At 46.9% G+C, this 142466-nt stretch overlaps 1 protein-coding gene and 1 long non-coding RNA gene across 2 annotated transcripts; both read left to right on the top strand.

Moving 5' to 3' along the window:
* Nucleotides 1–27375: 27375 nt before the first annotated feature.
* Nucleotides 27376–69230, top strand: RYBP (RING1 and YY1 binding protein). The gene is made up of 5 exons (XM_014873606.2): nucleotides 27376–27534; nucleotides 28373–28498; nucleotides 60939–61115; nucleotides 61230–61328; nucleotides 65208–69230. The coding sequence occupies exons 1-5, from the start codon at nucleotides 27503–27505 to the stop codon at nucleotides 65458–65460; spliced, it is 687 nt and encodes a 228-aa protein (XP_014729092.1). The 5' UTR covers nucleotides 27376–27502; the 3' UTR covers nucleotides 65461–69230.
* A 2350-nt stretch (nucleotides 69231–71580) lies between these two features.
* LOC148222465 (uncharacterized) lies at nucleotides 71581–80431 on the top strand. The gene is made up of 3 exons (XR_015805931.1): nucleotides 71581–71681; nucleotides 77715–77857; nucleotides 80188–80431. It is a non-coding gene; the product is annotated as an uncharacterized LOC148222465 (long non-coding RNA).
* Nucleotides 80432–142466: the final 62035 nt, after the last annotated feature.

Genomic DNA, 142466 nt, shown 5'->3' on the forward strand with positions numbered 1-142466 from the left:
CAGGCATTGCGATGCAGCCAGCCAAGTGCCAGAGTATCACCAAATGACTATTGATTTTCTAGCAGGGCGTCTGAGCTGTAAGCAAGAAAACTGCTCTTTAGCCTGGCTGCGTGTGGTGAAGAAGAGAAAATCAGCAAAGTTTCACTTACACACTCCATTGTGCCTTCTGACCCCACATACCCTGGGTGCCAAAGAGAGTGTTACTCCCAGGGACAGCAGCAGGCACTGGAGTTGTTCTGTATCATGTGAATTGAACACTCTGAGGTCTGTTCAGGCAAAGGAATGGTGCTTTGGTTTTTTTGGGGGGTTGTGCCCACAGGTGACAGTGTGAGAGTGGCTCTGAAGGTTCCTGAGGCAGGTGTGTTGCAGGAAGGGAGCTCGTGCCACGGAATCACAGAATGGTTTGGGTTGGAAGGGACCACCAAGTTCCAACCCCCTGCCACAAGCAGGGACACCTTCCACTGGACCAGGTTGCTCCCAGCCCTGTCCAACCTGGCCTTGGCTACTTCCAGGGATGCCCAAGCCCTTGCCCATGGGGTTTTGGTGGCTGTTGCTGCTGAGAGGTTTGTGCAGCGAGTTGCACTCTCTGAGGAGCAGCTGGGAGTTGTGTAAGTGCTGCCATCAGGACGGTGCCTGTTGCTATAACTACAGTGCTCAGGATCCTGCCTGGCCAGCAGCACTCCCAGAGTGGAGGGAGCAGGAGGGCTTGTTTGATTCCATGATTATGCTATCAGTTATGGTGGAATTGCATCCTGAAATTAAATTCTAACAGATTTGTATCTGTGCTTCAGAGAGCCCGGGAGGAGATTAGATCTCCAGTGTTTGGGTGCTGGCTGGCACAGCTGGGGGTGTCCCACAGCCACTGTGTCACAGTGCTGGCAGCTCTGGCTGGCCTCCAGCAACAGGCAGGCTCACCCACCAGGAGAGTTGTATGTCTGTGTCAGGGCACTGGAGGGATGCTCCTCCAGCACCTTGGGAACTGTTTGTGCTGCAGAGAGTGCTGCCTCAGTTTCCCTCAGTCTCTGCAGTAATCTCACACCTGCCCATGGTACAAACGCAGCTCCTCTCCCTGTCTGTTAGGAAAATGTGCTAAGGGGCCACCCTGACCTGTGTGGACAGTCCTGTCCTTGCTGCTCCATCCCCACTGTCCCCAGACATCCTGGAGAGCCCTGACTGTCCCTGCCGTGGCTGCTCCTGCTCAGGAATCTCGGCAGTGGGTCAGAGTTCCATTCCCCTCCGGCTGGAGGGGTTTCCCTGGAAGCCACGCTCCCAGCACATTCTGATCACCATGCTCTGGCCCAAACTGGTGTCTTTGTGTATCCTGCTCTGATCCCTCGATCCCAGGCATTGTCCAAGGGATGTTTTCCAGCAGAAGGAGCCTTGTGGCAGAAGGAAAAAGTCAGTTCTGCCTTGGCAAGTGCCCCATCAGGAGAGATGGCCAAAATCCACCACCATTTCTTCCCACTCATCCTTGAAGCTGCAGCATCTGGGGCGGGATGGAGGCAGCAGGCAAAGCCCCCCAGGGCTGCTGCACCCCAAAGTGTTTCCCTTGCTTTATTCCCATCTGCCCCAGAGCAGTCAGTTGGCTATGAGGGAGGTCAGAGGATGCAGAATGTGGCCAGGCTGGCTCAGGGAGGTTTGGATCAAGGTTTATCTGCTCCCATCAGCTCCTCCAGTGCTGCAGCAGGACGTGGTGGTCGCTCTGCAGGGCCAGTGGTTTGCAGCTGTGCTTCATTTGGGGCACTGGGGGTTTCCTGGGAAAAATAAAACCTCCTAGCAGACCGTGTAGCTCGAGGAGTGTGTGTGCATCCTCTGCTGCCTTGCACTGAAGATCTCAGGCGGGTAATGACTTTGCTTGGCTAATTTAGCCCCTGCCCAACTCTGACTAATTACAAGCCCTTTTAGCTTTATTCTTGCGTAACCCTTTAAGTGTTTCCTTTGGAAAAGGCGTTGCTTATGCTAAATGCAGAGCCTGTGAGCTTCTCAGAGCCTTTTTTCCAGGATAACATCAAATGCAGGCTGCCAAGAAACCAGGCTGCAACACGTGTGGAAGTGCTGCTGAGCCAGCTCGGGAGTGCCCGGGGCAGGGATGGGGCCAACAGCAGCCAGCAACTTAATTTTCCTCCTCTCCTTTATACGGAGGGAGGGAAGGAGGAAATGTGTTGGACATCTTCTGACTGCACTTTGAACCGAGTAATAAAACTGTACCGTGGGATTGATTTTTGGTGCCTCGAGGCACCTCTTGCAGGAGAGGTGTGGGATGTAAATTTTTCAGTTGGGTCAGGCTTTGCAGCCAGGCTCGGAGGGAGTGTGGGGCTGCTGCCCTGGTCCCTGCTCCAGCCCTGCTCCCACATCTGCAGGGTGATGTCGTGCCCAGGGCAGTTGTTTGTCACAGACTGGACAGGGAAGTCACTAGCAGCCTGAGAGGCTCCTTCTCCCCCAGCTGTGCTCACACAGGGCTGCTGCATGTGCAGAGGTGGTGTTGCAGATGTGCACCCTGCGTTTTGTGCTGTTTGATGAGCTGGAGAGATCAATTTTATAAATGAGATGGAGCAGGAAAGGGTCTCCCTGGTGAATACTCCCTGGAGGGAGCAGATCTTGGCTGTGGCTCCCTCAAACCAGCAGAGTCTGGTGCCGCCTCTTGCCTGGCACGGGTTGGAGCAGCTCATGCCCACATCTGTCCTGATTTGGCAGCCTGGGGAGGCAAAGGCTGGGCAGGGAGGGGAGCTGACAGTGCCCTCCTGCTGGGCACCTGCAGGCTGTGATCCATGCAAAGCCTGGGAAAAACACGGGCAATGATGGTATTAAAATAAACACAAACTGTGTGGCATGGGCAAAGGAGATTTATGGCAATAAGCAGCTACCAGAGTTATGAAATGGATCTGACAATGGTTTGGTGTAATAAGCTGCGAGGGGAAGACGCAGGGGGAAACATGTGCCAGAGTTATGCAGGGATCAGCAACCCCTTCAAGATTCATTAACAACAAAGATTCAGTCTTGATGTTTTAATTATCTGCTAGACACAATGCCCTGGACAACCAGTGGCTTATTTTCTCTCCTGGGCTCTAAAACAGGAATGATTCTCTCTCTCCCAGCTTAAAGAAGGAATGGAGCACTTGAAAAAAGCCAGCACGCAGGCTGGGGAGAAGGGGAAGGACCTGGTTCCCAGCATCACAATGCAGCTTTTCCTGCAGCCCCATGGAATATCTGGCAGCCACCACACCTACAGGACAGGGAGGTGTGTGTGGCATGGCCGTGACACAGAGATGTGTTCGTGAATGTAAAAGAGTTATTTAGCAAACCGCCAGAACTGGAGGCTAAATGATGGTAAATGGAGCAGCTGTTGGCTTCTATTTTCCTCCAGCAGCTTATCAGAGATCATCTCTTCAATCAAAGGCACTTAAAAAATCTTTGACAATCAATTCATATTCTCCTCTGTGCCGGGGAGAGAAGAAATACTAATAAAAGACCTCCCATGATTGCCTCTGTAATTTCCTTTGTACAAGATAAGTTTAGGTCCCAGTTCATAAAGTACAACACGTAGGACATTAAGTTGTTGTTTTATTCAGAAAAATGCTGCCAGCCCCTAAAGAATTCAATTTTGTGATTCATAAAACCTTTATTCCACATCTCTATGTCACGCTCTTTGAATACATAATCCCAGACAGACTTGATTGGTAAAAAGATAGTCCTATTTTTAGCTTGGAAAAACATCTATACAACAGCAAGGAAAACTTTCCTAGCAGAGCAAGGAAAAACATAAGATCCTGAAACATTAGGTAACAACAAAACACTCATTAAAACTGATGGCTTTATAGAAACTACCGGGAGCCAGGGAAAAGCCCGTTCATAAATACTTGAATGGTGCTTTGTTGTGTTGTTATCCCTTGTTATCCACGTCCTTGAAGTGTCTCCTTCAGGAAACAAGGTGCATGTTGGGATCCTGTGGAGATATGTGAGACTGGTGCTCCCAGTGCCAGGGGAGGATGTGACTGGGGCAGGGCAGGGGAGGAGCTGACCTGGGACAGCCAGGGAATGTTTCTGCCCAAGGAGTGCAGGGGGCACGACCCGGGGGGCTTCAAGGTTAAGATGTGACTGTGCTGCTGTGGCTCGTTTTAACCTTTGCACCCCAGTGAAACAGGTTTGCAGACTTTGTGCTGCTCGGGGATCCGAGCTTTCCTCTTGAAGAATGAGCTGGGGTCTGCAGTTTTATTGCCTTTTCTTTTCGTTAAGGTCTGCACAGGAGGCTGGCTGCTCCAGAGTGCTGGAATTGGGATGCTTGGGATGCTTCAGAAAGCAGCTCCACTCCACTGCAGAAACAAGCCTAATAGGAAAATGCAAACTCACCAGAGAGCAAGTATCAAGTGAATATATTCTCCCTGTCCAGGTGTTTGTGCTCAGGATACAGGCATTTGGATGTGCCAGCTTGGATTTTGCTCTTTCTCTTAATTGTAAGTAATGGGAAAGCAGATGTTGAGGGCCATATTCAACAAGGCACTGAGGTATCTAATGGCCGCTGAAGGGTTTGTGAGCCCCAAACACACATATTCAACTCCCTTCCTCCAAAGCCTCAAATCCCAAAATGTTGGGGTTTTTTTTCACATGATGCTCTTTCATCAATTTGAGATCAAACTAATAAGCAGATGGCAAAACTGCACCTGCAACACCTCTGCCAAAGCCTCCCCTGAACCCAGCTCCCAAACCTCCCCAGCTCCTCCTGACAGATTTGGGGTTTTACTTTGTGATTCGAATTTTTCCCCTGGGCAGCTTTGGGCAGACAGGTACAAAGGTGCCCAGCACTCCCACCCTGACCGGGACCCCCCATAAATCCCCAGGATCTCTGTGCACCCACTCCTGCCTCGCTTTCTGCCAGTCCTGCTGGGAACAGAGCTGTTTGTGTCTCCTGATTGATGGCAGGCATAAAACGCTGCCGCTGAGACGAGCGTGGTTTATTGCTCTGTAATTCATCCCCGGGGGGAGGTGGCTGCCCTGCGCCCCGGCCCTGGTACCCGGCGCTGCTGATGGATGGCTCCAAGGCCACCGAGTGCCCCGCGGTCCCCAGCTGTGCCCCGAGGTGGGACAGGGCTGGCAGAGGGGGGAGAAATCCCTGGCACTGCAGGAAAGGTTTGGATCAGGCTGCTCAGGCTGATTCTCTGCCATGCACAGTGCCGGGTGGGGGTATATGTGCATTTTTATATATTTAGGTATGCATATACATCTAAACACCCTCTCCTCAGGTTGGGGGGGTAGAAAATTTCCCAGTTAGCTGGAAATTAGCCACAGGGCCATGCAGAAAGCAGCCTGTGGGCACCCACAGCTGTCTCAAGGGCAACAGGTAGCAGAGGCAGCGAGGTGGAGGAGCATCCCATCGCCTCACGCCTGACCTTTATCTGCCCGAGGAAGGAGAGTGATAACTCACCGGCAGCACTGCCACCACCGCCTTAATTGGTCTCATCTCACGAGTGAAGATAAAGGTCGCCTCGAAGCTGAGTTCAGCCAATATGTTCTCCATATGGACAAGAAATGTTGCTTTTGTGTTAGCCATGTGCTGAAGGAGGGCTTATTTTTTTTTATTTTTTTTTTCCACGGGGTTTAAAACTTCGGTGTAGCTAAGCACCAGTCATTAAAAGTAGCTCCAGCTATGAGAAGAACTTATGGTATTTATAGGCAGTTAAAAGAAATCGCTGCTTCCCATTTAATGCTCCAGTTCAGCAAATCACTTAAGTGCACGGTTAAATTGCATTGTGTGATGAATCCTCCCCGCACTGGGCATGTGTGCACCTTCCCTACTCTCCGAGGGACTTAAGTGTGCTCTTAAGAAGGGAAAAAGCAATATTTATGGGCTTTACTCAGGGCTGGGCTGAATCGAGGCCATTTTATTAGGAGCAAACGTAGCGATATTACATCAAAGCTCATGTTATTTATAAAGAGCTACAGTCCTCTCCTGATGACAAGACAATTGTGGGGAGTGATCAAAGAAGGTTTGAAGCTGCGGAGAAGGCATTGTTTGTGGAGAGGACTCCTCGCCTCTCCCGCTTATCTGCTGCTGCTGCTCCCAAGCCAATATTGACACGGGCTGGCTGAATGGCACCGCATGTTTAAGTAGTGGTGTTTAACATAACAAACACGCTAATCATTGTATCAACACTCCTGTCTGGGAGATTTTGCATATCTGAGGAGGGCTGCATCCCCCTGGAGCTGGTTTTGTCGCAGTGAAGGGGGTGGCCGGGGAGGGGGAGCATCCTCTGCTGACCTGGCTCTTTTAGAGCACGGAGAGCTGGGGAACAGAGGTGTCCTGCAGGTCTCCATCCTTTGCCAAGCTTCTCCAGCAAGCCCTGGGTGAGCAGGGCAGGGCCATCGAGTGGGACACGGATTTTGGATTCCTGACGCTGAGAACCGTGTCCCTGCCCTCTGAGGGGCATCGCTCCTGCGACCCGATGCCAGCAGGAGGGAACTGGAGGGTCGTGGGATGCTCATGCCCAGTGGCAGCTGTGGGACATCACCCAGACCCTGCTGCCGCTGGGCACAGCTGAAACCTGGGCTAAAGAAGCTGAAGTCAGAGTTCTAAAGCCAGTCCTGGAGCAAGGGGGGAGGGATGCAGGGAGCTGACATGGAGATGTGGGGTCCCTGGAGCCCAGGCTGGCAGGGACATTGCACGGGCCTGATGGGACAGCAGGAGGGAAGGGGTGGGAGAAGGCGGGGAGGGCAGCCAGTGTGTGACTGTGCTGAGGAGTTCCCTGACATGTTCCAGTGGGTAGGGTCTAGGCATGGCAAAGCACATTTCTGAAGGCTGTGTTGTGAGCCTACCTGCTTAGACTTCCTCTATCCTTTGCAGCAGGGTTGACAAAAAACAAAGGAACATTTCCTTTTTTGGATTTTCCCCTCCCTTTTTTAGGATCTTTTCCTTTTCTTGGAGTGCTGGCTTTCTTCAGAATATAAATGCCTGAATAATCTCAGCTGATCTTTCTTCACTCTCCTCTTGGGACTGAGGTGTGGAAGATAAAATTCCTCCCCCTCCTTCCTGGAGACACAATTTATCCAAAGAAATTCTGTTTTCTGAAGAAATGCTGTCTAGGGGAGCTGAGCACTGGTGCTCAGAGCAGGGGAGGTGGGAGCAGGGCAGGATCCTGCAGAGGATCCTGCAGGGATGGCCCCAGCGCCAGCCTGGGCTTCACGGGGGTTGAGGTGAAATTCGATTGCTTCCTTTGCAGATGGCAGTAAGGCTGTGACCCAAGGGCTTGGGAACATCTCCGGTTCCTGAATTTGCTTCCCTTCTAATTCTCAATGCCAAAAAGAAAAGGAAAAAAAAAAAAAAAAAGAAGAAGAAGCAGCAAAATCCCAAGATGTTTTGGTCTCACAGCACAGAACCATTTGTGTGGGAGATGGTGAGGGCAGCCCTGCCCCAAAACAGGGGTGGTGGGGCAGACCCACTTTGAGCTGCCTGGGAAGAGAAGCCTGCATCCAGGACCACCCCTCCTTCAGATATCTGTGAAGGCTTTGAGCCCTTGAAATCCATTATTAAAAATTCTCTTTGACTTCAGCAGGAGCAGGATTTCATCTTTAGTCTGAGTTTTGAGCAGAGAAGGGATTTCAGCTTGGGGAAGCTGGGCTGGATTAATCTTTTGTGTATGGGCTTCAAACATCTTTCACATTCACTTTAGCTTTACCTGTGTTGAACCAGGAAATAAATAATGGATATGGGAAGTAGGGTAATGCATTGTGGCACTGAAACCCTGGAGATGGCTGAATAATAAATAAAAGCCTTTTATCAGTGGCTTATGTCCTCGCTGGCTGAGTATCAAGCTGGGCAGCGAGAAGAGCAGTGCAAGGGTGAAGGAAGAGGAGAGGAAAAAGCAGCAGGAGCACAAAGGTTCTGGGGGAAAGCCCCTGGGATAAACCAAGTGCAGCAGCAGGCTGCCAGTGCACTGGTGAGGATGGGATTTTGTCCCACAAAGCAGTGTCCCCCTCTCAGGGGGCTGTGACTCTTTACAAGCTGGCGCTGAGTCAGGATTTGGGGAGCTTTGCTCACTGCCTGGCTGGGAGGTCCCACTGAGCCCTGCCAGGGGAACATCAGCACCTCCAAAACCTAGAGGGGAATTCAGTTCAGAGGGACTAGTTTAGAGAAAAGTGTTAACTCCTGACCTCCATCGAGTCTGGAGTCATGAATTACAGGAAATGCTGGGAGGGACCATGGGGAAGGGAGGGCTGAGGGGGGAGCCTGGGGCTGAGCTGAGCCCCAGGAGGAGAATGTGATGTAAAGATCCGGACCAGGACCCTCTTCCAGGGAAGCAGAAGCCAGCCTGTGGTCCCTGACCGTGCTGCTGGGAGCTGTGTGTGTATCCCAAGAGCTGCTTTCACACAGAGATGCCTTGGAGCAGAAACGGGGCGTTGGCAGCTACAGGCGTGCATTGCTTCTCTCTCTGCACATCTGTCTCCAAACCCTCTAACTGCATTGTTGCTATTTGCAGCAAAACCCTCCTGTTTTCTACTTAATGTTTGTCTCTGAGGAGTGATCCCAGGGGGGCTGGCAGGTTTCTGGGGCCTCTTGTCCCTGTGTGTGCTCCCGGAGGGTTTGGGACATCTGAGAGGGGCAGCAGATGGGGACTCACCCCACAGCACTGCTCGGGGGAGGAGGCACAGGGGGATGAAACCAATTCCCTGCGGAGAGAAACACGTGGAGGAGTTTGTCTCCGTGAGACCTGCTGAATCCCAGATAATTCCCGCAAGTCTCCATGGCCGCTGGAGTTAATCGATGCCATTTGTTTGCCTTTGGGGCAGAGGGTATCGATCCCTTTGTCTCCCTCCCTCCTTGCGTGATGCCAGGTGTCTGAAACGTGTCCAAGTTGTGCCGGTGCCAGGCCGAGTGGCAGCTGAATTATCACCTGGGTCACTCGGTTGCTGTTGGAAATGCACAATAAGCTCCCAGCCATGAAAGAGAAAGAAGAAAAAGCCAAACAAAACCCCCAGCAGCTGCCAGCCCTCTGTGCCGGCTGGAGAAAAGCATGGCCAGAACAATGCCCTGACCCTTGTGCTGGGCTTGCTGGAGAGGGAGTCCTCATTCGTTCGGGGCAGGGACCCCTCCACCAGGGCTCTTGGCTCCATGTGGGTGCTGCACTCCTGGGAGGTGGCTGCGGCTCCCCAGATGTCCCTTGGGATGGCTTTCCCTGCCAGCAAACAGCGGTGGCTGCGGCACAGCTCTCCTCCTCCTCCCCCTCCTTCTCCTCCTCCCTGCAGCTCTGCTCTCATCCATAAACAGCCTAATGCAATTCCCTCCAGCCTGGCTCTGCAACAGGTACCAGCTCTAATGAGGATACCTCGAGGGGCTGCGTGAGCAGGCTGAGCCTTCTCACTGCTGGGCTCCTGGAAGTGTCCCTGCCCACGGCACGGGGCTGGAACTGGAGCATTTTTAAGGTCCTTTCCAATCCAAACCATTCTGTGAGTCTGTGGTTCTGCTGGCTCCCAGCATGACAGATTCCCTGGCAAGGTTTGTGCAGATGAAGGGGTCCATGGGCCACCTCGCTACCAGTGGAATTCTGCCCTGTCCAGCCAGAAAAGGGAGCAGGATGAGGCCATCAGTGCTGTGTGTGTGGCCCTGTACAACACTATATCTCTCTATATCTGTGCTCTATACTGTTCATGTGCTGAGGGCACAGAGCAGCAGCAGCCTCCCCTCTCGGGCTGTTGGATCCAGCACAGTAAATTTTCTTCTGACAGTCAGGACTTTGCCAACTGCTTAAAACTATAAGGTGGGTGCTAGAAATGATCTAAGATTGGGATTAAAAAATATATATATTGCTGCTTCATTCTTTCGTGCTGTGGTCATTGAGGCTCTGGGTGGACCAGGCTTTTTGGGGCAATATGGAGAAGCAGAAGAGAACTGTACACAAGACAGCAACATCACAAAACTGCTGGAGATAGAGGCTTGGTGCAAGGTGATTAGCATTAATTTCTCAATCAGCTGATGAGAGACTGTGTTGCCAGTGCCTTTTCAATGCTAGTAGAGCTGGTAAGAGCCAGGTCTGGTGATTCCTCTGGTGCCAGCCAAGCCTGAGTGACCAGAAAGGCTCAGCTTGCATTAACTGGAGCTGGAGCCTCCCTCCTGTTTGAGCACAGGGATGATCTGGCAGCATCCCAAAGCACCCAGCCTCTGGATGCTGGCACCTCTCAAACTGGCTAAGGCACCCACGAGAGTGCTCAGAAACCCATCCCTTGATCAGCCCAGATTCAGAGGGAGTTGCCTGCACAGCTCCGGGAGCACAAACGAGCACTGAAGTAGCAAAGCATGTTATTCCAGCAGAGCAGAAACCATCAGGAGTGCCCCTGCTAGGGCTGCAGAGGCAGGTTTAATGCCTCTTTTGATACACAGCAGAAGCATTAATAGGAAGCAAGGAGCATTTATCAAACACCTGAAGCATTCGCCTCTGTGTGGCTGATGGGAGCCAGCTGCAAGTGTTTATGTGTGCCTTTGTTGGGGAGCAGAGAGGGGTTTCTTTTGCTGCAAGGAAATGGTGTCAAAATTGAGCGAGTGTGCTTGGGCTGGGGCTGCTGGGCCCACTGGTTTCTGATCTGTGCCCTTGGGCTGGGCAGTGTGATGGGACATTACAGTGAGTCAGTGCTGGACTGTGAATAAGTACCAAAGAAAGCTCAGCACAGGCTCTGGAGCCCCACAGGGCAGAGAGCAGCTCTTCTCAGGTGTTACACCAGGCTGACTCCATCACCCCAGGCAGCAAGGGGAAATCCCAAACCACGGAAGAATTTTCACTGCGGCAGCTGGAATGCTTGCACTCGCATTCCTTGATCGTGCCTTTTCATTTTCCTGTGGGAAATTGCAGAAAACGCCTTCCTCCTGTGCCATGTGCCACTGGGGAGCTCCCAATTTCCCTGTGCAGCTGGGAACGTCTCTTAGCAGTGCCAGGCATCTCACCCCCACAGCGTGGCCCCTGGGTACCCGTGCTGTGCGAGACAGGAGCTGCAGGGCCCTCGGGAGCTGCAGGGCTGGAAGCATGTTGCAGATGTCATGATACCAGCCTGATCTGCACTGCCAGCTGCCTTGTCCCCAGGCACCTTCCCTGTAAGAGGATGTGGGGGATGAGTGCCACAGGAGCAGAAGCACCCACAGTGCTGGGGATGGTCACTACATTTGTGCTCTTGCTGCTCAGCCAAGCATTGAGTTCCACAGCTGCTCTCTAGACGTGATTTAAAATCCTGTGCACACGTTATTGCCATTCACCAAAAGGTATTTTGACAGGGCTCTGTGATACACTAATTAGAAACAGTCACTTAAAATCCACATCTGAAATGCATTGTAGAATTGAGGTTCAAGGAGTGTAGGTTTGCTACAGACACCAGATTCCTAAAGAACAATTTCCCACACCTAAATAATGATGTTTTCCATCATGTTACATCCATTAGCTATAACCTGGCAGTTGCATCCATCATAATATGGTATTTCGGGGAAATAAATGAGTGTATTTTTCTCTGTGAGAACCAAGGCAAAAATATCTCGCTGCTGAAATATCAAGCAGGTTTATACAGTGAGACCAAGTGCAGATTCCTGCTCTAATACATTGATTCAGCCATTAACATACAGCAGAGACTAGTCTGCTTTCTCCTATTCCTGTAACTTCAGAACTAACATTTTCGTAGTTACTTGTTATTAAGGTTGCTTTTAAACCATGCAATCAGCTTTCCAGCAATGTTACTAAACAATATCATGACTCTGCCAGAACCAGCCTGTATTTGTGCCTGTTCCCAGTAACTGAAGTGCTTTTTAGTCTCCTTGTCTTGGGAGAGTGTTGGCTTTCCCTTCGCTTTTTAAAAGCATTTAAATCGAATTTTCCAAGTTCTTTCCCACCATACGTATGTGCCAGCAGGTCCCTGATTTTCTATTTCCAGGCTGGGGACTGGGGTGGTGCATTTCAGGAAGAAGAGTGACACAGTTGCACACACATATGCTTTCCCTGTTTTCCCCGTGCTGTTGATGGGAAGAGCATTGACATTCCCGTCGTACTCCGTCAGCGTCACTTCTGCTTTGCGTTGGAGCGGGATGTGCTGCTCCGGTGGGATGAGCCAAGGAGGAGGAGCAGAGGAGTGTTCTGCTGTGCCCTGAGCAGCACCCCTCACGTGTGCTGCCCGGGTGTCCCCGGGTGCCTGTCCTCTCACATTTTTCCAGCTGGGAGCTGGGAGGGAAGGCAGTCATTTGCAGGATGGATTAACAAGCAGCTGGCAGTGCTGGCAGCACAGGGAGTGCCAGGTAAAAGCTGCACCTTGCCAGGCTGGGGGCCTTCCCCAACACCTCCGAGGCTGGTGGGATTTGAAGGGGATTTACCACGCCTTGGAAGAAGGAGAGGGCCCATGTGGGCTTGATTTAAAACTGGCCCAGGCTGTAGTTTAACAGCATCCATGAAACTGCTGATGTGAAACTGCTCCTTATCCAGGAGGAGGAAGAGGAGGAAGCAGCAGCTGCCAGATGCTCCCTGTAGGCATTGCCTGCCCCCTACAAGCTCCTGGCCCTTCGAGGGATGGTGCATCGTCTGCTGGGGTGCAACTGAGTTGTGGGTGAGGTGAACAACACTGAATGGGAATGAGCAATTAAATATGCCACTCCTTTCATGCTCCAGCCCCAGAATTTGCCAGCTGGGAATCCTTTCTCTGAAGAACAGTGAGGAAAAAATGCGTTGAGGATTTGGGATTGTAGTGGGGTGTCATTCTATCTTGCTCTGGAACTGACACCCAGGAAATGTTGTATGGGAACAAGTGTGTTGAGGGATGGAGAACCCTGGGATGATTGATAAACAAACCACATACAAACAGCACAGACTTTGGAAAATGTGCCAGTTAAAGATTTCCTGTGATATAATCACAGGATATTTAAAAAGCTTGATTCTCAGCAAGCCTAATAAAAGGGCAGTTCCTGAACCTCAACTACAAAGCGAGACCACATGCTGGAACAACACGAGCACTAATCTCAGGCTTTAATAGACTACAAGAGCTAAAAAATGCTCCTGGGATGACAGCAGCAGACACCTCATGGAGTGAGTGAGCAGCAGAGAGAAACAGGCTCTGGAATCAGCACCTTCCTCTCTTCCACTGGGTGCTGATACAGGAGATGGGGAAACACCAATGGGATCTTCTGCTTCCAACACTGCAGCCCCCATTGATTGCTAAAGCAATAAAATCGGCCTTCAGTCAAGCACTGCAAAGTTGCATAAAGCATATTTGATGGATTACACCTATCAAAACTTTTAGCAAGAGGAACAGTTACAATTAACAGGCTGAGAACAGGATCTTCTCTGCAATTTTTTCCTTGACATCATCAGTAATTACCTGCACTAAACGTGCTGCTGCTGCTTGGTGGGGGCTTGTCAATCAAGAGGAAGCTCAGACCCAGAACATCATAAATTTGCTGTCGTAAACTTTGTTGCCAGACTGAGGGAGAAGCACTGACAGAAGGGTATGAAGCATCTGCAGGGCTTCGCATCCCTCCCTGTGCCCTTGTGGTTGAGGATGAGGAGGGAAATTACTCCAGGGCTGTGCCACACAGCAGCTGAAAATGCCAGTACTTCCAGAAGAGAGATCCCACAATTACCTTATGTGAGCCTGGCAGTTCCCTCCGCTGGAGAGATACAAGGTTATTAAGCAAATATGATTAATGAATAAAAGAACCTCTGGCATGCTGGAACGAGGCTCTGAGGCCTGTTGGGCTCCAGGAGGATTCATCGGCTTGTGCTTTGGGAACTGCGTCAGATTTCTGCAGTAATATGATTAACACGCTGTGTAATGGGCTAAATCCATCCCAAGTGTCCCTCCAGTTAAGCCTCTGCGTGGACACCTGGGATGAATTTGGCCCTTTTACGGTGGATGCACTTGACAGAGCTGGAAGAAAGAAGGGTACCGAGTTACTACTACAGCTGGAAATGGGGATGGCAAAAAAGATGGAGAGGAGGGATGGGTCTGGAAGGGATCCAGGGCAGCCGCTGCCCTCAGCACCCTCCTGGAGCACAGGAGTGCTGTGAGTTGGAGCAGATGCGTGTGGAGCCTGCTCTGCCATGCCCATGGGCAGCTGCCACTCCAGCCAAAGCCGTGGGACTTGGCCACGCTCTCGCCTGCCGCGTGGCGCTGCCGTCCCCGGCTCCAGACAGCGCGGAGCTGCCAGACCTCACCGGCTGGAGGAACGGGAAGGATGGGGAGCGCTGCCTTCCTTATCTGCGGGGCCAGATTGCGAGCAGCTGCGGGCAGATAAAGAGCGATGGAGATCGGCTGCAGGAAGGCGTTTGCTTCCCCTGCAAAGCAAACTCGCTCTCCCTTTTCCCAGCGAACTCTGGCAGCAGCCAGGCTTGCCTTCTGGGCAGGGAATCTTCTGTGCCGCGGGGGTAAAAGCACGAGGGTGGATGATGTAAGAGCCGGAACCCGAGTGACTGATTTCAGTTTATTTGCAGAGTACTGTTTTATCTCACCCTGCCGGGGTTGCTCCTGCTTCCTATCTGCCCCAGCCCGGGATGGGTGTCCCCTAGCACACTTGCCAGGCTTGGCCACAGGTTTTGCTCCAGTACTGGAATGCTCTTTCATAAGTAGGCTCTGTCTTGCTCTCATGTCCTGTATTGCATTAATTGCAATATGATATTTCTTACTTGTTCCAATGTACCTTCCATTTTGGGTAAGTTCCATCTTTTTGTGCTGTTTTAGTAATTTCCAGCGAGTACCTTTGTTTTCCATGCTTGGATGGTTTCATCTGTGTGTTCACTGTGGTCCCTTACAGTTCACTTTAGTCTCGTAATTCCTGAGCAAGGAATTGAGTCTTTAGAGGAACTGCCCAGAAAGGGATTAATCGCAGCCAGACCTTGTTAAAATCCTGTTGCCACACCAATTCCCCACACTTACAGAACCTGACCACAGTGTGAAAATTGATATTTATGCTGAGGAGTGTCAATGCACTGCCTGTGCACTATTCCCTGATTTTCTGTCCTGTGGGAGTGTGAGCTCTGGGGATGCCAGTGAGACATGCTGGTTCATTTTCAAGCCCCCAAAAATTAAATAACTGCCCACCTGGGCCCTTCAGTACCAAATGTGATCAGCACATTAATGCTGCTGGATTCTGTGGATGATCAGCCTCCAGCTTTATTGCCTGATTTCTTGCAGCCTGGTTCCTGCAACTTGTTGAACTGGGTGAAAACAGTAGCAGAACAGCCAGATTTTGCGATAGGGATTGAAAATCTGCTTTAAATTAATTTCTCTCAGCCTGTGGTCTCCCTCTGTCCTGCTGGATAATGGGGGACAGCCTTAGCACATTGGTGACAGATATCCAGGGAGACCCAAACCATTGGGGAAAGTTTTTCCAGAGTGGACATGACCCTCCAGGATTCCTAGGGACCTGTCTTTTCCCTGAGCAGTGTACATCCCATGGCTGGCTGAAGAGTGCTCCTTCCCCAGGTCTTCAATTAGTTTCAAAGTTTGTTGAAACTGATAAAAATCTCTCTTAGCTACCAGGATTATGACACAAGAAAATAGAAATTTTTGTGATTTTCTCTACAGTGGAAAAACTCTGCAAAATAAGTGTCTGTTGGCTTTGAAAGTCCCTTGCTCCAATACTCTTACCAGATGGCCGACGGCTCACAGGGATGTGGCTGCTCTGTGCTTGCAACCCTTTAGCTCCCATGGAGACATGGCTGTTTTGTCAGGAAACAGCAAGTTCTGCCTGAGATGGTGGCTGTGGCTTCTGTGGCTTTTCAGGGTGCAGGAAGAGAGAGTGGGAACCCCATAGACCACACCTGGCAGGGCACAGCCTGCCCAGCCCCATGACATACCCAAGGCACTGCTGTGGCAGTGACACCCTGCAGCTTTTTCCATGGGATGCTGCTGTGGCCTGGAAGAGCATCTTGCCAAATAGGATGCCAAGGCACATGCACTGGAGCAGGGGAAATGGGTGCTGGGAATTCTAATGGTCCTGGTATGACCAATAATGGGTCTGTTAAGGTAGTGTCTGCAACTGGGAAAGACAGGCTTATTTCTGTATCTCCCAGGAGACAGGCTGAAGCTATTATAAAGTTATTAAGCTATTATTATACACAGGTATTAAGGCTGAATGAAGAAATCAAGTGATAGGAGGGCATACAAAAGAGAAACCTCAGAGGTATGCAGCAGGAGTCAGGGAAAGAGATGGAGGCATTTGTTGTGGGAAGGGGCTGGTGCATCTGTGGGATCAACCAGAGCCAGAGGAGATAAACTGTAAGTTACCTCTGAGCTCTTGACAAGGTGTGTAAACCATCTTCTTCTGCCATATGGCTGATTTGTGAGGATTCCTGCAGAGAGCTGAGCCAAAGAGCCCTTGTCCTGAGGACATCCTACTCACCAGGTCACTACAGTCTGTTGGGCTCTGCAGCATGAGCAGGGACCAGCCAAGCTCCAGAACCCAGGGGAAAGCCCACCTGGGACTGCTTTTGTTATGGATCTCTGCAAGGATTATGTCATAGTGTGCAAAGCTTGTGGTTTTGGCGTGAGCAAGTGTGCAAAGCCTGTAAGGTCTGAATTCAAGCAGCCAGCTGGAGGAGGGAAGCTCAGTGAGAAAGGAGGATGCGTCAAAACCCAGCTTGGGTCATGTCCTGGATCCACGCAGAGCTCAGAAGCTCTAAACACAGTAGGATACAGCAGCTGGATCTTTTTCCAGCTATCTGAGCATCCACCACAGGGAGCAGAGCCAGGGCTGTGACACACGAGTGCAAAATTTTAGTCAGAAAGGACAAATGGAATGTGAAAAACCACCAGAAACTCCCAAAGTGGGTCAAATTCCTTGATGCATCTAACAATAGATGAAGGACGGGAAGGTCAGGGTGGATTCAGTTGCGTTCCCTCCTGTGCCTCCTAAAATTTGGGCTGCACTGTGGGCCTGAGTCCGTGGTGGTGAAATTCAAAGCAGGTGGCTGAAATTGAGGAAGCCGGAGGCTCCAGCTCTGCCTCCTCCACCCGGGGCCTGCCTGGCATAATATTATCTTCACGCCTGAGCGAGGAGGACTTGGCTTATTAAACTTGCAAACCTGCCTTGCGCTCGCCCTTGGGTATCCAGGACTGCCGGGTCTCTGGGGCAGGATGTTCTAATGCTCCTTTTACGCCACGTCTACCACAACGAGGCCTCCTTAATTGGCTTGTGGTTCCCACCAGCACTGCCAGCACAGAGCGAGCGATGGAGGAAAAGCTGCCAGCCACAGCTCCCGCTCCGTGTTGGTGCATCATTAGCTCACATGTTGTCTCTCTCCCCGAAGACAAACACACTGTGTAGCCAAAAAGGTCTTTGGGGAGGATGCTCAGCGAGATCCAAGCACAGGAAGTAGGGGGGGCACAGGTAGTTCTCATTCCACTGCTCCATTTGGTTTCTCTGCTCTGCCAAATCCCAGATTTTCAGGGGAAACTTGCAGTGAAACCTTTTTTTTCCCCCTTTCTATTTTTAAAAGGACATCCTCCTCCTTCCTTGCTTTAATTACTTTAAAACAGCCCTAGAGGAGCAAGACTTGGGTAAATAAATGTGGGAACCAGGGGAGTTCTTGGACTGTTAAAGAAATCAATATAAATCAGAGTAACCTTGCCCTGATGTCTTCCTTATCACCTCTGAAGCTCTACCTACCTTTGTCTAACAACAATCTCAGTTAATTAGATAATTAATCTAATTATCTAATTAGGTGGAATCACTAATAGCTATTCCACCTAATTAGGCCAGTGGCTGTATCTCAGCAGTGGTGGTTCTCTCTTTCTGGCTAACCCTCCACCTTCTGCCATGCCTTGAAACCAGGCTCTGACACAATTCACAGCTCTTTGTTTGCTTTAACCAAAACCACCTGGAAGCAGTTTTACATTTTTTAGTCAGGCTTTCCTTGAATGAAAGCAAGGTGGCCAGTTGGAAAGTAGAAAAGGAAGCTCTCAGAAGATTAATTTTTTTAGCAATGAATGCAGGAAGCTCTTCATTGTTTTAATTCATTTTCCTGGTGTAAGATTAATTTTAGCTCCGAACACAACAACCTGTTAAGAATTGATCCTAGGGAAGTATATTGCTCTGAGGCTGGGGAAACAACATAAGTAGCTTTTTCCCCCCTTTATTTGGACAAGTTTAGCTAACTCATGGCTGCAGTCCTAACTACAGTCTCTTCCCTGCGGAAATGTGGATTGTGCTCCCACTGCAGCTTTTCCAATCCATCCTCTGTATGACAGCATGAGGGAGCTGGCAGAAATTGAAACCAGCCTAAGGCCATTGGTCCCCTGGCAGCAGAGTCCCACTGCTCCTCTCTGCAGGGATGCTGTGGTTGGCAGCCCCAGATGCTTGGTTTGGATCAGCACCTCTGTCCCTTCACGAGCTGTGAGTGCTTTAGGAGCTGCAAAGCTGCCATACGGTACTTGTGGGGTTTTTTCCCTTTAATGCCTAAATTGGATTTAAGGGCATTTTTTTTTACATTCCAAAACAAATCAACGTCTGTCTGCAAAACAGCCAGACTTGGCCCTGACAAGTGATGGATGTGTTTACCCCTTGCAACCAGAGCCTCTGCTTCCCTAGGATCCCACCTTGTGCACCAGGAAAAGCCATTCAACATCTGAGTGGTCAGGAACTGAGACTCTTCCAGCCCCAGGAATGTTTAATGGTTCACTCCATCCCGACCTGTCACGGAGAGCACTGCTGGATCCTCTCTGACACCTACAGCCTTAGTGGGTACGATTTGGAGCACTGCTCTGGTTGGGCTCGGAGTCACAGAGACCATGGGAACCCTGGCTGGAGTCTGGAGGAGGTAAAAGGGCCAGGTAGGTTCTGCAAGAGTATTTCTACAGTGAACCCCTTGTCTCACCTGGAAATGCTTCCTTCCTGTAGTGCTCTCGGGTTAATCTGCTGCAATAGCATTCAGATCTATGATCTGGTTCTGGGGAGAGTCCTGCTCTTGCCTGACTGGAGTCATGGGCAACTCACAAATCCACAGTTTTTCATTTTGTTTTTTTGGTGTTTGGTTGGGGTTTTTTTCTATATGTATATGTAACTGAAACACCATAAAATGTCTCCTTGGGGTGGTTGGATTTTTCTTCTAAAAAAACAAGTTATGTATTACATATATACATATTTGAGCTGCTTGGAGCAAAGTTGTCTCAGCATTCTCATTTTGAAACCCCCATATTGAGGTGTTTATTACAGAGTCGTGAAAATCCACATTTAGTTGAAACTTGGCAAATGTTTTTTGGCTTGAAGCAAGTTTTCTTTTGAAGGAGTTTACTATTAAGTGTTTAAGGGTTTTTTTCCACTTTCTCTCTATTTTTCTTTTGAAAAAGCAACACCTTCCAGAACTGAGTTCAGAAGCAGAAGGCCAGCTCTGCAGCAAGTCTGAAAGCTGCGAGTTGAGCACAGAGCTGCAGCCATTCATGCTTTTTTCTGACATCTGTTGAGAGAATGGGAGGAAGGGAAATCAGCTGTACTCTATAAGAAAAGAGGCTTTTTTTGTTGTTGTTTTGGTGAGTCCCGAGTAGCTGCACTCCCCCAGATGCTGGTAATCCCAACGCCAGCTGCACAGAGCACAGCATCTCTGGCTGCCTGGAGCTGGTGCCTGCACACGCCCCAGAGCAAGCCAGATATCTGCTGTACCTGGGAGAAAATTGAGCGTGCAGCAGGCTTGTTGCTGTTGTGTGACTTAGATGTGTATTGAACAACAACATTCCTGACAGGGGCTGGGATTATGTTGTTACAGTTCCACTGGAATAACACTGCTGCTCTGGTTTGTGCTATGGCCTCGATATCGATGACAGTCCATACTTTGTTTTACACTCCCAGGCTTTTCTGCTTTTTCAGGTGTGCAGACCCATTGTTTCCAAAGTGAGGCTGTGCAGGTAGATAACCAGGTTTGTGCAAACCCTGCTAGCAAACTGCACACCTCACAGAGCCAGGAGCAGGAGTCACTGGTGGGAAATGGCTGTTGCTGTCCAGGGGAGCCCAGCCAAACTCTTCTGCCCCTTTTCAGCCTGCAAGTTGGCAGATGGGTGGGGAAGAGGATGGCCAGAGCAGACAGCCAGATCTCAGGCTGCACATCAGCAGGACTAGCCTTAGTGACCTCGTGTTTGCTTATGGAGGTGGATAAACATTTCCATTGAGAGCCATGACCTCTCTGCTGCCTGAGCTGCTTCCTGAACTTGAACCCAAATGGAACCCAAAATTCTGAGATTCTGAAATACTGTAGACAGAGCTGATTTGGTTTATTTCCCCACTTCCAGTTTCTGGCAGCAGCTATAAGCAGGAGTACTAAAGTCTCCAGAGTGAGCTTTCTTTTTCTGGCTCTATCTTGCAACCTCAGGAAGTTTGAGGAGGTCTGATAATCACCCTTACCTTGCTTATTTACCGGCTTAGTCTCCACCCGAGGGCGTTCCCAGTGCCCTACCTGAGCTGGCTTTGCTCACACCACTGTGCTGGCTGGCTGCCACTGCAGTGCTCAGTGTGATAAGAATATACAGGATTGGTACTTTTGGTCCCATCCTCCTGTACTTTTCCCATTTTTGCTCTCCTGTAGAAGAGGCACCAATAAAACGGTGTTTGTGCTGTGAAGATAGCAATGGACTGCCACCACTTTGTATCACAGATAGGACAATTTCACTGCAATATTTAAGATGCCTCGTTGGAATACCTGCAGTTGGATGAGTGTGAATTTGACTTTACCTGCACAGGGGCTTTTCAGCCCCTTTCACAATGCATAATTCACTTAGGTGATTGAATTGCAACGTTGACTTCCTCTTCCTTTACTCTTGTTATCCTAGTATTTTAAAATATATTTTATCAGGAGTTATTTTTTGACACTGTGCTCCCATGTACCATTGCTATGCAGATGTTACACAGATCTACTGACCATTTTCCACTTGCTGGGTTTCACCTGTCTGTCCAGCAGCTTTGTGTGTTTCCTCATCACAGGCCTCCGTGTTCTACAAACAGTGTGGACCTAGGAGATCAAGATGCTTTTTCCTGGTTGCCAGCATCTAGCCCAAAAGGGGAGGCAGATTTGGAGATGTTGCTTGTTTCTATGGATAATAATCAATAAGAACCCATTACAGAGACAAGTACATACATCACTAAACTTTGACCTCTGCTCTCCAGATCAGTCCCAAGATGCCTATTCATATGCTGGTGACATCCAGATTGCGCTGTTGCAAAAGCCTCTTTGCTTGGGAAGGGATTACAGATTTAAATTGTACAGCTTTTGCTATCTGTAGAGTACAGCATGCAGGATGCTTAGCTAGAGCCTCTAGTTTTTGTTGGCTTTCTTTACTACTCAGCTGAGTTTTATGTTTAACGCTGTTGAATGCAGTGTGTTTTATGCCTCTCTACCTTTCAGGCTGTTTTTCACTCCAGTCTGTCTGGCATTTTAAGGGTTTACAGACCCTGGAGATTCCTGGCACTGGCTGTTGCTTGCATATTGCTCCTCATCTTTCAGATCCTTTTTCTCCTATGTTGCTCTTCGGCAGGCTGTTTCTGATAGAAAGTTTTTGGCTTGCTGTTTGAAGTTCCTGATAGTCGGCATTTGATCGCTTGCTAATTCAGTTCTACAACTTTTTTCCAAAGAAACCATGAAAGACTATCTAAAAATAGATTTAAAGAAAAGAAAGAAAACTTTAAAAATACCCTTATTTGCTGAATACAGGAAGTTTTAAGTTTTCTGTGAGGAAAAAACCCACATACCAAATTTAGAAGCAAATCAGAGATCCCAGGATGTTTGAAAAATCCATTTCTTGGCACAAAAGCTGGATGAAGAAGCTGTTCTTCTCCCTGTACGTATTCCTTCCCTTGAGAGAAGATCTACTGAAATCTCTTGGTTGGGAACAAGCCAGATGAGATTGTTTGGTGTGGGTGGGTGAGAAAGGAGAGACAAGGCTCCGGTGACAGCATTGGGTCTGACCTCAGCAGGATCACAGGGGCAGAGGGACTGTGAGCTGCTCTGCTGGGTTATTCCTTCTGCGAATGATCAAGGTCCAGCTTTACATTGAGTGCCTCTGCTCCTCCCACTGCAGAGCTGTTTCTGTTCTGTGTTCCTCTGAAGGTTAGAAACAGATGTCTAGTTTCCATCCCACATGTCCAGCATGGATCAGTTGAGCTCTTCATTCTAAGAGCTCTTTCATTGCTGCAATGTGCTGCCTCCTTCCCCAGTGCGTTTTACAGTGGTCATATCTCCTCCTTTGTTTCCCCAGGCTGAGCAAGTTGAGTTTGTAGAGACTCCTTTCATAAAATAGGTTTTCCATTCCCCTGACCATCCTAGAAACTCTTCTCCATGCTTGTCCCTGCTTGAATGCATTTTTGTCTTCAACTGGAGAATTGTCTGGAGAATTCCAACAAGATCTTGCCTGTGCACTATTCAGTGGTGGTAAAAGCTTCCCTGTCTGTGTTCATTGGTACTTCTGACACCCCTGTTTGACAATGGCCTTTCCAGGAGATAAGTCACACCAGTGGCACTCAAATACCTGAGACAGGTCTTCTCCCTCCTGTGTGCCACACCAATGAACTTCTGCTCCAGGTGAGAAAAGCTGATTACAAGCAGCCAGCTGCCAAAGTCAGTAACGGCGTATTTCACCCCATTTCCATTTTACTCTCTCAAAGTTGCTCTCTTCTTCCAGTGTGATATTCTGCTTCTCATCAGGTTATAAGCACAATCCTCCTTTTCCTAATGGAGTCACTTAAGGAAATATCAAGTAATGTTCATCTGCAGACAGTTTTATGAGGACATCTGCCAGTTATTTCTCCAGATCCTTCTTGCTTCAACCCCTTCCCACTTTGCTATGCTTGTGCTTCCAGCACAACTTAAAACATCCCATCTGACCTTGCATCTAACTCATTCCTGAAGTCTGGAAAATGGAACACTATATAGTAACTTCTGCTTATCATTTCCCCACTCCCCAATTACCAGTAAAGTCTCTGAGTGTCCCTATATTAAGCCAAAATGATTGTTAATTCAGTAAGTTTTGCTGGAGCGTGCATACATCTCTGTGTTGCACCAGGGCCATCCATCAGCCAGCTCTGTGTTTATACAATCCCTAGCACAATGCTTTCCCCAAAAAGCTTATGAACTCAGCCTGGGCCACATATTCAAAGATCTTGTCAAGTGCTAAGTGAGATTTCCAAGAGTAGTTTCTTCCTGACTTCTCTCTGGCATCAGCACCCGAAGCCGATGGCAGTTAATGCTGCAAGAGAGGGCACAGTTTGTTGGCCACCAGCACCTCTGAGCAATGCTTGTTTTCTGGTTTGGTATTTTATTTTGTGGTGAAGACTTCCAGGCTTCTGAGCAGAGGCTCCTGCCTGCCTTGCCAAGGATGCTCTTACGTATGGCAAATATTATGCTGCTTTGTGTGAAGTCTACCGGCTTTCACACAGCCTCTTTTTCTTCCACCCCTGGGCAGCTTCTCCTCGTGCTGGAAACCTGTGGAGGCTAAACACATTTAACCCTCTTCAGAAGGACACAGCAAAATGAATGCTGGCTGTTAAGGCACTCTTGTGTGGCTGGTTCACCATTTCTACCCTCAATTGCTAATTTCCCTTTCTACCCACTTCTACTAAAAGGTGCTAATTGTGTGGTGATACGCAACTTCCCTGCCCCGGAGAGCAGCAGCATCACTTCTGATCCTTTTAGGTCTGGCTAAACTAATAGAGAGATCTGTGTCCTGAGCCTGATTCCAACTCCTATATAACAAATTCCTTATTAAATCCACAGAAAAGTCATTTACTAGTGGTTAAACTTTGGGCTGTTCAGGGCAGCAGTCACTTCTGAGAAATTACGCATGTCTGATGCAAAATTACAAAAATGTATATTTACCACAGTGACCAAGGAGGCTGAGAAGCTCAAGTTAATATTTATATTTGGCATTGAACCCTATGCACAAATAGTGATTTTGGCTGGGTGCAGCGTCCCCGATTATTTTTAAATCCTTTTATACTGATGATCCAGGTGCAGGGAATTACCCCTGTGCTCTTTGCACCCCAGGTTCTGGAGGTCTCACTGTGCTGAAGAAGCTGTTAACGGGGTGTTTATCTCAGGAGCACATCTTGGAGTACCTCTGGACAGCTGCTCCGGGGAGGGCAGGGACTGTCACACTGTGGGTTTGGACTGTTGCCTGTTTTCAGGGCTGAAGCAGGGAAGCAGGAGTAGCTGCAATGCCGTTGGGGTGGGGGAGATGCTGAGCTGCAGAGGGGGAATGATGCTCTGTCTGTCTCGTCCCATCATCTCTGTACTGATAGGAAGGATGTACTGAAGTAATTTGCTCTGGACCTCCCAGCATAGGCTGTGCCTGCCAGATTGGCCCAAGAGGTTTGTGGCCTGTGCTGTGAACTTTCCTTCCCAGCTGCCGTGTCTCTTGTGCCCTGGAAAAACCTGCAGCCAGTGTTTCTTTACAAGGTTTTTGTCATTAAAAATATACGTGGTGAGGGAAGAGTGGAAAGAAGTGGGTTAATAGGACCCTCTTGCAGATGAGAGTGTTCTGATACAAGCACACACTTAGCATCAATGAGAAAGTGGCATCTTCTGGAGGCAAGGGTGAGAATTCCTTCAGGTGAATTTAGCACCTGCTGAACATCACTGTGAAGTTCAAACCATTTAGCTGGAATGAGTTTGGTTTGAAAACTTGTGTCATGTGGGAGCCTAGAAAATTCACTCCTTACAGTTTTGAAATCCAGACTACTGGAGTTAAGGGGACGTGTTAAATAACTTGTTCAAGGCTGCCTTGAAAGGACATGAGAGCCTCCACTAAAATTCCCCAAATGCTCAGAGGGGTGCACTACCTGTGCCACCTCGGTGAAATTTGAAGCTGGCAGGATAACTTACTAGAGTGTGAAAGAAATACCCCCACCAAGGCACTAGCCCTTTAGTTTGACTCTATTTTCAGCTCTGACTTCTGCCAGTTCCTGTCTTGATGTGTTGGTGTCTGGAAAGGTCAATAGGGAAGTGCTGCCTGCAGGACACAGCATCCCAAAAGCTCTGGCTGGACCAGGCCCACCAGTGGCCATGGCACTCCTCTGGAACCCTCCATGAAGGAAGAGACTCCAAACTGTACCTTGCAGGGTGTTTAACAAACTGGGAATGATCACCTCCTGATGGATGTATGGGATTGAATGAAGTCATGCTGTGCTTGGCTTGCCAAGTTTTAACACGTGACATTGAAAGCGTTATTTGTTGAGGAAGGAAAGTTTCCAGGGGAATTGATAACGAAGGATGTAGTAGGTTTTTGGAAAGAAAACAACTTTTGCTATGAAAACAGCAACCCTGAAACTTTTTTGAGGAGATAACTGCTTTCTAAAAATGGGCCACAGCTGCCTGCTGTTTCCACGAAAACTTACTGTATGCCTGTGGTGGCTGTCACTCTGCTTAACACAACACTGTGGAGCTAAGGGAAACACCTGTGGCAGAAAATGGGAGTTGCACCATGCCTAAGTCGCCTTCTGAATCAAAATTTCAGTGCTTTCTGCCTTTCTGTGCTTCTCAGGTTTTCCACTGACCTTGTCCCCAAGAATGGTGCTGTTCTTGTCCCCACATTCTCCATTGTCACAAAGGTCTGGTAGTGATTGCACACGAGGTCTCTGCTTACCAGACCCCACAAGCACTGCTGAGTTCCTGTTCCCACACAGATTCCCAAAGCAAACGTTACAGCTATAATCTAAAAGAGCAAAAATGTTTGGAAAACAGCAGATGCAATGGGAAAATGACACTTCCTACATGTGATAATTGTGCAACCTTAACTCTGCCCTTGGAGTATGTGCGTCTTGCTGTATTGTTCAGGAACTTGTGTGGTGAAGAAAAAAGTTGTTGGAAGTCCCTCTGGAAACGGAAGTGGTTGGTGGAGGTGCTAGCAAAGGTTAAATTACCTGGGTGGGAATGGGGGGGCTGGGTAGGGTAAGTGGATTACACGCAGCACTTAAATACAAGAGGTGACTCTGTCAGCATGATTTGACTGTTAAAATGGGCATTGGTGGAGGGAAAAACTCTGTGACTTTTGAGTCCAGATTCCTGAAGCTTTAATGCACAGGACATGGTTATGTTGCCTCCTGCCACGTAGGTGCCTATCCTGCTTTAAGCCGCTTACATTGGTTTGCTTTTAAGGAATAATTTTCTTTTTTTCCCCTTGTACTCAGCCATAGATTAACTTTGCTCAGACTGTCTCCACGCTCTCCCTGCAGCCCCACTCACCACTCTCTCAGGTACAGCCCTGTGCAGCCCACGTCCCTCCTGTCTGCCCTGCGCCTTTCCTGGGGATGAAGTTTGCTGTTCACTGATGGGCGATGTTTGCTTGGCTTAGTCACCACTGAGAAAGTGGGAAAGCACAGTGGAAGAGCACAGTGAAAGAATATCTGCACTGCAAGACGTGCGGCCGTACCAACTTTTTTGCCTTCACTCATCACCCTTTGCTCCATCCTTCCTCAGCTGCTCATGGTCCCCCATCCCCTCTGGCTGCTGCAGAGGAAACAGCTCCATGTGAAAGGGGCTCAGCAAAGACAGTGACAGCTCATGCTTGGCGTGTCACCACCCAGCCCGCCCTGCCAGCGCTTCCACAGGCCCCAGGGGGCCCTGGGGAATCTCAGGGCAGACTGCTGCTTTTTGGGAAACGCCACTTTTTCAGCATGCTACTTTTTGGAAACGCCGCGTTTTGCCACCTCAGGAGTTTTGCAGAACCACAGCTCGCGCTTGGTGGAGTCGACAGATCACTGAGGGATTGATGGGAACATTTCTGGAAGCAGCACTACAGCAGCGCTGTTGAAACACCTTGGCCTCTGGGCGGGCCGCTGCCCTGACCCCGAGCCCGAAGCCAACTCACAGAGGTGGCAGCCGAGGCATCCGTGAGGGCACCGGGAGCCCGTCCCCGAGGTCAGGGCACGCAGCAGGAGTTGCCTCCCGCTGCCCGGCCCCTCCGGTACTCCCAGCGCAGCCACCGGGCGGACGAGCCGGCTCTGGCCGCCCTTCCCCTCACGGAGCGGGGCCTGCTGTCCCCCGTGCGCCGCCGTCCCGTCCGCGGCAGCCCCGCTCCCCGGGGGAACAAGGCGGGCGACGAACCCTCCGAGGGGGCAGGAACGGGAAGGGAAGGGGCCACCCGCGGGCTGCGCGGAGCCCGAGCCTTCCCGGCGCGGAGGGGCCGCGGTGCGGGAGGGGCGGCCCGCGGGGGCTCCGTGCGGGCGGGGGTGGGACCCGGCGGGGCGGCGCAGGGGGCGCTCCCGGGGCGCTCCCGGCTCCCCCCCGCTCCCTCCCCGGCAGGGCCGGCGGCGGGGCCGCCCCCATTGGCCGCGGCGCGGCAGCAGCTCCGCCCGCCGGAGCGGCGCGGCGCGGGGAGGGAGAGAGAGGGAGGAGGAGGAGGAGGAGGGAGGGCGCCGGGCTGCGCTGCGCTGCTAGTCCGGAGCGGAGCCTGGCAGCGGCAGGAGCGGCGGCGCGGGGTGCGCAGCAGCCGGAGCCTGCTGGACGGAGGCAGCCCCGTCCCTCCGCCCTCCCTCCCCTCGCCTCTTTCTTTGTGCGCAGGGCAGGGGCGGCCCCGATCCATGGTCATGGGTGACAAGAAGAGCCCGACCAGGTGAGCGGGGGCGCGGGGGCGGGCGGGGAGAGGCGGTAAGATGGAGGGAACGCGGCGCGGCCGCCTCTGCCCCGGCCCCGGCCGAGGGGATGGCGGCGGGTAGGCCCTGGCTGGCAGCCGCCGGCGTGTGCTCAGCCCCGGCGGGGGGAGGCGGCGAGGGGCGCCTAAGATGGAGGGAGCGAACGGGGAGGGGGCGGCGAGCCCGCGCCGCCCCGCCAGGTACGCGGGGGGCCGGGGCGGGGGGGGCCCGCGGGCGGGGAGGGAGCGAGGGAGGCTCCTAAGATGGAGGGAGCGTGGAAGGGCAGCAGGAGGAGGAGAAGGAGGAGTGCCGGTGTCTCCCAGCCTGCCGCCGGTGCCAGGGCTGGTGCGGTGCGAGCACAGCCATGGCGGCTCCGCTCGCTCGCACTCCCCGCTCCGCGCACTCGCCGCTCCCAGACAAAGGGAGGTTTAACAAGGTGGAGGAGGGAACGCGCCTCCCAGCCCGCAAACTCGCCCACCCACCCTCCCACCCTCCCGCCGCGGGCGGGGGGACGCGGGCGGCCCGGCCCGGCCCGGCCCGGAGGGTTCGGCCCGGCGGGGCCGGGGCGGAGCTCGGCGCCCCCCGCACCTCTCCGGGCCCGGCCCCGGTCGGGGTTTGTCGGCTGCTCCCGGCCCCGCGGGAGAGCGGCGGTGCGAGCAGGCGCTGGGTTTAGGGGCTCTGTAACATGGTTTCTCATGTGTGTGTTTTCTTTCTCTCCTCCTCCTCCTCCTCTCTCTCTCCTCCTCCCGCCGCCTCTCTCCTCCTCCCCAAACACACACGTACACACACACGCTTCCCCTCTCCCTCCCCCTCCTCAAGGCCGAAAAGGCAAGCCAAACCTGCAGCCGACGAAGGCTTTTGGGATTGTAGCGTGTGCACCTTCAGGAACAGCGCCGAAGCCTTCAAATGCAGCATCTGCGATGTCAGGAAAGGCACCTCCACAAGGTACGTCCGCACCTTTCACCGCGGCTCGTGCTCCGCGCTGGGCTGCGCCGACTTGTTGATTTTTTTCGCTGTTGCCTGGATATCGGCTGGTTGCATCCCTTCTCTCCCCCGGTGCGGTCCCTTCTGTCCCCGTTCAAAAGCTTGTGGATTTTAAAAATTCTCTTTCAAGCGTTTAATTGGAGCTGGAAGACATGTTTCGTGGATGTGGCAGCATCCTGAATCTTTTTGTTGTTCTGTGCTTTTTTTTGTTGTTGTTGCTCGTGTACAGAGACGCTTTCGGAGATGCACAGCCAGCCAGAAACGCTCTGACTGTGGTTTGGGGCAGATGGTTTTCTGTGGTTTCGGTGGAGGCTTACCTGATCTCTACAGGAGTAGAAATGATTTAGGATAGGGAGCAAGAAAGGAAACGGCTGAAACTAAAGATGCCGTGAGAACAACTCCCTCCTTGAGATGTTGATCTCTGGTGACTGTTGTCATCAGAAAGGAATCGGCTTTGTGCTCAGTGTGGGAATGGTGCGGGTTTTTGAAAGCTTTAGCTGTCAGGTCTCTCTGATTGCCTTGCTCTGAGAAACTGTGGAGGTCTTTGTGAGGTGGTGAGTCTGACATGCAATAGTTAATTTAATTTCAAAAAAGTTGCTATTTCTCAGTTAGAGGGTTCGGAAAGTTTGTCCGGGAGGTACCAGTTGACGCTAAAGCGGGCATGTGGTGCTCTGATTTTCCTTTCTTTTTATGATTTGTTCTACCATGTTGGTTTATGATTTTGCTAATATTGTACCTTCCAAATTTGAGTTCCCGTTGCGGTGCTCTGGCAAAGAAATAGTCTGTGAGGTTTCCATTGTGAAAGGCGTCCTTTTCCTTGAGTGCAGCTGTGTATTGAGGTGCTCTCATCAGCAGGCTGTTTGCATGACTTGGCTGTCTTGGCTTGATTGACAAAGGAGGTGAAAGCGTGTTGGATTGTTATTGTTCGCACTGTGCTTTAGACAATGTGAAGTGCCTACATTTTTAATGGGGAGCATGTTTTCGGGCCATTGAAACTCTGAGTTACAGCGTTTTGTGATGCATGTCAGCTACAAGTATCTGTGCTTTTTACAAAATGTTCAGAGGTGTTGAACTTAAACCAGTTGTAAATAGCAGGGTTAGAGCATTGAGTAAGGTCGGGCTTTGGGACAGCAGTGTTCTATGTGCACCTGGAGCTGATTCTTGACTCCTTCAGTCTTATTTAGTCGTGCAGCTGAACCTTCCCAGCACGTTTGATTCCTGCGGGTTTCTGCTTCCTTGGCTTCCTCGTTGGCTCAGGTGGAGCGTGTTGCTCCTGCCTGGTCCTGAGCTGCTCCTCCGGAGCGTGGCCGTGCAGTCCCAGCACGCTCCCAGTATCACACCAGTGCCTGGGTGTCAGTGGGAGCGCAGCCCTAAAGAAATGTGGGAGCCCAGATGGGATCTGTCCTGTATCAGACACTGTTATTTTCATTGGCCACCATGCTGCTATTCATTTGGAGAGCAGCAGCCTGCTCTCACACGCCCTTAGGTTTTTATTTTTTTTTTAAGATAATTTTCAAACTGTTTGTTGCGGTAGTAGGATGGTTTGTGTTTTAAAGGGCCATTAAGAGCGATAGCAGTCGATGATTTCAGGTTAAGAGCTGTAGCCTTACTTGCAGATGTGATCATCGGGTCTAGAACATTGTAATTCTGTTTAGCTTTTAATGGACTCTTATGAATGGCTTCTAATTTTAATTCATTTAATTCATCAGCTTTCTATTCATTTTTGCTGCTTTTAAAATTGCTTTTGTTTGTAGAATTTGAGAAAGTATTTAAAATATTCAATGGCCCATCATGTCTTCTTGCATATTTGTGTAATTTATGAATAAATATAACAGAAAGCAGGAGTGATTGAGTGTTCTGAGAGAGCATTGTGTGTTGGGAAGTTCTGGGAGGTCAGAGCTATTTGTGGTGTTACTTTGAATTTTGTAGTACGTGACGGACGAGTCAGTGCTGGGAAAATTATTCAGAATTTTTAAAATAAATGACTGATGTAAAGATACTTAATGAGTTACTATTGATAACTTATTACTTGAAATATAAGGTGTATGATGAGCTTGACTTTCAAGTTGCAATTTGACAAGTTGATGACGCTTTTCCACAGTTAAAACTGCCTTGCTTCATTGTGCCTTACTTCAGTAACGCTTACGGAAATTTATCAAACTCACTTTTAAAAAAAACTCAACCAAGTAGTGAAAGACATAGTGAGGCAACTGTTTTTCATCAAATTATTGTGTGCAATCACAGCATGCCCAGGGATTTTTTTAAGATCTGGTATGACCTACTTCCTCCCTCCCTCCACTGTGAAGCCAGTTATTTGTTGTGGAATTTACTTTGGCTGATAAATATTCTCTTATTTAAGAACTGGTGAGGCCCTTAGCAATTCTCACCGTGTGTATATTTTTTCAGACTCAATATAATCTGTTGGTGTGTGGGAGGGGTAGCTGGCAGCAGTTAGAAGTTTTATCTTCTCAGATCCAACTATCCCCTTTCCCTAGGATCTTGTAAAAAGAGCTTCAAACAACAGTGAGTTTTAGAGTTGACCTGCTCAGTCAAAATCATTGTAGAGGCTAAACAGTTAAATTGCACTCGACTGTTTTTTCAAGGAGCTGTTTATAAATATTTCAGGTGCACTTTTAAATAAAAATTAGGTCAAATCCATCTCTGAAGAATTGTTGTGCAAAGATTATATTAAACCTGTAGCACTTGAATACTGGATTTGTTACAGTATGTCACTAACTTCCTTTCCTCACCTGGATTCTTGCTATTTTATGGTTAAACTTTTATTACTTTCTATTTAGGCAAGCATGAGGGTTTATACTGTTTATACTGTGAGGATGATGGCAAAGACACCAGTTCTGTTCAACACAGAGCTCAGCTGGGTGAGATGATGATTTAGCTGGCTGCAGAGTGAGCAGTGGGGAGCTCTTTGCTGGGCTTTACAGTGCCTTATTCCTTTCCTGGAGATTCTTATTGGTGTCACAGCACAGGGAACTGGTGCTGGTCACCACTTTCACTTGTGTCCTGTGGTTCTTCTGGTAGTTTGCTCTGATGTAGCAACACCAGCTCCTGCACTCAGGAGAAGACTGGAATTGAAACTTCTGCCAGGAAGTTTGCTCCACAGATGCATGTTCCTTTCCAATATCCATTACTTCTTCAAACACGGAAGGAAAGTTTACTTTGGATTTCCTAAGAATGTGAGGGCAGGATTTGGCCTCGTATTTCCTGTGAGTTCCTATTTGGGGTAGGTGATGGCTCTCTGTTTCTGTTTGTTTTTCTTAATGGCATTCTTGCTCCTCTTCTCCTTTGGTTCTCTGATAGTTTACATATATTGTGTTCCTGTACACCTCTTGTAATTTCCTTTCTCCTCCCAAGCAGGGCTGTGAAGTGTTTGTACATGGGACTGTTTTCAGACTTCATTGTGAAGGAGAATATTTGCCCCCCTCCTTATGATTTAAGTTTTTGAAACTTTTTGGATGAATAGGCAAGCGGTGTGATGTAGTGGAGCTTCTATGATGTTAATTTTACTCTAAATTTGGGATGAATGCTTTTCCAAACTCTACATAGTCTTATCATGAATGTGCCTTGAGTACAGAGAAATGCACTTAAAGTCAGTGAAAAATGTGAAAGCAACAAATGGATGTCTGATATGCAAATTAACAACATGATGGGAGCTTTTAGTACAAAATTGAGTTGAAATGTATGTGTCCTCTGCCAGGTATAAACTGAGCAAGCATTTCTGTTTTATTTGTTGCTAATACCTGTATGCCTGAAGTGCAGGGTTTGGAGTTTGCATCAAGTGATGTGAATGTCCACGTTATTGTGGAGTGCCCAAGAAGTGGTGACAAGTGCTTCACGTTTTTGCCATCCTTATTTTTGAGGGGAGGCTGAGCTAAAACTGTTTATATTTATAAACTGAATTCTCTTATATGGAATAGATGTCTCAGATATTGGCCTTTGTTTCCCGTCAGTTCTGCAGAAAATTCTCATGTTTGCAGGATCTGAACTACCACCTTGAAGGATGCAAACTACTGTCCATGTCCCCATGGAAAAATATTCTCTTCTGCATCCAAGCTGGGCTGACCAGAATAGGCACCAGATAGTCCTGCTATTCCTGGAATGGGGAATCAGGCTTATGATCTTGACCTTCATACAAATAATATGTGCCCTGCTTATTTGCCATGTGTTTGCAGGACTGTTCTGAAAACTCTTGCAGCACTGTATGGCTGTGGTGTAGGTTGGAAGCCAAGTGGTTTAATTTGGTTCTCTCAAGTTAGTTAGCTTTCACTTGCATTAAGGTGGGTTTTATTTAGCATCATAGCTGGCCTTTATGTGGCTTAATTTCTGTAAAAAAGGAATATGAAATTTGTATAAAAAAAATTGTGGGAGCAATGTTGATGCTTTTACTCTGGAATACTTGTTTTGTTTAAATCTGTTGTTAAATCATCCCTGTTTTTCCTGTTGATTGCTGAATTTAAATGGCTGTTGGATTAGGAGAGGAGTGAGGCATGGGCTGTACTAGCCTGGAGCTGTGGCAGTGTTCCACTGGACCATCCACATCCTGAGGCTGTCTCCTCAGGGACTGCTGTTCTGGTAGTGGAGGGTGCCGTGTAACTCTGCCTGGGTACTGCTGAGTGCTGGAATGCACAACACCTCTTTGCAAAATGTTTGCCCATGTGCCAGGAGCTCTGGAGATTCTTTTGTCTCATACCTTATTCACCAGCACTGCCTAAAAGTAAGAGGCTGTTACTTTGTGGATTTGGGGAGTGCTTCTGCTACATCTGGCAAACCCACCCGGGCAGAGGAGCCAAGGGCAGGAGCAAACACCATCTGACAAGCAGACAATGCTGATGGTTCACAGCAAACCCTGAATTCTGAGGCTGTGGTTTGACAACAAACCAAGTTTGAATCTGTGACTTGTTTTGCAGAACCACATGTGTCTCAGCCGCATGGCTTGGAGTATTGATCCATTATGAACTGACTTCTGGTACAGATTCATGCTACGCTTATTTTTTAAATTGGCATGGAGTTAGTCTGCGAGGCTTCAACTGAGCAGATGAAGCTGTTCAGCTTCAGATCAGCTATATCTGTCAGCCTGGTGCAAGCATAACCCTGGCATAAGATCTGTGTCTTGTACTTTGGCTGTTTGAAAGAAGTGAGAGTTGTGTCCTGATTTGCTCTTTGTGGTGTTTGGCTCTGATTAATGATCTCATTACCATCACCCCAGGATTTCTCTTAGATCTCAGCACCTCTGGGAAATCATTCTCAGCAGGGAGACTCCTCAGTGTTGATGTGCAGCACCAAGGCAATACCCCTTTGCTATGGTTGTCAAATTTGGGTACCTGAGCAGCTGTGGGTGGCAAATTCAGTAGGGAGTATGGTGGTTCCTGTGGCTCACTTTGCTTCTACCACTTCTTTTTTTCTGAATGTCCTACTAAGGAATAAGCCTGTTGTTTTCCTTTTTTTCTATTAGGATAAAAAAATATTTTTGGTTAAAATAAATAATAAAATCTTCAGCCTGGATAAGGGATGTTGATAATATTTCTGTTGAGTACCCGTTTGGGTTAATTGTGGGTGGTAGGGTTTAATGTCAATCTCTGATTTCTCGTGCAGACTCTCTGAAGATCTAAAGGATAAACTGCAGCACTGAGTGTGTTAATACATCACTGGTAACATGCAGTGTGGATATTATTCATTTTTCCCTTCCTCCATAGGCTGCTTTTCTGGGGGATGGGAATCCAAGTCAAAGTATGTATGTGAGTGTAGGAGAGGACATGCAACCCTCTCTTATTGCTGTGAACAGACGTTGGGTCCACTGGGATGCCGACCCCTGGCTCCCAACAGGTCCTCGTGAGGAACTGGTAGGCAGAGGAATGCAGAGCAACTTTGTCTGCATGCCTTTCTTAATTGCCCTGATTGTTTCATGTTCCCATCAGCTGCTGCTGCGGAGGGGCTGCTGCCTTTGCAGAGGAGTGGGTGTGTTTGCACCCTGATGTGGGGTTTGTCTGGTGAGGGGAATTGGTTGAACTGGGGAAATAAGGCAGTGTGCAGTGTTGCCTGGAGTGATAGTTGAGAGGAGGGAAGTGGTGGGTGCACAGTGTGGTTCCCTGTGGCCGTCCTCTGCTCCTGTGGCATCCTGGCTGAGTGTCCTGTGCTCGGTGTTGGTGTTCCCCAGCAGTGTGCAGCACTCTGAGACCCTGCTTTGGCTGAATTTTTAGGTCCCTGAAGAAAATGCATGAGACCCAAGACCCTCATGAGGGGTGAAAGGAGTCCAGAAATGTGCTGTGGGCTGGATGGATTGTTTTGGCTGGCTACATCTGGCTTTTGTGCTGTAACTTGGGCACCCCTGCCATAACTCCAGGCGAGTTCACTGCTGATCTTGAATCGGGTGTCACTCGTACTGCTTTGCAGTATTGGTAGGCTTACTGTTCCTTGCTGTGGCACTGCTCCTTTTCTTCCTGCTCCATTGTTCTTGAACAGACAGGTCCTCCCAGAGTCCCTCAGTGAGGAACACAGAAGTTCACAGCACTTCTGGGGAGTCCTGCTGGTCTGCAGGAATATGGCAGCAGAGTGAGATGCACAGCTCCTGCATCAGGCAAAGCATGTGCTCTGCTTGTCCTTTATGTGCACTGCTTGTCCTTTATTTCATTTTATCTCTCCTTGTCTGGGGAATTCCTTGTAGGAGGAAACCCACTGACCTATTTTGTGGGATTTCAGGTGGTTCTGTAGGTTAGTGGGTTCCAGTCCTGCAATGTAGGTCACTCGCAAGGTGTGCTGGAGTTTCGTAATGCATAGCTCTGACCTGAAATAAGATTCACACAAACTCTCTCTGTGGCTGTGTCTTACAGCTGTACTTTGTCTCTTTGCACTGGGCTATTTCTTCACAAGGTAAAAGGAGGAATTTGGCCGTTTCCAAAGGGAAGAGCTCTTACAGGAGGTTTCATGAGGATTTATTTAAGGTTGTTTCAGACAGGTGAGGGCAAATTTCCCTTATTGCACTTTATGTTAAGGGCACAGCAAAAAAAGCAGACCAGGAACACTGAAGAGCCCATCCATGCTACCCTAAGCAGATGTCCAGGATTACAGGATACAACAGAAATAATGTGGAAATGCCTCCATTACGTTTATGTAAGTTTCTTTTACAGCTGACATATGCTAAATACATTGATTATCTCCTTGTGCAGAGAGATTTCCTTTCCATCAAGCAGAGCTCCTTTTGCACTTTTTTGATATGTTTGGAGGTACAACTGAATCCTTAACATTGCTCTTCCCATAACCCAGCTATTAATTAGGAGCATGTTCTTTGTAGCAGAGTGCTAATTGGTACACCAAAAAAATCACTGCCTGTTGAACATGGGAAGATAGTAATTCTATCTGGCTCAAATATAAGTAAGAGAGAGAAAAGCATCACTTCTCTCTGCTGGCCCACTGGATTTTGTTTGACTGTTCAGTAACTCATTGTATTCCAAACCGTGTGAATCCCAAGTTCTCCCTGCAAAACCTAAAATTAATTGCTTAAAACTGGGTGTTGCTTTGGTAATATTTTGTTCCTGAAGTTCTCTGTTTGTTTCTGAAAGGTCAAAGTACACCCACAGCCAATCTTCTGTTAAGTAATACTGGAAATTCACAAGGAAAAGGGCTTTTAGGGGTCTAAAATATGGATCATGAAACGAGGAGGCTTGATTTGAACTGTATATGGTCTTTTCTCAGACACTGCCTGGTATTGTGGAGCACACCCTTGTGCCACAAGGATCAAGCTACTAAAATTTGGAGGGGGAATTTTTACAAGGGCTTGAAGGGACAGGACAAGGGGAATGGCTTCAAACTGGACAGAGGGTGGGGTTAGATGAGGTATTGGGAAGAAATTCTTCATAGTGAGGGTGGTAAGACCGTGGCACAGGTTGGTTGCCCAGAGAAGCTGTGGCTGCCCCATCCCTGGAATAATTCCAGACCAGCTTGGAGGGGCCTTGGAGCACCCTGGGATAGTAAAAGGTGTCCCTGCCCATGGCAGAGTGGTTGGAACAAGGTGATCTTTAGAATCCCTTCAAAGCCAGGCTGTTCTATCATTCTCTGTTAAGAAGTTCCAAAAACTTTAGTTTTAGGATCTTACCAGATTGGTTGTCTTTAAATAAAATGGAAGCAAAACAAGTCAGTTTTGGATTTTGTTTAGGGCTAAACAAGGAATAAATGTTTAGACATGTTTTCTCGAGCAGATTGTTTATGGGGATTTCAGAGTTATAATGAATTGTTTGTAACATGCAGAGGTGCTAAGTGAGACAAAATATCTTGCCTGAGATAAAGCTGCCTTTTTCAGATTTATATTTTTGAGTAGACAGAAGTGAGACTGATCATAATCTAAAATATTTTATCTGAACTAAATTATTTTTGTGCATGTGGAACTGTGTCTGGGTAATTCATGTGCAGCTTCACGTGGTCGATTTGGGGAGGTGTGCAGAAGATAAAGAACTGCTGGGATTTGGTGGCTGCAGTGATGTAAAGTTGATCAAAAAACTGCCTGATGAGTGGTGAGTGTGGGTTACTCCCTGCACCTCAGTCCCATAGGTGCAGTGTTTTATAAATTACAGAGGTATTTATTAATGGAATAGGATTACTCTCTTTTGTTATTATGCAGTAAATAAATACATGGAAGGATTTATATTTTCTTTCACTTCTGTTTGCAGGTGACAGTGGGGCTTGTATGATGTTAATGTGGTTTCAGCCTGTGTAAGAGATGCTGGAATTTACCCTTTAGCAAGTCAGCTAGCTAAATATCCTCGGGATGCCATTTTTAATCTGTATGATTATATTCACTGTCTGTGTTATAATTTGATCAAGAAATTTATGTCTATGGTACGTGTTTCATTCCTTTGTTTAATTAAAAAGAAAAAATATCTAGTTTAGCAGAAGGACGTAAATCTTACTTGTCCTGGGTGGACAAAGCATGCTGATCTGTTCAGGTTGCTGGAAATGTGTGTCTTTGCTGAAATATTTGGCTCTCATTATATATCTTGGAGCTCTTATTCTGAAAGTGCTTTCACTGTTTTTTTCGGAAGTGGCACAGAGCACTTTCTCTTCCTGAGATGAGATTTCAATAAGAGAGGCAATACATTGATGGATGATGGCCCTGTGATGGAGTCAATCAGCCAGTGCAGTCATTTGTCTCCTGGGGATACAGGGTAGAGCACATCATTAGCAGCAGAAGGGGAGGCTTTCCTCTGTAATGCTAATAGGGCCGGGGAGCTGGTTGGTGCCTGTTTGCTGCCATTGCTCCGTTATTACAGGTGCCTTGTGAAGAAATAAAACCGTTTTCATTTGTTATCTATGGGTGTGGATCAATTTAACAGAAATATTTAATAAGCTTTAGAAAATGCTTGTGATTCAGCAGAGTATTAGCAATTCGTAAACCTGCATCACATAAAAATGCTGCCCATAAAAACGGTGAATTATTCTGGGGGAATTTTGTGTGTCTTACTGGTTTTACACACAAGTAGCTTGAGTGGTGGAGAAAAGACAGGCAGCTGGCTGATTTGAAGGGCGGTGGGCCTTAATTGGAGGAGAAGTGTTGAAAGGGAAGCCTGTGGGCTGCAGAAGTTACTGCAGCAGAGTCTGGTGGCACTGGGTTTCTGTCAGAGCAAAAGGCTAAGCAGGAGGCAGTGAGGGAGAGTGGCTTGTCCGAGGGACAGCTGGGGCTGTGCTGCTGTGTGGCAGCAGCACTGAGCTGGATTCAAGGTAGCTTGGTGTGCTGGACATCACCCAGCTTCCCCCAGGGAGGGTGAGTTAGCCTGCAAACTGCTGTTCCTCCATGGCTGCTTTGCTCCTTTCGGGGCTCTTGGGAGCCACAGCAGTGATCCCACCAGGAGCAAGCATGGACTTTGCTCAAGGTAGGCAGGAGTGCTCCTGTTATGAGGTACAGGGCTGCAAACCTTGTGTAAGCAAATTCTGTGTCCAGAAATGGTCAGTTCCAACAGGGTACACATGGAAGCTGTAAATGCTGGGAGGAAAGGGTTGTTCCGAGTGCCTGGTGGGTGTTTCTGTACTCTCCAACACTGTGAGCAGGGGGCTGGCAGCTTTAACTTGCTGTGAATTTGGACGTTTGGGTAACTCACCTGCATGTTTACCTGTCTTTAAAGTAAATGCACTATGAAGTCCACATAGAGCTTATAGGAAGTAAAGTTTTTGGGAAGCACTTTAAGTTCTGAAATGTCTTCTCAACAACTGCAAGTGAAGTCAGACTTAACAGTGTTTATCTTCCTTTGTCTCAACTGTATAGATAATGGTCAAAATACCCAGCAAGGGCAGCCAGAAAGCAAGTGATGCTAAGCTGCTGGAAGAGTGTGGTGGGTACTTTTTGTACACTTCTTTTCTCCCGTGTGCACTAATGTCTTTGCTCCTGAAGTATGGGAGGAATGGCTCAGCTGTGTGGTACTAAAAGGCTTGTCAGAGTTGTGCAATTTTACATAGGGCTTAGCAGAGTGAGGAACATGCTTTGTCATGGGTGTGGGAATACAGGGCTCTGGCAGCAATTAAGAGTCATTAATTAGGAGTACTTATTGCCGGATGTGAGTCAAGTTAGTTGTAAGTTGCTTAACTTCTGAGGTCAAGATCTGATGCATCTGAGACATGCTTTGTTAGCATCCATGGGACTGTGGGGCTGTCCACAGGGACAGGCTGGAATAGCAGAGCACAAACTGAAATTTTGAGCTTCATTAGATGACTTATTGACAGTGACAGTTTGGCAGCACCTCTGCCAGCTGGGACCACACATTTGCATTCAGAGCTGTAGACCTGTGAAAGGTTCCTTGAGGCTTCTGGGTTGCATCAGCTGGGAACATACAAGTGAACGCCAGGAATTTACACTGCTGGGCTGAGACACACTGAATCAGCATTTAAAAAAGCAACAGTGAAACTTTCTGGTAAGGAAAAGCTCTCCTTCTCTATGAAGGGGATGACTTTTTTTTTTTCCAATTACAAGTTAACAAATTGATAGAAAAATCGATGACAAACAACATGGGTAGAATATCATGCCCATGTGCTGCATACCTGCTCTGTGAGTGCATGGGAGATCAAACCTTCGTGTCCAGCCTGTGCTCTTACAAAGAAGTAAAATGCAAGGACAGTCTCACTTCTTGTGCCTGAAAGAGACTCTCGTGCTGCCAATAGCCCAGCATGTCAAGCAAGTAATGGAAAAAGATCTGTAATAGTTTACCTGTTATAGTTCTCAGGGTTTTCCCTAATGTGCAAGGACAGTGAAGGATAACACTGAGCAGTAGTTCAGTTTTATTTCCATCTCTCTAGTTTTTCCTCTCTTGCCATTTTTTTTGAGTTTTAAGCCAGACTAACTTTCCCACTGGCACTCTGAATTCAAAACTCTGAAGTTGTACTGCTGTGTACTACACTTACTTGTTTATAAAAGCTGTCACAAGCATGAGTGGTTTATTTATTTTTTTTTCCACAAAGGTGTAGTGTGAGGAGCAGGTTTACTTAGTCACGGGTGTGGGAATACAGACATTGTGCTTAGAAATGAGTTCAATAACAGTTGCTTGGTTTATTTCCGAGTGTGCTGGCATCTGCAAATCTGTCTTGGTTCAACAAGTAGTTGATGCTTGGTGAGAATGTGACCTTTTGCTCTTTGCATTGATTTTTTGAGTCATGTCCAGAGGCTGCAGAAGTCAGCGCAGCACTTTGCTGTCAGCTGCAAGGGCTGGATCAGGCCTCTGGGATCGATGCACTCAGAAAAAAGGGGAATAAGTTGACATGAAACTTAACATGGTTGTCTTTTGTGATCTTGCTTTTTTCCCAAGACTGTTTGTTCAGGTAGATGTTTTTAGTAGATAAAAAAGACTTGAGAAATGTGTTGAATAAAGCCCTAAACAAATTCTTCAGGGAATAGCATGGTCTGTGTCCATGTAAGCAGAGACTCCTCAGACTACTCTTTGCACTTGGTCTTCCGAAGTCTGAACAGGGCCTGAGACTTCTACAATTCTGGATCTGGTTATTTTCTGTTTGGTTTTGGGTTTGTTTTTTTTTAAAGAGAGCACCTTGGTGACCAAACATTTTCTTGTTTTCAAGCAGAATGAAACGAAATATCCAGAAAAGCCCGAGAGATTCACCAAATTTTTCAGAGTTATAGTTTTCAATGAGCTTCATCTACGTGCTCACTTGTATCAAAAAGATTACATTCCTTCTCCCTGGAGTTGTATCCGTGTCTTTGCTTGTATAGCCAGGATTATTAGTAGGTAAGACAGGTCGATTATTGTGGCTTGCTGCTTTCCCTGCATGTGCCAGTTCAGGGTATTATTGTTAACAGCTTTTAAAGTAAAGTTCCTCCTGGAAGAATTGCTGGCTCCAGGCAGAAAAAGTTTTCCAACCACTTCTGAACTACTGGGACTGTTGAATTTTTTGAAATGCTGTTCATCACTCCACAGAACTGCTGCGAGTACACCTTGAATCATGCTTAGCCTGAAGAGCATCCTGGGGGTAGGGAGACATAAATAATTGTTTAATTGCTCTGCTGTGTAGCCTACATCATGTTGAGTATATAGAAAGGACTGATTCTAAACAGTGTTTTACTGTACCAGTTCTCTGAGTCTGATGATGAGCCTTTATCCCACTAGAGTTTAATGTGGTGGTAAGCAAGACATGCAAATGTGTCTTGACTTGAGTTTAAGTTTGTTAATAAAAATGTTTCCAGTCTCTCAGCTTTCAGATGTTTGCTAATTATATTAACTGAAGTATTGAAGTTTTAAAAGGAAAACATCATTGTATTGAAAGGAAAAACTTTGTCATTAACATGACATTAACAATGTTAATAACTTTTCATATTTCATTAGATTAATGAAAAAATATATCTTCTGTGGTTGCTAGCAGGTACAGCAGAAATCAGATAATATACTTCTATTATTTTAATTAAGAATACATTGATAACTCTAAAAATTCACTTTTGACATCCAGCTCTTAGGCTTGAAATTAATGTCAAACTTGGGCTTTTTAATACTCTAGGAAAATACACTCTTTTCTCAAAACATGCAGCAAAAGCAAGCTCATGAAAATCAGTATAACAGAGTACAGCCATTGCAAAATATCATTACAGTAGTTAAGTAATTAGCCCACTGCCTGACTTAGCAGGAGGGATAAATAATGCATGTAGAGTTGTGCTGGAGCTTGCAGGGAAGGTCCTGGCTGGCAGAGTGGCTGGAAGGGCACAGGCAGAGCCCCTGTATGACAGGGGTGTCTGCTGGGTCCCGGAGCTTTCAGTGCCTGTGAGGAAATGCAAACCAGACTCAGTTTTTTCCTTTTCCCTATAAATTTGAAGGTGGCCTTTGGGAAGAAGTCTCCCTTTGCTGTGTTAGTACAGCTTGGCTCCTGCTGCTTCCCAGAGGTGTCCCGTGGACAGCATGTCCCAGCCCCTGACAGAGCTGTGGCTCTGGTCAGCAGGAATGTTGGCTCTTTTTGCAGCAGACAGATGAGAGGTTTGATTTGTCTTCCTTTCAGCTAGAACTGAATATTCTGAATCTGTCAGTTGCTGTCAAGAGGATTGTACTTTGGATTAGCGAGCTCCTGGAAGCAGTTTGAATCATTGCAGTTAAAAGCACGCCGAACAGCAGTGTAATTAATAGTTATATAATGTACCCAACAAGCTTAGGAAGCCAGGATGCAACTTGGAAAGAAGCACAGCCTCGTGCAATCCCTTCATTGCCTGAGGACCACTGTGCATTTAGGGGTGATGTTTTTGTCCCAGGACCCTCATGGTTAGAGCAGGTTTGTTACTGATGTGTCAGTTCCACCACGAGACTTATGGAGGCGTCTTTCTGCACCTTTCCCTTCCTTTTCTCTGATGTCCTTCTCATCAGGCCCTGGTCAAACCAAGAACATGGCTCATGTTAGGCTTGTTGGAACTATTCTTTGCTTCTATGTTTGCAGAAATCTTTGGCTGTTGTGGTAATTATGGATGCCACATAAAAACTCCCCAGCTCCTGAGAATAAAACACATTTCTGCTGTGGAGTTTTTCAATAGACATTTCAGGGCAATTATGCAATACCTTTCTGCTATGCAATACCTGTCAGCCCTTAACCACTTGTGTTTTTAGGGGAGCTGAAATGACTACTGAGCCTTCCACAGTAGCTTCTGCTTTGTGACAAGCTCAAACCTGTCAGGCAAAGCTGTGTATTTCAGCAAGGCAGCAGGTGAGTCTGTGCACCTCAGACCTCCTGTCTTGTAGGGATTGGATTGGAGGTGTAATACTTTGAAGTTTTTTATACTAGTGTCTGTGAGTATGCACATAGAGATGGTGATAAAATTCTGAGGTGTTGCTCAAATTCTGAGTGAGTTTGGTAAAAAATTAATGTAATTTTCTTCCTTTAGCTGCTGCTGAACACTTCAGTTGTCTTAAACCTTTTCACTCCAATGTCTAAAAATGTTTTTTCTCTTAGCTGATACGTATGGTTTAGTGGTGGACCTGGCACTGCAGGGTTGGACTCTGTTAAAGGTTTATTCCAACCTATGCGATTCTGTGAAAAAGGGAGAGTTCTGCTGGTACAGAACTTAGTATTTCTGTTTCTAAAAAGGTTCTTTATCAAATGTGATTGGTGATTGTTTAGTTAGTGATTAATTAAAAAGTAATTCTCATCTGTAAAAAGAGCTACTTTGTTTTAAAGTGGGATACTACTGCTCAGCAAATGTAAGGCTGCCTCCCCTCCTGGTTTCTATCTACATTGTTTCCCCAAGTCAGTTTGCTCAATATTCACTGCCACTGACCTTGGATAATTAAGAAAAAAGTCTGCTGTTCTGAGAAGATAAATGCAGCTTCTGTTTGGAATGAGGCTGATTAGCTCAGTTGTGAAAGTGTAATTTAATGTCTGTAGTTTCTAGTGGGATGGATGCTGCCTCTGCCAGGCTTGATGTCCCTCTTCTGCTCCCTGATACCCGGCTGAAGCCCTTGCTGAAAATCCCCTGGGCCTCCAACATCTGAAACTTGCAGTGGACCTCTTCAATTTTCAATGAAAAGGAATTAAAGATTTATTTTCCTTTCTGAATCACTGACACTTCCAGCATATTCCCAGTGCAGCTACAAGGCTGCAGTTGTGCCCCAGGTGGGGGTTTGAGATTCCTGCTTGGAGCAGCAGCTGGAGCAGGGGTTGGTACACGAGGCTGTTCCTGTTCCACAGCAGGGTCCATGTCACTGCCAGCCCTGTGCTCGGGGGGCTGAGTGGAGACCAGAGAAACACCAGTGGAGACAGACGGCCAAGTCACAAAAACAACAAAAAATTAAGGAGAAGAAAATTTTTTTCAGACCTGTGAAAATACTTGTCAAAATTTGTCTGTTGAATAAGTCCCTTGCTCTCTTTTTTTTTTTCTCTGTGCTGCTGCTTGGGCTTTGTTTTTTGCTTCTTGCTTTGCTCTCTGAGTTATTTGCATTGTTTATGACTTAAAATACCTGCTTGTTTACAGTGTGAAGGCTGTTTGTTTTTTAAACATCTTCATGATGATCATGCAGTTGCATGGTATTTTAGTGGGCTTTTTTCTTAGTCTAAGTTTTCTACGAGACATTCACTACTGTATTTGCTCTGGCAAAGTACTCCAGGCTGAAGATGGTTCATAAAATTAAAAGTTGTTTTAGTGATTTTTTTCTTTTCTTTTCTTTAGCTGGTGTCAGCCTCTTCTTTAGAGAATATAATCTGGTGGTAAATTGTGTATTTTGTCAGGTTGTCTTTTGTTGTTACTTAGTGAGGGACTGTTCCTGATGGGATCTTTAGGTCCTGATGTGGTGGCAATAATTATCAATAAGATTTTGAATGGCATGTGAACTCTTAGCTTTTGAAGCCAAATCTTCAGCCTTGAAAATCTTCAAGTCGTCATAATCTTTCCCCCCTACAAAGGTAGAAATTTATTTGGGAAATTGCATAAGACTTGTTATGCAAGCAGTCTCTTTTTAGCCTCTGTGTAAAGTGTATTATGGAAAAAAGTGTTATTTTTTTTTCATATTCAGACAGCAAGTGGCACAAAAATCTCACAACTGAGATGTTTTAATGAAGAGAGGTTTTAGTGAAGGTTGTGTTGTGTTGTGTTGGGAAGAGAGGTAAGGCAGAACTGCACACAGCTCCAGCAAATGCTCACACCTGTTCCCACAGAGAGATTCAATTCCCACCATGCATCCAGTTCCAAGGAACAGTGATTGAGTGGACAGACTGTGGATAAAATCAACATAGATCTGTTAATTGAAATGCATTTTTCCTGGAATGTTGCTAGTAAACAACTTCTTAAATGAAATCTATCCTTACCTTACTTTACATCTCATTTAAGGATTTGCTGCTTACCCTAAGTTCTAGGTCATTTTTCACATGTCTGTGCATGTCCTGAAGTAACTCATTTTGTAGACATCTCTCCCTTTCCCTCTGCAGGCTGATGCATGGCTTAGTTTTTGAGTTTCTCTGAGAATCTGGTTTTAGATAGAATGAGTTGATGCAGTGAAGTGTTGCTGGGGTTGTAGGAGGACACTGACCCCTTGTCCACTTTACACCTTTAACTTCACAGCATTAAAACACAGTATGGCTGCTTCCCAACATCAAGGACCTTAGGGTTTTACATTCAGGTTGTACCTTGAATAAATCTGTTTAGTTGAGGAAGGGTTGTTTCATGTAATATGTCTGAGTGAAAGAGTTACTTGAACAAAAGAGACTTAAAATGAAGCTGTTAATTGTCACAGCCGGTGACTTTTTTCTATGCATTGCTGCCAGCTGAGAGCACTTTAAACTCCCATCTGAGGTATGAGAAGGCCCATGCCTCTTATCTGCACCTCCCTGAGTAAGGAAAGCAGTGTTCAATTATTCTCTGTAATTAGTGTGCTTCAGTGGGTCGGCAGGTATTAGTTACTCACAGCCTCTGTCACTGTCTCCTGCTTTTCCAGGAGTATTTGCCTCCCAATCTTCTTCCTTCTCTATCCGAGGCATCTGGGTGAACCTTACCTGCCAGGACCTGGGTAGTGGGTGGGCTGTTCCTAACAGTTGTGAAAAGGGAGAAGTTTTTACAAAAATCAGTCCAACTGATACAAGAATTAAGAATTTCTTACCTAGGTTGAAAGAATTTGAGAGATGCTGTGATTGCAATAATGAAATGAAATATTTAGAATAACTTTTCAGTTTTCTGTGGTTCCCATGAAAAGAGACTTGCAAGTCTGAGGGCCTATTTTTCAACTTCATGAAGTTGATTTAGACTAAGCTTATATCTTCCTGTAGGTATTACTGAACTTAAACCAGCAGATCATCATAACCTTAGTACTACTGCTGCTGCTGCTGCTTTCTATAGAATGCTTTTTATAAAGTATTGCAGGATCTAAAAGGTTTCTTATCACTTGTAACCCAGGCAGGTTTGGTGTGCACCTGTGGGTGATGTAGAGGGAATGTGCATATAGGATTAGCATAGTTTATCTGTATGGAGTATTTACTGGTCTAAAATTTTGGGAGAAAACTTAGATCTGTGTTATGGGAATGGTACTCTCCTGTGAGTGACCAAAGGGGAATATATATGACCTGATATTCTTGCTGATATGGAAAAAGAAATACAGAAGATTTTTGTTACTGGAACCTGTGTTATAAAAGAAAGTGAGTGTGAAGCTGTTGTGGTTTTTTGTTTTTTAAGCTTTGAAGCAATAGCTTGTTAGAGGCTTTGTGTTCTGGTTTTGCCTATTAACAGGTCAGCTTCTTGAAACTTTATCATTCAAGGTTCTTTTACAAGCTTGTCAGGTATTTCGTGTCACTACATGTCAGTCACTGAGATGGTAGCCTTTGAGACAGCATCTGTTTAGACTAAAAATCCACTTGCCTGAGAAAAACCTTTTCTTGGAGACTCTTTTACCAAGTACTTTGATGGGAGTCTGTCCGCTCTGCTGAAACTTGTGTTTCAGTTCCTACTGTAAAGAAAAGGGGACTGTTGGGGAAGAACAGTGATGGAAAAGCACACTGCATTTTTGCTGGCTGGGTATACCTGAGGTTAGGAGAATGAGGGAGGATTTATACCTTAATGCAAGCACACCATTCCCAAAGGAAGTAGAGCAAAGAAGAGCACTGCTGCAGGTGTCAAAATGAGCAAAAGATGTTTAGTATCCAGGTTTTCTGCTAAAAAATGTATTTAAAAGGTTCTTGTTACTCTTCGTTCAGCCCTGATCCTTCAGTCAGTCTTTGCCTGTGTAAGGCAAAGAAGTTCGCTTGAACCTGGTGGAATTGGTGTCACTGAGGTTAAACTTCATTGTAGGATGTATTGTCTGAAACGCCACCGAAGTGTCTGTGAGCTGAGGAGCCAGATGCTTCCCAAGCATTTGGTATCTGTACCAGCATCCCTGGGAAATGTCTGCAGCCTCCAGGGAGGGAGCAAAGGATTCTCTTCCAACTCATGCTGATAGTTTTTTTAACCACTGTGTAAGTAGCATTTAAGCTACATCAAGCTTTGACTGTGTAACTTGTTGGCTTTTCCCTCTTCACCTCCACCACCTTCTTTGAACTTCATGTGCCACTTGGGGTCAAACATAGGAATTCTTTTCAGGGAAGCTCTGAGGTGATTTGCTACCTTTTCCTTTAGAGAAGACTTGAAGTTTTTTCCAGGTTCACAAGGACACGGCTATCTGTGTTTAAAAGAGCAGCATGGAGTGGCTGGCAGGATCAAGGGCTGCTTGTTGGTTTTGGATGGAGCTTCCTGCCCGTGCTGCCCTGGCTGCCACCGGGAGAGGGAAGAAGCTGAATAAACAGGGAAACTGTGAAATAAACAGAAACAAAACCAAACCAAGCCCCTGCCTCGGGGCGTGGGCCCAAGTCAGTCAAGCAAACTTTCTTTTGTTAAAAAGAGGCACATAAAAGCTTTTCTGCTTTTGTTTTTGTTCCATAATGATAATTTCCATATGTTTTTCTGTGGTATTTGATTGCTTTCAATTTCTTCCAAGGAAACTTAGTGGAAAAGCAAAAATTTGTGTTGCTGCAGGTGAAGGGGTTGCTTCAACCTTTCCTGCTGCACATAGCCCAGTGTTTTTAGTAGAAGGGATCAATTTCAGGTAGTCAGCTTAAGCCTACATGTTTTTCCAAGTTGCTACTCAGCTTTTAAAGATGTTATTAGATGTTTTGAATTCCAGGTCAGGCTGCAAATACTCATTCTGGGGCTTCAATACTCAGAGCCTTCCTCACCGTTCACCATGAATGACAAAGCTGCCACTGCACTGGTGCCAGCCCCTCTGGCTTTGTGGGTTCATCAAGGGGGAATAGGTGGTTTTGGGAAGCAGGAATGGCAGGAACAGGCAGGGCTGTCTCATGTAGGCAGTGCAGACAGATGGGGGAGGTTTGTTTGGTTTGGATCCTGGCACTTGCTGCTGCTCTGAGTGACTTCGGAGATTATGAAAAGAGATGGTGATGAAAAATATTTTCTTGTTTTTCCTCTAGATGGTTCATTTGTGTGTAATTGCTCGCAAGATTATGCCAACCCCAAAGCTTTTGCTCCCCAGTTTTGGTGGAGAGTGAGGGTAGGAGCTCCTTAGGAAGCAGTTGCTCAACTCCGTTTTCTGCAATGCGTTCAAGTAAAAACAAGGTTCTGTTTTTAGCTTGCTTTAACTTGGAAATTCTAGTGATAAGCATTTAGCTGCACAAATCCAGTAAGAAATTAGAGGAAGAAGCAGCATAACATAATAGAATCCCACTGAGTCATTTTTGTAAATCTCCAGAAGCGGGTAATTTCTCTCATCTGGTAGATGTGTATCATCAGTGGGGTGTAGTCCCAGAGCTCTGAAAAACTTCCCCTGTAGTTAAATGGAAATAAAACCTAACCAAGGGGTATCTTAATAAATATACCTGAGATTAAGGTGCCTCGGTGTTGTGATGCTGGGAGCTGGATGATTCACTAAAACCAGAACCCAACCCAGTGTAGCTTAGTAGTGTCTTTCCTTAAGTTGTTTTGTTTGCTAATCTAAAATAATTGGTATGTGTTTATTAGCACCAAAATAAATTGTAATATGTTGTCTAAAAACCCCTGTATTTAGATAGTTGGTAGTTTTATCTTTCCCTGCTCATATAATTCACAAAATCTGTTACATGACATCAGATGTAATGTAGAAAATCATGGTGTGACAGGGCACTGTGTTTTGTCTGAGGAGGTTGTAGAGGATGTGCCATGTGCTGTTCTTGAGCTTTCTGTTCTCTTTTGCTGTACAGAGGAAATGAAACTTCAGCTGTATTCTGAGTATTCTTTTCTTCAATTTCCAAGTAAGATCTCTGCCAGCTTCTGTGTTTCATTCATCTACAAACCAGTTTCACTTTCATGACACTTCTTAGTTTCGCATGATGGTAAATTTGCATTTATTTGCTATTTGCACGTTGTGTGGTATTTCCTGTTGTATATTCATCCTGTCAAAACTTACAGTGGGATTTACAGGGTTGATGCATTGTCTCACACCTAAAAATACCTCAGTATATCTTTGATACAGAAAAATGCCCAAGCCTCATTTCTTTCTGCCCTGACTAATTGCCAGGCATAGAGACAGTTTAATAACAACCCCTTAAATCCTTAAGTGACAACTGACAGGGTCGCAAATAATATTTGAGTCCATATCTTTAAATTTTCACTGTCATTATTTAGTTTAACAGAAGGTAGGTTATATAAAAAGAAATTACTCAGATCCATATTCTTGATGTGCAGCTTTTGAGTCATTGCAAGACAACAGTCAAGTGAGGACGGATGTTTTGTCCGAGAAAGCCTCGTGTTGACTCTCCAGCCTTTGGTTAGAGGATTGTGCTGGATGCTGCTGTTCTTACCTCACATATTTGCCTCTCGGAATTCAAACGGTGGCAAACACCCAGACATTCACTTCTGTACCTCCTTTTCCACCAGGGCTGGGAAGTGAAGTAGCTGGAAGTGTTGGGAGCCGTGGGGGCCCGCTTTGCCCCGAGCCTGTGCAGATGACAGAGTGCATTAGGCTGACAAACCCACACGTGTTGCGGGTCAGGCAGGCTGCCAAGAGCTCCGCGCTCGGCCAGCGGGGAGAGAAGCATTAGGAATCCCAATAATCCGCACATCAGTCTCTGTGTGCTGCCTGGTCAGTGGAGACCGAGCGAGTGAGCTGTGGAGAGATTGTGGGTATTAAGTGGGATGGGTAATGAAAGGCTGTGCTGGCGCTGATGTGAGAGTCTTTAAATGGAAAATGACTTTAAATGATGGTGCCAGGGCAGTTGGAGTGATTTACCGCTGGCGCAGGATCACAGTGTAACCGGTAGTTTTCAGTGAGACTAACCACTTCTCCAGGGTGGAACACCGGAGTTGTTTGAAGAATTAAGAAGTGGGGGGGAAAGAACTCTTCACTGAATTTGCTTGCTTTCCCTCCTTGGAACTTGTACCAGATTGATGGCAATTCTGGGTTTTGGTTGGGTGTGTTCATGTACGTACAAATAAACACACGCCATGTGAGTAGATGCAAAGCTGCAAAGTCGGAGTCATCAGGATGAAAACAGTAGTAGGACAATAAAATCAGTATTCAGGCTCGAGATTATCTTATCTGAGAACTTTCTTGAAAAATTATAGTTTGTCTGGACAAGTAGATACCATTGTTATCCGTAGATCAGAAGTTGGCTCATGGAGAACTTGGAAATGTTTCTGTTGTTGTCATTAGTTATTCCTGGCGTTTTGTTGTGTAGGAGAACACTCTCTGCTAGTTGTATTTACAAAGGTAGCTGTGTTGCCCTGTCCTACATCATGCTAGGCACATACAGGTAACTCAGGCTGGTACTCCAAGTGGGAACCAAAGTTTACTAAGTAGCTTCTTCTAAGGCTTTCTAGCTAGTGAGAGGAAGAGCTTTCAAACTGAGTATTGTAATATTGTTTCCTGGCAAATTTTGAAACCATCTGGGTCAGTTCCTCACGCCCAGGAGTAATAATTCTGAAAGCAAAAGTTTCAGTGCTCTGGAGCTGTGTTGTTCCCACGGTGCCTGCACAGCAGCTATCGACAGCAGCCTGATTTTCCCTGCGGCTTTCCCGGGCAGCGGCAGCGTGTGCAGGATTGCTGGAGCTGGACACCCCCAAATGTCACTGGTACATCTGTGTTCACTTATCACATTGTGTTCAGAGAACACAATGGAGAAAAAGAGCTCCTCTGAGCACATGGTGGCCTTTTGAAAACGCATGTCCGCTTGCCCCGTCCTTCAGAGTGGCTTTCATTTCTTGGCGTGTTTAGAAAAGCAAGCTGGGTTATTGAGCAGTGGGGTTTTCTCTAAACCACTGGCAGTGACCTTTTCACTGCTGATGGTGCTGGGACAGAGGTGTGAAGGAGTAGGTAGGGTACCACTTACTGGTATCAGTGGGGCAGCTCTCTGTGCTGCTTCTGGGCAGTGTCTGCTCCACCTTGGAGCAGCCCTGATGTCTCTCTCAAAGTGCGTGGCTGCTGCAGGCTGGGGCTTTGTCATGAAGCTGCATTCCTGGCTGTTCAAGGGCTCTTGAAATGCTGCTTTCATATGAAAGGAAATCCTACCATTGATGTTCTTTTAATAAAAAGGAGGTTTGTCTTGCTGGAAAAGCTCAGTTCTTGCTCATTTAGGTAAAGCCTGCAGTGTCTGATGTAGCTGAATTAAAATTACTGCCTTACTCAATTGGTGCTTTTTTTTCCTTTTTTTAGGCATCCCTAGAGATTTAGGGCCTATTAAGTCTATTCAGAATCTGTTGTAGAAATGGTAGTTTGTCATTTTGCTTCTATCTGGACTTATGCTGGTTGGTAAATGATAGAGAAGTCTTCCTTCTTAAATGTACAGTATTCCAGTGTCATGCAAGCATAGCAGAATTTTGCTCTGATAAACCAGCCCACATATTTTGGGGGCACTTTACAAGAGTTGCTTAGTAGAAATTCTTTCATTGTTTTTAAGAAAAAACATTGTGCCTCTCTATCCACTGGTTGGTTATTCAAGTGATTTGCATTTCTCAAACAGTAAATATTATGTGTATTTAAGCACCGTTCTCCAAATTCTGGACTGGTGATAGGGGATCAGGTTGAGAATTTAACTGACATACTTTTTTTTTTGGTAGGGAGCATATTTTCTCTGCATTTCTCCTTTTTGTTCCTTGTTTTCCAAGTTTGGTCTCTCTCCTGTTGTGATTTTGAAATGTGAGACCTGAGTATCCCAAAACCTGGAGGCAGATGCTCACAGATGGGACATGTCAAGCTGGATTATATGTGACAATTTCCATTATTGGTCAGGATTTCAGTGTCTGAAACAGAAATGCATGTATTGGCTGCAGTGATAAGATACTTTCATAACACCAAGCCTGCTATTCCTAGTTTCTATCTTTAGTGCTACAAACGGTTATTTTCCTCATATTTTTGTTATTTGAATTTATAATACAATAACCATGAGCAGTTGCTTTGGGAAATCTACAAGTTAAATTTTTATCAGACTCATTTATCCCCTCATGCTGCCCGACTGCACTTTGTTACTCACCAGGAAGTTTTGAGCCAGTGTGCTTTTCTCAGGATTACACATAACTTAATAAACAGTTAAAAGAAGTATTTTAAGTAATTGTTTTTGTTGTAAATCCATGTATTTTATTATACACATCTTGTTTGCTGCCAGCTTTACGAACTGTTTTCAAATTTTTGCTAGTGAGAGCAGCTTATTTTTGTCAAGCAAGTAAAATGGCCTTAGTTTTATCATCATTCTGGTGCTTGTAGGCAAATAAATTTTCTGCTGAGATCAGTGATTTTCCATAACAACTTTGTAAGTCCGTGTAAATCATGGAACATTTGGTATTTTGCAGTAAGGTATGGCCATAGATGAAAACACCAGAAGCAGCTGCATGATAAATTCTCCTCCTTGGGAGTATGAAGTAGCAATTGGAATTTTCAGTGATGGATTAAACTGAAGCTCCAAGTGGATCTGTGATGGGTCAATAGCATGAGCAGGGCAGTTCAGAAATTAAGCTTGTGCAGCACTTGCAGCATGGAACTAAAATTATTGGTGACCAAGGAAATTGGCTTACCGAAGTGGAATGACTTCGGAATCTCAAGGCCATCTTCTCAAGTTTGGGCTCGGGATGATCTTTACATTTCCAGTTGCATCTCATTTCAGTTATGGTTTTTGTGTATACTCACACAATTTTTCTGCTGCTGTAGAACTTCTTCCCTGTAAATGCAGTAAATGAATAGGAAGCAATGCTCTTTCTGGAAGGCATAGGCATGGACCATACCACTGTTGGTGGCAGAGGGCAAGAAGGGGAGTTGTAAAGTTGTTTTTGTTCAGCTGGAATTTAGGGTGATGTTGCAATTGGAAGTTGATGCCATTTTAATCTACTACATATTGCAAGTTTTGTTTTAAGCAGAAGAGATGTATTGTGCTCTATTTTCTTAATTTATGATTTTTTTAAACGGACCATTAAAAAATCTTAATAGTTTGGTTTTTTTTTTTTAAGTAAAATAATGGAACAAGAAATCATCTGAAAAACTATTGCTGGCTATGTACAGAGTCATAGAATTCTGGCATGGGTTGGGTGGGAAGGTACCTTAAATGTCATCTTGTTCTACTCCCTTGCCGTGGGCAGGGACACCTTTCACTAGGCCAGGTTGCTTAAAATCTCATCCAACTTGGCCTTGAGCACTCCCAGGGATTGAATGTTTTCTATCTAGTAATGAATCAGAAGTAGTAGTTTTATAGTATTTGTAAGCATAATGAAGTTATGATCACTTGGACAGTTCTGCTTCCCCATCAAACGAGAAAAACATGGTCTTAAAATATGGTAAATTTGGTGTTTTGCCAATTCTTTACTAATTATATACTTAATTGTGTTGAACCCCTTATTTAAGGAAATGTTACTTTTTAAATGAAAGCAGAAAAAGCTATTTCACACATTTCCCCACTCTAGTCCTTAAAAGATGTTCCTAATGGAAGTTAACTTCAACAGACACACACAGAGCAATCCTTAGTTACAGCACACAGCTCTTCAGCCCTGTCCTGCTGCGTATGGTGTGTGAATATATTTATTTATTTATACACACCCAAAGCTCCTGCACTGCCCACTGACAGGGAGCTGTGGGGGCTGCAGCTCCAGGGATGGAGCTGGGACTGGCTGGGAGCATCCAAGGAAGCGTTTTCCAGGGATTTGGACTAGTCAGAGAGAGCACCTGTGGGATGAGCCTCTGCTGGGCAGCCTCGGGGCTTTTGCTGGCACTCATTAGTGCAGATTAGATATGAAATGATCTGCTTAGATGGGTGCTACAAGTGAGCAGACAGGTGAGGCTGCCAGCACTGTCTGTGCTTCCAGGCAGGCTTTTCCTCTGAAAGGAGGAGCAGCAGCCTTTGTTGCAGAACTTCAGCGTGACTTTTGTTTTGCCTCCTGCAGACACAGTAAGTTAAATTTCATGGTATTAGCGCTTAAGTAAACGTCAGGCTGTGTTCCAATAACTGATACTCGGCGTTGTTACTCATCATCACTGCTATTTCCAGTCCTCACTCTGGTAGCAAAGAAGCCTGAAGAACAACTTCTGTTTAACTCTTGCTTTTGGCTCGCTGTTCTCCAGAGTATACAGAAGCTGCTGCTTGCTGCTGTCTTGAAACTGCTTGGTATTAGGAATCCTCCACAGAGGCACATCAGGATAAACCTGTGGTCCAAAACACGTGCACCCTAACTGTTAGATACCCCCTTTTAAATGATTTTATAGTGTTGTGTGATAGGCGTGGACAAGGAGGAGAGACCATGGGGCTTGGTAGAACAAACTCAGGTTTGTGGTCACTCAGGTTCAGCCCTTTTTAACCAGAAAACTGCTCTGTGATTTATCCATTTCCCTGGGGGAAAAAAAAACCAAAACAAACCAAAAGAGAAGCCAAATGCTTGCAAAAATGCAAACAGTGATGCTTCTCTGCTGAACATTTTCCAACAAAATCCCAAATAGCCTGGTTTTCTGGCTCAGGGCTCCTTTCTTGTTGGCAGCCCACCAGGCCCTAAGTCCAGCTGTGCAAGAAGCACCATATAAGATGTTTCTTAATTTGATAGGAGGTGAATAGTCCAGATTCACTTCCATGATTGCATTTGTGGTGGTGCCAGCAAATGGCATTTGCAGTTTCTAGTTCTGTACTATATTAGAATGGGTATCTTGAGAAATTTGGTGACTACTCTGTTTTGAGGTTGCAAAATTCTGGTCAAACTGCTTCGAAAAACATCTTATGGCCCTGACTTTAGATTTTTTTAATGGGATTATATGGAACAATGTATATTAACAAAGAACTGTAAAAGTATTGAAAAACCTGTTACACTGTGCTGTCGAGCAGTCATAGTGCAATAGTTTATAGAGCAGTTCTGGTACTCTCTTAAAACTGTTTTTGCATGTCTTCACTAAAAAAAGTCAGAATTCTGAGCTACAGAATCTGTGCAGTGACAACTCTGGGAATAAATGTCTTTTATTTATATACTTTGATTTGTAAACATGCCCAAATATTTTTAAAAAGTAATGCTGAGGCTTCTGTAACAAGCAAGAATAGAGTATTCTTTTTATAGGCATCATTCAGAGTCTCAACTCTCCTCTAATGGCACTGACCAGACACTTCCCAGCAACCAGGAATGCCTGTCTTGTTCTGTGTATGCAGGTGACAGCTTGAATTTAATTTAACAATGTTCTCATTCTTGTTTGATTCAAAAGAAAAGTGAGAAAAACAGAAGAAAATACGTTTTCATCTAAAAAGATAACTGGCAGCTTTGAGTGAGCCCAGTAACTATTAACTACTGCAAATAATTTTGAACTTTCTGAAGTTTACAAACATAAATCTGGGATGGCGTGGGGGAGGATTGTTCATTCTGTGAGAAGTGACCTGAAGTCTATAAACTTCTGGTGGACAAGCAAAAAGTTTAAAACACTCCTCTGAAATGTGGACAGCTCAAGGTTTGTTGTCATGGCTGGGAAAAGTTATCAGCAAAGCTGAGGCTTCTTTATCTCTGTTGGCAGTTCTTGACTCTTCCAAGGAGGTGGAAGACAGGGGTTGGATGGTCAAGGAGGATTGAACAGTTTTTGGAGGTGGCTGTAACTTTTAAATGCACTTAGTTTATTTTGTGACAAATAGTTGCTTTCTTTGGGTGAAGCTGTTGTTTTCTTTTATGTTTTTTCTAGAATATTCGGACTTACACTCCGAGTCTTTCAGACTTGTTGCTGTGCCCTACCACCTGGGACCCACAAGTGGGTGTTCCTTAGATGGACTTCTGTGTTTTTAAACATCTGTCTTCTAAATAAAAACACAGTGCTAACACATCGGTGTTAAAGGAGAAATCTGTTCTTCCATCAAAATATTGCTCAGTCACATATTTCTTGCAGTTTGTCCTTCTACTTTTCTTTTACTGTTGTTATTGTTGCTTTGTTTCCTGGATCACGTGGAGGACTTGAGATAAATGTATGCAGCTTCCATGCTGCTTTGCAGTTCTACTCCAGGACAATGTGTCCGTTCATCCTTGCTCTTGTTGCTAAAAAGGACCATGTGGTCATCCCAAATGAGCTGGAAAATATTCATGTAGGAATGGAGGCTCACTCCATCATGTTTGTAGCTTAATTTCTCCAAAGCTTTGGTTCTTCTGGATCTAAATTTTTTTTTAGGAGATGTTAATTTAGTTTGTGCTCGTGGGTTAGTTTCTAATCCTGCTTCATGCTCAGAAGGATGCTTGTTGTGTAAGTGTTTTGGCACTAACTGTTTTATAAACACTGTAAATACTTTTAGTCTTGTTTTCTTGTTTTTCTTTGAGCAAAGATATATTCATGTGCGACTGGGGTTATTAAAATAATCATGTACTTCACACTGCACAGTGCCTGACACACATTTTCTCAAAGCACCGCGGAGCCGCGCAGAGGTCGGCTGGTATCGCCGCGTGCATCAAAGCCAGAACAGCATGAAATTATCCAAATCCTCCCTACTCCACGTTACATGAGGCTTTTGACTCTGAAATCCCACTCGATGCCACTTTCATTCTTCTGATAACATAGTTGTAGGGAAGTCAGAGCAGCTGTAATTAGATCCATGTTCCCGGGGATTGCCGGGGTCCCTGCAGGTCTGTGTTGCTGTAGGGATAAAGCCCAGTCACTTCCCCGTTCCCTGGTGTCTGCAGGACACAGGTGCCTTCCCTTCTCTCAAGGCAGAGGGGCCAGAGAAATCCCAAACAGACACAGAAATTAGAGTCACATGAAAAATGAGGTGCAACTTATCCTCCTATATCCCTCTTGAAATCCAGGTCTGGATAAACTCCCGTGTTGCATGTGTGGTGATTTGTGCTGCTGCACTCCTAAGCCTGTTTGCAGGGGTTATGAGTGGAGCAGCAGAATTCCTGAGTGTCCATGCTCTGGATTTGGTTCTGTGGCATGCTTTAAAAGGAAGCTTTGAGATACAGAAGGAAATGCAAGTAGTGAAGCAGTACTTGCTAGAACCTTAAAGTTACACTTTGCTTTTTAATTTTTAATTTATTAAAAGAGCACTGCAATGTATGCAGGAAAGTCCTATGTTTATTCCACTTCCCATGAGTGAAACATCCCAGTGTCACTTCACATGGCAATCTGAGGGTACAATATTTGCATATAGTATATATATATATATTTGTATATTTGCATATAGTATATATTTACAGGCACAGTGTTTCTGTGAAATCTGTTACTAAAAGGTAGTAAAGACTATTTGTGTGCATCATTTACGGGAGTTGATGGTGAAGAGACCCAGGTGCCACAGCCATTCTTAGAGCAGACAAATATATTTCAGCTTTTTCATGCAGCAGTGTGTCCTTGCTGCAGAGGTCATGAGTTGTTGTGCAAATGTCTGCTCCTGGGATGTAAACTACGGTTCAATTAATGTGCAACAATTTATTTGCCTGTACATAACTTGGAAAGCACAGTTTAATTTTGTTTAATTGCTCTTAGTTTTAGAGGGGGAGAAGACAATCCTCTTCATGTTGTAAAAAGAAAAATGATGTGCATTTGTTTGTCACATCAGTGTTGGATATCTACTCAGTCTTTACTCAGACTGTCACCTAAATTAGGGGGAAATTGCCCAAGCAAAGCATAACTTTACTATCATAAAGAAATTCAGGTAGGAGAAAACACACCTATTTCAGATACTTGCATTGAAAATTCAAGAACTAAGAGTCACACTAAACACTGCATCTCTTCAGATCATTTTTGGGAAGTTGAGGCTTTTTAGCTGTGAGTTGTGAGTAATGTTGATAATTCCAACCTTCTTCTAGTAGGTTATAACATAGCATTTGCTTAAGCATGAGTGTTGGCTAGAAAGCCTGAGGAGGCTGAGCTAGGGTTTGATTTTTGTCACTTAGATGTATTCTCTGTGTACCTGAGCACTTTAATGTTGCAGAAAGTCAACTGATGAGATTTTGGGATAAAAAATGGTTAATAGTTTTTTTCTGTAGCTGTTTATTCTTACAAATAAAGTTTAGAAGTAGTTGCAACTTTCTGTTGAGATTGTTCTGCTGAAGTGATAACTACTTTAATGTAATAGTGGTGTATTTGGGTTGAAGCATTCACTTTGGAGGTGGCCAAATAAATCATTTTTGGTAGGCAGGGAAACTTGGAGTAAGTTTTGGATGTTGCAGCTGCTTTACTCAATTGTGGTTCCTATGGTTATAGTTTGCTGTGGTTAAAAATGTGCTGCTCAACTTGCTTTGCTTGGCTTTTTAGTAAAGGGCTTTTAACCAGTGTGTCCTGGCTGCAGTGGCAGTGTGGGCCTTATTTGAAGGATTTTATTACTCCTATTATTATTGCTATTACTATGCCAGTTATTTAAATTCCCTGGTTTTTACCTTTCTCCTAAGCTTGCTGCTGGCATGGGTGAAACAGATTAGGAGCTGGAGAGTTGTTGGGTTGTTTGCATTATTTAAAAAAAAAAAACAACATATATTCTAGCAGTGCAGCAGATCTTGAAAGATGCTCAGTGTTGACCAAAGTCTCAGCAGCTTTGTGCTCCCTCCCTCATGGCAGGAGGGATCCCGTGGGCAGGGCTGGTTCTCCCTCTTCCCTTCCAGTTTTGGCTTTGCCCTCACCAGCAAACCATGCTGATGGGTAAGAGGGACTATGTAAATATGGATTTTGGGGAAGTTATACTGGTTTAAGTCAGTGACTGGCCACAAAATGATAAAACTTAATAAATGCAGTGTGCTGTCACAGGCACAGAAAAGGAGCAGAAGAGCACAGGGCAGCATCTTCACAGGAGTGCTTTAAGACTGATCCTTTTGCCATTCCAGCCTTCTCTGGGGAAATATGGTGGGACATATTTATGTGGGTTTGGTTTTTATTTTAGTTTGCATTTCAAAGTTGGTATCACAGTTCAAGCAATGCAGCACTTCTGCAACAGGAAGGGCAGCTGGCAGCTGCACAGGTTGGGCACAAGACTTGGAAATCACATCACAAGGAGCACATCAGAGTTGTGCAAAGTGGGAAAATCTCTCAGATCATGAATTGGGATTTCCCGTGAATGGCTCGGGTTTCTGACTCAGCTGGTTGTGTAAACAGCAAATAACTAAGTCTGGGCAGAAGTGGCAGCTTCAAGCAGTGAGGTTAATCATGTATAATCATGCAGGGAGATGGTATCTGCCCTCTCTTTGAAGATTTCTTGACATTTTATCTTTTTTTTCAGTAGGCGGTGAGCAGGTTGCTTGACACAAGTTACTGTTGTCAGCTTTTAGTGTGGTTGCATCAATCTGAAAATCTTTTCCATGTAACCAAACTGCTTCTTTTTACGTATTTATTCTCAGTCGTACAGACAGAAATTGCTGTGTACTGGATTTCAAGGATGCTAAATATCTTCAGTGTTCTGTGGAACAGGTAGCTGCTTGATCTGATCTACAAAACCTTTCAGTAGCACAGTTATTTAAGGCTGAAGATGAGATCATTGTTCACTCAGATGTGTATGCAGATTGTAGCATCAGCTGGGTTACAGTTTCTATGTTGGGTGAAAAGTCCAAATGCCAGAGCTGTGGAGATGGGTCAGGGGTCTGATTACAACCTGTTGCATAGACTTTATAATAATCTGTGGTAGAGAAATTAAATACTTGGGTATATCTGCCTTTAGTAAGAACATCTTGGTACTATTGTACAGGAAACCAGTACCAAGAGAGACTTAGCAGTTACTTGGATTTTCCCATGACAGGGAGTAGAAATTCTCTGGGTGTTCCCTTGTGTGTATCATCTCTCAGTGCAAATGTTATGTGTGAGCAATTAATATTTTATACTTTTTTTCAACACATTACATCACTAAGTAGGCGCTTGAAACCTCTCAAGATGTTTGTAGTAAAAGCTGGGTGCAGGTACAGAGCTCTGCAGGACAAACCCCTGGGGTTCTTGGTACCCCTGATGGTACTTGGGTGCAGCTTTCACTGACAATCTGTTGTAGTCTGATATATGTGCAAAATTTGAATTGTATTTATAAACAATTTAACAGCTCTGGACAAGCCCGGGCAACTGTTGCAATTAGTATTTGGTTTATTATGGACGACTAAGGGAGTTGATTACCTGTTTTTGTTCCTCTCCCATGAGCTGTGTGGTCACAGGGAGCATAGATCTTTCTGGAGTGTTGAAGGGATTAAATCGATCATGAATAGGCAGAGCATTTGTGATATGCTGGGGAGAAAGTTTGCGGGTTGTCAAGAGAGGACATGAGAGTTTGGGAGAGACAAAGGTATCGATTCCTGTGGGATGTGTGAAGATCGATAACCAAAGTATTGGTTAGATGCAAAGCTCCTCTGTGTAAGCCGTAATTTGCAGTGGGAGCAGCCTTTGAAAGGCAGTTTGGGTCTGTCTTTTGTTTGAGCACCCTGGGGACAATGGTGTGAGGACTGTGTGTCGGAGGCTGGCACGGCTGTCCCAGTGTGAGTGTGAATGCCCACTTGTCTCCTGTGCTCCTGCCAGCCCAGCCCTTGGCACAAAGTCATCTCAGTTACCTTCTCTTGTTCTTTGTTATTTGTGCAAGGTTTGCTGCTGCTGAACCAGAAGCTTACTTGAGAAATTAAACTGAAGGATATGAAGGAAGCTGGTGTTTATCAGGAAACTTTTTTTTGTCACATTCTGTTCCTTTTCTTAAAGTGTAGCCACAGTGTATGGCTGGCAGCTTCCTGAAAGCTGCTTTTTTACTATGGTCCCCCCCAAAATTGGCTGTGATTTCATGACATAGACGAAGAAAGGGAGCGTTATACTTAATAGTTAGATGCTAAAACCTGATGAAACAGCAGCTCAGAGTATTCCTTTCTTTTAACGTTTCTGTCTTGTTTGGTTACAGCAGTAGTACTTCACATCAAATAAGGACATCCATTTGGTTTTTTAAGTGAAGTGTTCTTCCCTGGTTGCTGAAATAAATCTTCATATTGCTCTCAGTGTAATTATTTTTACTGTGTAAGACTGACTATAGATTTCTTTTTTCGTTGTCATTATAGAAAACCTAGAATAAACTCTCAGCTGGTGGCACAACAAGTTGCCCAGCAATATGCAACCCCACCACCACCTAAGAAGGAGAAGAAGGAGAAAGTGGAAAAACAAGACAAAGAAAAACCTGACAAAGAGAAGGAAATTAGTCCAAGTGTTACAAAGAAGAACACTAACAAGAAGACTAAGTAAGTTTGAAGGATTCAGTATTAAATGTGATGTGATTTCAGTAGCACTGTGCATTGGTTAATTGTGCAGTTAAACCAACCTCGTAATGTCCCTCTTCCCTCCAATTCTCACAGACCAAAGTCGGATATTGTGAAAGATCCTCCTAGTGAAGCAAACAGCATACAGTCTGGGAATACTACAACGAAGACCAGCGACTCAAATCACACTTCAAGGTAACTCTAGACTAAAGTTGAGCCTGTGGTATCTGAGAACTGTGTTAAAAAGCAAACATTTCTTTTTTTTTATGTACGAGCAGTTGAGCACTCCGCTAGTAAGGATAGATTCAGGCTTTGGAAATGCTGGTTCTGTTGCCCATTCCATTTTCATTTCTCTCCTAAAATAATTGTATTGTCAGTTGGGTAGTAATGCTTTTGACTGTAGACACAGTGGGAGAAAAACATTAACCAGCAATCGTATCAAATACTTATCATGGCTCGATAGCAGTAACAAAGGTTACTTTTTTACTTCCTTATCCGTAATTCAGTCACTGTAATTGTCAAGATAATTTTCCAGGTATACAGGAACTAAGTATACATGAACAGATTTGCTGGGATCTTGCTATCAACAAAAAGCACAAATGGCTGGTTTGATATTTGTCTAAGTTTGAAATGAGTGTATGGAGAGAGGTTTATTCCTAGTCTTGCCTATACTGTTCCTCCATTTTTTAAATCAAAAATTCAGCATCACAGAACAGTTTTTGTATTATTGAACTTGAGAGCTACAAGTGGCAGAACTGAACTGGGCTTTGCCTGTGTGGGCTGTATCTCTCTTTAAAATTGCATCTCTCTTTAAAATGTGCTGTAATAGGTGTTTTATAGTGAAGCCACATGAACTGGGGCAGTATTAGCTGCAAACACTTGTAAAGCACATGGGAAAATATGGTTGGCACCCCTGTTGGCAACAAGTTGGCAAAGTGTGACTGCAGAAAACTCTTTGTTTTGGAAGTTTCTAAATAATAGCATGAAAATCTTTAAAATGAGGGAATATCCTTTGCACAGTAACCCACTGGAATGTAGTGAGGGCAGTGTGAAATGTGCTGTGCTACAAGACTGAGCTGTTTGCAGGGACTGCTGTTAACTCTCCTCAGCCCCCAAAGAGTGAAGTGTCCACTCCTGATTTGATTAAAGAGAGGCAGCTTTATTGCAATGACTCTTTTCTTGTCCTATTCTTCTTTAAATGGTACTTATTTTGAGACTTAGGATGCAGGAGACTTGATACACTTGACTAATGACATAATATTAACTCGAGAGATTACATCAAATAATTGTTTTTACTCATTAAAGGAGTCACTCTGTCTACTGCAAAGTCTTTTAGTCCGTGTTTTGTGGCAAGCTTTTGCCAGGCCTAATTAAGTCTTAATAGTACCAGGTCTAGCTGGGTATTTTTAAAGGGTACCTCATCTCCTTTACTACTTAACCTGTCTTTTTAAGTGTTTTCTTTAGTGGAACTTTTCTGGCAATTCACTGTTCTCAGGAGTGTTGTCAAGAGTCTTTTTCTTATTTTTACAGAATGATAAGTTTTTTTTCGTGCCCAGATTGCTTAACAGTTGTTCTGGGCTTTTTGTAAATTGTCTTTTAGGGCTCTCTGGATTTTTAAGAAATCCTGTTTAAATTTCTTGGATACCATGCCTGTTTCTGACAAAATATCTTGGTTTATACCATGCCTTCCTGTGTACTTTCAGATTGAATGTTTTGAAACACTTCACTTATTTGGCCATAAAACTTTTTTGCTATAAACATGAAGCATCAGGGTGTTTAATTTTGCAAAATAGCATGAGTGGGCCAATCCCTTTCTTCTCTAAGAAGCAAAAATTGTATGCATGTGCTGAAGAGATTGGTGGTTTCCATCTGTGCTTAATCAGCTCTTTGTGCAGGGGAAACCCTGAAAACCTCCCAGAGAAATGACTGGGAGGCTCAGTGATAATGTGAATGTTTATGAGTGGGACTCTGGGGAAATCCTGTACCTCAGCCCTGCTTTCCTCAGCCCTTCCATGTTACTTTGTCATGACATTTAAAGGTGCATGGGCAATTCCATTTTTTTTTAACTAATCACAACTCAGAGCTGCCTTTTAACGAGCAGTAGCTGGAGTTCACATCCAACCCTGTAGGAAGGTGGAGGCAGCAGGCTCTGTTCCGGTATCTGGGCCAGCATTTTGGCTGTTTCTGAGTACAAGAGGAAACAAATGACCGAGGCAAATTACAGGAAGAGCTGGGTTTCCTAGAGGAACTCGGGGCTCAGGAGGAAAATACGTCCTCGTTCGACGCTTCCGGGAACGCCGGCGGTCGCGCGGGGGATCTGCCGGGACGGTACCGGTGGAAACCTCAAAACCTGCTGAGCCAGCTGGCCTTGCTTGTAAGCCACAAACGAGGTGGCATCATTTCATCTGCCCGTGGTTATGTGTGCAGCTTGGCAGCTCCTGTGTGTCTGTGCAGTGTGGCTGCATGTCTCTGCCCTGAGAACCCAGAGTGCGGCTCCGGGCTTGGAAAGGTCGGTCCCGGAGTGAAGGGGCTGCTGCAAGTAGGTGTTTTACAGAGTGTTAGCCCAGTGCAGCAGTAGTTTGGTTTTTTGTTTGTATTTTCTGTCTATTAAAAATTCCTTTTCCTGTGGTACTTGTTAAAAATTGCAGCAGCCTCCTAGGTTAGATAAGAAAATACTATTTTTGGTGTGGTAACTTCATTTTTGGTGAGGAAGTTTGCAGAAATACAGTTGTTCTATTTTGGAAGCTGTACATCTGTCCTCAATGCATTTTTCTGTTATGTCTGATTCTGAAATACCACTTGCATAACTGCTGCTTAAGGACTTTCTCCTTGTTAACTCACCACTGCAAGCCATTGCGTATTCATGGCGGGTGGAAAATGAGCTTAATTCCCTCTTTTTCTGTTTTACTGCACTAGCCTTGTGTGCTGCAAGTGAGGAGGAGAAAAGGCAGAGTGGTTTAAAAGCTGGAGCTTGATCCCAAAGTAAACTAACCTTCCCTCCATCCTCTCAATAAGGCAGCTCTCAGCAAGCTACTTTTCACTGATGTATAAAGACTCTCCTTTTTAATTTCCCTATTGGGAATATTCCGCTGCTTAAGCCTGACCCTTAATTAGGAGCAAAAGCTGTAAATTACAGCAGTCGCTGCAGCTGACTTGGAATTTGCTGTAGCTGGAGGAGTGTCCAAGGCTTGTTGAAGCAGAGATTTGGACCAGCCCATGAAATGTGCTTGAATGTCAGCTTCCTAGAGCTTTGACCCTTATTAGCTACATTACTAATTGAATGATAGCACAGCATGCAAATTACCGAGATAATCCTGAGCAATAAGTACCAGTGGGTTCTTTTGGGTAGTTTGTGTTTTTTCCCCCCTTTTCTTTTTCCCCTAACCAAAAGCGCTGGCTGCAAAAAATACCATTGTACGTTCTGGATTTTATTTACAATAGCCTCGATTCCAGAGAGAACATTTTGAGCTATTTTATCCATAGGCTGATTGGGCATCTGATTTGTATAAGCTCAAAGCAGCTGAAAGAGAAGCCAAGTTGTCCCAGTGCCTGTGTTGTTTGCAGCTGCAGAGTTCCAACATGGGAATGAAAGAGCCGTGGCCAAATGCTTTCATGTGGTTTTGTATTGCAGAGTCACAGCCTTGTCTCATAACATCAGGGCACATGATGAGATGGTGAATTTAGATAAGAGAACGCTTTCATCTGCCCCTTGGGGAGGAGATCCTTCGCTCTGTCTGGCTCCTGTCCGCTTGGCTCTGCCGTGGTGTCCTCCTTCCTGGCAGGGTTGGATAGGGAGAAGCCTGCAAGAGACTCCCTGTGCAGAGCTCTGTGAGACAGGTTGTTCTGTGGGGCTGAGTGTGCTCTGCAGCCCTCAGAGGCACAGGGAGCAGGTCACACCTTCACTCTGTGCTCTGCAGCACTCTGCCTGCCTGGGTTCTCCTCCCAGCCACTGCCATCTGCACAGGCGAGGGAGCGCGAGTCACACCAAGTTTGTTTTCAAATGCTTTTCCTAATAAACTTTCCCTTTCTCCCTTATTTTTATCCTTTCAATAAATGTCTTCTCATTCGTTTTAGACCCAGACTGAAAAATGTGGACAGAAGTACCGCACAGCAGCTGGCAGTCACAGTGGGAAATGTCACAGTAATTATCACAGACTTTAAAGAAAAGACTCGCTCTTCATCCACGTCATCATCTACAGTGACCTCCAGTGCAGGATCAGAACAACAGAATCAGAGCAGCTCGGGCTCTGAGAGCACAGACAAGGGCTCGTCCCGTTCCTCCACGCCCAAGGGGGACATGTCGGCAGTCAACGACGAATCTTTCTGAAAAATTGCACATGGAGTTGTGGAAACTATGAATCAGGGTATGAAATTCAAACACTCCACCTGCCCACGCTGTTCAAATCCTGGAGAGCCTCTTTTGTGCTTGAACACACTTTCTTGGACATCGACCTCTTACTGATGCAACCAGGATAATTTCTGCTTGCCGTGGGCATCTGGCCACCAAGGAATTTCTCACCCTAGCGATTACTCTTGACACTTTTATGTATTCCATTGTTTTATATGATTTTCCTAACAATCATTTATAATTGGATGTGCTCCTGAATCTACTTTTTTATAATATCTGCTGTGCACAATTTTCCATGAACATGACAACTTTTTGTTTTGGGGTAGGGAGCGGGGTGGGGTGGGAAGGGGGCTTTATTTATTGCATTCACAAACTCCATCCTCTTTCAACATATCCTTTTTAAGTTCAGTTCTTCTTCCAGTTATACTGTGTACTATCAGTTTTGATATAAATTATATATAAATATATATATAAATAAATATATATAAAGGGTTATTTGAAACCAATACATGGAAACGCTGGTGCTTGAAACACTGTGAAGTGATAAAACAAAATAATTGAACAGTTCAAGATCTGGGACAGTCCCCTTCTGTGAAAGTACTGAAACTGAAATGGAACTGGTCTTAGGTGAAAAGTGTTCCTGAAGGTTTGAACCTGGATGGGACCTGTTCTCTCTATCGTTCCTCCCCCGTTTCTTCCCTAAGCAATGGCTAAAGTGTACTGGGCACGGTTTTCATTGTTACAGCTTGGGATCTGAGATGAGAGGGGATTGCTCCAGGGAGCTGGTGTTTCCCCTAGGGTCACTCAGGTTGGTGATGTGCAGGTCCATGCCCAGCTGGAGCAGAAGCATTCCCAGCCAGGCTGCTGGTGTTACACCATGGATCCATCCGTGTGTTTGGTAATGTGAGCGTGGCTGTGTCATGCACAGCCAGTCCCACACGTGTTGGTGTTGTTAGTGAATTCCAGCCAGCAGCCTCAGTGCCTGAGGTAACTAGAAATGGAGTGGTTGCTGTGGGTTGAAGGCAGCAGGCAGCCTGGGAGCTATCTTGAGTTCAGGACCTGAGCTGGTGCTCACTCCAGCCACACGTGGGTCAGTGCTTGTCAGCCCTGTTCCATCTGTGCTGTCCATGCTGTTGGGGTGGCTCTTACCCATCAAGTCCATCTGTATCCCAAGAGTGGTTTCTGAACAGCATCTTGTCCAGTGATGGGCTTGTCAGCATTTGGACGCTTCCGAGTCTCCTGCTGTGGGAGCAAAAGTAGGGAAAAGTTTTCATGCTGGCAAGTGAGCAACGCGTGGCTCATGCTCATGACCAGCATCTCCTTCATTCTTACTCTAAAGCTATCCAGACTATAATTTCTTTTCCTGGCCTGTTAGTGTTGCTTTACAGTTTACCTTCCATGCATTATCCTGCTAAAACACTCGGCTGAAGAGGTGAAACAAACTTTTTTTTAAAAAGCAAAACAAACCCCAAACCTCTTTTGGCTTTTCATCTTTATTTAGTGGCCCCAGGGTGCTTTGCAGTAATTTCAGGCGCAGAGGCTGTGGCTTCATCTGACATCAAATGCATAACTTTTGGGCATCATGAAAGAGGGCCACATTTTGACAACTTTGTGCCTGCTTGTTATATTGTGAATTATTTGCTTGGCATGAGAAATTTCTCTTTGTGGAGGCAACTGATTTAAGATTTCTTTTAAAATCTGTGGTTTTGAGTAGCAGACGTAGGTTCCTTTCACACTGGTGACAGAAATGTGTGAGTAAGGGATCTGGTAGAGCCCCTGCTTGAAGGCATGTGCAGTGGCAGTGCCTTGGCAGCAGTGGTTTTATTCTGAATATGTTAACATGGGCACCCCAACTTAATTCTGCTTATATTCACAGTATAGGCTGTCTTTTGTAAGCATTTTTAAAAGTATTAAAGAACCAAAGGAAAACAGATGCTTCCTATGAGCATCAAGACAATTTATTATACATAGTTTTAAATACTATGAATATCTCAATCCACATTTTAACATTAGTGGGATATTGCAAAGACATTCCTTTTCCAGTTTTTACTATTCCTTTAAGGGTCTCAGGGAGGGTAAACTGGTCAGCCATATTTATTTATTTTACTGAAATGTATTGGAATAATTTTTTAAGAGAGATTTTTTGAAGATGCCCCTGAACTTGTATATTTTGCACTGCTTTATAAATGATCCATTATCAATTAGGCTTGCGTGCATCTCGGCATTGATCCAGCCAAGAGCGTGAGCGAGTGGCAGGTCCCGCTGGCCTCAGCAGGGCTCATTCTGGTGCTTCAAGTCAAACCACGTGCTCACCTTCTTCGTTGGATCTGGGAATTTGTGCAAAAAAAAAAAAAAAAAAAAGAAAAAAAAATAGCGTTGTGTGTACCAGGAAATTGCTTCTTTTTCAAGTGAAACTAGACCTGTAGATCAGTTAAAAAGCTTTAACGCCGTACCCAGCTACTCATGGTAAAGTCGGTAACATCTGTCCCTTTGGCGTGCCTCCTCCATGAAGTAGCTTGCTATAAACAGATGGGAAAATTTCTTTGGAACGAGTGACCTGTAATTCTGCAATCAGTTAGGAAGTGTTAGCTAAGCATTGAACCCCCCCAGCCTCATCCATAGCTCTTGTGTTGTTGGTTTGAAGGACAGCGTTTGCTTTCACACTTAATTTCGGAAGCCGGCGTTCCTGCGGCACTGCAGGTGGGGTTCCCTCCGCGCCGTGGCCGTGGGCCAGCCCGCCCTTGGTGGGGAAGGAGTTCCAGAACCAAACCAAGCAAACACTAGTGTAGGGAAGGACCAGATTCACGGTGTTCAGTGGCACAGAACGCAGGTAAGTGAAGCACAGTGTTACGATGGCGAAGTTTCGACTCTTACACAGACACACACAGACACCGACACAGCTTGCCTGACTCGCTCAGTTGATGTAGTTCTGCAAAGGAAAGGTGACAGCGTTTTACACCACCAGGCTATTTATTTCAATTGGAACTTTGCTTCAAATTGGACAGATCCAAAATTTTGGCAGCAGCTTCTGTGAGTTTATTTCCACTGAGATGTTTTCACCTGCCTTACCAAGATCATTCTCAGTCTACTTTTTTAAGCTCTACCATAAACTTAAATTATTGAAAATTTATTAATTGCTGACTATATAATAACCTTTGCTTGTATGTAACCGAATGGTTTTAAGAGCCAACATTTAGAGTATGACAATGGAGCTGAACAGTTTTTAATGCGCAAGCAGTTCTGTTCTTGTGTATGACTTGTAACCTTAATTTACTGTGTAAAGATGGTTACATTATTTCCTTAGCTTTGTTTGTTGGAGACAAATATAGAATGCTTGTTTAAGTATGTCAAAACATAATCTTATCTTGTGGATTTTTATGTTAATGTATTATACGAGCTCTATTTTTCATTTGCCCAGAAAGACAGCTTGTATAACGCTTCTGAAAGTTTTTCCGCTCTGTAAAGTCTTTAGAGCTGACAGTCCTGTTAGGTTTGTTTTAATCTTCATGCTAAAGTGTCAATGGTGGTTTTGTGAACTGGTCAGAAATTCACAGGTCTTAAATGTTTTTGGGAAATTTATATTGGACACTGCTCTTTGTCTAGCAAATAAAAGATGTTAATATATTCCTGTTACTGGCATGTGCACGACTGTTATTAGAAGCCACTTTATCATTTTCCTGCTTTAAATAGAAATGTCTATTTATTAATTCTGCTTGTAGTTTTTTCACAAATAAAATAGTAAAATTTAATTAAATCTGAAAGCTCTCTTTTTTGGGAGATGCCAGTATTCAGAAAAGGTGGTGAGTCCTGTTGGAGCAGCTCCTCAGTGTGTCCAGCTCGTTCCTGAGCCACTGCTCAAGCTCCCACTTCTGCAAACACAAATTGTGCCCCTGGAAAACCTCAGTCAAGTGAGTAAATCCAGTTTGTTCCCTGGGACTCACGACATGGGGAGACTTTGTGGCAGATGTGGCTGCAGAATTTGGGTTTCTGGTCCATGGAAATAATATTTTATCCCCTTTCTGTGGCTGCTGGAGTGGCTAGGCTTAGCGCAGAGGATTTAGTGAGAGCCCTTGGGAGTTCCTTTGCCTGTCTTGCTCTAACAAAGTCCCAGGAGTAAATTTAATAAAATGTAATCGAGAGTCTAATTGCATTTTTGTAGCATAAAAATAGTGGTATTTTGCAAGCAGTGTTTTGGTCCTCTGCCTAGGAAACAAGGTGATGTGAATTACTGTGCTCTTTCTAGTTTGTGTTTCCCCTCCACCACCCAAGATGGGAGATGTGTGATGTAACGGTTCAAATATGAATTTGAAATTTGAAAACAAAGCAATGGATAAAAGGCTGAGGGGACAAAATCTTTTTCCTGGGAATAGGAAGACAGTTCCTAAATGAAAAGGCATTTGGATACTTTTAGGTATGCTGGGGGAAGTGTGTGTTACAAATAGAGGTCACTTTAGAAAACCCCATGTGCAAACAGACGCTTGAATGCTTTTAACCTCAGCTGGAAGCGATTCAGGGGCCTTTGTGCCAAGAATGAGAAGAAACAGGAAAGGTAGTGGTTGTTCTACAGACCTGAAAAGCACTTTCTTGGCATGCTGAGGACTGAGCAGAGGAACAGTCCTTGCCTTGAGGAGTGTACAGACCCTGTCCTCAGCCTGTGAGCAGCCAAAGGTGCCAGAGCCACCACGGGGACAGAGCGTAAGAGCTGCAGGGAGAGGAGGAGGTGGCTGCATCTTCATCACCTGGATGCTTGAATGTGAGGGTAAAGGCTTGAATGGAGCCAGCAAAAGACTTCCATGGCAGTGCTGTCTCCCTCAGAGCCTGCCTAGTCACTCCTTTGCTGGGATTTCAGCTGACTGGTCTGGAAATTCCTTGCCTTGGAGCCACCTCCAAGTGCTGGAGCTGCAGTTGTCCCTGCTGCTGGCTGTCACTGTATGAGGATGATGCAGTGCCACACTCAAGGATTTGTGGATCCCTCCAGGATGCACGTGTTCAGGTTCAGGCTGGTGGTTTGCCTGGCCCCACTTGCCTGTTTAAAGGTAAACCCGAGTCTATAATGCTTTAAACAGAGCAGAGCTGTGAAACTTCACTTGTGATTCACAAACAGATCAAATGAAAAGAAAAGCAGGACAAACTGAACTGGAGAATCAGCAGGATCTGGAAGGAAGAGGGAGACTGGCTGCATTTTGTAACACCTGGATACCCTCTTGACTTTTGTGTTTGTAACAAGGAGAGGGAAATGTTGGGTCTTTCTGCCTGCCTTTCTCTTGGCTGTTCCTTGAATATTTACATGCCCAAGTCTTGCTTGCCTTTGCTCCTGCTGTCAGCAAACACAGCAAGGCTTGTTTGCTGTTTTCCCTTACGATGATGGATTGCTTGATATTTGTTTGGAGCCTTTTTCCAGACAGAGTTGGGGCTGACGCTGATTCCAGCTGAACCCATCTAATAGGAAGACACTGGAAATTTCAGCCGTGTTTTCTCATCGTTTATTCTCAGCAGAGGAAAAACCTGCATGCAGAGATCACCAATAACATCAAAAGCTGTTTCAGAATTTCCTAATCAAAGGACTTCACGCCACTGCAATTATCCCACTTGCAAAACTTCCCCATGGCAGAGCACGGAATCCTGTGACAGTGAAGAGCACTCTGTGCATAACTCTGGTCTGCAGTTAGCATTGATAAAGGTAAAAATGCTGTCTTCCTGCAGCCAGTGCTGCACATCTCAGCACTTTGCCTGCAGTCAGTCCCCTGTTGCTCCTCAGACATGGATCACTCCTCACACAGCAGGAGCTGATCTGGCAGCCCCGGCTGTGCAGGAAGCACAGAAGGCACGAGCCAGTTGTGCTTCCTAGATGAGGAATCAAGAAACAAATACTCCCTTGTTCTCCTCTGTCTCTATACAAAAAAAAAGGAAAAAGAAAAGAGAGAGACATTGCTCTCCACCGTGACTGTTTATTATTCCCAGGATACTGGGATTTCATTGCTTTCTAACATTCTCAATTTTTTCTAACTTCTTTTCCTTCATCGTTAAGAGTTGTCAAATGTCTTCTGATGTCCTGAAGAGGCTGTTCCGCTTCCCCCCTTCTCCAAAACCGTTCTGAGAAGGACTGAAAATGGCACAGTGGCAACTAGAGAGTCCCAGCGTGAGAATCCCTGCTGCTCCTCATCCCTGCCTTGGCAATCCTCCCTTCCTCCTGCCAGCAGGTGAGGCGGAGGCATCCAAAGCTGAGATTCCCTTAAATGCTGTGAAATTCCCAGTGTAATACACACTTGATAACAGCACTTCAAAAGGTTTTTAGGAAGCTTTTTAATTGGCCACAGCTACTGGAGCTGGACAGAGTTTGAGGGGGGAGATCTGAAGTGTTTAAGCTGCTCTGAGTTTCTCTCAATTGTTTGAAAAAAACAAATTCGGGGGCTGAATTTGGGTACAGAAAGGAGGAGGCTGGAATGCTGTAGGAACAGCCCAGGTAAGTAGAATGGGAATGGATAAAGCTGATTTTTGTTCCTCCTGTGCTATCTGATTCATGTTGCCCAGGAGGTTTGGTGTGGAGTTGGCAGGAGGAGTTTTCCATGTTTGTGTGTGTATTTTAGGAGGGATTAAAGCTCACAGTAGAGAAGCAGAACCACTGAAATTTTAATTCTGCATTCACCCAGGAACTGATACCTATCTAATACATACAAGCTATAATCTTAAATATAGACGGTATGTTTTTACATAGGTTGTAGAGATATTCTTCTGGGCAGGCTAAAGGTGCAGTGAAGCTTAAAAGCAACTTGTTAAAAGTTGTCTTTGATAGGGATTTACTCTTTTTCTGACTCTCTTGAGAAATCACCAGCATAAGCCAAGAGTAAATAGGGCCAACAATCCCTCCCACCCCTTTTGGGTGGTTATTACTGTCTTACTCTGCAAATTGGCTTCCATAGCAAGTAGGCTGTCTCTGTTCATATGCTTTACTTCCCTATGGGGTTTATAAAAATAAGATGGAAAAAAGGCAGGAGAAAAGTAGCTTCCTATGAAATTAATTTCTTTCTGATCCAAGAAAGACAAAACCATTGAGCAGCAGAAGGAACTGGTTAGGGCTCAAGGCTGATGCTACTCTCTGGGTGGGTTAATTTATTTATACATCCAGATTTTTTTCAAAGGTTTGAAGATACATCCATCAGTCTTGAGCCTCCCAATGGCTTTGGAAGAAGTTCCACAGAGCCTGGAGGGAGAAGCTGCTCTACAGCCAGGGGAAGCCTTGTGAGTGCCCCTGCCCAGCAGCAAAAAAACCCATGCCTTTCCACCTTTCTCACATGCACATGTCCCTTTTCTTCATTCCCAGCAAGGAGAATCCTCTGAAATCTCAAAATCTCTCTGCTCAGCCTTTGTGAGAGGTTGAGGCTTTGGCTGAGGGCTAGGGCTGCATCCAGGCTTTAACAGATTTGACAGCAGAGCCTGTGGAAGCCTGGCAGCATCCCTGCATGCCCAGGGATGTGCTTGCTACCAGGAGACGGGGGATGGAAATGTATTTAGCTGCTCCTATTGTTCTCCTCATTCAACCCAAGTTTTGTTGGTGTGAAGTTAAGGAAGGAAAATGTGGACTGGAGTTAGGGAAGCGTTCCCTGGGAAAGGAAGACAGTGATTCCTGGGGCCGGGATTGTTGTGGCAGCGCGGGATGTGATGGCTGCGAGACAGCCTCTGACAGGGATCGACCTGGGAGCCGCTGTGCTACAAAGGCACGGGGGAAATGAGTGATGGGAACCTCCTCTGACTGCACAGCTCCCGAATTGTGATGGCACTCAGAGTGGGAGAAGCCTGGCGGGGGGCAGGAGAGGCTGACAGGGGTGCCAGGTTTTGGGAATTGTGTGCAGGCTGGTGTCTGTGACTCAGCCCTGGCTGCTGGCTGTGCTGGCTGCCTGCACGTTTCCACTCATCCCAGGAGGGTCTGCCATCCCCCATGCCACCCCCCCTGCAATCCTCTTGCCATCCTCCTGGTCTCTGCAGGGTCTGCTATCCCCCCTTCCATCCCCCTGGCCTCTGTAGGATCTGCCATCCCCCTGCCACCTTCCCCCCTGGCCTCTGCAGGGTCTGCCATTCTCCCCCCGCCACCTTCCCCTGGCCTTGTCAGGTGGAGCCAGGCTTCAGGAGCAGCAGGAGAGCAGTCTGCATTCTGCTTTTCCAGCAATCCTGAAGCAGGATTGGGGGGATGGCCCTGCTGGACACCCCTCACCAAGAGCTTTGTCAGCCCTTGCACTCGTTCCCTGTATTAGTTTATCTTACCACATAGGACCAGCTCTGCTTTTGGGTCCTAACAAACCCATGTATACTCTGCAAGTCCTATTAGAGATGTCAATCATCATTCTCATTCTGTGCCAAGTTATAAATCCCACAGATTTATATATCCAAAGTCCTCATCAGTCAAAAGATTAGGTCAAAGGCAATGAGTTAAAACAAGTGAGAGGTGACTCCATTAAGAGCAGTGATGAGCCAGTACTCACTCCTGGTGATTCCCCTGAGCTGGGTGTCATGGGCTCACTCTGCCCTTTCTGCCAGCCAGAAAGCTTAGCCAGTGGAGAAAAAGGTTTTATCTAAAGGATTTCATTGGAGTGGTCCCTTTCCTCCCCACATCCATACACTGTCTGAGAAGCAGGAGCTGGATGGAGCAGGATGTGAAGCTCCCAGACCCCTGGTCTCCTGGCTGAAACCAGACCACCATCCCTCCTTGTCTTGGGGAGGAGCCTGCACTGGGTCACGGGAGTTACTCCTGTTGTGTTGTATTTTACACATGGCTGGGAAATTGTGCCTCGTCCTGCTGGACAGTGGGAGGTTTTTCCCAGCAGAGGATCAGCAGTTTATTTGTGGTGGGTTAATGACTCCCCTGGTGCTCAACAGGTTCTCCTTCATGTTGGGTTTGCCAGAAAGGGGTTGGCATTCCTGAAAGTGGATCTCAAACAGCACTGAAATCCAGTGATGCTTTTCTCTTTTCTCATCTAGTACAATACTCTTGAGGTCTGGGCTAGGGTAAATAGAGATTTTTTTTTAGCTGTATCACTGCATCTGGATTATTTCCATGTTGCTGGCAAAGCTGGAGGTAATCCATTCCTGCAGGGACAGGGGCTTGGGATCTGGTCACAGATCTGGTGACACACAGAAGCAGAGGGTGAGCAGGGAAAGCTGCCTCTCTGCTCCAGTCATCCCTGCCTTGTCATGTGTGTTTGGACCTTGAGATGCTCCTGTTGAGGCTTTCACAAGCTCTCTCTTGGGATTTTGGCCAGTGCAAGTAATTTCACTCGAGAGTCTTAAAACTGCTGTCCGGGGAGGCAGAGCTCAGCCTGCAGCTCAGTGTGCATATATCCTTGCTATTCCACAGATTAAAAAAATAAAATAAAATAGTGGTGCTCTTACCTCAGGCTATCCATTAGGAGTGTGATTTAGTGCAGGGAGGGCTATAAAGGCAGTTGATAAATCTTCTGTGCAGCACAAATAAAATCTCTTGCGGGAGGAGGAAGGGCCCTGGATAACGAAGCGGGGAGGGAACAGCCCTTTCTCCCTTGTCTAATTAGGCTGTCCAGGAGGAGTTAATATAAAATAATAGATCTGGAAAGCCCAAATCTTCACAGCCTCAGGAAGGACTTCATCCCCTTAAATTACGAGGCTAAGACCTCGTTCAGCAGTGCTTTGAAGGAGATCAACTGGCAGCGCTATTCACGGCAGCTCCGGGCTCGGGCGCGGGCGCTGCGTGATTGCAGCATCTTCTGAAGAGGAGAGCTCACTCCTGTTCCCATTGAATGCTACTATTTTTATCCTCCTTAATTTCTAGAAGGTATTTCCAAGTGGGAAGCAGAGCAGAGAATAGCAGATCTTAACTCTGCTCCGTGTAACAATTGCTGTAAAAAGGAGGGAGAACTGTTCGAAATAGCTTGCATCTATTTTTGGTACCACCAACGTGGCAGCAAAGCACCTGGAGGTGTTTGCAGCCCTTGGCACCCTGAGGGTGATGGGGTATGGGGTGAAGGGGTCACTGCTGCCCCTGTCTCCCGTGGGGTTCACTGGCTCCTGACTCTGCTTGGAGCCAGAGGTACCTGGGGATTTTTGGAGGGGCCACAGGGAAGGGTGATGCTGAAGGGAAAAAGGGGGTGCCTGTGGTTGACTGTATCCCCCTCCCAGCCCAGGACACCCCTCCTGTCTCACCCCTCCTGGGCCCCCCTCGCCTTTGCAGCGTGCTGGGGAGAGCTTTGATCCTTTCCCATATGGGAGGCAGAAGAGCAGAGGGACTTAATTAGGTGCAGTTACCTCACCCACCACAGAGCAGCCAGGCCTGCTGGCATGAGGTCAAAGAGGAAATCCAGGGCCCACCAGGGACAAAGTGGGAGAGTTTTGGGGGATGCCTTGGACCTTTTGCTCTCTCCCACTGAGCTATAAAAGGTTCAAAGTCTTCCAGCATCATGGAAAGGCTGGAGAGCTCAGAACTGAAGCCCTGGATCACTGTTGGAGCTATGGGGTAAGGGGAGTGCTTTGGGAAGAGGGTAAGACAGGATAGATCCTGGCTGGAAAACACAGCCTGGGACTGAGCATTGTGCAAGGGGGCAAATAGGGACACGGATTTGTGGGTCCCCATTTCAGTTTGTGACCCTGGCCAGGCAGTTTTGGATATGTAACAGGGCTTTTATCTTGTGATTACTCCTTTCTGCAGCCACAGCTTTTGCTTCTCTCCATGCCCAGGTTCTCTGAAGCTGCTGAGCACAATGTTGGCACACACAGCTCTTGTGCTGGACAGAAGCGTCCTGCTTCACTTGAACATGAAATATAAATCAGAGATCAAGTGAATTATTGTGCCATGCTGCTGCTCAGGCAATAGGGAGTCTTTAAATCAATCAGGCCCCAAATAAATAAATAAACGTGCAGCAGACATGCTGGAGTGCATGTCTGATTCCTATCAGAGGCAGTAATTCAAGGCAGATGCTTGCAGTTCTCTGCTTCCAGCTCTGTGTTACCTGGGCTGCTGGAGTCGCAGGAGACAGAAAGCAGATTTTTTTCTAAGCTTTCATTATTGTTGCCAAAGAAACCATTTCATTTGGTTGCCACGTGTGCAGCAAATCTGGTTCAATCCATTCGGATACTGAGGGATGAAGGAGAAGGGCTCTGGGGAGGGAAGTCTGCAGGGTCCAGCCCCCTCAATGCCCGTGATGTGCTGTGACCCTGGTGCTGGGGATGGGAGCTGCAGGAGGGAGAGTCGTGCTGCTGCTTGGAGGGGCTGGAAGGGTCCCACTTCAGGGGTTTGACCTGCACGAGCATCCCCACGGCAGCGTGGACAGCTGGGGGAGCTGAGGCTGGAGGGCTCAGAGACCCTCCAGACATCCCCCCATGGAGCAGAACTGCTGTGAGCTTTACACCCTCCAGCATTAAGACTTCCCTGGTTTTCCTTTCAGCTCTCACTGGCACTCAGGAGAGAAACATTTGAAGTGTTTGATCTTTCTGGGCTGCTGATTCCCTCCCACAGGCACTGAGCTCAGGAGCAGAGATCCCTGAGGTTCTGAGTCTGCTGGGCACCATCCTATTCCTTCCTGGCTGGCACCATCCTGATCCCCCCATGTCTGGCACCATCCTGCTCCCCCCTGGCTGGCATCATCCTATTCTCCTCTGGCTGGCACCATCCTGCTCCCTTCATGGCCAGCATCATCTTACTCCCTCCTGGTTGCCATCATCCTCCTCCCTTCATGCTGGCACCATCCTGCTGTCTCTGTGCTGGTCAGCCTGGGCAGGAGCATGCAGGGTGCTCTGGGTGACTCTCCCCATCGCTGCCCAGCCCTGGGGATGGTTCCAACACCCAGCAGTGAAGGTGCCAAGGCAGCCAAGCCTGGGCTGGAGGGGACTGGGGTGACACGAGCTGTGCTAGCCAGGGAGAGCAGAGGCTGTGACGTGGGTGTGCTGTCCCAAGAAGATGGCACTGAGGGCTTAGTCCCTTTCTCAGGGCACTTTTTGTCACTTGCAAATGGTCCCGGGCCCCTCTCACCAGCCCCTGAGGCTGGAGGTGTGTATTTGGATTTCACAGGAGCTTTGCCTGCAGCTGCAGTCTCTGCCCTTGTGTGTGCACAATGCTGGTGCTTTATAAAGGTGAAGGAGCCCTGGACTGAGGGGAGGCTGCTGGCACAGCAGGGCTTTCCCTTGCACGGTTTCTTCTGTCCTGAGCAGACCTGGCAACATCAGCCCAAGGTGATGATATTTCACTAAGTCAGGGCCTCTTTTCCCTCGAGTTCCTCCAGGAGAGTGTTGAAAGTGAAACCTTGGACCAGTGCAGCTGACGCTTTGTGATAAAAGATAAAGCGGTTGCAGCACAAGGGATTCAGCCTGGATTTCTGAAGATTTATCCCCGGGGGAGAGCTGAACTGATGCATGGGTAAGGTTTTTTTCCTCCTAAAACTCCACTTGTAACCCCAAAAGAATAAAGGTCAATCAGTAAAATCCACTCAGCACATAATCCTGTGCCCTTCTGAGCTAGCACAGTCTGTGTAAGAACAAGGCATGCTGATACACGTAGTGGTGCTGGATAGACACACTGTTTATCCCACAGCAGGTTCACCCCTCAGCTCTGAGTGCCATTTTTGGTGTGTTCCTCCTCCAGCAGCTCATCCCAGCCCCGGACAGCAGTGTAAATCCTTCTTTGCAAATCATTGACCCAATAGGTCATAAAAGTTCCTTTATGGCCTGTCAAGACAAGCGAGGTTCTTTACGTGCACCCTAAGTCAGCACAGTAAAACTTTTATGGTGTTTTCAATAACAAGAGCTACTGCACATGAACAGCAACTAATTTTTAAAGCCTTGGTATTTCAGCTGAGATGAGGTTTTTTCCTCTCTTCTGTTGGAAAAACACTCAGATTAGTGTGCTCAGCAGTCAGTGCCTGGAGCTGACCTCTCTGCCTGATGTGGTGCTCCAACTTCCACAATTACTGAGCACCCCTGGAGAGGAGCTTCTGCAAACCAGGCTGCTCTTCTGCTAACATCTGTGCAAGTGGAGAAGCTGAGCTTCAGGCTCCCAGGTGCCCTGGGGAAGCAGGAATCCCTAATCCCAGCCACTGCTGCACCCAAGGGTTGAGTGTGGAGATATCCAAAGGGAGGAGGGCAAGGGGCACAGAGGGGCACATGCCATCCTGGGACACCTTCATTAGTGAATTAACAGGGTTTATTCAGAGTGCTCAGCCTGCTGCTTGTTACACTTGTGATTTTGGTGCTCTAAGGTTGCTGCTGTGGCCATGAGTGCCTGCCCCACCCCAGGGTCCAGTCTGGGCAAAGATTATGGCATTTGATGACCTGGATAAGGGAATTGCTTTTGTGTGGTGGTGTTGTTTTCCTTGTGAGGTTTTTTATGACAGAATGACATTCTTTTCTAAGCTGTGAGAGGCCTGAGCTGTCTTGGCTCTGCATCTGACCTTAGATATCCTCAGACAAGGTATGATGGATGCTGTCCCTGTGCCCTTTAATTACCTGGTAGAAATGACTGTGCCCTAAATTCACACTCGAGCAGCCAAGGGTTGTAATGTGTCACTTCCTCACTGGAGCCTCAGCCACTTCATTGCTTCTCTGCACTCCTTTGCCCCCAGTTACAGCCTTTTCCTCCTTGGCAAACTTGCTTGGAGCTGTGCTGCCCCATGACCCCAGTGTGGGGATCCACACATGCCCCTGACCCCAGTGGGTTACAGCATTGGGGTCTGGGGTCCCTTGCCAGCAGTGGGGTCCCTGCTGGCTGGAGCCTCAGCCCTCGGTGCTGTTGGTGCATGGTGAGCAGATGAGCTCCAGGCACTGGGGTGGGAATCGATGCTGGGACAGTCAGTTCTGATTTCCCAGCCCTGACAGAAGCAGGGAGCAGAAGGTGAGAGAGGCCCCACTGTTGGGGTTTGTTTTGGATTGATTTTACCACATTTTCATACATAATCTATCTGGGTTTGCTTTCTTTTCTCATTTAAAAAACGCTCCTTTTAAGAAACATGCAAACAGGGGGAAACCCTTCCTCTCTCAGGTCTGTCCCTGGACAAAGGACACGGGACAGTTCAGGGGCTGTGGATGCTGCATCACACCCAGATGAGGATCTGTGGTCTGGGGTGGAGGGGATGCTCCTGCTCCTGGTCCCAGCCGTGGGTAGATGTCTCTGCTTTCTCAGCTGGGCTCAGCTGGGCTGCCAGGAGGGCTGGAGCCACTGGAGCCCCTCCATCTGTGTGCAGAATTTGGTTTTTTTCCCCATGTCAGGAACGACAGTGATGCTGGAGCAGCAGCACAGCAAAGGCTGGGAATGCTCAGGGGAGCTTCAGGGAGGAACTGTTGCTGTCGATCTGTTAATTAAGATTAATGTGCTAGCTGATAAGGATGACTCTGCGCCAATTGCTATTACGAGCCAAGATCCTGCGAGGCAGCGAGCAGCACATTCCTGCTTCCTCAGCAGTTGGAGCCTCAGCCTTGCAGCCTGAGCTTTGGGGCAGAAATTGGGATCTGCACAGCTCCCCAGACCCCCGAGGGCCCCTGGGCTCGCTTGCTCTGCTGGTGGGGTTCTCGAGAACTTGGTCTTGTGCTCTCTTGGCAAAGGAACAGTTTTAGCTTTCCAGATGGTGTTAAGGCAGAGTTTTGCATCCTCTCATCCTAAGATTAGTGTGAACATTTCTCCACCCAAGAAGCGCATGAAATGAGGGACATCACTGAAAAATATATGTGTACATATTTATTTTTTTTCCCTCTCAGGTGGGATCTCTGAGGAAGCTGGATATGCTGGATGTGATGAATTAGGACTTGGTTTGTCTTTGCCACAGCTGTCAGTGCACGATTTTGGAGCAGAGGCTGCTTGCTGAGCACCACAGCACCCCATCCCATCTTGGGAAGAGCCTGCTGAATCAACATCTCCACAGTCCCAAAAAGCCAGCAGAGCCACTGAAACTGGAACAGCTGCAGGTGACCGTGTGCTCAAGGCTTCAGAGCATCACAGATTGTTGAGGAACTCATTTTAATGTTCTTTACTCACTTCTTTGCTTTTACAGCCTCCTCATTCCCTTGGTTTCTGTGTCTGGTACCAGCTGCATTTAAGGGCAGAATTTGTGTAACCAGCCCTTATTAAAGCAAAGCCTCAAAGTTCACCTTTTTGGATAATATCATTTTATTAGTAGAAGGTAGAAGTGGAAGGATTGAATTCTCCCTGAATCCCAGACGAATTTTCCCCCTGCTCAGTCCCCTCCTGCCTTGTCCCCTTCCAGCCCTGACCGCTCCTGCAGCTGCTTTCATTTCCCTGCTGTTCCTCACAAAGGCCTCTGGCACCAGCCCTAATGAGTAAGTGTAATTAACCTGTGACACCTCCCAGTGCCTGCCAGCAGCATGGGGACAGGGACAGTGGCCGTCCTGCCCTGCTGCCAAGAGATGCAGCACTGCTGCAGCCAGGCAGGGACAAGCCCTGGCTGTTTGGGGCATCACCTCGGGTCATGGCCAGTATCTGCTGTCAGGCAGAGATTTGGCTGAAATAACACTGCCCTGGGGGAGGAAATGCCATTTTCCCTGCCATAAAAGCAATTCACCTTACATCAAACAGGGAAGCTAGTTTTTTTTTTTTTTTTAACTTTGAAGTGGGATATGATTTTGAAGCCTCTGCTGTCCCACAATTTGCTTTTCCTTACAGGCATTGCTCGATGGCCTCACCAACATCCCCTTCCCACTCTGTTCCTGAGCTCCACAAGTTTCAAAGTTGAGCCAAAGTCTTCTTGCCCTGAGAGTCTGCACACAGATGCCCCAGTCACACGTGCAGGAGGAGACAAGCTTATCACTGCACCCTGCACCCATCAGTAACTCCTGTGACTGCCAGCTCCTTGCAGACAGAGCAATCTCCTAGCAACCTTGCACTGGCTCTTTGGATGCAACCTAATTCAGTTTCTGGTCATCCAGAACAAAACCTCATGAAGGCATCTGGCAAACAGAGTGACAGACAGGCTGTGGTGGAGTGCTGGAGCATCTGGCATGATGATTGTTTCAGCAAAATCCCTGCTTGGGGCTGATTTTGGGGTTTTTATAGTAAGCCTGAGTGTAACATTCAGGTGAGGGCTCTGCAGCATCCTGCTGAGTGCTGGGTACCACCAACCTGAGCTGAGTGCTCAAAGGAATGGTCCTGGTGCTGCTGAGGGTGCTCCTGCTTCTCTTTCTTTCATCCTTGTTTCCCGGTAAAAAGGAGTGATAGAATGTGCTGATGGTTGTGATGCCAGTAAAAAAAAAAAAAAAACAGAGGAAAGAGAGGAGGAGTGAGGAAAAGAGTGGCATTTCTCTAGCCTAGGGGAACAACACATCCAGCTCAAAAAATTTGAAAAATTTGGCAGCCTTCCACTGGCAGTAGATTTTTTTGCAAATTGCAGCAGTGGAAGAATTTTAGCCACATCTGCTCTCATGTCTGTAGGTGACTCACAGTGATGCCCAGTAACATGCTGGGCACTGGGAGCTGCTTTAGTGGAAAGTTTGAGCACCGCTGTCTTATAGTGCCAAGCTCTGACTTGGCAGGATGGGTTATGGAACCCAAATTCCAGCATTTACTGACTGGTGAGCGTTTGGCTCTGGGATCTGAGCACCAGTCTTTACCCGTGCTTCCCATGCAGAATCCATACAGGCAAAGCAGTAACTCTTCCTGAAATAAATTAAATGCTGATGCTCATTTAGAAAGGATTTATAGGAGGCAGAGTGCAGCTCCAGCTGGCAGAGCAGGAATGGAAAGTGGAGCAGGAGGCAGGGATGGGGGCAGGATGGGGGGCTCAGGTCACACAGTACCCCACGTGCTGTGGCTGGAGGGTGGCTCTGTGCCCATACCCTGTGGGGACACAGCTGTCCCATCCCACAGGTCACTGTGCTCATGCTAACAATGCTCTCAGCATTGCCCGGGTCCCTGGGAACTGCCTGGAGTTGAGTGTGGTCAGTGGCTTCCAGTGCCCAGTCTGGGGATGTTAAAATTTAAGTACAAGCCATTTTATGTGGAGGGGTGAGAGCTCTTTCTGCTGCCACTGAGCTCAGTGACTCCCACCAGGGATGGCTCGTGCCAGTGATTGTGCTCCTGATCTGGAATCTCTCCAGAGGTGTCCAAATCCCAGGCTTGGAGCCAGCCCTGTGACCCAGCACCAGCTGAAGATCTGAATTTAAATCCAGACACAAAATTTGGGAGTGCAGGGACTGAGGGACTCATCCCAAACTGAAACCTTCAATCAAGATTTCACCATGTGGTGCTGGGATTCTGGAGAGCTCTGTGCCACCCTCTCTGCCCCAGCTCTCCCACCCCTCCATGAAGTGGCTCCAGGTCCAATCCTGCACACACAAAACCCCTGGCACTGGCTGAATCTCTGGAGCTCTGCAGGGCAGGGTTTTCCTCACTCACTGCTGTGCTCTGGGGCAGTTTATTCTCTTGGCATCTGGTTTTATCCTGCCCTGGCTGCTCACAGAGGGTTTCAGAGAACAAGGGGCCGGTTTCAGACCTTGCTATTACAACCTCACATTCAAGAATTACTACTACTATTATTTCCAAGGAAACAGGGACTCACACTCGTATCTTTTATGTGATTTCTCACATCCGGAGGTTCTCACGTGACTTTGCTGCCTATTTTTAGCTCCTCAAACATCTCTGCCAGGATGAAAGCTTTAAAGAAAACCCACCCTTGAAAGGGATGAAACAGGCATTTGCTTTAATGGTAAATTTGTGACTGTGACCCCCGAATCCCTACATTTCAGCAGCCTGGGGAGAGCAGGCAGGAACATCAGGCTGCAGTTAACTGTTTCTGTGTTTGCTGTTACACCCTCCTTCTTCAAACAGCAAAGACTTGTTGTAAAACAGAGCTGTTTCTAGAACCAGATCCACCTACAAGTCATTTAAAAGCCTCCTACCTCAATTTTGCAGGTAAAATGTTAGTCTAGCAGGAATTGAGAGGAGGGATTTTCCCCTCCATCTGCTTCTTGGCTGCTTTGGGGGAGGAAAAACCCCCCCCGGCTGTTTTCACTTGCAGCACCCACCTTGGGGTGGATGGATGAGGATGGGACCCCTCTGTCCTTTTGGGCTTGGGGTGGCCGTGGGCACCCACCTGGTCCTGCCCATTCCAGCACATGGGATGCAAAACTTGGCATTTCCTTTGGATGCCTCACAGGAAGCATCCTATTTTAAAAACCCAGCCATAAATAACACATAGTTGTATCCAGCTATTCGAGCGAGAGGAAAATTGTTCTCATTGTCACAAACTTTCATTTCCATTTTTGTCTCAATTTCAGCTTCATTAACACATGCTGACCTGCCTTATCAATTATAGCTATTTCTAGCATGGGCATTTTGGTAATTGGCATCAAAATGTCAGGACAGCCAGTTGGAGCTCTCTGGGTACAGAAACCTCAGCAGTGCCTCTCGCTGATTACAAGCTTCAGTAATTAGTGATCAGCCGAGTCCCACCCTCGCTGCCACAGCTGCAAAATCCCCGTGGTGCCACACTGGAAGCCAAGCCCCAGCTCGGGTGCTCCCTCCCGGGATGTCATTGTCACTGAGCACAGATCAGGGTGGCAATCACCCCCAGAGCCACACAGAGCTGTGCACCCCGACCAGCCCTGCTGAAGGTGGAAAATTTATCCCGGATGAGTCAGGGCTAAATTTGTTCTCCTTCCCTGAGCTTGCAGCGTGCAGCCCATGGCTTTGCTCTGGCTGTTCCTGTCCCTATTCTTTCCTGGATTTAGAGTCTGTCTGAGCTGTTGGGATGATGGTAGAGCCCGTTCCTGAGCAGGAGGAGGAACGGAGGGGTTCAGCATTCCAAGAGACTGGCAGGCTGAGGCTGCTGGGCTGTAGGAGGGATGAGCTGGGAGCTGGAACAAGCTCCTGCCAGACAAGTAATTGGGGCTGCTCCAGCAGTGGGAGGTGGAGATTTTATAGGGCCTCTTGGTGTTTGGTTTCCTTTTAAATACTGGTCTCCAGGGCAGGGGCTCTGCTGCCTGCAGAAATCACAACAGAATGAGAGGAGTAGGTTTGGACCAGCCTGTCTGCAGCACCTCAGTGGCAGGGCTGTGGTTAAGGGCTGGCATTACATGTGGTCAGGACAGGTCACTGCTGAGCATTGCCTCTGCCAAATTTTCCTTTCCTTTGGGAAGCTGGGATGAGGAGAGGCCTCTGCCTCCATCTGAGGAGTTCAGTGCTCTGTGTCCCTGCTCTAGGGCTCTAGGGCCAGTCTCTTGCAGGGAAGAGGCAGCTCCAAGCACTGCTGGGTGCTGCAGATGTATTTACCTTTCCATGCTGAAACCACAAAGCTGTGGAGACCTGGTGACCCCTGTGTCACACGCCGCCCTGCCAGAGGGACAGGGCTAATTGAGACGTGACAGCCTGTGAAAGCAAACTTCCCCTCAGAGGTCAAGAAGGCAAAGCTCATGAACAGATGCAGAAACTGACACTCTGAGAAGCTCCTGGAGGAGCATCACAAGAAAATGAAGGCACATCCCAGCCGTGGCTTCACTGGGCTGTGTGCTCCTCTGTGCAGACAGGGAATTGGGGCAAATGCCTGGCAAAGCCTGGGAGTTTTTGTGGCTGGATGCTGTGGAGGCGTGGGATGGCTGGTTCCTGGGAGAAGCCTCTGAGGGCACAGATAACAGGCAGATAACACAGGTCATCAGGTGGTTTGGGAGGGAGAGACAAGTGGGTGATGGGAGAGCAATCCTGAGCACCCAGAGAAACCCTGAACTCCTTGTGTCTGAGGCAAATTAAAATGGAACAAGAAGAACTGCCTGGCTGAGGTGGATTAAGTGTGTGCGCCTGTATTTCCCTTCAGGAGCAAAAAAAAAGCATAAACAAAATCGAGCTAGCAAAAAGCTGCCATCATTTTGAAAAGAAGCAAAGCTATAATTCCCTAAAAAACCACCAGACCCACATGGTGCAGGGGGACCCTGTTCCAGCTGCCTCTCCCATCAGCAGTCAGTGAGCACAGGCGGTACCCAGCGTGTGCCGGCGACACAGCAGCCTGTTATCACGGTGACATCCCAAAGATAAATGACTCCCATTATTGCCTTCATTCCCCTTCAGTCCCCTGAGGCCCCGGCAGCGCTGACCGAGGTGCTCAGGGCTGTTCACAGCGAATCCTCCCTGCTCATGCAGGTGGGGCTTGCAAGGGCTCTTCACCTGGCACAGCTCTGAAAACCTGAGCCACGCTCCGGAGAGAGCTGAGGATGCTGCAGTGCTTTACCAAGAACAAGCCTGCTGCCAATACCCCCTGGATTGGGACAGAACGTCTGTGCCTGGCCCTTCTGCAGGTGTTTTTTGTGGCACCTTCCTCTGCTCAGGTTTTACAGCAGGGGCAGTGAGATGCCATGGCATGCTGTGGTACACTGAAGCCATCAGAAACACTCCTGCTGCTCTGTTTTAATCTTTTCCCCCGTTCCTTGCCTCCATCCCCACCTTGTCTTTGTGTTTGCTGTGTCCCACAAGCACCTTTCTCACCCACTGGGGTGGGAGAGCAGGTAAAACTGGCCCCTCTGCAAGCCACAGCCAAAGGCAGAGTTTGGGCTTGTTACCATCAGCACGGGTGGAAAATGGCTTTGGGGTTAAATCATTCTCACAATCATCAGGTTTCACAAATATCTCATCGTGCCTGGAATTAACATGAGTTAATTTCTGCAAAGCAGTCCTTTATGGAGGTAGGAGCTACCTTGGCTTTCTAGAAATAGAGATGCTTCCTTCCCAAACATGGCTGCAGAGACCCTGACTTTCTGATCTCTCCTCAGCCTCAAGACACCCCACAAGAGGTTGTACATGAGCAGGCCAGGCTCAGAAACAGCACCCAATTCAGCTTGGCTCCCCACCCCTGGGGCTGGCCCCACATCTGGGGGATGCTGAGAGCTCAGAGATGTGATCTGAGTGGTTTAATTCTATTACTCACGAGCTCTGAATAGCTGCTTTAGACACCCTTGACCTTCTGCTGCAGAACAGATCAACTCTCTGTAGTGATATACTTTATCTGATTCAAAGGGGAAGCATCCAATGAAGCACTTGTTTTGAAAACATTATTTTACGTTGTGCCCCATTAAATTGTTGACATGTTGCCCCCTGGCTATTTGGCATTAGTTATACTCAAACACTATCTGCAGCCTTAATCTCATTTTGCCGTTCCTCATCTTTATTCCTTGATCTTCATATTACACTGCTTAACAAATCTGTTCAAGGACAAAATTGTTTCAAGACAGGGTTTGATAAGCTGGGGGAAAGGGCTGCAGAGCTGGGCAGGAATTCTCTCTTGGGTCCCAGGCACTGGAATTCAGAGCAGCCAGAAGGGGTTTGGTTTATCTAAACTTTGCTCCTTCCCTGCACGGATTCAGATTTCTGCTGGTCACGAGCTGTGCCAGGAGGGGTTTGTGGTTTGTGCCATTGATGGATATCTGACTCTAGGTGGTTTTTGTGCCCCTCCCTTTGGGGAGCTGCAGAGCCATGTGGGTACCATGGGACAGGCTCTGTGCCCTGTCCCCATGGGTGGCACTGCTCCTGGGAGGGGTTGTTGCTTTGCTCTTCTTCACAGCTTGTGCTACAGCTCTTCAGACGGGATCACCTACACATTTCAACAAATGCCCTGCTGGTTCAGGGGTGTTGGTAATGCTCTGTACCCCTCCTGAGCCATGCCAGTCCTGTGCTTTGGTGATATTTTGCTGGGCTGCTGCTGAAGGAATAATTTCTTCAGAAGGGCTGGACCCCAATTGCCATCAGTTTTGTTGTAAACCCACCAAGAAATCTGCAGGGAGAAAGAAAGAGGTTCCAGTGCCTTCCAGCCACTGCACCACCAGTCTGGAGGGAGGGCCTTTCGCTACCACCCCCTCCAAGCTGCTCCATGCCTTGGAGGGTTTATATTGGGTTTTGAGTCATATTTATTCTATGCTCCTTTGTGATAAGCCACAGGATTTGGTGGGGAATTTGGGAAAAGTGAGTCCTGCTGTGCTGGAAGTGTGCTGGATGCTCTCACTATTTGCATTGCAAGTCTAGATTGGAACCAGGTGAAAAAATGTGCTCACAAAGAAGCCAGTGGAAAAAAATCGCTTGATTTTTAAAGTGTTTCATTTTGAGAAAGGGAAGAGAAACTAAACAATCAGTGCTATTAAAATTTTCCATCACTATCCTTTTCATGCAATAGGACTTTTCCTGTGCTCCAAAGCTCCAGCCAGCAGCACAGGGCACCTGGGAAACCTTTCATTAGAGGAGCATGGAAAAGGTCCTCAGAAGTGGACCAGGGGTTTACAAAATGGAAACAAGAGTTTTCATGAAATCCTTTTCTACCTTTGTAGTCCTTTCTGGGGGGTTAGAGTGGATCCTCTTTGTGCTGGCCAAGTAATTGTCCCCAAAGGTCACCAACAGTGGGCATCTGCACATGGAATTCTCCAAATGACAACCTGGCAATCCTGGCAATACCTTCCAGAGCTTCAGACAGGGATCCTAGCAATTTTCCTAGGAGTAAAATATAAATTTGTACTCTCTATTTCTAGTAAACTGTCATGGGAATAAAAAAGTAATAGACCCTGACAAGATAAGAAGACCCAAGATGTTGAAAAAAATCCTTCAGCAATACAAAACTGAATGAAACCCCAGCAAACTGGATATGTTTAGCACCAGCTCATCTCTTTCTGACATCCAAGCAGTTGGAAATATAGGTATAATTAAAAGGATTTGCAAAGCCAGCATAACACTAAGAAGACTATTTTACATTATTTTTATAATGAACTTTAGTATTTACACTATTGCAGCAGGAATCCAAATAAACGTTTGTGGTTTATTTCTTTTCTGCCTCCAGTACATTGACTTTGGTTAAACAGCTATATTTATCAGTGCAATGCTGGCTATAAAAGTGAAAGAAACAAACTATAAAATGTCCAGCGAAGCTGTGTATTTCTTTAGGTAGGTGGGTACGTGGATGGTTCATAATTCTGGGGGTGGTAGCCACCTTTATTGCACATGAACAATGTCATCTACAGTGATGTCCAGATTTACAAAGGTTTTTAAGACTCAAAAGCAATAGATATGTGTTTATCAGGATCATAAAATGGTTGAGGCTGGAAGGGATCTTAAACATCCTCTGGTTCCAAGACCCTGCCATGGTCAGGGACGTCACCCACTGCACCACTGCTGCTTGGGAAACCCTGTCCTCCCTGTCTGGAGAGGACAAACATTGGCAGGTACATCTGGGTACCTCCTGGGTGACCCTGCCTTCCTAATGGGAATGAATAACATGAGGCTGATGATAAATCTGCTTTTTTAAAGTTGAATCCTTCACCTGATGTAAAGGGGGAAATGGTGCTGCAGAGACAAGAATGAAGATCGGCTCCAAAACTAACAAAGGAGCAAAGAGGCCCCAGAAAGAGTAAGGAGTCAGATCCCAAAAGGACGCAGTGGCTGAGATAGCCTCCAGCTCCATAGATTTCTCTATGCCAGGAAATGGAAGATAAGGATCATTCTTCACTCCTGATACTTTGCCTAATTCTGTAATGGCCCGTGGTGAATGGTCCATAGCTCTGCTCTTGAAGTGATGGTTCTGGCTGGGGCTGAACATCGTTTGCTCTCATCCAGGAATTTCTCTTGAACTGTGGGCCTGGAGGGTCCCTGTTACAGCTTTTGCAGGAGCCTGTCCCATACCAGGAGCAGAGCAGAGTCCAGGCTCTTACAGGGCTGTGCAAGCAGACAAATACACGGGCGCTTTTTGGAAAGGAAAAAAAAAAAAGGTAAAAAATAAGTAAAAATTGTGGCAGAGTGTCTGGTTGAGTTACAGTAAATCTTAGGAAGCAAGAGCAGAGGGCAGCTCCTTACATCTGGGTTAAAACTAATTGATCTCTTTCCCCCAGCACACAGACCTGTCTTTATACTGAGCCTGTAAAGAAAAGTTCCCTGAAAGTCACCGGAGACAAATAATCCTTCAGGAGTCAGTGCTGACACAGAATTACATTTTCAGTCATTTTTCAGTTGTATGCGTCTCCATCCTGTCACATTAGTTTGCTAACACTTCCAATGCAACAATGAGACAAACAGAGCATTGTGCTGGTCCAAGCCAAACATTCATCTCTGCTTGGCACCGGTTCAACAGGCCTGTCAAAACTGCTGGCGAGCTGGCCAAAGCTCATTAAGTGGTTGGATGCATATTTAGCATGGAAAAGAGCTTTACCCAGGGCTCTGAGTAATGCGTGGACTGAGTGGGCAGGAAAGAGGAGGGATGGTAGGAAGGCGAGCTGGGTGTATTCCTTGTGGATTGCACCTAAATTGGAATAAAAGAATAATGTAAATATCTACTGAGGGAACATATTTCAAGGCAGAACAGAAGTGAATTGCAAAATCCCTGGGCCCAAAGCCAGCCTTAAATGTGTCTCAGAAGAGACATTGGTGTTCCTGCTCCTCGGTGTGTGCGATGTTGCGAGGATGGTTTCCTGAGAATGGTGACTGCTCTGCTGGCCTCAGCTTTCCTTCCCAGCCTGAACTTGGTGGCTTTGGAGAGGTCTGACCTCTCCAAAGAGGCTTCCCTTGCACACTGACTCCACCCGAGTCCATGGAGGAATCTGGTTTTTGGGGATCCAGCACGAGCCAGTGTAAAGCATCCCCCGGTGCCGGCAGGAGCCGGGCTCAGCCCCCGGCACTGACACAGCTGTTAACAGCTGGGGAAGCATTTCCTCAGGAGGAGACGAATTAAGAGAGAGAGATTTAATTGCAGAGCCTCGATGTTTGTGTTGCCTTCTGGTGTTGAGCTGATGTCAAGGAAAGAATGATCAGGGTACAAGTGGCACTTCCCAACTCACCCACATTCCCGTGCCTTTGCTTTCTGCACTGCTCAGTTTCAGTACATCTCTGTAACCTGCAGGAATGTTGCTGATTTTCACAGGCAAATGGTCAAATATTAAACAAATTTACCTCCAAACATGTATACACATGTCAGAAAAGTTCCTTGCTTTCTTCATGTATCCATATTCATATACCAGTGTCCACATAAATCTGAGTTTCCTAAATTCATGCCTAAAACTCCCAGCACTGTTCCCTTAAATACTCACTCTTTGACAAGGAACGGCGAATAACAAAAAAAAAAAAGGAAGGGAAAGGAGAAAGAAAAACTTACTGCTTAAGAAAGAAATTTTTCTGTGTGCACTGAGATGATTCAATATGAAGGCAAATAATTAGGATGCTGGAATTGAGAAATCCTTTATTGCAGATGAAGAAAGAAGCCATTCATGGACTAATTAACAGAATGCTTCAAGCAAATGTTAACAATTGACCAATTGAGTATTTAAAGGTGTGGTTTATTTTAAACGCAGCACCTCTGATTGCTTACTTGCTTGCTTACTTACACACTTGCAAACAATTGCTCTGTTCATTCAGCTTGTCTTCTTCCCCCACCTTTTTTTTTTCTCTAATTGTAAGTTCTTGCAGGGCTTTAGAAGGGGTCCTTTAATTTACAGTGATGGCCATCCTGATCTGTGCAAGAAATTCAGGATCATGCAGGACTGTGGTCTCTGTGCCAGGATCCATCCTTGCCGAGGTGAGCATCTCCTGAGATCTCTTTGCAAGGTGCTGAGACGTTATTGCTGCTGGATTTTGTTGTAGCTGTCAGTCAACTATGAATTGTTGAGCTTCAGTGTCTGTGATTTTAAAATGGAAGTTAATTATGCTTAAAAGTGTACAGAAGTACCAGAACTGATTCAAAGTCTGTGAAAGGGGAAGGAGTTCAATCTTCCTTGTCTAAGTAAAGAGCTTAATGAGTATATCTAGGAGCAAGGTAATTTCTTGGATAACTGTGATGACTTCTGGTGGATGGAGGTGCAGCTGGGTCTGGCTGTAAGAGAAGGTGAGGAGGTCATGTTAGCCTGGTTGTTACCAATCCCTCCTGTGTCTGATTCAGCTGGGGACAGGGTGGGTAGTCTGAGCTCATTGCTTCAAGTCTGCCTGGGAGTGGCTTTGTGGTTACAGGTGGGCATGGTTAGGTGAAGATAGGAATTTTTTTCTCCTCGTGGAATCACACCAGGATGGAGAGTGGCAGAGATGTGCTGGAGTTTGATTAGTTCAACCACTCCTCAAGGCAGAACTTGACCCTCACAGCAGATATTCCTGTAATCTGCCTCTTGCAAAGCCCCTTTTTGGCTGAGGGATAAGATCTCATCCCTCTCCAGGCTTTGGGGAGTTAACAGGCTGCAATGTTTCATTTCCACAAACCGGAGACATGAGCACTGAGAAGACATCCAGAGCAGGATTTGCTTTATCTCTCTGGCCTTTGGGTGACTTTTTCTCTCACTATGGTGAGCATTGTTCCCTCTGCATGCAGTTACCTGACACACTTACCTGACACTTAATCACTGCTGCCTGGGGTTGCTGTTCTGCTGGGTGTGCTCACCAAAAGAGTGCCTTGGAGGCAGAAGTCTTTGGCAAGTGTAAAAACCTCCTCAGAACTTGGGTTTGGGAAATTCTTTTTGCCCCCACTTCTCAAGGGCTTATTATTGAAGGACTCCAGGCTCAATTAGACCATAAAAGCTGCCTGACATTTTGATTTATGAGATCTTAAAAGTGAGTGCTGCTTATCAGCCACGGTGTGCAGCGAGGGCCCCGTGCCTCGGTGCTGTTCCTGCAGGATGGAGCTCGGCTCTGCAGTGAGGGAGCCTTGGGAATTCTGCTGGGGGGAAGGTCCAAAGTCCATCTGAAGGGCTGGACCACACAGAACAAGAGGGAAGGAGCGAGGGTGCAGCCATTGATGGCTGGCACAGGCACTGCTGCTGCCTCTGCATCCATAAGGAAGGATTCCAGGGATGCCCAGCTCCAGCATGCTGTGATTCAGAGCTAAGGATGTGCTTCTCGGGAGTGTTCTTCCTTTTGCAGCATTTGGGAGTTTCTTCATTTCTAAAGGCTCTGCATTGTCTGGAGCGACTGGGAAAGCACAGCCCCATCACAAAAATACTAATTCTGACGTGTTTTAGTTTTTCCCCAGCTGACAGAATGGCCGAAAGGTGTCCCTTCTTACAGCTGGCCAGAAACCTACTCAATTAAATTACTGTGGTTTTTAAAAAATCAACATCTTTAATCCAATTGCTTTTCTGAAATCAGGGGTATCTCTGGTGCTCCTCTCCAGCATCGGCAGGAGCTGCAGCCAGAGCTCAGTCACAGCTGGCACACTGGGATCCACGAGGAGCACCTTGTGAGAGCTGTGCTTAAATCCCTGCCCGTCCCTGCCATCCCTGCCTGTCCGTGCTCTGGTTCCTGCTCCGTACATCCCTCTGCTCCGGCTGTGTGGCCAGGGGGAGGTGATGTTATTGCTGTGACTCACAGCATTCCCATTCTGCCTTCTCCAGCCAGCACTGGGTTTCTCAGCCCACGGGGAGGCAGGAAGGTGTTTGGCAGCCCTGTAGCTAGATGCTTTTGTGACAAGCCCAGTCTTAACAGCTCCAGGTCTAAGGTTGCTTTTAAATGTATTATAAATTTATTTTCTTTTCCCGGCGTTTGAGCATCTTAATGTGCTATGAAAGAAATACCTCATGACTAAATACTGTTCTTCCACAGTAGATGCCATAGCATGCAGCTGCTGGCTCCAGTACAACATCTGTTAAGAATCTACACATTATAGCTAATGGGATTTTTCACCTTAAATGAGGTTTCTGTGATCTGCATAGTTTTGTTCGTGGTCCTCAGGTGATGAGGGAAAATGTAGCTGCATGACTTTGATCTCCAGTGTACTCTTATCCCAAACCACTGTTGAGAGGCTTAATTGTACAAGATGCAAAAACAAAACCTCTTAAAGCAGCACTTGGATATTTTAGTGGACTTAGACTTGCAGTTACAATAACAAACTACAAAGGATACCAAAAGGTAAAGTTCCAACAGTGTGTTGATTGTGTTCTAGACCCCGTGTATTTTTTTTTACATGAATCCCAATGCACACATCTTACCCAAAACCTCTGGGTTTAATATTGGCTTGCTTGGAAAAATTCATTCCCTAATACGAGCAGCACAGAGCCTGGCTGGTGGGGGAGCACAGGGCTGAGCATCCCTGGTCCTGCATGGCCAGGTGGAGCTGACCCTTGTGCACACCTGGTGCAGAACAGGGCTCTGCAGCCTGTTTTTGGAGCACCCTCTGAGCTGGGATGCTGCCTCCTTCCACCTTCTTCTGTGGGTAGATTCTCTCTGGCTTTCACATTGCCTTTTCATCCCTCCCCCTGCCTCCAAAACTGCATCAGAGTTGGCTTGGTTTGGTATTCCAACCTCTTGTCTTCACCTTTTCACAGTTCTAAAGCACTAAACTATGTCATGTAACACCAAGTTATGGGACATAAAATCATTTCCCCAAAGAATTTTAAATGTCTCCAAGCTAGAGGGTTCAATCTGATAGTTCATAGCCAAGTACAAAGTTATTTTTCTACATATGTATGTTTCAGGTTGGGGAATTTTTTTTTTGGATGGAAAATAGAATAAAAGGAAGCCCAGGTGGTGACTGAAGCTGGAGTATCCTGGAGGAGCAGAAAGATGTGGCCCAGGCAGATGTAAGGGGAGGGGAAGTCTGGCAGGTGACAAGGGGAGATAAAGTAGGTGATGCTGGGGCTGGAGTGGAGAGCTACAGGATAAAAGTATGAGATATAAAACAGCACAAGAGTAAAACTTTGTCTCTGGTAATAAGATTTGTATTGAGGAAAGAGAAGAGCAGTAAAGACTTTTAAGAGTTACTATGAAACTTCAGGGTTTTTTTAAATATATTACTTTGTCCTTCAAAGAGACTGACTTTACTTTTATTTTTTTAATAATGCAATAATCAATAATAGATTAAATCTCCATTCCATTACAAATCCTTTTGCACAGTAACAACAGAGCCAAAATCTCTGGTGGTACATTAGAAAACGTAATTTGAACCCAAATTTGGCTGGAGCGTGCTTTATTCCAGGCCTAGCAAGACTGTCTGCCCAGACCTTTCCCTTTGACAGGCTGTGCATTTGAAGAAGGCCTGTCTGGAAAGCCATAGCCCATGAGTCTTACCCAGCCCCCTCATTAGATTTAGCCTGCAATAGACTCTCAGAGACTTCAGTGCCTGTAAATTAATTTTCAAAGTCTCTCCAGCCTCTGGGATGGGCTTTGCTGCCAGCAGAAAGAGCTCGGTGTGTTCCTGGAGTGCCAAGGATGGCCTGCAACATGGCCAGAAAAACAATGGACTGCTGCAGGGTCCAGCTTGAGGAGTCCTGGAAGTCCTGGGTGTCTTTCAAACCTAACAGATTTCTTCTCCATTGGCTTCTTGCCTCTCCCTGCCGTCCTCTCCATGCTCAAGAAAATTCGAGCTGCTCTGGCTGCCCTGGGTGTCCTGCAAGACATGAACACGAGGTTTCTATCCATGCAGGATGGCTCAGACAGTGGGAAGGGTGAAGGAGAATTGCCTCCTTCCTCATCACAGGCATAGTGGGACAGTGAGAGAAATAAGTGCTCCCTGCTCTGCCCTTATGTCTGGGAGGATTTTTGTGGCAATTATCCCGTGAACAGGCCTGCTGCTGGGAACGTGCTATCTCCTCTGGAAGCAGAAAATCCCACTTTCCTATGCTGTCTGACTGCATCTCTCCTGAGTATTAACATTAGCTCATAAAGAAGTGTTTGTGAAGGAGAATTGAAGCCCAAAACCGCTTACTTGGCAAAATGCACGGAAAGCACGGGGGAAGGAGGAAGAGCATTGGTGAACCTTGAGCTTCTGACACACAGTGATGCTGAAGCACATGTGGGAGATGTTTCTTCCAGTGACATCTTAAAAATGCCTACTAAGCACAGGCCAGGATGCAGATAAGTGTGGGGCTGATGAATGCTTGCATGGGGGAGCAGAGCTGGACACCATATGTTACAAAAAAGTGCAGGCAGACAGTGGGTCGTGCAGGTATTTATTTCTCCAGCACAGTCTCTGCTAACTTGGGGTTTTGCTGCTTGGTCCTTGGAATGGGGATGGCTCCCAGGGCTGAGCTGTGTCTGTCCTGGAACCAGGCTGTCTCTGGTACTCACAGCAGCTCCCTCAGACCTCACCTGGTTCAGATTCACTTCAGCATCTGGAGTCTCAGTGTCTCTTACCAGTGATGTAGAGCACGAGGGTGACTCTTCTTCAGCAGTGCTTGCACAGTCCTGGGCAGCAGCTGTGCAGCTGAGGATGCTGCTGCTCTTTTCTGGGAGATGTGTGCTGTCCTGGGCAGAGAGGTTGATAAATCCCATCGAATACCAAATGTTTTATTAATCACCAGAGTAAACCAACACATAAAATCTGTGGAGCTCATTGCCAGGAAGGCAGGTCAGTGCTGCCCAAGCCTGGGGTAATGTTTGCTGCTTTCCTTTCACAAACTGTGTTTTCCTGCAGCTCGGCAGGATATCAAACCCTTTGGGAAAGGGCGTGTGTGTTTGTGTGTGCACACGTGCGTGCAGACTCCGAGCCCGGATTCTTTGAAGCGCCTTGTCCAGTGGGTCCCGGTGGTGTGTGTGCTGAAGGAAAAGCTGAATTTAACATCTGTCTGGCTGTGACACAAGGTTTCCATGTGAAAGTGCCTCCAGTGAAGCAGAGAGCAGTTTGGAATTCCTGCCCTCATTGAAGTCAATGGGAATTTTGCCACTGACCTTGATGGATCCAGGCTTTCACCCCTGACTATACAGTAGCTGATCCAGCCCTTTTGTCCATCAATCTCGTGGCAGCAAGTGCCTCTATAAATCGGTCCTTGAAAGAGAAGAAAGGACACGACTTCAAAGTCTCCCCTGGCAGCGTTGTCCTGCAGGGGCTGGTCCTGCCTGGGGCTCTTTAGAGGGAGATGAGGCTTCCGACACATCCAGAGCACTCGGCACCGAGTCACGGGGATTTTCATCCACCAGCAAGAAATGGGGAGTCCGTGGGGCAGATTTACTGCCCATTTCACTGACTGGTAAAGCGAGGCACTGCTCCAAAAAGTGCCACTATTTATTTTTAACACAGGTGTGTCAGAGCAATGGCTGCGTGCTCTCTCATGCACAGAGGATGCTGCAGGGCACAGAGAGAGCTTTGGAGCATCCCCCTGGTTTGCACTGAGCAAGGAGCAACTGGTGGGATTTTTCAAGAAACATTTGCTTGTTGTCTTAGTCAAAGTCTTTTTACTGATTTGGATGTGACACTCAGACAAGATATTGTCTCTGCCACGAGTTTGGTATCCTCTGGTCCAAAGGGAAATCTGTGGAGGGCAACTACGAGTGCAGCTGCCCAGAAATTATCTCGGAGCAGAAGGGGATGCAGATGCTGTGGGACACCGGTTACAGGGAGCTGCCCATCCCACCAGGCAGGGGCTGCCTTTACAAAATACCGTCCAGATAGTGATTTGCAGGGCTGAGAAAACAAAGAAAGGACCCCAGCGACAGGGCAGGCTGTAACCACTTTGCAAAGCACTTTCTTCACCTCACAATGTCCTCAGGGCTGCTGGAGTTTTTTCCCCATCGTGAGCCCCCACTGACTTGTGGGCCTCTCGCTGGCAATTTGGGCAGAATCTGCTTTGTTAGATGGCCTCCTGCTGCTCTTTTCTTTCCTTCTCTCCCCACCCCTTTCTCTTTTCTTTAAAAGCTTTATTGCAAAGCAATAAGTCGTTTCCCACCTCCCTGCCTCTCCTTTCCCAGACCCCTTTCTTAAATCACTCGGGATTTTTTACCTATATATGTAAGTTGACTCAAACAACATTCACCCTACTGTCAGTTCTCAGCTAATAAAATAAACAGATTGTTATGAAAGTCAGAAGTATAAAAAGTTGTGGGTTTGGGTTCCTTTACTGTCCATTTTTTGCAAGGAGGCTTGTGCTGCTCTGTGTGATGATTGAGAGAGAAAAATGCGTACTCAGGACCCAGACAGTACTTGGACAGAGCTAATTAAAATAATAATCCAACTTTTCACAGCAGCTGAAATGTTTGTAGGCTCACCATACCCCTCCAGAGCCTCAGGCACCTCTCCTGGGTGAACCCAGGAGCGTTCACCACCTCCCCAAGCAGGACAATGGGTGTTCTGCTCTCAGCTGTTCATGTCCCTAAATGCCTTTGATATAGAAGCTGCTAATGGATTAAATGAGCAATTTTGGTCAGCCTGGGGGCCAGAGCTGCAGAGGCACTCTGGTGTCGGGCACCTGGACTGTAGGATGGAGCAGGATCAGGAAGTGTCTGGTTCTAGGGAATGAGGCAAAATTACAGCAGGGCTGTGTGATAACAAGAAGGCAAACCCCACTGGGATGGGGGCAGTGGTGCCTGCTCGAGGGCCATTTGTGACCATCCAGAGCTGTGTGAGACCCTCCCACCTGCCTCCTGCTCGCCAAGGTGACCCCCCACTCTGTTGCTGTCATAAGGCTTTGTGATAATTTGTGTGGAATAAATGAGCCACTGGAGTAAAAAATGTGTCTCTGCTGCTCAAACAGAGCAAAAAAGTGACATGAGGTCTAGGGCAAAAGTCCTGAGAGCTTCACTTGCCTCTTCCCAGAGTAACAACTGCCATTATAAATAATTCGCTCCTTTCATTAAAGCTCCAGTAAAAAGAAAATTGGCTTCAAAATTTCAGATGTACAGTACTAAATTGGAGGAGAGGTTAGCTGGAGAAAGAGCTTTTCCAAAGGAGCTTTTTTGGGCAGCCCTTCAGATGGCATTAACTGTCATATTGGGGGAAGAACTCACCTAGGGCCTGTCTGATCAAAGTCCCATATTTGTGTCATTTAGGACAAAACGGAGGCTCCAGAATTGGGAGGGAGGAATTAAAACAGGCAATGCAGTTTTCACCTCTGCCTCTTCCCCAGAAAGGCTCTTAGCTGTCTGGAGGCACTGTTATTATTCCATCCATGGTGAAATCCCATTCCACACACAGGAACTGTGCTCCAGCCTCCCTCTTCTTCTGCAGGCAGAGCTTTGGTATCAGCTTCAGGTGCCCTGTACAGATATTGATCATTTTCTTGGGCTAATTCAGCCTGTTTTTCCATTTTTTATCCTTTTAAAGCTGTTTTCTATCTCAGTCCAAGGGGCACTGCCACGGACAGCACAGAGAACCTGCCCAGCAGGACACAAACCCCTCCTGGGAAATCTCTGCTGGCTTCCCATAGACTTTAATTTATCTGGTAAAGGCCAAATTGTAAACAACCTAATACCCCCTCAGGCCTCACAAGTCTTTCTAATTATTAGCACCAGAAGGAAGCTAAGTTAGATTCCTTTTCCACTGAGCTGGGGGGATTATTGCCACTTCCAGGCCTCTCCCTAATTTTTTAACAGCAGCATGCTTGGGGCTGTTCTGATAGCCAATAATAAATTGTGGGGCTTTGCTGGATGCTCTTAATTTATTTGGTGTATGAGATTTATTTTGATGCCTTGTGGAACTTCGTCCTGAACTAGGGTTTTGTGATTTACCACTTTCATTGCAGCTTGGGGAATACAAAGGATGCAAAGAAAGTACATGGAGAAACTGCGGTTTTTTGTGTCCTCCTATTTCTCTTGTTCATTCCTCACAGGTAAAGAGTTCTCTTTCTTCCCAGCTTCTTTTTATCTCAGAAGCTGTAATATTCATCACTGAAAAAAAGGAAAAAAGTAAATGTAAAGAGGTAAATCTCCAAAGTCTGGAGACCACAGAGCTGCTGAATAAGACAGAGCTGCGTGAAGGTAATTGCAGGGGGATAAAGGATGTCTGTGTTGTAGGATGTCCTCGTTGTAGGATGTGGTTATCAGATACACACTTCCTACATTTTATGACATTTCAAGATATTCAGAGTGAGTTTTGTCAGTCAGCTGGAGCTGCAGGGTCTGTATAAACCAGCTGTGTGTATTTAAGTAATTCAGTTATCTGGACCCGTGGATCTGAGTTTTTTCCCCAAAATGAGAGGCAAAAGATGCATTTCTGTTTGTACCTGCAGCCAAGTTTTTGTTTGCTCTTGTGTCCCCAAAGCTGCCAGGTACTTTTAAAATCAGCATTGAATTTGCATTCCAGATGGAATTCCAGAGTTTAAAATGTGACTGTGGCAAACCAGAGGGTCTTGAGGAACAGTATGGCTGCTGCCCAGGAGAGTTCCTGCTCTTTTCTGTCCTTTTTCTCACTCATGCCTTCCCTCCTTCCCTTGGATCCACTTAAGATTTCTTCCGAAATAACTTCTTTTTGGAGGATGGGGGTCACTTTCCCAGTGGGCTTCACATCAGTACATTGCTTTGATCTGGATCTGATTTCCTCAGCCACCCCCGATGCCATTTGGCACCAGAGAAAAGAGCTGTCTGTAGGTGCCAGCCCCCTGTGCTGCTGCTGGCAGTGCCCACAGCCAGTGTCCCTGTGCCAGCCTTGGCTCTGCCCCCTCCACCCAGCAGCAATCCCTGCTGTTCCCTGCAGCACTGGGCGGGTTCCAAGCTGCTGCGGGAAAAAAACCATCCCCGTATTTTGGAGGTCTGAGTGCTCAGGGGGTGAAGGGAGCAGTCCTGGCAGGGAGGATGAGCATCACTGTGGGGAAGGAGCCACCAGAGCTAAGCATTGGTACTGATTTTGCTCCTGATCTATGGAATATCTCTCCTGTGCCTCCCTGGTGTCCTCTTCAGGGGCTCTGAGGCAGATTTGGAAGCAGGTTAAGCATCTTTTTTTTCCATAAAACTGGGCTGTGAGGGCAGCATTTGCCTTCTCTGCCAGAGTTTGCTGTGGTCTGGGCTGTTTCTTGGCACCAGCAGAGAGGGTCAGGGCACTGCCAGCTGTCTCCATCTCTCGTCTTTTTAGTGGCATTTCAGTATTTAATTACTTTCTTTATGGTTCTTCTTAGATCAGCTGTTTGCTGGAAGATGTCAGAGCTACTGGAGGTGCCAGATGTTTCTGTAAACACCTCAATCCAAGCACCCTCATGGTTAGACGAGGCCAACTTGCTGCTGACGCCTGCCTCTGCCAGAAGGGCTCAGACTGGAGAATATGAACATTTCACAGATGGGATTAAGCACGGGCAAGTCACTCCTGTGCCCATCCTTACCAGTCCCTTTGGGAGATTTGTTTGTCTGGAGCTGCTGGAAATCAAGCATTCCCCAGTATGTAACTTATTTCAGTGTTGTTCCAAAGGCTGCTGGAATGCAAGAGACTTCCAGAGTATTTTAATAAATACAAAAATTTAAAACAAGTGCAGACGTGCTGGTTTCTGCCAATTCTCCTTCCTTTCTCATTCCGGGTGTGTGTTGCATTACTTTTTTCTTAAAGCACCAGCTGAGGAAAGAGCCAGGCAGGCTGTAACCGTGTGGGAGAAAAAACATCCCTGCCCTGCTCCTCGTTTCCCCCCAGCCTCTCTGAATAGCTCATCCCATGCCTCTCAGTCCCCCCTTCAAACAACCAACCACGTTTTCCCACAGGAAGCGTCTTTGGGATTAGAAAGCCGAGATTTTCATACGGAGCGTGTTTGTTTCTGCGATCAGGCAGGACCACAATGCCCGAGTCAATCACTTGTCAGCGGGAGGAGGGCAGGCGGTGCCCAGCGGGGAGCGTGGCACGGGCAGCGCCCTCCCTGTGCCCCCGCACTGCTCCATCCCCTCCCGGCCCCGCTGGGCATCGGGCCCGGCGGCTGCCGAGTGTCCCCGGCCGGGGATGCGGGATTCAGGATGAGGGATGCGGGATTCGGGATGTGACATGCAGGATGAGGGATGTGGGATGCGGGATATAGGATGCAGAGTGAGGGATGTGGGATTCGGGATGCGGGATGTGGGATGACGGATGAGAGATGCAGGATGTGGCATGCAGAATGAGGGATGAGGGATGCAGGATGCTCAGCCGAGCTCCCGCTGCTGTCGCTGGGGTGGCCGCGTCCCGGTGGCCGCTCCGAGAACACGTGCAGCCCGGAGTGACCAGGACCAGCCGGTCCCACACCTTTCCCGCTGCACATCTGCTGCTCCTCATTCCCTCTCCGCTTCCCGACCCGCCACGGGGCTCAGCGCTCTGCCGAGCTCCTGAAATTGCTGTGAAATGAGGGCAACGCTAATTAGTGCAATTAGTCCTTTGCTCTTTCCCTGATGGAAAATGAAGGCAGCGGTCGCCCCGCCGAAGCCAGGCGTAGCAGTTTGCCCGGGGCTACGAGGATGTGCGCAGCGGGGACGTGCTGGCACCTCTCTGTGCCTGCCGAGCTGACCTGGGGTTAATTGAGAGCAGGTCTCTTAACCCATTTTGCAAAGACAAATTTGTTGCCCGTGTCCCTCCCGGCTGTGGGATTATGGCTTTCTCGCCTTGCTGGTGTCCCGCCAGCTCCAGGGCAATCTGTGGGCTCTCTCGCCTGGAAATGGGATGAAGTAGCGGGAACATCCCCAAGCCAGAAGTTAATCCAGCTCCACGCGACCAGAAACTTATGCTCTGTAGCTGCAGAAATGAGCTTCCCCGCACCATTCCAGAGCTAATCCTGCCCAGAGCTGGTTTAGCACAGTCTCGCCTCCCCGGTATCTACAGGCACGGAAACTCAGCCATTTTGACATTTCTGGCTGCGAATCCTGCCCTTAGCAAACACACTTGATGCTGATACAAGGTCTCTTGGCTGCCTGTGCTCGTACCCATCTGTCGCGGTGGCACCGTGCCCGTGAGCAGGATGCTCTGCTATATTTGCTGCAGCATAGGTGCCAAGCAGACCAGATGTTTTCAGCAGGAAAGTGAAATGGGGAGGCAGGGTCCTTTTTTAAAACTCCTGGCTCTCTTGGCAGCTCTGCGGGGTGTGATGGCCCCTTGCCTGTCCCTGCCACCCCCAGCCACGCACCCCGGGTTTTGGAGGGTGTTGGCTGAGCCAGCCCCACGCCTGCTGCCTGTGGAGGGACAGCCACAGATCGCCCGAGGTGGATGGAGGCAGAAAGTCTCGTTTCTGGTCTATGGGGACAGCCGGGACGGCCGGCTGAAGCCGGTGCTGGTACTGGTACCAGTACAGGTGCAGGTACTGGTTTTGGGGCTCTGCCAGCGCTGAGGAGAGCTCACAGCTCACAGCTGGGCTCTGCATTTCGGCACCTCTCCGCAGCCTGTGAGTCAGCACTTGCTCAGCCCTCAGACGAGTCCCAGGAGAGACGGTAAATAAGATGTTATTTTCCTCTCCGGCTGAGCAGTAATTTTCTGCCAGCCCACACGAGCAGGGAATTGCAGCGCCTAATCGCAGCCCCTTATCCCCTTGGCAGTGCTGCTCAGCCCCGGGAGAGCACGGCAGCAGGGCAGGAGCAGGCAGGGCAGAGCCAGCGACAGGGTACCAACACCCAGCAGGGAGGGGAGGATGCTCTGCCTGCATCTGGAGCCTCCTCTAGCAGATGGGCTGCAGCCAGCTGTGCCTTTTGGGGCAAAACGCAACACAAACTTGTGTCCCACTGCTTCTAGTGAAGGCAGCAGCTTTTCCAAAACTGCGGGAGAAAGGAGGGGGAGTGTCTGGCTCCTGGTTGCTCTGAGGAACTCGAAGTTTTTCAAGCAAGGTTAAAAAAAAAAAGCATCAGTAGCAGTTGAGAGTGTTTCAGGAAACAACTCGTTGGTGTCTGTTCTCACCAGTGAGAGGAAAATCAACCCTATAGGATTACAGCCCGCTTAAATCCGGGAATAAAGGATGTTTGAAGTTTGTCTCTATTAACAAAACCCCTGGAGTTTTTTTTCTTGATATCGTTGTCAGGGAAATGTTGAGGTTGGAGATATCCGCCCCATGCATATACTGGCTTGCCTGTCAGATGGGAGAGCTGGAAGAAATGTGTGTGGGAGCTTTTTTTATTGTTTCCTAGTGCTGAGACCATTGAATGAGACAAATTCCAGGTAAGCTGAGGAGTGGCCACCTACAGAGATGCCCCTTGGCCAAAGAAGGAATGTGTTTCTTTAGGGTTACGTTCTGACAAAATTGAAAAAAATGCATTTAAAACACAAAGCAAGGAAAATGTTTGACTAATTCTTGTGAAAATCTGTTGGTTCTATGTTTATTGTTCTGATTGACTTAAAAACTGAACTGCATCTGTGTTATTCTAATTAAGCAGCCCAGTGCTTCTGCAGTGTCGTAGTGAGCATCTTGTCATGCAGTCGAACTCTGGAAAATAGTTTGAAGGCTCCTGAGACCAAAACCTGTATTTTTATTGCTTTTGGCTGCTGATGTTTGTGGAAGTTGGAGCAATGACCTGATAATTTGCCAATCACCATGAAACATGCACTGTTAAACTTCTCTCCCGGGTGTCCCATGTGAAATCTCAGCTGCTTTAGATGCTTTGTGAAATACAGCTGAGCTTTTTTAATTTATAGGGAGTTGTGATAGACCTGGGAAGGAAGATTTGACGCTACTGGCTTTCAAACAAATGAAACTGGGTCTTTTCAGTGCAAAAAAATTGAACTTCTTGCCCTTTGTATTAGCTAGTGCCTGTAAGGACTAAGCCAATTTGCTGAGCCAACTCCAGAGCTTGCAGTATTTGTTTGTTTTAAAGTAGTGCTGGCGAGAAAACAAAGATCCTGTAATACTACTGTAGTGAGGCCTTGGGTTTCCTTACCTTTAATTACAAAACCTTGGAAAACTTTTTCTACTGGAATTAAAAACTGTTGAGAGACAGAAATTCATCTTCTGTGGACAACAAACGCCTACGGAAGAGCCACCGCCTGCTACCGCTGCTGGAGATCCTCGTCAGCAACTCTGCTCATCAAAGCTGATGTGGTTCCCTCAAAATGAGCTGGTTTCAGTAAACCAGTGCACTTTTTTCCCCACCCCCTTTCAAATCAAGCACCCAGGAGGATTCAGAGAGGTTTCTGACCTGCCCAAAGCAGAGAAGGACAAGTCCTTGTGAAGCCTGTTCCTGGTGCAGGGAGGCTGGAGCAAGGTTAAAGGCAAGAAAAAGGCTCCTCCTGGCAAAGTTACTTTAAGCCTCAAGGTGTATTTAATGAGATTAAAGTTCCCTGGTTGCTCTCTCTTCCTGTCCTATTTAATTTCCAATTGAGCTCCCTTCCCAAGCCACCGACCTCACTGGAGTCACTGGGATTCTGTGGGAGCCCTGCTGGGTTGGTGGCTGTGCCTCTGCAGCACCCACAGGTCACAGGGTGGGACCCCAGGGTGTCTGAAGGTCACCTGGTGTGCTGGATCCTCCTTGTCCCTGCAGGACCCCAGGGACACAGAGGACCCCAGGAGTGGAGCAGGGCTTTAGGCACAGCAACAAGCCCAGATGAGGCATGGAAACACTTCAGCACTCAGGATCTGCTCTCCTGCCCATGCCTAGTTTTGTCATGAGTCAGAAATTTGGAGCAGAGGAATAATTTGTTACTATTTCTTCTCCCCACCACTTGGTCTCAGTCCTTGCCCTCCTCACACCTCTGCTAAGATGCTGTGATGAAGCTGCTGGCCCATTTCTGAGACCTTTCCCATTTTTCCAGCACAGCTGGGGAAGGATCAATGTCAGCGGAGATGCTGCTTATGTTTCTACGAGGTGGTGCAGATACCCAGGGAAGGTGAGCAAGGAGGATTCACCCTGCAGGGCCAGCCCAGGGCTGGGCCATCAGCCCAGGCTGTGCTGCAGCCTTGGAGCAGAGGAGGAGTGAGAAGCTGGAGAAGATTTGCATTACCTGGAACAAAAAAGTGAGGGGGCAATGAATGAGATATCAGTTGGATTCCCATCCCTTCTGCCAAGGGGCTGACAGTGTTCTCCTGGGCTCTTCCCACCTCCTTTCTGCCAAGGGCTGCTCTTGGATGAGACTTCCAAATCTGCCCTTCCCCACCCCAGCCGGTCATTCCCTGAACCCTTACAGAAAGCTGGGACCTGTGCAGCCCCCAGTGCTGTGAGGCCCTGGCTCAGGATTGAACCTGTGGCTCAGGACTGAGCCCCTGGCACGGTGAATCCTTGGGAGGGGTTGGAGAAACCCAAACACAGCAGCAGCAGCTGCCTGCCAGGTGCCCTGCCCAGCCCTGGCTGCCTGCCTGCACTGCCAGGGCTGGGGGATCTCTGCTGGCACTGGGATGTGCCACCACTCACTCCGTTCCTGAGGGCACCTGGGAGGGGCAGATGCTCTCCTGGGCCATCCCCCTTCCCAGGGATGCTCTCCCTGTGTCCCATTTGCCCCTGGCACTGCTGAAGGAAAGCCCATCACTGAAGGGTATTTTTAACATCACCTTGGTAAAGCGTAAAGGCTCCAAGTCTGTTGGCAGACAGAGAGCTATTCTTCTCATTCTGATGAAGAAACTATTTCCTTGTACATCTGGTTCATATTTTTCTTTAGGTTTCTGCCAGAAACAATTCTGAAAACAAAACGCAGAGCCGAGTGGAGTGAATGTATACATTCCTGAAAGATTCCTTCACTGCTCCTCTCCGACCCAAACCTACCAGTCCTCTTCACAAACCTTCTCTTTTTTTTTTTTTTTTTTTCTCCTTTTCATTTTTCATTTCTTTTTAATTAGTTTTCTTTTCAAAATGTGGAAACATATGGCCTGATTAGCTCTGGAATACTGCTGCCTGCATCGTATATAATGATCTACATTTAGAAAATAATTACAGCAAATAGGATGAGAAAATACTCCATCACCGAAAATTTTAATTTTTTTTCTTTCTTTTTTTAATTGTTTAAGCCTATTATCTCTCCAGTCAGATTTGTCTGGAAAGCCTTATTAATGACTGTGTGACACGAGCCTCACGCTGGGGCCCTGCAGCTCAGAGATGTGTTTTTCTTCAAAACCCAGGTTCCAGGCTAGAAAAGGGAAAGCAGCAGTGAGTAGAGTTTGAGGCCACGCTGGGCTGCACACCATCCTGCTTTGGTCCACTGCCACAAACAAACGTGGGCAACTGGCCAGGGGGGCTTTGCTGCTGCAAACAAACCCAACCTGAGTGGGTTGGGTTGCAAAAAAAGATTTTAAAAAGGGGGAAAAAAAAAAAAAGCAAAGGGAGAGTGATATCCCAGATGCAGCCCACCTAAGCCCCGGTAATTGGGAGGGAGGGGCCGGGCAGGTCACCGGTGGGTGCACCTGGAGGCTGGCAGTGCCACCTGTGAGATGGATGGCACCCGCAGGGTTGTCATAGCATCGCTCCCGCATCCGCTGCCGGGGAAGAGCAGCAGCTGAAAGCCGTCGGCTCTGCCTAATTGGGAGCAGAGGCAAAGCGCCGAGGAAGAAATGTGTAGCCCCAAATTATTTATGTTGCTGGTGGGAGGAGTGCAGTTGCCGTGTGACAGTCAGTCTCCACTCCCTCGCTGAGGTGTCCAAGTGATGCCTGGGCTGGAGGACCGCGTGTTTTGCAGGTGGTGCTCTGGAAATGTTTGAAAAGCTTTTTTTGAGGCAGGTTTGTGTTGTGAGAAAGAAATCAGCCTTAGGAGTAGGACCCCACTTTACCTCCTCCAGGTTTACAAATCTCCAGGTTTTCCTTGCTGGCTGAGCGAGGCTGCAGTTGCAGGTTAGGATAGAAGAGGTGAGTGGCCGGGACATGACCTGCAAACCACTCAGGATGTCTTGCCTTGCTCTTAAACCCCTGTTCCTCTAAATGCCTGTGGAAGTGCAGGGAGTCCTGTTTGCAGAGAAATGGGCCGGCTCTGGAGGTGGGGACACCTTGGCTCGGGGGCTGTGAGGTGCCCTGTGGGACAAGAGGAGAGCTGCAGAGGTTGCTGGCAGGGTTATGAACCAGAGCCTGCTCCTTCCCTGCAGAGAGCTGCCTGCTTTCACTCCAGTAATTGCACGCTTGGAAACGCTCCTGCTAAAAGACCAAAATGACTGATTACAAAAATTGGAAAGGATTAAAATCTCTAAAACAATGCAAAGGGAAGAAAATAGATGAACTAGCGAGGGAATGGGCTTATCGCTTCTTGAGCAAACAAACAAGTGAAAGCTAATTTTCTGAGCCAGCAAATGAATGATTAATGAAGCAAGCCACGATTAACCCTTCATCAGAAGCTCACCTCCTCGGGTGAGTGCTCTGCACAGCTATGGCTCTGCTTCACACTGGAATAAAGACACAGTTTGATGGTCATAAATCTGTTGCTCAGGTTGTATTTCAAAGGGCCCTGGAGTAGCAGGTATATCTGGGGAAGGAAGAAAATATGGTTTAAAGATGTTCCAGATGTACAGTGGGATGTGATGTTGTTTCAAGAGCCACCCATTTTTGTGTCTTTCCCAGCATGGTAATAAACAAGCCCCCTTGACAAAGGCACAACATATTTTGAAATATGAACTTGTCTTTTCACCGCATTTTGTTAAATGATTAATTTGCCTTATATTAACTTAAAATGAGCTCATTAAAAGATTTCTTTTTTTCTTTGAAAGCACTGCTCATTATATTATCATTTTAAGTAATTAAATCAGAATAAATGGCTCTGTGAAGCTATTTTAATGTAACATCTAATTATATCTGACCTAGACACTGAACTATAATCATTAACTACATGAACTGTGTAATGTTCTGCAGACTCTTTAATAATTTATACGGGCTGAATTCAGCTGTGTGGAGTTGCAAGCTGGAGTGCTTGGATGCTGTGCACCTGTAGTGGTGTGGCACAGCTGATGGGAGTTTGCTTCTCAGGCAGTTTCCAGCTTTGCCTCGGTTCTGGGAAGTTTTTCCTGTGAAGTTGTGTCGGCCACAAGCTTGGTTGGACCTGGCTGGGGTTGCTTCTCCTTTGTTGTGTGTACAGAGGTCGAGCATTTGTGTCTTGGGCACGTGTGTGGTGCGATGTTTTCCTCTGCAGGATGCTCTAGTCAAGGTAACATATTTATACAATATATTTAAACTGTGTTAGATTGTGATTTAGATGTTTTCACATGAGTGGCCAGCCTCAGTTACAAGAAGTTTTGGGTTTGCTGTGTTAAATTGTATTCTTGCCGTGTCTCCTATAGAAGCTTAGTCTGTTCTTCCATTTCAAGCAAATTTTTTTGATCTATTTGCATACAGCTTCCAGACTCGTATTCCCTGAAAGACTCATTCAAGTTAGGTTTACTCCTGGAAATAAGTTTGTTTGGAGAAGGGAAAATTGGCTTGTGGGAGTTTTAACCTTTCCCTCCTCAAAGGAAAAAGAGAGGGGCTGGGTGCTGCCATGGCAATAGATGGTCCATCCATCTTCCCTGCCCCGCCATGGGCTGGGTGCCTTGTGGCAAGGGAACAGATGCACCATGTTGTAGCACATCCAAAAATTGCTGGTGCCACCTATTGGTGGAAAACTGCAGATTAAAACGTGATTAATCTGTGTTATTATGCCCTCTGCTTATCTCTCCCCAGCTGTCAGGTGGGTCGGACCAGTTCTGCTGTTAGTTTTAATATCAGTAACCGTCGGCAAACATTGCTGGCATTCCTGGTGTATCTGGGGTGTGATTTGCAAACAGGAGGCTTTGCTGTGGGCAGGCAGCTGCCAGGGGACACGTGCAGCCCCAGGGATGCCTGTGAGGAGAGGGCAGGCAGGCAGCTCTGCAGTGCAGGGCAGGCTGGAAAGCCAGGCTGGTGCCAATGGTGCTGCTGGATGTGACAATACTGGGCTTTGAGAAATTTTGGGTATTCCTACAGCTGCTGGCCACTGTTGGGATGCAGGGGGAGAGGTGGTGTGGTGTGTCCCATGTGGGTGATGATGCAGAGCTGCCTCAGGGGCCCCACAGGCAGGGCTCAGAGATGGATAATCTCTCCAGCCACAGGAGATCTGGGTAGGGATGCAAAGGCTTTGCTGCAGAGCCTCTGCTATGTGGATTTTTCCAGCCTCAGGGGCTTTTCCAGCCTTGCAAAGGAGGTGAGGGAAAGCTGAATCCCTGCCTAGGGCCCTGCTTCCTCCTGCCTTGTTGCAGGGGACCTTTAGCCAAGCCCTGATAGCCACAAAAAGCCCTGCTGGCCTCCTGCCTGGTACGCTTAAGCAGTTTTATAGCTGTCATATAGAACAGCCCTATATTAGCATCAGGTTTAGTACTCCCAGGAAACATCCAGCCACAGCACTGACATCACGGACTAAAGGCTCCAAAGGTTCACTTGCTTAAGTGGCTATTTGTAATAGAGTCTTTTAATAAAATCTCATTAAAGGAGAGCTCCTGCCCGAGCCTGGTTCCTGAGATTGCTGGAACACAGCACCAAGACCAGCCTCGAGCTGCTGCAAGAGGCAGGGGAGAGGAAAAGGGGCCCTGCAAGGCTCTAGTGAGGGCTGGAGAGAAGTGCTTGGTGCTCATCCATGCTGCCCCTGTCTGCATCCAGAGGAGCAAAAGAGCTTTGTAGGCTGCAGAGCAAAGGATGAGCAGTGCACAGGGAAAGGGAGAGAGTTGCTCCCAGCTTTTGCACAGGGACCACCCTGGCTAGGAAGGACTGGTGGGAGACAAGAAGGGCTCAGACTCATCTTCAGTTTTCCCTCCCCACCACAAACTCAGAAATGCTGATTATCTCAGCCCCCAAGCAATGGGCAGAGGATTCAGGCTGCTCCTGAGTGAAGACACTGTTAGGTTGGAGCTCTGGTGCTCCCAGGACTTTATGTTTCCTGTTGCAGTTTGGCTGAACCTTTTTTACTGTGTGCTTGAAGAATAATCTGAATTCCAGGGAAGAGTTTTCTAAACACTTGTCTCCTCTGTAATTTTACTGTCATGTCATAGAGAGGAGCTGCTTGAAAAATTTCAGGAAAGAAATTATTCTCTACTTCAATCCTAGGGGGTTTTTTGTTGTTTTTACTTTTTTTAAATACCTAAAGAAATTACCCTTTGATGTGAAAATTATATGCACTTAGAGATATGCTAATATGAAAATGATTGGAGAAATGTTGAACACGGAGAACAGCTCATTTCCGGGCTCTTTCCTTCACCACCTGCACCCCTGACAACCTCAGTCCCACCCTTCCACTTCTCTCTCAAGCTATTGTAAAAGCTGCTCTTATTTTATGTGGGTTCATAAGCAGATCCCTTGTTTTAACTGGGGGGATTTTTTTTAAATCCTGTTCTGATTTGTCAGAAGGATGGTGGTAAAATTCCTGCTCAGGAGATGCTGAAGGACCAGCAGTGCTTTTCCAGTCTGGATTTGGGCTGTGTATGGATCCCAAAGCCAGTCATGGCAGAGCTAAATCTTTTCAGGTTCCCCTGATCCTAAGTGCCAGAAGTGGTCCCCAGCCTCCCTTCCTTAGGCACAGATTAAAAACCTTCTGCTGAATGAATGACAACTGCCTGTGCTGGCCACTGATTTGGAGGGGATACAGAATGCTCTGGTGTCTGTTTACTTTCAGAGATGTCTTGCCTGTGGTTCTTTACATATGTGAAATGAGATAAGCTGGGGGGAAAAAAGGATGGTTGTAGAGTGGCAGCCAGGATTGCATCTCCTTGTTTTCTTCCCTTGCTGTCTTCAAAAGCAGAATTTTAGAGTCAACAAAGGCAGAGCTGGTACCATTGCAGCTGAGGGTGGGTTTGTTTATAGCAGGTGCCCTGCTGTGTGCCTGGTGTGCTGCTGCAGATAGGAAAAACTCTTCGAGAGAGCCTGAAAAGCAGATGTGTCCTGTCTGTGAAGTGGGATGGTGGCTACCAAGGGCTGAGGTTTAATGTGCCTCTGCTGTAGTGTCCTGCTCCCTCGGTGTCCCAAGTTCCTGGTGGCATTGATGATGTCAGGGCAGCATCCCCTCAGGCCGTGGGTGGTGCTCGGTGCCATTAACACAGAAATTAGAGCAATCGTGGTTTTTCATTCAGAGATCAGCACGGTGTTACAGTGAAAACTTCCAGTGAGCAGCTCCTGCCTGAGCTCGCAGCCTGAAAGGGGCACAGAAGGCTCCTTTCACTGATTAGCTCTGATTCCCCTGCTGGGGAATAGCCTGACTTACTTTATTAGTGGTTTTCCAGGTGGAATTCTTGGTAGATAATGTGCCTGCGAGATGTTAGCATAAGGCAGAGGCTGCTGCAGCCGTACCTCGTGTTGCCATCCCTCTGTGTGCTCTCCTGGGTGTCCCTTTCCTGGCTCAGCACTCCTGCATCCCTGTGGATGCCCTTCCTGTTTGTAGGGGGTGATCAGCAGTCTCCAGCACATCCCAGTTTCCTGGAAATCCACGTCCTCGTGTTGTCTTTCCCCTGCTGTTGGAATCTGGGGTGAGGGGGAAATACTCTTCCTTTCCCTGCTTGTTTTTTTCGAATGAACATCTGTTGAACCACAGGTAGTCATGTCAGGAAAAAAACAACCCTCTTCAAAAGAACCCTGATATATTGAATTTCCAGCTGTTTTGCAGGGCTGCTCCAAATCAACTGGTTGCATTAATTAATTGAAAGAACTTTGATTTCAAGGGTCCCTAGAGTTTATACCCAAATTCCATGAAAGCGTGCAAATCCCATATAGTAAATGTTGCCTTTACTCATGTATTATTTGGTTCCATATTTTTTCTAACTGAGAGAGGCGTTAAGAATATCCATGAAATGTAAAATTTACATTACAAGAAGCGGCACCTTTGGCACCAAAAGAATTCTGAATATAGGAGTACACATGCACCCACCACATCAGTTCCAAGGAAAGCTGCTGAGCACTGTAGGGTTGGTGACCAATGCTCAGAGTTACATTGCACGCTCATTTGAGTCCAGCAAAAGCTGAAATCTGGTATTTTGGGGTGGAGACACTCTTCATGCCTGGTTTCCTTTGGCAGCTTGCTCCAGGCTCGTTTTTGTTTCTGGCAGGAGCACAGTGGGCTCTCTGTTTGCTCAGGCCCTGGTCCTGCAGACAGTTCAGATCCCCAGCCTCAGCTTGGGCTTTGCATCAGTGTTAAACAAATCACTTCATGGAAAACTTGCATCTGGATTTGAGGGCTTGGCTATAGGCAAAAAAATTCTGCCTTCAGTCCTAAATTCAAATAACTTGGAGGCTCAGGGGCAAATTTTTAACCTTGACAATGGGCAGAGGAACAGGTGAAATTTCCCTGCTAGCAAGGCCAGCTTTAAATAGGGTGGGCCTATTTGGGGGGTAAATAATATCCCAATTATTTACATATATATAGGTACCAAGCATTGCAGAAACAGGCCCTATTTATGAAGCCTTATATTAAATAAATCAGTTGTAACAAGCTCTGACTTTCCCATAAATGTGCCAAACTATGAAGTAACCTGCATAGGGTTGCACAAGTGCTTTTGGAAGGTTACTGTTACCTGTCACATGGAAGCAGTTTTGATCCTAGGATCTCAGGTTTCATCTGGGAATGGAGATATTCTGGCTCTAGAGAGGTTGTTAGAGGAAAGGCATTTTAAATGGCAAAGATGTGTGTGTTGTGAATGTATTTAAAACTGTAGGTACTTGGAGCCTGATACCTGTGCAGCAATGAATCACAATAAATAAATGCAAATGTCCAGAAGAACAAAAGGAACATTACACAGATAACAAACGCTTCACTGGGAAACAGCACCGTTTCAGAGTCCATAAATAAAACCCTCTAATCTAATAAATGTTCTGGAGATAACTGGAAAAAATACGGAAATGGTCACTTGGTTGTAAGGCAGCATATTTCACTTCTGCCTAGCAGGACGACTTGAAGCCTCTGCAGTTGAGTTGATTCATAGCCCTCTGTAATGTCCCGGTTATCCCCAGTCGCAGCAGGTTTCAGGCAGCAACTACTCCAGTGTGTCAATGTCTAGTTAATATTTTAAGGACAACGGAGAACAACCAGACTGTCGTTTGCTGATGGGTTTTTTCCTTCTCCCCCCACTCCCCACCCCCCTTCCTTGTTTTTAGGAAATGGGCTGCTGATAAGAAGCTGCACAGAAAGGACTGCCTGGTGTGCGAATCGCTGGGAAGATGCAACTTCCTTTAAAGTGGCCAGGAAGAGAAGAGGAGGGAGGTGAGTCACGGTGGATGGACGGTCTGAACGTGTGCCAGGATGGAGCAAACAATGCAAAGTCCCACGGGACTCCGGTTCAAATGCTGGGCCAAGCTGGTGTGAAGTGGTTTCGCTGCTTGGCAAAGCTCTGATGCGTGCAGAAAAACCAGAGAGGTTTGGTTTGGTTTGGCTTGGTTTGAGAACTCCTTTTATTGCGGGAGTTCCTTCTCGTCTTCCTGCTTGTAGCCAGCACAGTCTGCACCCCTGTGTTTCACAAAACCCCGAGAACCCCTGGTGTGTGCTGGGACAGCTGAGAACAGCCTGTTTGCACCCCAGTGGTGCTCAGAGGGTCATTTGTACTCTGCCGCCTTCGCCGTTCCCCGTTCCTCTCACAAGTGACTTTGTCTGATGTTGGTGTCACCCTGGGCATGGTGCACATCTCCATCACTGAGAAACACAGATGCAGCTCGTGGGCTTCCTCATCTCAAATCTGACAGAAGCCCTGTGGGCTGGTTGCTGCTGGGGAAGGAGGTGTTGGGTGTTTTGTTTGGGTTCTTCTCATGCTGAGCTGAAGAAGGCTGAATTCAGTGTGTGGTCTGTGGATTTCCATGAGGAAATGCTCTCAGTGCTCTGTATCTGTTCTGGGTCTAGGGTTTATCCAGGGAAGGATGGTCCCTGGTGTCTCCTTAGGATGTATTCAGGTTGTTTGAACAGCAGCATGCAGTGCAAAGCACCTGGTGCCAAATCTGCCATCCCTGAGCTGTAAGGGCTGTCCCTTCTGCTGCCAGCTTTGTGTTCTTTTCCAGGCACAACTCACCTGAGAATATGCTTGACTGAGTTATTAGAGGGGAAAAAATCAGCAGAAAGGGGTGTGTGGCGTGTCCCAGCAGCAAGGGCACGCTGTGTGCCTACAGGTGTGTCCCTCCTCTGGGGCCAGAGGAGCCTTTGGGGACAGAGCCCTTTGGGGAAGTGGCAGACAAAGAACTGAGCCCTGGGCTGGTCCGTGCCTACTGCTGAGATCCAAAGCTGTCTGTGTGCAACACTCACGCTGTGCTCTCGAGTTAGCTGTGTCTGAACTGAAGAGACTCCTCAGAAGTCTATATTAAGCACATTAAAAGCTGGAACAGGCTGCTCGGGCGGGTGCTTTGATAGATTTTCTGACTGTGCGTAGCGTAACGTTACAGCAGGGGAAAATCTCTCAGCCTTGGCTGATTCTCCCTCTTTGCTCTGATTGTGGTTTTTTTGCTGTGAGTGATGGGGATGGTGAGACAAGACCGACCTGCAGTGCTCTGTGTGAATGCAAAAACTTCCATTGACCCCTCTGGATCACCTGTATCAACAGAAGATCCCTGGCTCCTTCTGTCCCTGGGCAGCTTGGAGGAAGAGTATGGTTGGATAATAAATAGCAATTACAGATCCCTTTATTCATCGTAGTCAGATAATGTTGATTTTCATATTTGTAGATATTTTGAATTTATTTTGGTAGAAGTGAGACAGAATCCATAAAACTTGCATTTCTCCAAGTAATGGTCCCAGAGCATGACAGTGTGTACCTGTGCAGATGCAATTTAGCACTATTTTAGAATGCTAATGGTGACTTAGATGGGGTTTAAAAAATATTCGGGGGAATAGAATATTTTTTTTCCTTAAAGAACTCAAGCACAAAACAAAACAATGTGATTCCAGAGCAGCAATGCTTTTCCAGGGCTGTTTATAACAGTTCAAGCAGCGGTGAGGGTGGGGAGAAGTTTGGGATCTGGGCACCTGGAAAAGGCATCGGCACAGAGACGAGCTGAGAAAAGTGAGAAATTGTGAGGTGTTGGTTTTGGCAGGGCTGCCCTGTGCTCTGGGGGGGATTTCAGAGCCTGCATTCCCATTTTCTTTTGGGAGGCCTCTGCTGGGTGAATACCTTACTCCCAGAAACACCGTTTTGTGAGCAGCCTGTTGTCAGGGCTACAGAGACTTGCAGATGTGCACGTGTGAAAAATGCTCAGTAAACAACCAGAGATTTTAGGAGGAGGATTTTAGGAGCAGCACATCCTGTTATCACACACTTATCACCTTCTGCTGGTGTGGTGGTGCAGGTTTCACCCTGTCAGTGATTGCTGGCTGGAGCAGGGATGTTTTATGGTATGTGGGTACAAGGCAGCTCCATCCATGAGAAGTTCACAGCTCCCTGCCGGTGAAATCCATCCCATGCAGCCCCAGAACCCCTCCATGTGTGAAATGGGGGGTACACGACCTGCTTCATCTTCTGCCTCTTGTCAAAAACTCCTTTCCCCCTTCACACACCATCCTCAATCCCGTGTTTAGCTCTTGGCTTTCTCAGCCTTTCAGCATCCAAGTGATAACATCTGGTCTAGCACCGAAAGGGGAATAGCACTTGTAGGAGATCGTCGGGAAAAAGATGAAACTCCGGGTTAGAGCTGGAGCCTGCAGTTAATTCCCTGCTTTCAAATGGTGTTTTCTGAGTAGGTGATAATCGTTGGGCCTTTCCCGATTGATTAAAGGGTTTTACAAAGCAAATGAAATGGAGAATATGCAGCCTGGGAGAGCAGTGGGTAGGAGAGGCTGTTGGTGTCCGTGTGATTTTCATCTGGTCTGCCTTGGTGGGAGGAGAGGGGGAAGGAAAGTTCATTCCTGGGAAACAGCCTGGGCCTTTCCCCAGCTAATTTTGGGGCAGGAGGAGGGATTTGTAAGGTAGAAAGTGGATGAGACACTACATCACTGGTTAATCGGGAAAGATTGAGCTTCTAGTGGAGAAGCAAACCACAGTCCTGCTGCTCCTGCCAGTGCAAGGCAAGCTAGTGTCACCATCAAATATTAACGTGTGACCTCCAGATGATGTTTCAGAAATGTACACCAATGCTCTTTATGTTTCTTTAAAATCCATGGGAGCTTTGCCACTGAATTCTATAAGAAAAAGATGGTATTCCAAAATTGCTCATTTAAAAACTTTTCATCAGTAGCCTGCAAAATGGGGAAAAAAAATAAATTCAAGGCTGTAACTGTTGCAAGAATCAAACTTGGGTGTGAGGAGTTTTGGTGGTGCTTGTCTTTCTGCATGTAAGAAAAATTATCTCAGATGAATTCTGAGCTTGTTCTCCATTGTGCCTTTTACCATCTCTGCAGTTTTTGTCTGGAGAGACTCAGCCTCTTGAATTCAGGTTCTTCCTGGGTATAAATTTAGTTCTTTAAAATTCCAACTTCCCTGCTAGTTTTTACTGTTGGACTTGATAATCTTAAAGGTCTTTTCCAACCCAAATGTATAATTCTATTTGGTAAAAGGGGATGGTCTGGAGGTTTAATTGAGAAGGGAGCTTACCCTGCAAGGAGACTTTTGTAAGAGGAAAATTTCATTTCCCATCACATGATCCGCCTTCAATCTTTCATCCACGTTTGGGACCTGGGTGAAGATGGCAGCACTGGTAACTAGTGTGCAGTGGCCAAGGAGGGTTGTTTGATACTAAGTTTTTACATTAAGACTGCAGGAAGTGTGCCTGGACTCTCAGCATGACTGTGATCAGCTCCATATGAGGACAGGGATATCAAATTCCCCAGCTCCCCACAAAAATGTTGTGATTAATCACGCTGAGAGTTGCAATTAGACCAAATAAAAGCAGCATGTTAAAGAAGCTAAGAAGGAGGTGATGTGAATGTTATTAATGAGCAGGAGGTTTTGGCTTTGTGGAGCTTGCTTGAGATGTGTCAAACAAATAGAACCGAGATAAATGTAAAATCAGCTGACTGCATATTACCCTTGAGGATTTGAGATGAGTGTTGGGGAGGGGAAGGAAGATCATAATTACCCAGAGGAAAAGGACTAAATCTATGGAGTGGAATAGTTATTCATGTTAATTGTGTCATCATTGCACAGATGCCGAGGGCGATGCTTTGTGAGGTTTTGTGTGCAGGCTGTACCAGGGGATGGATGGTTAATGGCATGGGCATTCACACACCCCTGAAAGGATGTGAGTCCAACACACCCCTTCCAAATGTCCATCCCTGGTACAGGAGAGGTGTACAGGGATGTGGGAGCTGGGGAGGGGGGAATCTCAGCTATTACTACAGCACCATATTTGCAGAAAATATCCCAAACTTGGCTTATCCTGTTTTCATCTGCTCTTCTGAAGCTTTTCCATCAGCAGAGTGATTATCATTCATTAAGATCTATTGTGGCTTAATTAAGCATCATATGGCAGATTTTCTTCAACTTACTTAAACTGACAGCAATGCTTAATCTGGCTTCCTTTGCCACTTCTTCCCTTGGTTATAAACCTTGTATTGGGTGGATTTTATGTTGGTTCTTTCCAGCGTATTTTATGGCTCTACAGCTTTCCTTATCTGTTTTTGTGCTGTGTGCTTGCAGAGATTTATGGGCTGAAGTATTAGATGCAGAGCAGGAAAGGGGGAAACAGAGCTAAACCCATTAAAATCCTGGAATCCAAGCATTGGAGGCATTAAGTCTCTTAAAAGAAATGAGAGGAAAGCCTGAACTAGGACATGTATGTGAAATCCCTGTGCTCTGGCCTCTGGAAAGAGCAGGCTGGGATTGTCATACATGTCCTGTGGTTCAGGCTGGGGAAATTAGAAAACTGGCAGTAGGGGACTATGCAGGAGCTGCTCACTGCAGCTGCTGGCTCTGTGTGCTTGCAGAGCTGGGTTTTACAGGGTGCATTTGGGAGGTGTTGCTGCTGAGGGGGGACGTGGTGATGAAAACTGAAGGGACTCTGAGCAGCCTGGTCTAGTGAAAATTGTCCTGCCCATAACTGGGGTATTGAAATAAGGTGATCTTTAAGGGCCCTTCCCACCCAAACCATTCTGTGAGGCTTTCTGTGGGCCCAGACCCATCCCCTTGTGTTGAGTTCACCAGGCTGAAGTTCTGCCTTGAACAAAAAGTTGAGGTTTTACCTGTGTGCACATTGCTGGCTGACAGAAGTAATGGCTTCTGGCTGGACACTGCAGAGGAACAAACCTGCTCTGGGCTTTGAGGACAAGTCTGCTGCTGCCCTGCCCTGCCTCTGTCACTGCTCAGAGCTCCTCTCAGGAAATTCCTCTCCTGCTTTGACATCTCCTTTGCCTCAGCCACATGAGTGGCTTCCTCCTGCTTCCTCAGCCTCAAGGTCAAGTCTGCTCCTCTTGGTCTAATGGGCTTTTTGTCATATTTATTAGGTGTTTGCATGTGTCTACCACTCAGCCTTTGAAGCTGTCCCCTCCCCTACCTGAGTCTGGTTCATTCATCTGCACAGTTATTGGTTGTATTTGGGTATTATCTGAGATTGAATGCTGTAATTGTTAATTTGGGCTTTTTTAACAGGGCTTTAAAAATAAACTCAGATATTGCAGAACACTGAGGGAAGCAAGGGCTGAGTACATTGGCTCCTGACCCCTTCCCAGCCAGGCTGAGCTGGCAAATGTCTCTTAACGACCGAGAACAAGTCATGTGCACTGTTATCCTGTCATAAAAACAAAGGACTCTTCTTTCCCAGTGATAAAGCCTGGGGTTCACAGTTTCTGGCTGAAGCAGACCAACAACTTTCAGCCTTTTTATTGCAGTTCTTCAAAACTCTCGCAATTCTCACCACTCAGCATTTTATTGCAGTGATTGTATCCTGTGCTGCTGACCTGGGCCACTGCTGCTCTGTGTCTCCTGGCACAGCCCACAGGGTGCTCTGGTGTTTATCTTGCTGATGGCACTGACTTCATCCCACTTGTGTCTCCATTCTGCTTCCCAATGCCTCTTCCTTATGCTTGGGTGCAGCCACTTACCTGCTTAAATATCTCCCAAATGCTCATTTTAAGTAAAACAATGTTAATCTAGAGCAGATGCCCAAGTGCATCTTGGAGAAAATTGCTCATGGCTGAGGATCTGTCATCGCTCTGCTCGTTTTCCCTCGCTCATGTGGTGACCACCTGGAGCTGGTGGTAACACACAGAGGGCTTCCACCTCCAAAATCCAACCTCTGTCTTTGTTCTGCAGCTCATGAGATTTCTTCCCATGATCCGGGGATCGTGCTCCCTGGATTCTGTGCACCATGGAATGTGCAGAGAGGCCACACAGACCCATCTCCCACATTTCTTTGTCTGAACACCAGTGCAAACCTGGGTCTTTTCTGCCCAGGAACTGTGTTATGACAAGGTTCTGCCAGCCAAGGTGTCTGTAGCAGCACTTGCTGACTCTCATCTAAACAGAGCTGATCTCCAGCTGACATTGGCTGACCCATCTCTCAACCCTTCAAACCCAAAGAAGCTACAATTTCTTGTGTGGCCCTTAGCTTTATACCTCTTCCTTGGGCTTCAGCTTCTGGAGTGGTCCTTCCTTGCCTGTGCAGCTCTGAGGATGGTTGGCACATGTGAAATTTCAGCCAGTGTCAAGGAACAGATCTTGGGGAAGGTAGGAAGTGTGACAGCATGGCAATAGCTTCTCAAAAGCTGCAGGTGGGAGTCCAGGCCCTGCAGGGCCAGGAGCAGACGGCAGGTATTGGAAGCTGCTTTTTACAAAAAGAATTGGCTTTTATTTATTCTTGTAACCTCTGTAAGTCAAGGGAAAGGCCTTGAGTTTTTAATCTCTATATTGGTTTGCTCTGCTGCCTTGTGCAGACCCCTAAGGGGGGTGGTAACTCCCTCCCTGCTCCATCCTGATGGCTCTGCTGTCTCAGCAATTATTAGATTCTTTCCTGAAGAAAGCAGAGGAAGTAGAAACTTTATAGGGAGAAGAGGCTTTATATGGAAACACCTCTTCCCACTCTCCTGTTAATATACATCAAATTCAGGGGAAAATTGGATGCAACAAAGATGTCTCAGAACTGTAAGAGACTATTTGGATGAATCTTTCATGTCAGAGTTACGGTTTTTGTCTTGCATGAACATCTGTCATACTTTTGAGTGTTATGTGCCTCTCCTGAAAATAGCAGAGTGTAGTGACATCTCAGCCGAGTGCAAATATCCAGAGATGTAGGTAGATACTGTTTTGTCAGAAGTTTCCTTTGCAGACAGAAGTCCAAGAAAAGCCAGGGTTTTGCCATGGAAGCAGAGATCTGAGTCTGTCCCAGCTCCATGTCCAGCAGGACCTGGGGGAACTTTAAACTGTGAAAGGCAGTGAAGTGACACAACACTATTGTTGGGAATCCCATCCCCAGTGGCCTGCCTGAACCTCTATTGGAAACTTCTGTGTGTCCACTAAGACAAAAGGAGGTCAAACCCCACCTGGAAGCAACATAACTTCATTATTCCAAGTTCACAGGGGGTAAATTTGGCATCCTTGGCCAGACGTGGGCTATATTCAGAGTCATCTTTACCCAAAGAAACACTGGTGCTCTTGTTCTGGGCAGACTCTCATGTCATGCCCTCCTCTGCAGTCTTCTGGTCCAGCACCTGCTTCATTCCTGTGACTCCTTGGTCATGGGTGCCATCTCCTTGATGAATGCTAGGAAGTAAAATGAGATTTCAGTGCAGGGAAGAAAAACATCCAGCTGGAAAATAAGTCAGAAGGACTTTTCACCCAGGAAAAGGCTCTGCTGCAGCTCTCTGTGGCTGGGTCTCCCCCCCAGCTCTGAGCTGCTGTGCTTCCTTAGCATCACTCTCCAACCCTCTTCTCTCTGCTAATTTGCAACCCTGTTGCTTAAATCTTTGCACACAATCTCATGTGGGCAGAGATCCCCCAGCAGCCTTGATTTTCCTCTGACCCATCATATGGGAGAAATTTAAGATAGCTCAAGTGGAATTTGTTTATTTATTCTGCACCTCGGCCGTCAGAGACTGCCAGTGCTGTGGTGTGAATTATAGCAAAATAAATAAATGCACTAATTGCTGCTGCTTTTTATTGGAAGTCATTCTTGCTTATGAAAACATCTCAAAAGGTGTAGAAAGGAGAAACATCCGGGCCAGACCAGGCAAATCAACTGTTTTAATGAACCACAGGCTGTTAATTAACCACAGGCTGTTACAAAACTCAGGCTGAACCCAGGTGAAGTTTCCCACATTGGTCTCTGAGCTTTGGGTAAAGCTCGTGATGTTCATCTTATTACAAGCAGAGGAGTGTTGGTGGAAGAGTGTGAATAGAAATGGAAGAAGAGCAAAACAAAGTAGAGGTAACTCAAGTTTATGCCGTGAAGGAATTCACACCCACTGGAGTTGTATGCATGGCTGTAACCACATTCTGCTGCAGTCCCTGAGCCAAAAAATTGACACAAAAAGAAAGGATGGGGTAGTGGGGGAGGGGAAATGCTAATCACCATCTTTCCTTTCATATAAATGTGTTAATGGTTTAGTAAGTGTTTCCAAAAATGTCTGTGTGGGATTAAAATAGAAACCATGGCCAAGTTTAAAATGAGCTCTTGGATGGGGAGCAGACAGTAGGGTAAATCCTGGTGATCCCATCTTGTCCAAGGCAGAGGGAAATGTGCAAATGCACGTCCAGCTCAGGAGGATGGAGAGGGTGAAGTGTTTGTGCTGGGAACTTTGTTGGCTCTTTGGGGAGCTTGCTCATCCCAGCGAGTGGGAACAGTGCTCCACATAAGCAAAAAAGTACCAAAGCATGTGAGGGTTGCCATGGAAATCAGGAGTTGTTACTGAGAAAGCAGGAAAATCATGAATGATCTGGAACACCATGGATTGTTGGAGCTTCCTGTCCTCTTTGTAAGACCCCACCCCAGATTGTTGAATTCCTTTCTGGGAAGATGTTTGTCCCTGGGTGGGACAGCAGGTTGTACATGCATTTTTGGGAGCACATAACCCACACTTTTCATTGCAGCTCTGGGCTCTGTCTCACTGAATGGTCCAGAGGAGGAGGTAGGAGCTATAACCAGGCCATGGAAATGAACTGGGAAGTCTCTGCTGTGAGTCACAGCAGGCTGTGACAAACCCCAGGCAGAAAAGCCCCCAAATAATCCATGAGTATCTCATCTGGAAGGCTTTCCCAGACATGTTTCCAGGGAAGAGAGTGAACCAGGAGATAGGACCAGAAAGCTGGGGATAGACTCCATAACTCACCAGTGGAGGATGCCCTTGATAGAAAGGCTGGTGTGGTGTAACTTGCCAGAGGATCTGGGAAAACACTGCTGTTCCCAGTATCCACAGCATTCAGAGATCCACAGCCATGGTGAGCAGGAAAGACTGAGGAATTGGCTCCAGGACAGATCAGATGGAATCCATGCTTGAATGAATGTAATGATGTATGGAAGTAAAATGTTATTTTGGAACTGAAAGTTTAAATGTATATAACAGTAACGAAGGCAGGAGATCTACGTTGGGAATGCCAGCACACTTGCTGCTTCCAAGGTTTTATTTTAAAGTCAGGATAATGGAAATGCTGTTCAGCGTGTTTCCAATGAGCTGCTAGGGCTTCTGGAAGTGCTGAGATCATGTTTACTAAGAAACTGCTTGGTAGGTCCTGCTGGAGGTTGTTTGGGGGCCACTGACAGCCACAGGGTTTCACCTTTGGTAGCTTGGTGGCTGAACTCTGTTCAAAGCTATCCAGAGCCTGTAGGATGAAGAGGTTTCTAATTTCTGGGCAATAATGGGAGCAAAAGCCCTGGAAGCACTCGTGCACCTGCAGCTGTCCCACTGCCCTGTCAGTGCCCCAAGGCAGGAGCATGTCCCCATTCCAGTCCCTTCCAGGGACTCTGCTGCCTTCCCTGGCACTGCAGGGCAGTGTCCCAGCCCCTCGCTGCTTCTGCTGCAGCAGGAGCACAGTGGCAGCAGGTCAGAGGCTTTTCTGGGTAGGACACAGCTACAGGGATGGATCCATTGCTCCCACCATGCTGCTGGGACATTTTTGTTATTGTTGTGATTAACTTTCTGCTGTTGACTTCCGCCTGTGGGCTTGTAAACTCAAGCTGTCTGTTTGCTACAGGTCTCAAAGCATCATCTTACAAGGAGAGAAAGAATTTTCATTTATAATCCATGAGACCTATTCAGGGATGGGCTGTCCTCCCCCTCCCTCTACCAATAGACCTCTAAGTGAACAAACAAATGTCTGGAAATCCAGGCAATTTAGCTCGGAAGAGATATCATCAGTGAGGTTCAGAGGTTAATGGGCATGGAGGATTTATAACAACCCAGGCCTATAAAAAAAAAGCAGGGGGGAAAGGAAGAGGAGAAAAGAAAAAAAGGAGTGGATAGTAATCTAGTTGACATCTATTGTTCTTTGTACAACAGCTCATCTGTATTCTATCTGGTCCAGGGTATTGCAAAGAGAATTTAAAAACACATGTGTGCAAGCACACACACACACACGTCTACTATCTCTCTCTATGTGTGCACATATAAACTGAAATATAATGAGGGAAAAAGCCCCTGTAAGTTTGAACCAACAACAGCAATCCATATATCTTTATTTGCTGCCAGCATCCAAGTGCTGAACTCTCAAGGAGCCTGGATCTCTGCCATCATGTGTCCGTGTCTGATCTCTTTGGTAAATACGACGGCTGCCAAGAATGAGGCAAACGAAAAGCGCTCGCGGATTAGAAAGAAACACATGGCAGCCACTGACCTGCTGAAATCATAAAATACGTCATGAAGTAAGAAAAGAGGGGAAACAAATCATCCTCTCAGGGACTGCCCATCTGCTCGCATAAAGCCACAATCATTATTGCAAATAAATATGTTCAGACTAGAGAAGTCTGGGAATGATTTGGGGGAGGTGGGTACCTTTTTGTGTGTGTGTGTGTCTTTGGAACCCTCTGGAAATTTTCCTACACAAACAAGGTGAGATCATCGTCCAGAAATAGATATCTATCAATTAATTATGTGGGGAGCAAATCCTTATTTTATGGGTACAATTAGGGGAAAAAAATTCCAAGACAGGATGGGGCCGTAGAATTGGAAAGGAACCCCTGTGGGATTTGCAGGTCCATGTTTTTCCAATGAAGGATGGATCAGTATTTATCATCTGAAAGACTCTGCAGTGTGAATAGTGGCTGTGTTTTTGCTGTGAAGTGAAAGGATACACATTTTTCTCTGCCTTTTTATTCCCTTGGTGTTCCACAAGGGTTTATCCAGGTATTAGATTCAATGCAAGGGTCCTACTTGGTTGATTTTGGGTTAGATTTTTTTGCTGGTGTTTTTTTCTTTTTTAAGACTTAACAGATTAAATTTGACTGGAGCCTTCTAGGGGCCTGGTGTAGTACATGTGTCTTCCTAAAATCCAGGATTCCAGGGTGAATAGGGACTGATTCAAATATACAGGAGGAGAAGGCTGAAAACAGGAGCTACTTTTAGAACTTGGTTATCTCTTTTTCTTCCCCTTTGTTCTTTTCCACCAAACTGTGCTGAAAACTTCTACTTTGAGGATTATCCTGTGTTTGATGGCATTCCATTCCCGCCCAAGACAAAGTTGCAGGTACAAGGCATTTTGTGACTCAGGAATATTTTCCTAAATATGCACACAGGGGTGTGCAGCATGTCCAGGATGGACTGAGCCTGCAATGGGTCTGTGAGTTCCCTCATGTTCCCACCACAGGATTCAAAAAATTGAGGATGGGATTTCCTGTGGAGACCTGTGTGAGGGTGTCCTGGTCTGGCATCCAAAGGTCTCCATACATAGGAAATCTCATCCTCAAATGTTTTTTTCCTCACCCAGAACACGTGGTTTGAGTCCTGTGGTGGGAACATGAGGGGAATGTGTTCTGTGCATCCCTATCTCCCATGGGAGGCATCTGGTGGTATCTGGGAAAATCAAAGAAATGGTTTTCGTGGGTGTTTAGCCAAGTGTCTTTCTGAAATGCATGGGGCAGGCAAAGCAATGTTTCAAAACTACCAGAACAGAGAGACAAAGGTGATTTTAGAGGTTTATTCCTTCCCATCTGGGTAAGCAGCTGAGCACGTGGTGTTGGCATCTCCAAGGTCCCCTGGACCTGCTGTGTCTGTACACGATGTGGACAAACCTGAGGTGTCTGGTGATGGCAGAAATGCTCACCTGAGGCTGCTCTGTCCTGGAGGTTTGGTTACCTGGCTGTGCTCGTGGTGCAGGTTGTGCCTCAGGGTGTATTTGAGCTGTCCAGGGAGGCTGCAGCCCTGTGTGGTGTGCAGCCACCTTAGAGCTGCAAATCCAACTGCTCCTATCACACCTGGACAGTGCTTCTCTAGGGGTTCATGTGCTCAGAGCTGTTTGAACTAGGAAAAACACCAAAACACTCTGAACAGGCTTTTTCAGGATGCACTACAGACCCCCATGTGCAGCACCAAACCTGTGCACCCCAAACTCTGCTTGATATAAACCAAATGCCTCAGCCTATTTTACCATTCAGTGATGCTAAAATGTTGGGTTTTGAGAGGTTACATGTTTCTGGATGTTCAGCAGATCTCTCATGTGAAATCTGGGGCAGGATGAGAAGGAACTGGCCATCCTGTCAGCTCTGCCCCAGTCCACTTGCTTCCCCTTGAGTGGTGATGTGAAGGAGCAGTGAAATGCTTTAAGCCTTAGGGACTAAAAAACCCCATAAATTCATAACCTTCCCAGTCTCATTTCAGGGTTTCAAGAGTTAAAAGAGCAGCAGTTATACCAAGAGAGACTTTGGTACAAGATGACTTAGCAGAGTCAGGAAGAAAATGAGGAAAAATTCCCCAGCTCTGAGTGCAGGCTGGCTCTGTGACCCCTATTTTCTGGGAAAGCCAGCAGGGTAGTGGAATCTTGTCACAATGTGCTAATGTATAGGTTCCTCCCCAATATCTAAAATTGAAGATTTCACGCCTGGTGCCAGGCAACTCTAAAAGAGGGGTTTCCCATCTTTGTCAGCTGCTGCTCTTGTTACACTGTTGTGCCTTTAAAACTGCATGAAGGATCCCAGCTTTCTGCCTTCTCCCAATTTATTTTTAATATTACTCAGCTTTCCACTCTTCAGCTTTATCTCCAGATTCCTGTGGGAGTATTTTCTGTGGGTAAATCCCAATGCAGGCCACAGTGTCCCCTCTGCAGGAGATAACCTGCTGCAGGGGGTAGCCAGCCCCTCTTCCTGCCTGATTATAAATCCAGAAGGTATTTCAGCACAATCTCCTGAGCATTTGTTAGCCTGTATTATTTCCCTCGGATTTGTGATTATCTTTACACACTTTGCAGTTATTTTCTGATCTTGTAATTCTCTTAGCTTCTCCCAACGTTCAAGCTAGCTTGATGAATTACATCTTTGCTTAACCCTTTGCCTGCTGTTGGCAAGGAAAGCTGGTGGTGTCCTCTTCCTCTCTTCTCTTAAGGGACTGGAATTTCTGGCTTATATTTTTAGTAGATGGCTCTTTACCAGTATTTATTAGCTTGTGGAATGGCAGAAATTAAATTTTTCTCTTTGTCTTACTTCGTGCCAAAATTTTTATCCTTAGTGACAATAGGAATCTAGATATATAACATGAGCTGCAATATGTCATCTTCAGAAAATAATGATCCAGCCTATTTATCATATTTTTAGTTTCCTCTTTATGGATCCCAGGGGGTGCTCTGTTTTGTTTTCCTTTGGTTTTTTGTCTTCGTTCCAAGAACAGTGATGAAATGGCATATCTTTCTTATTCCCTCGAGATCCTGGGCTTGCATGCTTGCTGTGCTACAAAAGTTAAAGCTCCTCATTCCCTCAGGGAATGTTGTCTCCCAGTTGCTCAAGCCTTCGTGGGGCTTTGTGCCAAACTGTGTTGGATAGCACGTTCCAGCTCTTGTAAAGCCAAGGATGGGGGTTAGAACGTCGGGATTTTGCTCCAGCCCCCCTCAGCTTCTCCTGAGGATGCTTCTCCCAGGAGCTCATACCTCAGGTGCTGGTTCCACCTCACCCTCCCCTGCTGCTACAAAATCCAGCTGAGCTAGAGACCTCACCTGGCTTAAAAATAATCCTGTGCTATGGTAAGGAGCAAGGATTTGATTCTTGCAGCTGGTTTCCCTCTCCTACCTCCCAAAACATCCTCTCAGTGCAGAAGCAGGAGGGATGCAGGGCTGTGTGTGTGTGCAGGGGTTGAGGTGCCAGCAGCTCCCCCGGGAGCAGGAATTGCTGCAGGAGGGATTGCTCTGGGGACACTGCCCGCTCCTGCTCCCCAACCCTGCCCAAACCTTCCCACCCCATCCATTCACATCCCAGCCACAGCCTGCAGCTTGCTCTGATAATCACATCACTGAAATGAGCTGAACTTCTGAAAAACAGGAGAAAGTTTCTGTGTTTTTGGTGCATAGGAACATCCCAAATAGGCTTTGCCAGGAGAAGATGCTGGTGGGATGTGCTGCTCCTGAGAGGGGCTTCTCCAAGGGGACCCGGCTCTCTGTGCTGCAGCCCTCATTTTCCTTCTTAATGGTGAAATTATTTAAGGCTGCTAACCTGAATTTTTAGGTAGCTATTTAACCATGGTCACTGTAAATAGAAATAAGTGTGAGCTGTTAAACTTCATGCTGAAAATGAAGCAAATCCTATTGATATGGGGTGGTCCCAGGCTTGCTGGGGAAGTGACCCTCCAGCCCACAGCACTGCGTGTGCTGAGGTGAGGTTGCCCAGTTCTGGTCCAAGGTAGGAAGGGGACCACAGGATCATTAAGGTTGATGTAAATTGATGTAAAAACCTCTGAAATCCTCAAGTCCAACCATTATCCCAGCAGTGCCATATCTGAGTTTTTCTCTGAGCGAGGTGCACGTCAGGCTGAGCTGCCCTGAGGCTGCTGCAAGGATTGCTTGAAAACCCGACCAGATCCTGTGTCTGCTCTCTCCTGCACCTCTTGCAGCCCATTTGGGCGATTTAAGGAAAGTTGATCCCATGCCAGATCCCATGCTGATGAACCATGTTGGGCTGTTATGAAAATCATTGCATTATAAAGCATAACATTGGCAAAGGTTCTCTTCTTTAAAAGTGCATCCTGGGGAAATGATATGTCTCACTCCAGCTGAGAGCAAAACTTGCTTGGAGCCCCCAGCTATTTAAGCAAGTTCCCTTCCCCATATGGCTGTGGTGGGAAATGGAGGCAGGCCAGAAATGTGGATCTGTGTTGTCCTCCTGTCCTGATGCTGGACAGGAATCAGATTCTCGCTGCCTCTGTGTTCAAGGAGGTGACCTTGCTTTGCTGAAGGGTTTAGGGCTGCTGGGTTGATGTGTGTTCATATACAAAACCAATGCCCTTTCTGTGCAAACAGAATGATTTCTGCTTGAAACAAAATTAAATAAATTTCTGTATCAAATGATAGACCCCAGGTAGGTTCAGGGACCTCTTTAGTCTTCCAGCCATGTAGGAAAAGGCATGGTGTGCTCTTCAGAAACATCTGAAGCCATAACAAGAAAAGCACAATGTGGAGCTGGATTAGGGAGCTCTCCACTGCTGTTGGAGTGGAGTGATGGCCATCTCTGCCAAAAGCAGGGACAAACTCATGGCACTGGGGGCAGCAGCAGGACAGGAGGACTTGGATTAAGGGAGACAAAAGCTCCGAGCTCTGCTGTGCCAAATTCAGGAGAGGATACTCCTCTGTGCATGCTAATATGCCTTAATAACGCAATTAGGCGTAGAGGCACTCGATAGACAAAGCTCCTCCTTCATTCTTTAAGAGAATTTCAAGATTTGAGGGTAAATCAAGGATTAGCGGGCCTTTCAAAGGCTTAGGGAAGTGTTTTGTGTGGCTAGGATTAAATTACATTTTTATCAGGCTGTAGGAATGGGCTCTGCTTCTGCCTCCCAGCGTGTGACAGGTTGGGCTGGCGTGGGGCTAAGTCCCCCTGGCAGCATCAGTCCAACACTGAGCTCAGGAGATCCCACCCCAGGGCTGGCTGGGGAAGAGGGCATTTAACCATCCTCTGCCTCCATCCCAGCCCAAACACCGCCTTTAGCTGCTGCATCCTGCACCCGGGACAGTGCCTGCTCTGGGATTATCCAAAACCAAGGACTTTTGCACCAAAGAGCACCCAAAATTCAGGAAACACCTGTGTGTTTGAGCTCTGAATCTTACATTCTCCTAAAGAAAAGGCAATTGGTCTGTGCCAAACAGTTAATTATAAAGAGTCTGCAACCCTGCTAACCCTGTTTTATTTCCTCTGACATTGCTTTGCTGAATTTGGCAGAGGATGTCCCATTTGTTTTGGTGAGAGCAGTAAAGAGAGAATGGATCACTCTAGGAACATCTCTGAGGAGAATTTAATCACTCTGAAAAGCAAAGGCCAGTACTGTGCCTGCAGAGCAGCTGGTCACAAAGCTGTCCTGATGGGACAACACTGTAATATCAGCAATAACAACACCAGAAGCCAGATCAGCTCCCTTGGCTGTGGGTGAAATCTCCTGTCTGTGGACAGGGCATAGCTGTAATCATGCCAATTGCTTTCTTGATTTTATGCTGCGTGGTTTAACATTGTCTTTATAATTGAACTTTGCCATAGTAAAAAACAAGTTAGAGGTGCACCTGGAGATTGGGTGGTAAATCTGTGCCTGCCCTGAGGGAGGGGGAGAGATTGCTGACCTAGCAGTGTCTATGTGCATGTGTGCATGTATATATATATATATTTATATATACAAATAGTCAAAGAAAAAGGTTCTGGCCACTTTCCATGCCCTTTGACCAAGTGCTGTGCTATTTCAAGCAAATTGGAGCATGAGACCAATAGAACAAACTGCAATTTGCTTTAGCAAACATTTGCAGAAGCAGAAACCAGTCTCAGCTTCTTGATGCAAGAGAATATAACCCCACACACCAAGAGGAAGAAGAAGGAACCTTACAGCCATGCCCCCATGGCAGGGAGGGCACCTTTGGGCTCTGTGGGCTTTGCAGTGACAGAAAATCTCATTTTTGAAAAATCACAGCTCGTTCACATTAGGGCTTTGGACAGGTGTTAAAATCCTTACCACAGCCCATTTGTGCATCTGTGTAGCTGGTCTGAGTTTGCCTGCATGGACCACCTGTCCCTTCAGATCTAACTTTATTCTTTGCTTACGCTTCCCTAAACGCCTTGGGCAAACAAATGTAGTTCTCTTAATGAAAAATGCATATATTTTGGTTAAATGGATCTTGCTGTCACTGCGTGGCTGCCTTCCCCTCAGTCAGGGCTTGCTAACAGGCTGGGCTCCACACATGTGCTGAATCTATCATCTGTCACAAGTGTGCACCGAGGCATGTAAGGACCCAGCACTAACTCTATTTCCTAGCAACCAGAGGAAACCATCACACACACCACTATTTTTCCTCTGTCAGTAGGATTGCTCCAATTTATGTAACCTACAAAATGTGTGTTATCACCACAATAAACCATATATTCCGAGGTGTTATTTACAGCCAGATAATCACAGCCCTGCAGGCCTGGTGCCTGATACGTCCTCGCTTGGGACTTCAGTTCTTTGGAAACCCCATAGAAATGTCATCCAGGGCTTCTTGGACAATAACACTAACCACTTAATTCTTGAGGAAGATGTCAAATGGTATCTGGCATGCTGGAGTATGAAAAAATAGCTGAAACCAAGTGGTGCTGGAGGTCCTTCATTTGCAGGCTTGGAAGGAATAGCTGTAACTGTGAATAACTGGGTGGAATGTGTCCAAAGGGGATGCTGGTGAAGCTTAGCTCCCAGAAATGAGAAAGATGAAAGTATGGAGGGGCAAATTCATTGTAGAGAATGTCTAGAAACAAGGTTTGTTGGTGACCAAAAGCTGAAGGGATGGGGCATCATTCCAGGGCAGGAGCATCTCTGCACAGGCTATTCGAGACCTCTGCAAAAAAAATGGGGTGTTTAATTCTTGCAGAGGGTGGTTTCTCAGGGAATTTGTCCCTTGCAGTGTCCCTAATTCCAGCTCCCCATCCTGCTGGGTGGCCTCTCTGCCGTGGTGGAGTCAGTGGAAGCCTGGGTAGGAGTGGGTGCCACCTGCCAGCGCAGGATGCTGATCCAATTAACTTTTCTAGAAGAAAAAGGGCTTCTGGCTCTTTGGCACATTTGCAAATCACAAGAAGCAAATGATTCAATCAACAGATGAATATCAAGCAACCTTAGTGAGCGCTTCTGCATCATGAGCCTGTTTAACAGCAGATTGAGCTGCAGATTAGTGAGACATTAGAGCACAGTGTGATGCATCACAGCATAAATGGGAAGGCTGAAATCAGCACGAGTTTCCTGGAGAGCTGCTTTATTTTCCTGTAATGCCAAGCCCATTATAGCCCAAAGGTTCTTAAATAACTCTTCTTGCAATAGATAATAATACAGACTATGGAAGAAAATTAGGGAATACAAAAGGAGTTAGAGCTGTGGTGAAGGAAGCATCATTTGCAGAGGGTTCAATAGAGTGGGAGAGCTGTGCAGCAGGAGGGGGCTCAGAAATTCATAGGGACTCATTATGTGAGCCTTGCCATGGTCTAATCCAGAGCCAGGGTGTCCCATGGGACACCTGCTTGGATCAAACACCCTCCCAGCACCCTACATTTCCTTCCCAGTGTGAGGACACATAGTCAGCACAGCTGAATCCACATCAAGCCTCCACAGCAACTGTGATAATGATGATGTAGGGGGGAGTACCACATGAGTTTTGAGTCTGAGTCTCACAGAGGAGCCAGCAGTGTCATCATGACCCTCCAGAATGCCTGTGCTGGCTGCAGCCAGCACCGGGGTGTTTGGATTGTGGCAGTGATGAAGAAGCCACTCACGCTGTGAGCGTGATGGATGCCTCACCTTCAGGATGCATAAAGGCACCCATTGCATCAGTTAAACAGGAGTGTGGTGGCCTGAGGAGTTTTTGTTTGCTCATTTGTTAGCTATTCAACTCGAAATAGCAGAGCCTATTTACACATGTAGCTTATTATTTGGAAGTAGGCAGCATGATGCATAATGCAGCCTCCCAGTTAGAGCAGAGCATCATGATAATGACAAACAAGCCCAGGAACGTAAGGTAATGCTTGTTTTCCTTGGCTGAAGCTGCTCCCTATTGAGGTAGCAGCTTTGCCAGCTGAAAGGGAAGCAAAGTGCAGAATAGGTGTTGACACACATCCCTGGCACGCTGCTGGGCTTTGGGTTGCCTGGCTGGCTGTGGTGCTGCTGGTTGACACCGTGCTGGCTGTGACCACCCTGTAAGGGAGGTGTGCACAAAGCCTGCTCCAAATCCCAGCAGCCAGTGCTGTAAAGGGAAGCTCTGGCAGGTCTCTGAAGCCTGTAGGGTGGTGGTAGGCAGCACTCACCCTCCCCTTACAGGTCCTTTCCTCAGTGCTGGGGGTGTGTGCACATGGAGCTTTGTGGGGACCCAGGAAAGGGAAGTGAGAAGTATAAGAATAACAAACTGAGAACCAAAAAATCCCCACAGGATAATTTTTAGCTCGCAGCAGCTCCTGATGTGATTCAGCATGTGGTCTGTGTACGGCTGACTCAGCCTGGCTGAGGATGTCATGCAGGGAGAGGGATGGATGATGGGGATGGTGCAGAGTGACTGGAGTTCCCCTGGCTCCTTCAAGAAATCCTGGTCCAGTGAACTTTTTTATCTGGAGCTGAGATACACTGGGATCTTGACAGTAAGGCTGGTGTAAGACATTCCACTAGTTGGAATAAGGCAGAAAGTGTGATTTAAACTGGTTCAGATAACTGTATCTGTGTCCAGAGAGCAAAACAGAGCAACCTGGTGCAAATTAACTCCGTGTCCAGGCAGTGCCTGGCACTGAAGGGTGGAGAGTCATCATCTGAGCAGATACAGACTGGGCACAGTTGTGGGTCAGGCAGGAGCCAGATGGGAAGCATCAGCAGGATAGGGTGGTTTGGCTGAGCAGAATGGCCATAGCTGGAGGGGGAGAAGGGAAGAGAGCAGGTCTTGATATCCTGCCAGCCCAAACCCGTTTCTTTGTGGATATGTGGATGCCTCTGCTTGCAACATAGGTGAGAGGGATGAGGAGTGGGTGTAAAGGAACTGCAGGCAGGGCGCTCAGACTCTGGTGTCAGAGGACGTGACTGTGACAAAAAGTGCCTCTTTGTCCTCATGCAAACCTCGTTCTTTGGCCAAAAAATACACTCAGCATCAGCTCTTGGCTCTGTTGGGGGAAGGCAGTGTTAGGCTGGATATCAAGAAAAGGGTGCTGGGGCACTGAACAGGCTCCCCAGGGCAATGGTCACAGTCTCAAAGCTGCCAGAGCTCCAGGAGTCTTTGGACAACACTCTCAGGGGTCACGGTGTGATTCTTGGGGACTGTCAATGCAGGGCCAGGAGTCAGCTTTGATGATCCTCATGTGTCTCTTCCAACTCAGGGTATTCTACAGTTCTAACCTCTTTTCTTTAAACACTCTCCAGGACATTATGTGGAGTTTCTCCATATTTTCTTACCCCCTCAGCCCTCCTGTACTAAATTAAGAGACTGTTTTGTCACACCATGTATTTTAAGTGCTCTGGGGTTGGTTCAGGGGGTTTTGGTTTTTACAAAGCCCAGGTGTCAAGGCTGGTCTGGGTGCCTGATGAAAGCCGAGGGGCTCCTTTGTGCCCGCAGCATTTTCTACTCGGTGCTCTTTCCCACTGAGTGATTTCAGTGTGTAACAGCATTACCGGGGCTTTGGCTTTGTTGAAACAGTTGCAGCAAATTAAACTTTCTCCGGGGCCATGAGAGCATGTGTGCTCTTGGAGCGAGCTCGGGATCCGCCACCCTCCCGGGCTGCTTTCCAGCCCCTCGGAGCTCGCGGTTGTTGGACGGATTCCCCGAAGGATTCATTTACCTCTGTTTACAGCTCAGCCGCTCATTTCCCTCAGGCTTTGGTAGATGAAGCTGGGCTGATTTTAGTGCAGAGGCTGCCGAAGGGCAGGGGAGAGCAGAGGGAATCCCTCTCCCACCTCCCCTTGCTTGCAGCTCTCATTTCGGTGCAGTGTCCCTTTCTGCTGGCTGCTGCACGAGTCGGGCAAGTCCAGCCCTCAGTGGGTGATTTACACGCAGTAATTCTGGGGATAATCGTGTTTTAAATGCAGCTGAGCAGGCTGGCTTTGCAGAGAGCCCAGAAATACATGGAGCAGCTCTGGAATGTGCTGCAACCCCACCTGTGCCAGGCTGCACTCTGCTTTGGGATGGGGCTTTGCAAAAAAACCAACAGCCTCCTCCTTATAGAAGATATAACTTCATGCTGTAATTGCATCCCCTTTCCCTCCCCCGAGCACAGCACAATCCAGATCCCCCCAAGGACTTTGACAAACCCTTCCAAGGAGGGAAGGATCAGCAAGGCAAAGTTTGCTGTGAGCTCCACATATATTTTGAAGTGTTTCCATCTTGCACCGATACCCATCTGTGTATTTCTGTGTAAGCATCTTCAAATCGAAGCTCTGATGTGCTAAAATATGTCCTAGACAGTTTTGATGAGACATGACACTCCCAGATATGCATGTTAATGATAGGCTGACTCCCAAATTCCTGCAGTGTGGGTAACCTGGGTGTAGAAAAGAATCACCCCCAAGTACTGCTGGTTCAGGGCACAAACCTGCTCTTCCCATCTGGACAGGACTCAATAAGGTGAAAAATACTCTCTTGATTACATTTTTTTTCTCCAATATGGTATTTTCAAAGAAAGGCTGCATTCATTATCTTCTATTCAGGACTCTGTTTTACTGACTTCAGGTGACCAATGTTCAAGAGATAGGTTCCCTTAAAGCTCCCTGAAGTTCCTGAGGTGTCATCACCTCAGGATGGTGGCTGGGATTTGGTCATCCCCACTGCCCAGGCTGCTCCATGGTCCTGCTCTTCCCAGCATTCCATGAGAGCAGCAGGCAGGATGTAGAAGTAAGGACCAGATCATTACCTTTGGTGTTTACTTCCTCAGGGAAGACTTTGTCCAATATCCAAAATGATCCAGCAACATGAGTAAAACTGTTCAGATTTAATCCATTTCTAACTGGGTACCATGGACCAGATCTCTGAGGGTATTTAGGGTCTGAGTGGTCTGGATTTGATCTGGATCTGTGTTTCTGACCAAAGCCATTTTCATTAGGAACAAACAGACAGCAGTAGTAACAAGTTCTAAAAGTGAAATTAATTTTTGCGCAAGACCCGGCCTTTGCAATACCTGCATCCCTTGCACTGCTCCTACCCGGATTACCGGTGCTACACAGGTGCCACGCAGACTCTCTGCATCTGAGCATCTGTCAGAAGCCGTCATTGGTTGTGTGTTCCTGATGCTGTCTGTCCTCTGCTAAGCCTAAGGCGTTCCAGTGGTGATTTTACATGTCAGGTGTTTTGAGCTGTGTCAGGAGCATGTGGAGCACAGTGCAGGACACGGTGGGGTGCTCAGTTTGAGAAGGGTTGGAGCTGATGCTGAGCTGAGAGCTTGGGGCAGCTTCAGTGCATTCAGGATGCTCTTACAGGTGTCTCTCATGGAAACCAACCTCCACCATCTTCCTAGTTAAGGGCATTTTCCTTTGTTTTGTCTGCTCTCAAATAATTTCAGAAATGGGTTGTTTATAAACAACTTTTGTATCCCTGCTTAGCTCGGGAGTTGTAGTTTGAGCAGCGGGTGTGGTCCTTGCTGGGCTCTAAGCTGGCCAGAACTCGGCTGTGAGCATTCCTTCACATCCTTCCCCAGGAAGGAGGGAACTGGTGGCTGGCAGCTGGGGCAGAGGTGAGGGTGTATTTAGGATCACAAGCAGAGCTCTGTCCCAGGGAGCAGCACTTGGTAGCAATTTATTTTACCTCCATGTTCACCAAACACTCAAGAGCCAGGGTGAACTGCAGCTGGCTCTGGGTGTAACCTGGGATTTCTATGAGCAGATGTGCCCAAGCCTTTGAACAGCAAAGCACATCTTTGTACCTGCATGTTTGTGTGCAAGGCATAAGCCGAAATCCTCGGGCGATTGACGGGCTCGTCCTGTGCAGCAGTGACTCCTCCAGCAGACACACAATAAATCCTGGCGGTCCTTCCCAAACCCGACTTTTAGTCCTGCTCCAGTGTCTCCCCGGTTTTGCTGCTGCTGCTGCTGTTGTTGTTGTTAAATAGCCTGTGAAACCCTGGGAGGCAAATAAATATTTTGGTGGAGTTGGGCCGAGGAACCTTTCTTTATTTCCATGGTAACTACTTCCACTGTTTTGGGAAGCATATTTTCCAGACAGAGGATTTGTCGACCTCGCCGTGCCAGGGGGGATGGCAGGGCAGGTGGAGATAACGCCTCGACAGGAGCGGTGTCGGTGCCCTGCGATGTCCCCGGGGTGTTGGGAGGTCACATCCCCGTCTGGCCCTGCCGGGGTCCCGTGTGGCACCGCAGGGAGATGGAGCCGTGCCGGGAGGTGCTTTGGGCTGGCACCGCTCGCCTCCCTGCCAGCGCCTCCGGCTGCTGTGCAGCAGGCTGGCAGCTGGGAATTCTCTGCCGAGGAAGGCTTTTGCTCACAGTTTAAGCAGAAATGATGCTGCGGGGAGCCGGCACTCGCAGCGCCCCAGCCCCTTGGGTATTGGGCAGAGGATGCTGCTGCTCGCTCCACTCCTCTCCTGCTCACACCTCCGAGCTGGGAGCTCCAGCCGCTGGTGGATGCTCAGAACCGTGTTTGTGCCCTTTGCTGGAGACTCACCAAAGTGGATTAGTTTACATGAGCTTCATACGCAATTTGCTGGCAAATGAGGTGCAGCCACCTCTTGTGTGGACCTGAAAGGCTCCGAGCTGGGAGTGAGAAATAATAAAGCTGGTGGGTGAGAGTGCAAGGGAAGCTGGATGTGGGAGGGAATGGAGAGACAGAGCAAGAGCATCTCTGTGCCGGGAGCAGCACTGCAGCACTTTGGACCACTGTCAAATTTGAGGGGGACAAAGGCAGTTTGCTTTTTCAGCCACCATGTTTTCTTAGGTTGCTTATCCATTTCATTCCCCTCCCTGCCCCCAGAGTGGCTACCTGATGGCTGGGAGGACCTTAGCCCCACCAAGTTCAGTGCAGTGGGTTTTTGGAGAGCCTTGCAGGGCAGCCTCCTGTGCCTGACCTTTCTCAGCCACAGCTGGCTCCACAATGAGTTATAAATCAAATTTATATAGGATAGTAAGACTCAGGTTTAGAGGCTTAAAAGTGTATTGGTGTCGTGTCTGGGCTGTAATTACACAAAGTGCTGCCTTTCCTCTGCCCTGTGGGAGCTGGGCACACAGGGAGGGTATGGACACTCATCCTACTGGGTCCTGATGTTTCTGACCTCTACAAGGGAAAGCCAAGCAAATATGGGATCCTTAAGTTTGGAGATCCTTAATAAATGTAGGGGGAAAGAGGATTAGCTTGATAAAAATCAAAACAGAATTTTCTTCAGCTAAAATGGGGACAAAAAAATTAGTCTTGTACCAAATCAAATGTTTCATTTGACCTGGAGCAAGGTTGTTCCTTCCTTTCGATCCTAATTTACCTTTCTGTTAAAGGCTTTTTGCATTCAGCTTCATCATAAATCACAATTTGATTTAAAAATAAGCAATTTAATTTTTAAAGAGACACTCAAATTTCAGAATTGGTTTTCAGAAACTTTGTAGCAAAGGAGGGATTTCTCTTCTCAAGTGGGCACACCTTTGTGCTCATCCATTAACTTCCTCTCTAACAGAGTTCATGGGGTTTTCACTTCTTGCTGTGTTTGTAGCTCTGTCAAAAATAACAGTACTCGTAGCAAAAAGGTTTGGTGCTCGATCTGAGCATGATCCCACAAACAGGGAGTGTGCAAGTTCAAGGCTCTCATCCCTGCTTTTCAGGGACCATTAGGGACCGACAAGGGACCTGAGCCCAGGTGTACTGCACATGATGCCTCTAATGATGAGGAGATGAAAATTTCCTGATTTAATAATGAGAAAGGTGGGGGTCACAAGGTTGTGAGACAGACTGGTGATTTGAAAAATTGCACAGAATCTTTTGGAACTGTCCTGGGGTACAATGCAAAAATATGTATTCTATCACCATCTGTTGAAATGTGGGAGGGGTGGTGATCCTTATCTCTGTGGGAGATATCCTCTGCTGATGTGCCATCTGATAAGATCGGGGGATGATCATCGTTATCTTTTCACAACCCATCCTTCCTCCAGAAGATATATTCTGTTAATGGGCCATTAAGTCCTATTGTGTGACTGATAAGATTACATCATCCCATTGGGAGATGCCCCAGCCAGGGGCAGGAGCCAAGCCTTTCCTACCTAGATAAAAAACTGGGGTTTGGGACGCCAAGGATCCCAGAGGAAAGTCAGACCTTTTCCACATCATCGCTGGACCTTCGGAGGAAAACTGCACCTCCTACAGGAGCACTGCTTCAACTGAACCCCATCTGTCATCCAGGAGGATGCAGCCACCATTTAACGGGACTGCTACCAACACCCTGACTGACAGGGTGTCAGCTTGTATTCTGACTCTGTCGGTGGTTTTTCTTTTGTATTATTGTATGTATTTTATTTTCTCTCTTTTTTTTTCCCCTATTAGATTGTATTACTGACTTGGAGTCTCTCACTGGTTTTGCTTTCAAACCAACACAGGAGCAAATGGCAACGTAAATGTATCCCAGGCCAAAGTGATCAGGCTGGACAGGGCTTTGAAACTCCCTAGTGGAATGTGTCCCTGCCCATGGCAAGGGGTTGATCTTTCAGGTCCCTTCCAATTCAAACCAGTCTAATTCTCCCATTCTGTAAGCAAATTCACAAAAGACAGCTTTGGGCTACAATCTGCATTTGAGCTGAGCTTAATACCTATTGCTACCTCGGTCCTTTTGTAGCAGGAGAGCGCTAAACCTGAACATTCAGGTGCTCTGTTTTTGTAAAAGAGATGGAGTTCACTAAGAGTGTGAGGAGTAAGCTCATCAAGTGTTTCTGTGTATGTGTCTGTGCAAGGTCACCTTTGCAGCAACTGAGAATTTCTTGCCCACCTGCTAAGGGAGCAGTTCCCCCTCCTGGGATGCTTTGCTTGGGGTCTCCATCTCTTTCACAGGAAGCTTTAAATAAATGACTTTAAATGAGTGAGATTTACATCACCAGGGTTGATAGGGATGTTATTTTCCCTTCTCTCCTGCAAGTCACAGTCTCTGCTCACATCCAGAGGCATCAGTCTGCTGGGAATGCTGTGTCTCCCTGCAGTGCTCTGCCAAGCCACCACAGGCAAGGGACAGTCACCAAAAGACACAGGATGGACTTTGACACTGCATTTGATCCGCACGTGAGGCTTTCTGCTTTCGAGGGGAAAATCTGTCTCCTATAATTTCCTGCCAGTGGGTAAACTGTGCTTGTCAGCTCTCGTTAGGAAAAGGGCCATTCCTGGGAGATGGGTTTGCTGAGACTGTGCATCTGCCTCCCCAAAGGAGGCCTGCAGCCCTCGCTGAGCGTTGTCACTTGCACTTCAATTTCCAGGTCAGACCCAGCAAATTGCTGCTCGTTCACAGGAGGTGAATATGGTGATCCCGCGGGCAGCAAGCCTGGATGCAGGATGGTGTTATTTCACAACACTCGTGCTGCTCCCGGTCAAGGTCAGGGCTACAGCCAGTTTATAGCTCAGCGAAGCTGTAAAAGATCAAGGCTTTTCAGGAGGGACAGCAAGGGCTTTGTGGCTTTACCCATCTCTTCTTCCCCTGGTGCTAAAGCTGCCAGCTGGGAATTCAGAGAGGAGCTGCCCTGGTTAACATCATGGGAAACTGAGGGATCAATGAGAAGAATAGCTAAAGAATAGCTAAAGGTATTTATAACTAAAGTTCACTGTTAAATAGCTTATTTGTAGCCAATAAAGCTGGTAGGATCCTAGAAAACAGCTACCTGAGTGCTTTGAGAAAGTTAACAACAGAGGAGCTGGAATTTCGGAGGTAATTCATTTAATGCTTTCCATCCTCTCTGCCTGCTGCCAGCAGGGAGCCTTCACACCTCCTTCTGCAGATGAGAGTTTCCTTTTGGCCACTTCCATGTGACAGATGGTATCTTAAACTGTCCAGAAAAGGTGATTTTAAAGTAGATCAGAGCCATCTCCTCCCACTGTCAGTAACACTGTCAGAGTTCCTACACCAGCCATAGTGACAACCCACTCTCATGATATCTTCTCTAAGACTACTCCAACTGGTTAGGCCAGGATAATCTCCTTTTGTCAGCCCAGTATCATCTTTCCAGGTTTGCTGCATTGATTATTATAATTAATGCTTATTTTATTCAAAGTGTCAAATTGCTTCTCAATGAAGCCAAGGAGAAGCACATCACTGTAGAAAACACGACAGTGTATTTAATTGGTATTGAGTTGCAGCCACCACTAATGGATTTTAAAAATACAATAATCAAAAGGAAATTGGCATAACATGACATGGAGATAAAACGTTCTGACACATCTGGTGACCTGCCCTGGTGCATTGTACTGCTGCGACTTGGGTCAGGCCAGAATACAGAAACAAACTTCATCATTCTCAAGCAAAATGGAAACAACACAATAATAATCATAATAGCAAAACCGGTAATGATATTAATAATTTTGGAAAGAAATTCAGTGGTTTTTCTGATTTCAGTTGTCATAAGCCATTTTACTTCTTGTGTTGACACCAGCAGCTCAGGTCAGCCCAGCAGAAGCTGTTCCATGTTTCTCCTCTAGTACTTCACATTAGACCCTCTTCCTGCCACATCTGGCATTGTGATTCCTTGATGGATTGAGTAATCCCTGTTATCTGTGGTGGAGCCTGGCAGAGGGGATGATCCCCTCCTTTGAAGGTGTGGGAAGGGGTGGCTTCTCCCTGGAGCACCAAACTTCGGCACTTTGAGCACAACCTGATGAAAAACTTGGAGGAAGGCATGGAGGCCTCTTTTCCTGATGTGTTTTCTGCTATCCTTTAACTTATCAAACACCAGATGGGGTTTGTTTGGAAACCCCATTGTGTGTAAACTGGCTCTGCCTGTATCCAGCCACTGATTGCTCCTCTCTGCTCAGCCTCCTCCAGGCTCTTACTGCAATTCTCTTTGGTGGGTTAACCATCACCCAGCAGGCTTTTACAAACCCTGCCAGTGTCCCTCCCAAGCCATAAACCTGCTGTGTGTTCCCACGGGGCACAAACCTGGTAAACAAATCGCTTTGTCACGCTCAAGCCGCGTCCTTTCAACAGGCACCGTCATTTTCCTGGGAGAGCCTTTGCCGCAGTTCGCCTCATGCTTGAATACTTCGCTGAATATGATGGACTTAAACATGTGCTAAGTGCTTTGCTGAACTGGGTCCTTCTCCTGATTTATGCCAGGGTAGATTAAAATAGAATCAGCCCCTTAAGTGGTCTGTGCTGCGTGTTGTCAGCGCACCGAGACACCGCGACGGCGCTCGTGTTTTAATTAAAGGTTCCACCTATTTACACGGAGTCAATCAATCTCGGCACAAAAATGTCCTTGCAGTGGATTAGCACCATAGTGCAGACAAATGGCATTAAGCACAAATGGCTTTCTGGAGAAGTAATTCATCTGCATGGAAATGAAAAATACAATTATTTTAACTGATGCTGTCGTGTAATCAATCATGCTGGGCATGCCACGTGTCCCCCGTGTGTGCAGGGATGTGCTGGCTCCTTTGGCTCTGAGCTGGGATGGCAGTGCTCATACTGGTGTGCTGGGTACCCAAAGGGGTCCAGCTGCCTCCCACAAAACCCCACCTGGCTCTTGATGGGCTTCCAGGTCCAGGGATAGTATTTGAAGCTGGGCTCAAATGCCTGCAATGCTGTTAATTAGGTCATGTGTAGAGCAGAAATGAGCAGAACGTGGCTTCACTGATAGGGTTTTAGTGGGCTCAAGGCTAATGGGTGTTTTAATGGGAAAACACAGCATTCCAGCCTGTTGGAACAGCAATAAGGGAGTCCATGGGCCATCATTAATATACTCCTGGTGATTAAAATCATTCTTCCCTCAGACCTGCATCTCAACCCACTCAAGGCATTTATTAGTGGTCCATTATATGCCCACTTCAATCTTACTGCTTAATTTGAACACTAATTAACATCATCATGCCTTCTAAAGCACAAATGGTACTTGGTAGGATTTCATTATCTCCATGCTCTGTCTGCAAGCAGAGAGAGCTGAGCTTCACCTGAAAAGCCACCTTCTTGGACTCATGGGGCCAGGGAGGGTTCCACCTCCATGTCCCACCTCCCAGGTCTCACAGTTAGTGGGGAAGTTGGTGGGAAGCAAAGCAATGACTTCATTTCCCAAGGCACTGGGGCAGTAGCCAGCAGGACAGCTTAGATGTCTAAACATGGCTTAATTATCTGACTGAACAGGGGCCCAGGGCTTGGGTTTGCTGCTGCTGTGAACTCTGCTCACTCTCATTGGCTTGCCTGGAGCACGGGAAAGGCAGAGCCAACCCAAAATGGAAAGGTTTACTGGTTCCAGCTCTCCCCTGTGCATTGTGCTGCCTTCTCAGAAAGGATAGAGTTCAATCAACCTTTGAAAGTCAGTGAGGGGTGTTTTTCCCCCATCTAAATTTCTTAAAATAAATTTCCTCTGCTGCAGTTCAAGCCCTACCTCCTTCCCAGCAGTAGGAAAAATGAACACCAACTCCATCTGAAGGAGACTTTTATAGGTTTCTCTCTTCCCGAGGCT

The sequence above is a fragment of the Sturnus vulgaris genome, chromosome 11 (genome assembly GCF_052056855.1).
Source record: "Sturnus vulgaris isolate bStuVul1 chromosome 11, bStuVul1.hap1, whole genome shotgun sequence".
Taxonomy (NCBI): domain Eukaryota; kingdom Metazoa; phylum Chordata; class Aves; order Passeriformes; family Sturnidae; genus Sturnus; species Sturnus vulgaris.

Coding starts and splice junctions, on each gene's coding strand:
- RYBP (XM_014873606.2), top strand. CDS start 27,503: ATGGTCATGGGTGACAAGAAGAGCCCGACCAG. Junction 61,116..61,229: donor AACACTAACAAGAAGACTAA/GTAAGTTTGAAG, acceptor CAATTCTCACAG/ACCAAAGTCGGATATTGTGA. Junction 61,329..65,207: donor GACTCAAATCACACTTCAAG/GTAACTCTAGAC, acceptor CATTCGTTTTAG/ACCCAGACTGAAAAATGTGG.